The sequence below is a fragment of the Crinia signifera genome, chromosome 9, assembly GCF_055691185.1.
Source record: "Crinia signifera chromosome 9, ASM5569118v1, whole genome shotgun sequence".
NCBI lineage: Eukaryota > Metazoa > Chordata > Amphibia > Anura > Myobatrachidae > Crinia > Crinia signifera.
In genome coordinates, this window is record NC_139225.1 from 25,857,206 (window position 1) to 25,976,810 (window position 119,605).

The 119,605-nt window shown below is 47.8% G+C and overlaps 1 protein-coding gene across 3 annotated transcripts; it reads left to right on the plus strand.

Annotated features, from left to right (window-relative positions):
• The first annotated feature begins 8,504 nt into the window (after positions 1-8,504).
• NOTCH1 (notch receptor 1) lies at positions 8,505-109,606 on the plus strand. Of its 3 annotated transcripts, none has more exons than XM_083158607.1 (35): positions 8,505-8,573; positions 9,694-9,787; positions 69,546-69,612; positions 82,057-82,322; positions 83,514-83,846; positions 89,479-89,601; positions 89,998-90,231; positions 90,852-91,007; positions 91,168-91,353; positions 91,471-91,584; positions 92,120-92,233; positions 93,344-93,577; positions 93,748-93,858; positions 94,455-94,647; positions 94,760-94,905; positions 95,012-95,125; positions 97,252-97,371; positions 97,809-97,961; positions 98,125-98,353; positions 99,001-99,202; positions 99,548-99,701; positions 99,809-99,993; positions 100,095-100,227; positions 101,565-101,822; positions 101,905-102,017; positions 102,112-102,680; positions 102,867-103,286; positions 103,506-103,654; positions 104,425-104,641; positions 104,878-104,968; positions 105,278-105,443; positions 105,670-105,968; positions 106,202-106,349; positions 106,432-106,529; positions 106,690-109,606. In XM_083158607.1, the coding sequence occupies exons 2-35, from the start codon at positions 9,694-9,696 to the stop codon at positions 108,100-108,102; spliced, it is 7,602 nt and encodes a 2,533-aa protein (XP_083014733.1). In that variant the 5' UTR covers positions 8,505-8,573; the 3' UTR covers positions 108,103-109,606. The 3 variants fall into 3 exon arrangements, with proteins under 3 accessions (XP_083014733.1, XP_083014732.1, XP_083014734.1); XM_083158606.1 differs by lacking the exon at positions 8,505-8,573 and adding an exon at positions 8,742-8,864; XM_083158608.1 differs by lacking the exons at positions 8,505-8,573; positions 9,694-9,787 and adding an exon at positions 63,765-64,298.
• The last annotated feature ends 9,999 nt before the right edge of the window (positions 109,607-119,605 follow it).

The following is a 119,605-nucleotide window of genomic DNA, read 5'->3' on the forward strand; positions in this document are numbered from 1 at the left end:
GAGACTGGTGCACCGCAGAAAGGTGCTGTAAATACATGTTATATTTGTTTGCACCTGGGCCTGGCATAGAGTTACAGAGCACACAGGGAGATGTATCAAGCAGTGGAAATAGTGGAGAGGTTGCCCATGGAAACCAATCTGTGGCTGCCTATATTATAGAATGCTCTTGATGGATGTTTCTTTGAGTTTTAAAGCTGTGCATTGGATGAAGGGCGTCTGGTCTCCAAACAATTCTTCTCCATAGACAGCAATACTAAGGTGTAAAAGATGGGAGTTCAACTGAAGACAGAATGTTGTCAATAGCAGATGCTAAATATTTTAGAAGGTGATAAGAAGTAGAAATTGATTGGTTGCTATGGGCAACATCCCATCTTCAATAGATCTCCCATCTTAGCAAATTTACCCCATCATGTCACTGCCCCTGTCACATGCAGCCCTATCCTCACAAACACATCACTCATCTCCTGAAATACTCTGTGCTGCTAAGGACTTTGCTTCTCCCATTATATAACTCTCAGTCTGTGGCTTCCTGCTGCCCCCATTCCCCTCCTCACATCATGTTACAGCCCCTGTCACATGCAGCCCTGTCCTCACTGACACAGCAATCATCTCCTGATATACTCTGTGCTGCTGGGGATCCTGCTCCTCCCACTATATAACTCTCAGTCTGTGGCTTCCTGCTGCCCCATTCCCCTCCTCACATCATGTTACAGCCCCTGTCACATGCAGCCCTGTCCTCACTGACACAACAATCATCTCCTGATATACTCTGTGCTGCTGGGGACCCAGCTCCTCCTACTATATAACTCTCAGTCTGTGGCTTCCTGCTGCCCCCATTCCCCTCCTCATATGTCACTGCCCCTGTCACATGCAGCCCTATCCTCACAAACACATCACTCATCTCCTGAAATACTCTGTGCTGCTGGGGAACCTGCTCCTCCCACTATATAACTTTCAGGCGATGTCACAAGTCACTTCCTTGCACAAGATCAGCACACTCCTGTGAGCATTCTGTGGATGTGATTGGACCCGAGAAAGAGTCAGGGATGGAGACTGGATACAATAATATCACATTCCTGACACAAATGCACCTATAACAAATGTTCTTTTAAATTATGTAAATCGCAAAAGACAATGATGTTTCATTTTATACACACACAGGCACAATATGAGAGAGTGGTGTTCCTGTGTGTAGGCAGGAGGACAGGGGAATGAGAACGCACAGCAGGGGAGGCTGGGAAAGTAACCACACTGTGTACATACAACGCTGACACATACACACAAAGGACTATTTTACTTTCCCATCCCATTTAGGTGTCACCTGTTACCCCTTGTGTGGAGACTGTGCTAATCTAAATAGAGACCTATCTGTACTAGTTTAAATAAAGATGTGTTCACAATGCCAGTGAGCAAAATATCAGCGTTGGGATCCCAACTGGCAGCAGCAGCCTCAGTGCCTAACCTGTCTGCTGTGCCCGTACCCATTCTTGCCACACCTCCATTGTCTGTGGTCTAACATTAAGCTGTCTTTATTGCTTGGCATAACTCATTGCCTGGCATTACTGGCGAACATCTCGAAACCGCCGCATTAATTAACTGCAGTGTTCCCTTATGTCTCCAATTAGTTGTGAGCAGGAACAGGGGGCCTGGAGTGCCGTAATGTAACGCAGTGGTACATTGTATGGGTTTCATTACCGCAGTGTTTGCAGTGTCAGCACTTCTGCTAGGGGTGTCAGATGCAAAAGGGGTCAGGGGGACCCTACGAATGCCCCTTGACCCCTTTCCTAGCAAATATTGCTGTAATTAGCATGCATATAATTTTTTGTTTCAAATAAAAATAGTAATATATTGTATGTTATAATTAATATTCCTTGTTCTCGTAATGTTCCGTCTCACGCTGATTGTAAGCTCTTCAGTTCATTTATGTGACCACTTACACTTTGTTGATGTTATACCAATGCCCTGCTACTGTATTTGTTATTTTGGAAGATATTATATAGGGCGCGCCTCAGGTCTTGCGTATACTGCCGGCTTCTCCCTGGGTATAAGTTTCTGTTTCCAGGATACCGGGATTGTCCCCTTCAAACACAATCAAGTTTGTCCCTTGTAAAAAAAAAGTCCAGGCGGCCAGTCACATGACCTCCCCGTGACCATCTGCTGTCCTGGGAGATATTTGTCCCTTTCATGGGGTAACACAATGACAACCAGGACCAGCTGTTAGACATTCTGCAGAGGCTTTGGGGGGGAATCCGCTAATTTATGGGTTCAATTGACTGACAAAGGAGAAAACGTGTATTGATTCTGGATTAGCGTGGAGCTAATACTAACATATATGACATCCTGGGAATACCAGCGAGTTATTACACATGCTGGGGCCTACAGTGTTGCAGAGATTCTGTATGTACCTTCCAGTGCAACAGGTCTTAGCTTGGTTAGTGTATATCTCTGACAGACTTAAGGTGTTGTGAGGCCACACTGTACGATGTACATTACGGCTGCGTATTCCATGGAGGCGATGTAATGGGAATTATAGTATCTCACAAAACAGCTCTAATAAAGTAGGACATAATTAGAGATGTTTATTTGGGCTAAGCTATATTTGGCAAAACGTATTTTTCAGAAATGTATGCAATTGGACACAGAAGCAGCTTTTGCTGATTAAAATACTATACAGCGTGCTTATATTCTGTGAGTATCCGCATAGGAAATGTTATGCTATAGTGTTTTCCTACCAAACGCTAACTTAATTTGATATGAACATACAGTAGCAATTACACACAGAATATAGGCATGCTGCATAGCATTTTAATCAGCAGACGATGCTTCTGCTGGATTGCATCCTCTGTGAATAAGACTCATTTTGAGGGGGAAAAGTATTTTTTGACAGATTTTAAGGTTAGAAATAATTTTAACATGAATTATTTGTTGTAATTGAGCTGTAATTATGTACTTGTAATATATTCTCAGCATTGCCGAATACAGCTTGGCCAAAAAACAAGCTCTAATTATGTTCAACTTTGTAGAGCTGGTTTGTGTGAGACTTTATAACTTGGAAATTACAGCAGCCGATTGTATGTTTAAGATAGACAGCACATCTGGATCCAACTTTTTACCGGTCGCTCTTATCCAGAGGCAAAAACATCCGACAGCTCATGAACATTGGCTTGACTTTTCAAAATGTCCGACTTTTACCAAAATATCGATCATTTCACAAAAGTTAGTCCAAATCAGCTCTCATGACATCTCGCCGCATATGTTAGCTGATGTTTGTACTGAGACGGCAATAACAGAACAAAGTTTGCGGGGATACTTTTATCTGTTGTGATCCTCGCTCTATAGACTTCCTCAGAGACTCAGCGTAGGGATCTATCGGCCGCAACATCTGTGATGGATGGCTAAGTCTTTTTTTTATGCCTTATGGTAGATAGGCCACATAGTATTTTATTATACTAACACAATGTTGCAATTAAACCACAGACATGGGTGAAACCAGGATGGGCCAGGGTGGCATTGCTCAAGGTGATGATGCTATATTCATCATATGGGCAAACAGACCATACCAGAAGATAAGGGCACTGGGGGCATAAATAGTGCTAGTAGAAGAACAGGAGGGAAGAGGTCTATACCAGTAAGCTTACAATCTAGAGAAAGGGTGAACTGGAAAGAAGATAAGTCAGAGACTGGCAAGGAGTGTGGGGAGTTTGTATATTCTCCCCGTGCTTGCGTGGGTTTCCTGCGGGTACTCCAGTTTCTTCCCACAATTCAAATATACACAGGTAGGTTAATTGGCTCTCAACAAAATTAACCCCAAGCTCCACTGGGACAGGGATTGATGTGAATGGTCAAATATGGGGTGGGATTCTCTAAACGAAAAATGCTGTAAAAACCCGTTATCAGGGTTTTTACCACATTTTGGGATGCAATAAAGACTCACTGCCGGGTTACCGCGACGGGAGGCACCACCAGCAAAAGCTGGCAATACCCCATAGAAGCCTATGGGCTTCTACCGTGACCCACCGCCGCCCCGAACAGACCCCCACCGATCCGCACGGACCCCCACCGATTCCCCCCCCCCCTCCTCACCTGTATCCGGGCAGCACAGCACTGTGCTGCCCGGACCAGTGACCTCTTCCAGCCTGCACTGTAAATCCTCTTCCGGGTGCAGGGAGGAGGAGGAGAGCCCGCCCCGCAGCATCATATGGGCCGGGTAAGGGAGGGAGGAGCCACCGGGACCCGCTGCACATCGCCGGCCACAATGCAAATTACAGCTCTTAACGCAAAAGCTGTTCTTTGCCATAATTATCGCATATGTTAGTGCATATCCGATAATTATGTCTGTGGTAGCCAGCGATGTGCGGTCGCGGATGTTAGAGCATCCCGTACATACTCTGGAAGTGGAAGATGTGAGCGCTACATAAGTGATTGGTAATAGATAATAATTAAATAAGAGGGGGGAATATGAGTTCCGTCTTGGTGGTGTTGAGTTGGAGGAAGAGATGGGATATCCAGGAGGAGATACGGTTAGGCCGAGACACAACGGAGATTGGGAAAGGGGTGGTAGATATAACTGCCATCAGCAGATCGTGGTAATACAGGGTGGCACCGAGCATCGATTATCTCTCTGTGGTGTTATAAATAGTAGATGAGACCACGTGGTAATCGCCCACAGGCAACACGTGCTGCATGTACAGGGCTGTGTGTCGCCACTGACAAGCCCATATTTTTCAGTCGCAGCTTTCTCTCTACTTCTCAAATTCAGCACTATTAGCAGAGACAAAGAGGCCTATTTATTAATTAGATTAGAGAAAAACCTTATATCCGAATGCGTATCTATCACACCCTCCCTGCCGGCAATAGTTTTACCAAGTCGCTCTGAAAGTCAGTTTTACAAGGAAAGTGGGCAGGACATGGATTATAATTACTATATTGTATAAATAAGGCACTTATGAGTGGTCCTCAGCGCCGCCCATCTGGAAACAGTTAGACAGTACAGGATACACAGAACATTACATTACAGTCAGGGCTTAAGCCTTAAAGTGGTCCAAGAGAGTCGGTCGAACTCATTTCTCCTGCCACTGCCCCCCCACCCCCCATTAGGTGGATCCAGGGACAGTGCCAGAATTTTCGGCACCCTATCAGGTTGGTCACTACCTCCCATACTGTGGTCTCACAATAGTACCCCCAATTCAAATGACACCACACAGCGACACAATCAATTTCACCATATGTAGTGTCTCTGTATTACCACATAGCAGTGCCCCTTATTCACATTATGACACACAGTATTGCCCCTTATTCCCATTATGTCACTCAGCAGTAGTGCCCCTTAAACATAATGCCCACACCATTAGTGCCCCTTACACAAAATGTCCACAGTAATAGTGCTCCTTACACATAATGCCCACAGTAGTGGTACTGTTTATGCACATAATGCCAGCAAACAGAAGTACCCCTTATGCAAAATGCCCACAGTAATCGTGCTCTTACATATAATGCCCACAGTAGTGGTACTGTTTATGCACATAATGCCCACAACAGTAGTACCCCTTATGCAAAATGCCCACAGTGGTATAAACACATAGGGCAGTATTCAATGAGGCTGATTCGCCATGTTTTTATGGCGATTTTGTGCTGTAAGGCGAATTTTTGACTAAAATGGTGAATCACCCTATTCAATAACCAGATGGTAAATACATTTCAAGGTTTTTTTCGCCATGATTCACCGAGTAGTAATCGCTATCTTTTTATGGTGAAGTGGAATGTGAACTTTTAAAATAAAGTGTTTTGTTTTTTTACATTTGGTGTCAAAAAATCAGGAATTTTATTCTGAGCAGGGGCATGCTATTTTTATTCATATGCTGTAAGCACATGAATATATGTTAAATTTAAAAAAAAATATATATATATTTTTTTTACACGAGCAGCCAGCAGGGGGCCGATAGCCGAGCCGCTTATTAGATATTCATATATTCACTGCACCCGATCATAACATATGCATGATCGGGTGTAGTGAATATACCCGGTCCCCTGCTGGCACCCCCGGGGGGCAGCCTGTGCTGCCTGGCTCCCGGGGATCCCACCTCCCCCCCACAAACGTTCTGGGGCAGGCAGGGAAACTTCCATCTCCCTGCCTGCCGCCGTCCTCAGGCTCCCTGCGGCATCGCTGCAGGAGTTAAAATTCGCCGGTCAGGGGCAGTGAGCCCCTGACTCGTTGAATACTGGAGCCGGCGAGGCTCCGGAACGCGACGGGCAGTGGCGAATGTGCAGCGAATCCTAAACAGGATTCGCTGCACGTCGTCAGTATTCTCATTGAATACTGCCCATAGTGCACAAATAACAAATTATCAATGCAATTTTCATTACACAACACAGCTGGAAATCAAGGTGAGCAAATGAGTTATCGGCAAAAGGTGGAACCTGTCTTCAAAAGTGACTGCACTCTTTCAGGAGAAGAACCGCTGGAGAAAAACAAACAGACACGAGTGAGTTCTAGGCTAAATGGCCACTGGGTTTTGTGAATTCTATCACTGTACGAGAGCAGGAGGGAGGAGGACCTTGCTCCTAGGAGCTTACAATCTAGGAAAGGGGAAGACTGACAGATGACATAAGGGTAGTGAGCATGTGGACCTGGGGACCGAAGGTAGGTGAGGTAGAGATCACTGAGGTAGGAGGATGGGGTGAGTGACCCGGTGACAAGGTTAGGTCTTGGAAGGGTACGCTTTGATGAACAGGAGAGTTTTCAGTGCAAGTTTGAAGCTCTGCAGGCTCTGGGAGGGTCTGGTAAAGCATGGGAGCCTGTTGCAGTGGAGGGGGCCACACAAACAAAAAGTTGGATTCGAGCATGAGAGTACCAAGGCTTGCACCCAAAATTTGAACGTGCCATAATGCCCATTACACATTGTACCAAACACTGGAATGCCAATTACATATAATACCACATGCAGTAATTGTTATTACATCATTTCCCACATAAGTGGAGCTTACAAATGGAGCGCCGGGAATCGCCATAATGCTCCAGCTGGCAATCGCCGGCAGAGAGGCTCTCCATCTGACGGGCACGCGAGCATCTCACGCACGCGCGTCCCAGTCACTCAGCGGTAGGGAGCAAAACCCTGCAACGTCTCCGTTTCAGGTAGACGAGCAGGGTTAGGGGGGTGCAGGGAGGTGGCAGGGACCGGTGGACAGCGACAGGGAGGCGGCAGAGAGCTCCGTCTCCTGTGCGCGTGCCCCCTTCCTGGCGGATGGTGGGGACGGCTGGCGATTCTATGTGCCCATCTGTACCTACATGCTCATTGCTATGGGTTTTGATGCTTGATGCCAGGGGGGTGCATGCTGGAAGCCATGCAGCCCCACTCATCCAGCAGCAAGAAGCGGTGGCACTGGTGGGGCTCAATGCCCCTGACAAGTGAAGGTGTGGCTGCCACTCCAGGGGAAAGACCTGCATCCTGATGAGGGGCTTTTACAGGTGGTGCATGAGAAGTAGGTAGCCACTGGTCTGACAGGAGGAAGAGACGGGGGTCAGGCAGTGCGGGCCACTGGTGTGACAGGAGGGGGAAACTGTGACCGGCCACGCTGCTGCTGGTATGATAGGAGGGGGAGGCGGGGGTCGGGCATCGCGCTGCCCTGATAGGAGGGGGAGACGGGGGTCAGGTACTGCGGGCCACTGGTGTGACAGGAGGGGGAGACTGTGCCCGGCCACGCTGCTGCTGGTGTGATAGGAGGGGGAGGCGGGGGTCGGGCATCACGCTGCCCTGACAGGAAGGGGAGACGGGGGTCATGAACTGTGGGCGGCTGGTGCGACAGCAGGGGGGAGACGGGGTCAGGCACCGCTGCCACTTATCTGACCAGATTCTGCTTCCACCCTCCCTGCAAAAAAATCTGGTCGCTAGGAAGCAGAATCTGGTCGCCGCTGCGACCTGGAGCCCGGGTTTTGTCAAGCCCTGGTCTAAAGGAACATTGCATGCCGCTTATACTCAGAATAATGGCCGTGGTGTCACTTATATACATAATAAATGCCCACGGTACCAGAAACACTTATGTACATAATAAATGCCCAAGGCAGCAGTGCCACTTATATCCATAATAAGCATAGAGAGGGGATTCAAGCGGCGGGACACACACACATACAACATAGCATATACACACAGCACACACTACTCAGGGACACAGTACACACACACACCGACCACATATACACACTACACACATCACCACATATACACACACACACACACAGTCCCTATTTTAGCGAGACAGTCCCGATTATTAGGGTCTGTCCCGCTGTCCCACCCGCGGGTGGCAGTGTCCCGCGGTGTGGGGGGGCTGTTGGGAGTCCCCCCTGTCGGCTGCTAAGCAGCGGGGAATAGACGCTGTGCGCATGCGCGCAGCGTCTATTCCTGCAGCCAGGGGGCTGGGGGCATGGCTAGAGGCTCACAGAGCCTCTGGGTCATGGCATGCCCCCATAGCGGGGGCGGGAGAGCTGCGAGTATAGGCCCGAAATTAGGCCACGCCCCCCGAAAATTTCGGCGCGCGCATCGGCAGTGTCCCGGGTCCGGCGACCAGAAAGTTGGAAGGTATGCACACAGTACATATACAGTACACACCACTCATACATTGATTACAGTATACACAGTGATGTATGCTAATCATCAAGTAGCCATCACATAAATAACACATACCACCGGCCAGGCTTCATGTAGCAATAGCAGGCTGCAGCTACAGCAGCTCCTCGGCCTCGTGTAGTCTCGGGGCGGAGCTTGTAACTGTGCTTGGCAGGCTCAGGACCCCGGAGAGGAATAGAGCTGAAGGGAGGGGTGGCCAGGACACTGCCTGCACGTTCTGCTGCTGATCTAAGCATTTCTAAGGTGAGTGAGAGCCGAGGGCTGCAGCCAGAGGAGTGGGGCATGGGAGAGAGCACAGCCGCTGGCAGTCTGTGACAGGAAAGAGTTGTCGGTGTCCTGTGGGCCTATTTACAATTGGAGGCCTGGAGCTGCTGCTCCGTCCTTCCCATTGTTAATCTGGCCCTGCCGTAAAGGAGCGATTGTCGAGGTAGGAGGCCAAAGGTCTGAAGGGTGCAGAAGAGGAGGGGATGATCCATGGTAAGGCTGTTCAGAGGATGAGCAGGGAAAAGTGGCCCCTGGATTTAGTCGGTTATATAGAAGCCGCGCAAGCAGTATGGAAGCGAAAGATAGCAAGTGGGGATGGGTCAATGATGTTTCTTTTGAGAATAGTGGAGACAAGAGTTAAGGTGCCCATACACTGCTGCGAGACGTCTCACAGCAGTGTCTGGACACCCCATACCCTGCAAGCTGCCGGGACCTACACGGCAGCAGGGACGCATGCGATTCGTTGTGATAGATCGCATGCGTCCCTGCTTCCCGCCCACCTCGCTGCCTGGAGGGAGGTCCCAGAACGGGTGGTCGGACGGCCAGCCCGTCCGACCACTTGGTCGGGTCCGATGCGCACAGGACCGCGCATGGGACCCGACTGCATGTCAGGGAGAGGCGATTTGGTCCGATTGAATGGCCCGATTGGTCGCAATTGGCTAAAATCAGACCAAATCGCCTCAGTGTATGGGCACCTTAAGTTTGAATGGCCGTGGTACAGCTCACAGTTTATAGATTGATAGTAAATAGATCGACAGCAAATGTTGACACGCACACACAACTTGCCCCTAACAAATTCTCATTCCAGATGGTGAAACACGTTGTACCTGCTGGTCGCAATGACGTCGCTGCTCTCGCACAAGCGCTGGGAAGTACGCTGAATCACCGCAGGGCAGAGACAGGTAAATGGACACTTCTAGAATTACCCCTGGGAAATGCACATTCTTGTTCTGTGTCATTTCTTCCTCCCTCCACCCTTCACTGTCTGTGACAAGTATCTCATGTAGATGTAGTCAGTGTCACAGTGATTGTCCTGTCCTCTGGCTGTTTTACCCTGTCATGGCTGTGGCATTTCTGTTCCTTATTCACAAGCATTCCAACGCGTTTCGTAGAGCTGTCTCTAGAAATAGCACACAACCCATTTGGAGAAAAAACCCTTCCTTGGCAGCTCTAATATACAGATAATGCAGACAAGAAGATTCAGAAGCCACCCCTGACAGTTGCATACCCTCCCAGAATGGCCAGGAGGGTCCCGGAAATCAGGCCTCCCTCCCTAGCCCTGAGAATGGAGGCAAGCCTCTCGGTAAGCTGGCAGGCTTCCCCCACCCCCCAAATCTGGGTTTCGAGGGACCAAATGAGGCGAATTACCTGCAAACCGATGGGGTGGGGGTGGCCATGATAACACGATCACGCTGACCACTCCCCCAAACTTGATGTTCCTTTGTGGCTCCACCCCTCTTTACACCCAGCAGCGGCCCCATCCCCCATCATAACTGAGCTAGCAGTCAGAAAGTAGGCAAGCCTGATACTGCACATGTTCCTCAGCAGGTGATGGCATCTTCCACAGGCGCCGCACCGCGTCGTCATTTGCCTACAACTCAGGATCAGGGATAGTTTGTCCAGCTTGTGTGTTGCAGATTCTTTAACTCTATCAAACATCAGTTCCCATTAGATTGCTCTGCTTCCTGCCTGGCCTTCCCACCTAGGCTCGCGGAGGGGTGTGGTTCAAAGGATAGATAGTGTTTATGTCGACAGTCAATAGGTCGGCATTGACAGAAGAGGTTGACATAAATCAGGTCACCATTGACAAAAGGTCAACACAAGCAAAAAGATCAACACAGAAATGGTCAACATACTAAAATGGCGAAGTACAATTTTCACGTTTTCTTTGTCAATGTTGATACCTGAGCAGTTGGACTCCCCAGTCAGTGTAACTTTACTACATCCGGAGTCCACGTTGAATAGTAAAGTCTGAAAAACCACCCCCGGAAAAAAATTGTGAAAAACACGTCAACCTTTTCATTTGTTGACAATTGTTACATCAACCTTTTGCTTGTCGACCTAGTGCATGTCAACCTTTTGTAAATGCTGGCCTAGTGCACTCTGAACTTTTGTCAAGGTTGACCTGTTGTGAATGTCGACCTATTATAAATTTCAATCTAGTGCATGTTGACATTTTGTCAACGCCAACTTATCTAGCTATCAACCGTCGCCATAACAATGTCGACCTTTCATCCGGTTCCCCTGAGGTAGGATTGTCCTTATACTTGCACTAGTCCATCCAGCATTTCCCAGTGACCGAGGACCTCAGAGGAACCAGAGAAGGGCGCTGGGACTACAGAAGAACTGTAGGATATCCTTTTATTTTCTCCATTTATGAATTGAAACAAACACACAACTTGTTTATTTCCTGCCCAATTGTGGCCGCAGACACCAGGAGGGGCCCGCACCATCTTTTGAAGGTTAACCCCGTCCTCACTTTAACCAAGTGATGTTTTTTCCTGCACAAATGCATTGGGGGAAGGGGGGGGGTCTATTTGTCTCTGTCTATGATTCTACTTGTAAGGTCCACTTCATCCAACCCCCCCCCCCCCCCCCCCCCCCCCCCCACCCGGTCACTTTATGTCTGCTCATAAATAAGATCCAGTGTCATGAAAAGACAGGAGCCTGCAAGTCCTGGGAATGAGGAAAAGACCCCTCCCCAAATCCAACCAAATCCCATAGGGAAAGGAGTGATACAAAATCAGATCCTCCTGTGTCTGGTAGGACAGGATGCTTGGAGCTGTTCCGGGATCCTGTAAAACTTGGCTGGAAAAATATATATATATATACTGTACATACCTCCCAACTATCCCGCTTATCGAGGGAACGTCCTGGCTTATTGGGATGTTCACACATCTCTCCCAGGGTCACCAGTGGGGGGGGGGGGGGGGCAGTTGGGAGCCCCCCTGTCATCCGTGAATAGACGCTATGTGCATGCATCTATTCCTGCAGCCAGAGGGGCTGGGGGCATAGCCAGCAGCTCACGGAGCTGTTGAGCATGCCCATACAGCGGCAAAATCAGGGTGTGGCTTTGCACGTACAGACCACGCCCCTTTCACAGCCTAGTGAACAGGTCAGCACTGCCCTCTGCCCCACTGAACGCCCGGCCTCCGCCCACGACATCCGCATCTCCTTGCTAGAATGCGTGTGGATGCGTACGAAAACACATCCCATCGCATGCGGCCGAAGGGGAGAGAAATAATTCGATGGTCAGTGTGAACTGACTTTTATTGCCGCCGAAGATGGCCCAAAAGGGGGTGAGCGCTGATGTCATGCCCGCCGCGAGCAGGCATCGGCCTGCCTACCTTCCCAGAGGAATGGCCAGCGTTTTTATGTGGCCGCCTAGAAAACGCTGCACATTCCCCTGCTGTCGGTCTCTGCCCGCCCCCGTCCCTTTACTACCCGTGTGAACGCCCATAAAATGCTGCTCCGCCCCTCCTACCTCTACCACCCGTGTGAAAGCCACGCCCATAAAATGCTGCCCCGCCTCCTCCCTTTACTACCCGTGTGAATGCCACGCCCATGAAACACTGTTCCGCCCCTCCTCCCTCTACTACCTGTGTGAACGCCACGCCCATGAAACGCTGCTCCGCCCCTCCTCCCTCTACTACCTGTGTGAACGCCACGCCCATGAACGCTGCTCCGCCCCTCCTCCCTCCCCTACCCATACGAAGGCCTTGGTGAGTGTGATACTCGCCGAAGGCATTTGTACCGGAGGTCTACAAATACACGCAGGTGCCCCGCCACCGTCTGATCAAACATAAATCCCCCCCTCTCCCCGATAATGGTTTTACTGCCTCCTAAATTACATCTTACAATTTAATTTTCATCCACAGTGACATCCACTGTATAAAAGTGTGTGAGAACTGAATGAGAAATGACCCAATTACTTAATACAGTAATCTGCGAAAGCATGTGATAGGGAACAGCATGGAGCGTGTAAACCACATTTCATTACAAGGAGGGGCTCTAATAACACCAATTGGACGAGCTAAGTGGCAGATTACACAACCACATCAAATAAGAACCACTAGTCCCATCTAGTCCGCCCTAAACACACGTACATGACACATTAGGGTTCATATTTTTTAATTGGGGGCCAATTAACCTACCACTATAATTTATGGGGCGTGTAAGAAAAGCGGAGTACCTGGAGACAACCCACTCAAGCCGAGCAGGACCTTCCTACCGCTATATCGGTCTGTTACTACCCAGTTTGTTTTATCACTGTTGTCTCCAATTGTAAAGCGCAACGGAATATGCTGCGCTATATAAGAGACTGTAAATAAATAAGTATACAAACCCCACATCTTGTACCATGGAACACCCGCCTTTTTGAAATATGCCTGCTGGACCAATTTTGGCTTTTAAGTTCTGACCCCTCCCACCAGTGTCTGTGATGTCACTCCAGAGACTTCCAGCATAACACACATCTACCGTGTCCAACTACTGTTATTTCCCATGATGCTTTCTTAAAGCGCAGAACAAATAAACAGGGGAGTCGCATCAGGACTAATTATTATTTATTTATTACCAATTTCTTATATAGCGCACACATATTCCGCAGCGCTGTACAGAGAATATTTGAACATTCACATCAGTCCCTGCCCCAGTGGAGCTTACAATCTATATTCCCTACCACATGTACACGCACACACAGACATTCTAGGGTTCATTTTATTAGGAGCCAAATAACCTACCAGTATATTTTTGGATTGTGGGAGGAAACCGGAGTACCCGGAGGAAACCCACTCAAGCACGGGGAGAATACACAAACTCCGCACAATTAGGGCCATGGTGGGACTCGAGCGCTGTGAGGCAGTAATGCTAACCATTAGACTATCCATACTGCCCCATCTAACTATCCCATAAAACTTTTACTAATACCCCTTTCACACAGAAAATGAAATACCCGGGTGAAGCAGTTCCACCAGGGAATTTCATTAAATACACGGTTCCTTTTTCTGTGTGAAAGGGCACACCCGTGTCGTAAATCCCGTGTCTCCGACCCTGGAATTGACCAGGGTCGAGGACACGGGATTTATGACCCGGGTTGACCCTTTCACACAGAAGAAATACCCGTGTTATTCAGCAAATTACTGGGTAGCAATTTTCAACCCGGTAATTTGTTCTTCTGTGTGAAGGGGGGGTCAGGCTGCTCCCGGCAAAATGGTGTATTTGCCGGGATTTTCAGACTTTTCTGTCTGAAAGGGGTATTACATTGCCTGGGGTCTAAGGGGCCTGTTTATCAAGCATCACATCGACATTGCGATCTGGGCTGAATATTATCGCCCATTATCGTATTGTAAAATGCGATACCAGCAGATGTATGATACCTGACCACGCATGGACAGGGCCCTGTGATGCGATGAGCCGGAGGGTCTGCGTACGTACGGTTAGCACTGACACCCCTCGGGGCAGTGCAGTCAGTGGGGTCCACTGACTGCACTGCCCCGGCAGCAGTGCGATCAGCAGCCAGTAGGCAGAATGGCAGTAGCCTGGGGATGTGAAGCGCTGCTGCCCGATGTTCATACTTAAGGCAACTTTGCATCCCCCCATAGAAACCTTGGGGGTAGGTCGGCAATGCAGGGGGGATCGCAGCAGTGATACTAATATTTGCGGCTATCCCCCGAAAACGTGTTTTCGGAATTTAGCCGCAAATATTGTTTGATAAATGCATCCCTATGTAATCAGACGTGTCCTGGGGATGAGCGCCATGTATCACAACCACATCTGCCGGGACAGAGCTGTTTGTGCCTCCCACTGTATCTGCCTGCCCCAAGACTACCGTTGGGTAGAGGCAGTGTGTAAGGGGAGGGGGAGGGGCAGGTATACTTGCCCTGTACTGGCCGGCCCCCAGCATGTGGGAGACAGCAGTTACAGTTTTCCCCCTTTTAAACAAAACTGTGACTGCTATCGAATCAGGCCCAATGATAATAATATATAATAATTAGAGACAAGGAGGACCACAACCCAGCCAGTGGCCCCTCTGCAGTGACAAGGGCCCTGGTAGTACCCCAGGTCCTGTTGGAGCCTGGCACAGACTGGGCATGCTATCGGTTACTGTTTGTCATTTTCTTTTATTGTGACATAAGAAATACAACTGCTCCAATAATCTCAGCCTGTTCCTTGGATTCAAAGCTCCTCCTTCTTCCACCACTTCCGGGGCACGACCTCTGCTCCTGACATTACTCTGTATCCGAAGGGTGCGTTCTCCGGCCGGGGGTCGTGGGAAAGTGGGGGGATGGTACTGTGGGTTATCTGCAATCCCACTCATTAAATACGTATACAACAAAGTAATTAGACAGAGTACAATTATTGTCAATTAAATGACGACATTTGAATGCAATACTCATGTCATCATACAAATGTATCTTAATTAGCACGTTAAATGCAGACACTATTGTACTGTAGTATTTCACAGACTGTAATTTTGTATTTTCACTGACAAAAGTATTGACCATTCCAAACATGGGGCTATTCAGGGCCGATTTTACAGGCTGGGCGATAATCAATAGATTACACATGTGTGAAGCATGGTATGCATGCCGAGGCCGTCCTGCGATAATATTCTGCTAATTTTTTAATCGCTGGCCGCAAGCAAGTTGATTGACAGGAAGCCGGCGGTTGTGGTTGAGAACTGGCTGTTTTGGGGAATGTCAGGGAAAACGCAGGCATGTCCAGGTGTTTGAGAGGAAGTCATGTGACATCAGCTCTGGCCCCAATCAGCCTGATTCTATCGCAGCCGCTGAGTAGGTCCTGGGCTATGGGGGTAATTCTGGTTGATTCGTACGGCCGCATATTCGCATGCAGCCGACTGAACGGAACCAACACGCACACAGGCAGCAAAGGCACGCCTATGACACATGCTAACGCATTCGTTCGCAACAACTGGCTACGGGGAGAGGCCTCAAACTACACGCACACTTAACTGTTCATTTGTGCATCGGTGTGTACGCAAGGTCAACCACTGTGCGTGCGAATGAACAGGCTGTGTGAGTGATGTCATTCTCAACTCCCAAGAATACGCTCGCAACCCATTCTCAACCCATGAAGTAATTGGCCTCATTTCATTATGTTTATTGGATCCAATTTCCAAATTGACACCCGAATTAAAAATAGAAAGTATCCTTTATTAAATGGCTGATTAATGTGTTTACAAAGTTTCACTTGCACAAGTTAATGTCAATATATGTGCCCCACAAAGGTTATTTATCTTAATGTGCCAAACTCCTAAGTGCCTGTATAGTATGAAGTGAGTGATAAATTAAAATTGCTGCATCCAAGTATGACAGTTGACACATGTCGACTAGTTGTAATTGTGTGTTCTATTGGGCCAACATGAGAGGCACACTTGTGTGTTAAGGTAGCAGATGTAGCAATGGTACATAAGAGCAGTTAAGAATAATGGTGCAATTGTGATTTAAAACAATGAAAGATGTAAAAGATATGAAGGCAGAACAGTGGAAATGTTTAAAATGCAAACGTGTGCTTCCCGTGTACACGCATTTGAGTAGATGTGGGTACTTATTTGGTTAATGAGAGAAATGTGTATGGTGCATCGGTGGGTAATGTGTGCAGCTGGTTGTGATGTAGCAATTGTGCGTTTTGATTGGGGGTGCGAATGTTGGGCCGGCAAGTGGTTGTCCTGTGAAGCGTGAGACTTGGCGCGAGTGATTTGGAGCTCGAACACTCCGAGAGCTCGCACAGTGCTGCGAAGCCACCACCCAGCACTTGTAGTCACCGCCCATGTCCATGCCCAATTTCCACCCAGTTTTGCCTACTTTTGTGGCCGCGCCCATACAAACGCCCGCATGACGCCTACTTTGCTCGAGTTCGTCCGCAAGCGTATTTCTGCTGTATGGTTGAACAAACCTGCACATGCGCATTGCGGATGGTACGTATACGTACTAACCAAAAACTCACGCTTGGTGCGAATTCACGCCGGACCGAGTCAACCCGAATAAGGGCCTATGCACAGACTGCGCACACTGGGGATTCATTCGAAACTACCAATCAACTCCTAACGGCCACATTACAGGCTGATTGAAAAATGACAGAATCTAATTGGATGGTACTTAGGCCTGTTTACTAAGCCCTGGAGAGAGAGATAAAGTGGAGAGAACTAAAGTACCAACCAATCAGCTCCTAAATGTTAACAGATGTGTTTGAAAAATGACAGTTAGAGGCTGATTGGTTGGTGCTTTATCTCTCTCCAAGGGCCAGATGTATCAAGCTTAAAAAGAGTGCTAAAAGGGAGTGATAAAAAACCAGCCATTCAGCTCCCAATTGCCATTTGCCATTTTTAAAACCCAGCCTGTAACATGACAGTTAGAAGCTAATTGGCTGGTTGTTTACCACTCTTCGTGTTCCCACTTTTTGAAGCTTGATATATCTGGCCAAAAGACTGATACCTTGAGATTACTTAAACACTTGAGTGCTGTAGCAGCAGCTGTCCCGGAAAATTTCCGGGTGTACCACTATGCAGTAGGTGCCCGCCAGTGGTGCCTCCAGCTGTGCACCACTGGCGCACCGCCTCTACCACCCCCCAACCCCCTCCTCCCCGTTGCCCTCCCTGCCTCCTTTCATCCCCTCTGCTCTGGCGATCATACGCCGGAGCTCCCCTGCCGCTTCCCCAGCCGCCTTTCACAGCAGCGACGGAGGCAGCAGGCACGGGGATGTTCGGGGCGGCTCATGATCACTGCTGTGACTGGCGGCTGGGGCAGCGGCAGGGGCACGGGAGCTCCGGGATACAAACGCCGGAACGGAGGTGAGGGGGGATGTGGCCTACGTTCTGTGGTGGGTTTTGCTGGGGCAGGACAAACCTGCCCTGGTAGGTTTGTCCTGCCCCAGCACATCCCACCACTTAAGGGGTTAAAGGACAGACATGTACATGTATGTAACAGGCCTTAGGGCGGTCAAAGCACCCAGGCAGTTTTGTCGCGTTAGTTCAGAACTCTTCTCGTGTTGTAACTTCCTCAGCCAAGACCTTTTGTATCACAGGATATTTCACAATTGTGTATTTATGTACCATATGTCCCCAGGGGAAGCCAGCCACTTATACATCCTTGTTACTACTACTACAGGGTGTGGATAATTATATTGTTCAACTTTATATTTTGACTTTATTTATTTTTTTACATAAAATCTAGACGGCCTGAAATGAATCCTCAAAAATCAACAATCAGGCCAGTCCCATGGGCCTCCCTAGACCCTAGCCCCCCTCACCTACCCAATATGATGTGGAGCAACTTTAGTTAGCTGCCCTATGGGTGCCAAGACAAGGAGTGGGTGGGTCCTGGGCCAGAAAAGGACTCAAAGCCACGCCCCCCAGTATAATGGTCTCACACCTCTAGTGTTCCACTGGTCTTGAAGCCAGTAAAAAGGAGTACTATAAAAAAAAACAAGTAGAAAAATGGGGGGAAAAATTATAATAAAGCATTTCTCGTGCCCCGGTCATGCTATCACAATCCTAAAATGGGGCAGAGGTCGAACTCGTCCTTTTTAAATTGCTTTTCCCTGGAGAGCAAAATTGATGGCGACCACTCACATTACTCTGCAATCATTGGAGTCGATTGTTTTGTTCAGCGATATCCAGAGCATCAATCACGCGTTTCACGGTGAAATGCGTCACTGAGCCACCATACCCCAATCTTCTCTGGGGAATTCGATGACGCCAGGAGGCTGTTCTGCTATTTCTAAAATCCAAGGGAACTCCCCACCAAGATTTGGGAGTCTGAGAGAGAGGACAAGGATACATGAGACCTGGGATGTACCCCATTGGGGAGTATACCCAGGTACAGAACATGTTTATTGAGCACTAATGGCCCAGAAAAGTTCATTAGCTACAAGGAGGAGGACAATTGCCTGTAGGTATAGAATTTGTGTTAGCTTGTTGAATACGCTGCAGTATTTCAGTTTGCTTATATGTGGAGAGTTATGTTACCCCTTTCTAGCACAACGCACCATGGCCCTTATTCAGATCTGATCGCAGTACAAATTTGTTCTCAAAATGGGAAAAACCATGTACACTGCAGGTGGGGCAGATGTATGAGAGAGTTAGATTTGTGTGAGTTATTTTGTTTCTGTGCAGTGTAAATACTGGATGCATTATGTTTACACTGCAATTTAGGTTTCAACACACCCCACACAACACACAACTCTCTCTGCACATGTTACATCCGCCCCACCTGCAGTGCACATGGTTTTGCCCATTTTGAGAACAAATTTGTACTGCGATCAGATCTGAATAAGGGCCCATGTGTCTGATCAAGTGCTTATTGGACAGATGGCCGGATGATCCTTCAGGTTATAGGTGATGTCATGGTGAAGTCACTTAGCCCTGACAGTTGGTGTAACATGTCCCTGCTTTCAGGAGCAGCGTGCCTAATGTTATTAATACCCACTTTTTAGTCTGGCTACCCCCGGGGAGATGGGCGCTGGCTCCTGTTGGTGAAGTGGTAAGTATATACATTTAAGCACTCACTTTGCGGTCTCCCGACACCCTTGACCCTAAGCAGGATCTGCGGCATCTGTCTTTAGCAGTCACAGTTCTGCAGCAAGGAACAGACAAGTCAATTAGGTCCCAATCCGGCCTGTCTGTTTATAGGAGTCATTTGGAGCGGAATGAGGAATAAATCAATACAAGTAACACTTTTACTTAATATTATCATGCATTAATCTCGGCAGGTGCTAGGGGGACCAGGATATAAAATGATCAAGAACTGCTTTAAATATTCCATTTCATATTATATATATTATAAACCTGTAATGTCATATCTAATTCACCTGTGTTCCGTGGTTAAGAGAACGCAGAATACAGGACCTGGTCTCCCATAGAGAAGTATGGTATATAGGGCCTTATTTTGGTTCATTCTTTCTGACAAAATCCTTCTTAGATGGGCAAAACCATGTGCACTGCAGGTGGGGCAGATGTAACATGTGCAGCATCATCCGGCCAGGTAAGGGCTGTTTCACACGCTCCGGCTGATATCGGGCGGCGAAACCCCGCATGGCCAAAAACCGTGCCATGCACATTAGTTGACAATGGACAGCAATGTGTCCATCCCGACCATTATAAACTTCTGTGCACGGCTTCTTGGTTTCGACGCCCGGCGTTAGCCGGAGTGTGTGAAACCACTCTATGGGAGGGGGGAGCCGCCGGGACCCACTGCCCATCGCCGGCCACAACACAAAGGACGGCTCTTAACGCAAGAGCCGTCCTTTGCCATAATTATCGCATGTTAGTGCATATGCGATCATTTTCTCTGCGGTAATCGGCGATTTGCGGGCACGGATGTTTTTGTGTTTTCCAAATGAAGTTGGCAACTAGCCACGGAAACAGAATACAAAGATCCCGCACCGTCTCGCTGGGTAAATATTTACAGAACACATCCCGCGCGGCGAAGGTTTACGGCAGCAGAATGGGACAGCGCGGGATTCTGCCAGGAATTCAGAGATGCATTCCATGTGTCAGCAGCTTGTCTTCCCTGCATTCACCTTGGGTAATGGGCTGTGAGAGGATGAGGAGATCAATAGTGCATTGTGTAACCAGGAGGGATGCAGCGTGCAAACAGCAACGTGGAAGACCGGTAATAAGTGTGCGTGCATCTCTAATATAGGGGCCAGGTTCTGAGTCCGGCTCTGTCATTTGCTGCTGTAGCTGCAGCGTTTGCAAATACTGCCCCTCCCTGGTGTACAACTGTGCGTGTGCCAGGTCTATGACACCCACTGTGTGCCCCTCCAGATGCTTATTTTTGTCTGTATTGTCCAATGTGTACGCACTGTATCATTAAATCAAAAAATGTGCGTTCCTGCAGGTCATTAGCAACATCCCCCGTCGTAATGACAATTTGGGGCATATCGTCTAGTGTGTACACACTATGGGCCTAATTCGGACATGATCGCTGGGCTGTGACCTCACAGCCAGATCAATGCCCCCATGTGCCTGTCATCTGTACAAAGGCAGCCAGCGATGGTTAGCAGCCCCACTAGTACAGACCACGTGGCGGCTGCTACGGCTGTACAACAGGGGCACTTTGGGCCTTATTCTAGTTCACTCTTTCTGACAAAATCCTTCTTAGATGGACAAAACCATGTGCACTGCAGGGGGGCAGATGTAACATGTGCAGAGAGAATTAGATTTGGGTGGGGTTTTACTTCAAAGTGTTGTCTATATTGCAGTGTAAAAATAAAGCAGCCAGTATTTACCCTGCACAGAAACAAAATAACTCCCCCAAATGTAATTCTCTCTGCACATTTTACATCTGCCCCTCTGCAGTGCACATGGTTTTGTCCATCTAAGAAGGATTTTGTCAGAAAGAGTGAACTAGAATAAGGCCCTTTATATCTTGCACAGCTTCCCCTAGAGGTAGACAGAGAGTATTTGAAGTTGGCTGTGTGGTATGATATGCCTGAGTGCAGGAGCATGCAGGCATCAATCCTGAGGGTCACTTACAGGCTGTAGTGCTGGAATGCAGCTCTAGGGGTTGGCTTTGGGGTATATGACTCAGGGTGTCCGCTCTGTCCATGCACAGGTAACACTGGGAAGCGCACAAGTCTCATCAGTCAGTGCTGTATATGCACCACAAAGCTTATGGCTTTCCCAGACCACTGAACTGGCCAAGACATCATTGTAATATATGGAGCCTAATTCTGATTTGCAGGCTGTGTTGATATGCGCTCAAACAAGTGACGTATTTTAACCGTGCATGCATGCGCAAACGGGAGGCGATTCTGACCTGATCGCGCGTCCATGAATGTACAGCGTTCAGGTAGATGCCGCCCCACTTGAGTGCCGTCTAGGCTGACTTTTATTACCAAAGGGGAGAAAAATCATTTGATAGTGCGACCGTGGAATGATTTCTTTCCTGTTTGGCCGAACACATCCTCTCGTATGTTAGAGAGGGGATTGGCCCGGTGGGGGGGCGGGCAATCGGCCTGCCGGCAGGCTGCGATTACTTGTTCACTAGGCTGCATATGTTCAGTACGGATGGTGTAATGGTTCGCATTACTGCCTCACAGCACTGAGGTCATGGGTTCAATACCCACCATGGCCTTAACTGTGCGGTCTGTATATTCTCCCCGTGCTTGCGTGGGTTTCCTCTGGGTACTCCGGTTTCCTCCCACAATCCAAAAATATACTGGCAGGTTATTTGGCTCCCAACAAAAATTAACCCTAGAATGTCTGTGCGCGTGTACATGTGGTAGGGAATATAGATTGTAAGCTCCACTGGGGAATGTTCAAATATTCTCGGAATATGTGTGCGCTATATAAGAAACTTAATTAATTAATAAATAAGGTCTGAATCGGCCCCAAAATTCACGGACAGAAAGAACCGACATTGTCTGTGGCAGCCGCAGCCTCTGGAGCTTCTTCAGCTTTAGAAAGTCAATTAAAAACTGTTTTAAACCAACTCCAGACTGGGCATTTGCCGATTGCCCATTGTTGCTGGAGAGAAAACATTGATGGTGACAATCTGGGCAGGGGTACAGCCGTGAGTGTGTAGTAACAACACTGGGCCGGCCGCCATTGTCCCGCATTGTCCAGCAGAGGGGCTTTCCTCTCTTCCCACACTCACACCAAACTATTGTGCTGCAAACTTTGGCATATGTGTTTGCCATCAATCACAGGCTCCTTCTGCCGTGTGTGTGTGTGTGTGTGTGTGGGGGGGGGGGAGACTGTGGGAACGTATGGAGGGGCTCGCTCAGACATGCTCCGATAAGCAGGTTAACCCCATATGCTGGAGGGGATCTGTGCAGAATAAGCCACGTGCTGGGGGAACGGACATTTGTGGTTTAATGTTTTACTTCTGACACTCACCAAACTTTGTGCAAGTGGGGGGGTGAGGACTTGCAAGGCTGCGAATTTCGAGTCCACCATATGCCACTCACACGGCCACCCACCCCGCCCCCCCTTGCACGCCATGTTCCCCGCACCGCTACAATTGGATGATTTTCATAAACATCCATTCGCAGGCTTGGGTGCGGGGGAGAAATTATTTGTTTGTCGGCGCCCTGTCCAGAAAGCAGACGGGCAGCTGACATCCGCTGCCCACCCCCCTACACCCGAGGAATTACCATGTGAACACCCAGCGTTTATATGGGAACGCCCTATGGGCGAATCCCCCAGCCTGATGCCCCCATCCGCACTGTGGTGTGCGAGTGCCCGGCGAATAATCTATTTGCCGTGGCCGCTGGTATGCGAGCGGCAGCATGTGTGCATAAATGACTGCGCAGTTGCAAAAAATCAGAATAGGGGCCTTTACCACGTTGTTTCTTTTTTCCACTGCGCACCCATGATGCCTGGGATGCTGTCATTACGTCAACGCTAATAAGGTCGAGAGATGGAAAAGGTCAATATACCTTAGGTCAACATGGTCAAAAGGTCGAAACAGGCAATAAGTCGACATGGACAAAGTCTAAATGAGTTTTTTTTTATACTTTACCATCCAAGTGGACATAGAGTTTGATTACTGTGCCCAAAGCATGGCGAGCGATGCGGTACACTTACACAGTGTCCGTGTCACCATATGTCGACATAGACACCCAAAAAAGGAGCCAGCAAAGCCAGGAGCGAGAGATACGTCTGCCGGAAGTACAAGCACTGGAGCCAGCAAAGCCAGGAGCGAGAGATACGTCTGCCGGAAGTACAAGCACTGGAGCCAGCAAAGCCAGGAGCGAGAGATACGTCTGCCGGAAGTACAAGCACTGGAGCCAGCAAAGCCAGGAGCGAGAGATACGTCTGCCGGAAGTACAAGCACTGAAGCCGGAAGCCGCCGCACGGGACTCCGAACGTGGAGAGAAAGCCGCATCCCGTCACGGTATCGTAGCTAGGGCTAGTCAGTTATTCCCTGTACTGAAAGACCTCATAAACGCTCGCTAAAAGACTTTGCCACATTCTCTTAAAAGAGCTTAAACATAAAAAGCCGCTGTTTATTCTATTGGTATTGCATACTTACCTGATTTCTCTCCTTTCACTTTAAACTTTCTTTACTTGTTGCTAAGTGTTTTTTCTGTCTGTTTTTTTATTTTTGCTTATTTTTATTTTGATTTTCTCTTATTTTATTTATTTTCATTTTTTAATTTTTTTTTATATATTTTTTTTTTTTTTTTTTTTTATCCATTCTACCCCAGTTACTCCCAGCGCTTTGATTCTATTTTATCCTATTATCATTGTTATCCTATCAGAGCTGCTCCCCCCTCCCCCTCAAAAAAGTATTGGCGCAAAAATAGCAATTTTTCTTTTTAACCCAAAAAAGTGTTACACGTCAACATTTTCCATGCCTGTTAACCAAAAGCGATTGGCCTATTGACTGTCATCCTTATGACCCATACCCTGATCCCCTGAGGAAGTAAGTCCATATGGAGAAAATGGCACATCAATTCCAGTATCTGGTTGATATGGTCGACATGCACAATGTCAAGAAAGACAAAAGGATGACACCAGCAAAAAGTCTGACCTATTGGTGGATAATGATCATGTGACCCAGAGAGCCAGTATATAAAACATGATCTAATAGGTGTATGAGGTGTCTAAACGTATAGATATAATAAAGCTCTAGATTATATATTTCACCAAATTATCAGTCACTAAGTGTTATATATGTAATTCTGCCTCCTTTTTCATATTTTATTTTAACTTTAATTGGACTGATTAATGTTTGTCATGTGACCAACCTATACTTCCTGTACTCAGTACAAAAACCCCATCCAGGGGCACCAAATAGCTATCCTTTGATGAAGCTGTTCTGATACAGCGAAACGCGTCAGTTTGCCCCCACAGCTATCCTGGACAACACATCTCAGCCCACCATCACCATTGGAACTGTGCTCTTTTTACAAGAGTGGAACCCTCCACCATTAAATATAACCTCACCACCAGCTCATCCTCCATGGTGGACTGGATTCCAGAGTTGGACCAGGCTGATATACCTTTGTTAGGAGGCAAACAGCGGGACTGTTACATTTGTTGATCTTTTTTGGGATTGACTGTCCCATCTCCAGCAGCTCCTAGTGGAACAGCTCCACTATTACCTTCATTAAGGTTCCAGGATTTCACCTTAGGCCGACAGTGTTGACTTCCGAGTGAGAGTTATGTCGGCCGTGTCAGCAGGCCACTTGAGTGTGATCATACCCCGATTTGAATGATTCCAAAGACAAGCTCCGACACGGAGAGGTGAAGGCCGGCGATAGCCCCAAAGGCCGGCGATGGCCCTGAAGTCTGCCAGAGGTGGCTGGAGAGCTACAGATCACCACTCTGAATAGTGGAATCTACTAGAGTAGGTTTGTTACTGTTGTCCAACACTATAACCCTGCGAACAATTAGTGACTTATTGGACATTTACTGATCCTTGGACTTTGCTAATCTGCTTCTCACACTTCCCTAGACAACAGAGCTAGCTTTCCCTGGGTGCCCTGGAGCTGACCGCGGAGCACAGAAGGTTGTTATGGAGTGGATTCCTACGGCAAGACAGAGGAGACAAATATAACAAAAGACAAATGTTAATTAACAAATGTAGATTTCTCCTAGGGCAGCTTGTTGTATATTTGCTATGAGAGGCGCACTGTAGGGGGGATGATTAGGATTCCTTGTTCCCTGGATTGGAAGCAGGACAGTGGCCCTTATTCTGGTTGACTCGCAAGGCTGCAAATTCGCAGCCTTGCGAGTGCCCCAGACAATGCCCGCCAAATACCGGTCCGCCCAGCCTCGCATGCCGCGTTCGTACGCACAGGCTACAAATTAATGTTTACCATAAAGATCCATTCGCAGGCTGTGTGGAAACACCCACATCGTTCAACCATCGTATGATGTGGTGAGTGCACGCATAGCTAAAGTGACTCTCAGGTCACTTAGATATACATGCACACTCCAGAGGAACTGGTCGGGCAGCTGACATCCAAGTCACTGGCCGATTACCATGGGAACTCCCATGGGCACAACTCATCCACCGCCGCCTCCCACCCACAGCCTTGGGTGCATGCGCCCGGTGAACAGTCTGTTCACCACAAGCATTAGGTTGACATTGGGAAGGTCGATACACAAAAGGTCGGCATGAGTTTTTCACAATTTTCGGTACTTGTTTCCTAGCACGGCACCCGTCGGGTCCCATTGCATACCTTAACTTAAGGTATGCAATGGGACCCGATCAGACCTGACCGACCCGGTTTTAGCCCTTCAAAGACTCTTCCCGTACAATTAAAAAATTATAATGGCATGCGATGCGACACGACCAACCCGATTTTGCCATTGGACCCAATGTTAAATTGTACCTGAGACCCGATTTTATATTGGATCCAATGTTAAATGCCCCCCAGACCAGATTTTTTATTTAATACCCACCCTGATGGTTAATTATGAGGTGAAATGTCCCCCCATTGTTAACGCCACCCCACGATCAACGCCAACCCAAAGCGTGGCGAGCGCAGCTAGCCCGCGAGTGGCGGCGGTACGCGTCCTCCGACCTTTTCATACCCCTACTATCCACGTCGGCGTGGAGTTGATTTTCTATAGTGTGGCGAGCGCAGCGAGGCGAGCGGACGCGTAATACCTGTGAAGTAATGTGGATAGTGGGGGTATGAAAAGGTCGGAGGACGCGTACCGCCGCCCCACGCAGGCTCGCTGCGCTTGCCACGCTTCGGGTTGGCGTTGATCGTGGGGTGGCGTTAACAATGGGGGGCCATTTGACCTATCAGGGTGGGTGTACAATGAAAATTGAGGTCTGGGGGGCCCAATGTAAAATCGGGTCTCAGACACCATTTAACATTGGGTACAAAATCGGGTCGGCCGCATCGCATGCGATTTGGTCGCATGTGATGCGACCGATTTTTCAGACCCGATGGCATAAAATTGAAATCGTGGGCGCCGTGCTGGGAAACAAGTACCCAATTTTCTTTCCAACAGGCGGTATTTCATACCCCACCATCCACCACAGCGTGGAGGGAGAACATAATAGTGTGCCGAGCGCAGCAAGGCGCCGTGCCCGAAACCTGGGACGCGGTCCATGCCGACTTACGGCAAAATTCGGGACAAAAAACTTGAAAAAGCCCTGTCGACCTTTAGTGGATTACCTAATGTATGTCTACCTTCATAGTGTCGACCGTTTCCCTTATGTTGTGAGCAGAGCAAACACTGGCTGCTTTCTGACTCTGCAGCTGATTTCTGAGCTAAAACACATCCCATTCCAAATCTAGTCTCTCTGCACATGTTACATCTGCCCCCCCCCCCCCCCCCCCCCACAGCGCAGCATGGGGTTACCAAGGCGCTCTATTACTGGCTGCTTCTGCATGTAGCCCACTTTTGGGCCTTATTCTAGTTCACTCTTTCTGACAAAATCCTTCTTAAATGGACAAAATCATGTGCACTGCAGGGGGGTAGATGTAAAATGTGCAGAGAGAAATAGATTTGGGTGAGTTATTTTGTTTCTGTGCAGGGTAAATACTGGCTGCTTTATTTTTACACTGCAATATAGATAACACTTTGAAGTAAAACCCCACCCAAATCTAATTCTCTCTGCACATTTTACATCTACCCCCCCCTGCAGTGCACATGGTTTTGTCCATCTAAGAAGGATTTTGTCAGAAAGAGTGAACTAGAATAAGGCCCTTTCTGAGCAGCTTTATTCTTACCTTGCCGTTTAGATCTGTGATAGCACACATTCTATCCCAAATCTTACTCTCTGCACATGTTACATCTGTCCCCCTGCAGCGCAGCATGGTGTCACAGAGGTGCTCCGTTACTGGCTGCTTCTTTATGTAGCCCACAAATGCTGAGCAGCTTAAAGCCCTGTACACATGCATCGATTTTTCCCGATCTTTGATTCGATTTTGCTTATAGAAGCAAAATCGAATCCTACTCGAAATAGTTGGTGGTTTTTGTGTCACTTTCGATCTACATTCAATTCGATGCGCGCTCCCGTTTTCACAAAATCGAACAGAAAAATCTACTGCGCAGCCAAGGAAATATCGACTTCGATCTAGTAATTCGAATGTGTACAATGTACCATGAATGTATATCGAATTCGATATCTAATGCAAGAGTACAGATCTAATGCCAAATCGAATGGAAAGATCTAATGCCAGATCTAATACAAAATCGAACCTAACATCGAGTCAAAAGCAAATCGATGTGTGTGTACAGGGCTTTACTCTCCCTGCACATGTTACATCTGCCGCCCTGCAATGCAGTATGGTTTTACCAAGGTGCATATACCAGCCTGGTTCCCCCAGGCAGTCTGGGTCAGTTCAGACTACACAGATCCTATTTGCATAGACAGACTCCCCCGGGAGGGTCACATAGTGGTACCTGCGCCAGTACAAATCACTTATCCCCCAGTCAGAGAGATGCCAGCGTGCCCCTCGTTTCAGGTATAATTATTTGGATAGGCCATTGTCTGCTCCTCAATGTGCTACTGTGTGCTTATGGCGTGATGCCACCAGTCTGTCACGGACGGCTCGGATACATACTCACTTTTTGTGTCATATTCCAGGACTGAAAGATCAAAGTCTGGGGATGGCAGCAAATGCGCCTCTCTCCTGGCAGTCACATTTCATCAGCCGGCTGAGATTTCACCGCTCGCTTCCACTCCTGCGGCCTCTTTGTCACTGAGGGAATTTGCTAAGCACCGTATAAGCAGCCTGGAGATTATCGTGTTCCAGTTTCATTAGAGGGATTTTTTAAGGGGTGTAATATTGGCTCGGAAATGGGGTAATTTAAAGGTCCAGTTGAACAGATCGGCGGTATGGTAGGGATGGACATCGCATTGGGATGTTTCTTATAATCGATGATTTTGTTTTGATGGTATCACTTTTACCATTCGATGGTGGCAATACGATGTTTGTCGGCATCGACATTTGATGGTGATTCGATGGTTCCGTCCCCCGGCCAGTCATGCTGCACTGCTCCTGCCCATGCGTGGGCATGCTGAAGATATTTGCGCATGCACAAAAAGGGATTTTTTTCTGCACATGCTCAAATCATCGACATTTTTTTTCTATCGAATTCTTTTGATGCGATGGTCAATGACCATTGTATCGAATGGTTCGATGGCTGAAGCCCAACCATCATTTGATCGTGGGCTTCCGTTGTCCATCCCTACAGTAGGGTGGGTCGAAAAGACCAAAATTGTGAGATCTATATTCCGAATGTGTGGAAAAGTTGTGGGAATAGTTTACAGTAAGTCGTGTTTTTGCTCTTCACTGTTATTTGTTCCTACAGAATGGGGCCACAGCACACCTACAGAATGAGGCCCTAACAGCCAAAGCCGCCCCAATCAGGCAGCGGCCTCCAGGGCGCCAGGGGTCCCATGTTTGTTGCCAGGGGTTGCATGCTCATTGTCAGGGGATTTATGCTCATTTCCAGAGTTTTCATGCCCGTTGCCAGGGGATACATTCTCAGGTACTTGTGTAATTTAACGGCGCCACGTTACGCTACTTTGTCAGCTTAGGGCAATGACAGCCCAGCTTAGTCAGCGTAGTGTCCCCGCGGCAGGCCTGCATAGTCAGCTTAGTGTCCACGTGAGGCAGCGTATTCACTGTACTGTCCCTGGGAGCTGCAGCTCTGTCCCCAGTGTCCCTGGCAAGCCTAGTGAGCGCCTCTCACACAGCACCGGTAACCGCCAGATCCCCTGCGCTGCCAGATGCCGGCAGAGAGGCGCTCCATCTGCCTGGGACGCAAGAGCATTTCATACGCTTGTGCGTCTCAGTAATTCGGGCGGCAGGGTACGGCAACCCTGCCCGTGTCCACTTCAGAGAGACTGTCAGGGTTAGGGGTTCTGTAGTGCGTGTGTCTCATGCACAAAGGGGGGGTGCGGGCGCAAGTGAGTTTCATGCACAATAAAGGACGCATTTGCCAGTGCTCCATGTTACATACTGGCAAATGCCTCCATTTCAAACACAAACTATCCACATCAGCCCGAGCGTGGCCAGCGCAGTGAGCCCGGCAAGGGGCTGCCTAAAACAAGGCCAAAGCGGGGCGAGCGCAGTGAGCCCCACGAGGGGACACCGAATACACCTCAAGTAATCCATGTCCCCTCGCGGGGCTCGCCATGCTTTGGGCTCGTTTTCCACGTCCCCTCACTTGTTTCCAGGGTTTTCATGTTCGTTGCCAGGGGTTACATTCTCGTTGCCAGGGGTTTTGTGTTTGTTGCCATGGCTTTAATGTTCGTTGCCAGGGGTTGCATGCTTATTGTCAGGGGATTTATGCTCGTTTACAGGGTTTCATGCTTGCTTCCAGGGGTTTCTTGCTCATTAAAAAAAAGGATTTACAAGCTTGTTGCCAGCAGTTGTATGCTCGTTACCAGCTTTGTTGTTGTTGTTGTTCCTTGCCAGGGGTTCTATGCCTGCAGTCCCTAGAATCTGGCACTGTACACACTGCTCTCTCCTGAGAGACACTAGAGGTCCAGTAAGACTTCTACCATCTGTTTTGAACAATGCAGCGTCCATTTTTGGAGGGCCATTTTCAGTAGATTCCCTATGGACAGCCAGACTGCATGGAATCTGCAGAGACCGTGCGCCCCTGGACTGCGGTGGCATTGCTACACCTCTGGTGGACCAGTGCCAAACACTTCGATGAGGGCATTGCACAGTAAGGGGCAAGGTCAGACTCATGCTACACAAAACAATGGGTTAACCTAATCCAGGCCACTCAGTGCCCACTTGGCCCTAGGCTGGTTAATGGGAGATCCGTTATAGAAGAGAAACGGGCGGATGGTGTTCTGCTGTGACCCGCACAGCTCCTCGTGCTTTACGGAGAGGAAGAACTACATTACAAGGCATGGAAGAAATACAGTAGGACTGTCCCTTTAAGCCAGTGGTACAAACCCTTCTGAGACCAGTGGAAACTACTGTAACCTCAAACATGTATATAAACCCTGTGCCAGAACCAGCGGCAATCTAAATCTTGTGACCAAGGACTCACCACTAGAAGGGTTATTATAGAGAGCACGCTGATTCTGCGCTGGGTGGTGGTGACACAAGGATAGAGCTGGCAGACGTCAGTGATCACTCACAGCATGCCCAGCGGGTACCACTGACCCTGTGACCTAGAACTGCAGATCCCACCACATCCTGAGCAGAATATGAAGCTAGAACGCCAAACAATCACTGCGATTGGTGAGCCTGGTATTATAGCCGAATATTCTACAGTATCTACTTACTAACAACTCATATAAGGTCATAAATTCACTTTAAATCGATATATTTATAATATATTTGTCACTCCGCCTGCTAAAATTCAGAAAGATATGAAATAGATACATAAGGGCTTATTTAACTAATTATATTTGCGGGATAAGCCATAATAAATCATGGACGACCGAAGCAGATATCTCCGATATCCAGGGGGCGCCAACAGCTTTGCTGGGCTCCGGTACTTGGAGGGGGTGTGGTCAACTTGGGGAGGTGTGGCCAGACCCCCTTCTTAGAAAACATTAACAACACCATATATGGTAATCTATGAAAAAGTCCAAAAAAGGAAAAGAAAATGCATGTCGACCTTTTGCTTGTGTCAGCCTTTTGTCTAAGTTGACTTTGTCTAGATATGGACCTATTGATTGTTGACCTAGAGACTGTTGTATTGTGAATAGGATACCTGGAGAGTAAGTGGTAGCAGCCATCCCTGGGTAAGTGTGCTAGGTGTCCTCCTGTACATGCGGCCCTATATATACAGTCTGTGTCCCATCCCACTTCCGGCCATATACTATTTATATAACAGGATATGCGTCACCCAGTGCTGCAAGCTGACTCACAGATATATTACACACAGATCTCTCCCTGCATTATTCTGACTTACTATAACATGTCCCACTGGGGGGTCACGTGCCTGGGTATTGCCTGCGTTCCACCTGCACCAGTGCCAGCAAGCTAATGCCAGTCTTTACAATATACATAGTAGCCAATGAAATCACCATGATGCTGCAATCATTCAATACAGGGCCTCATTCACATAATCACTATGCTGCAATCATTCGGGCCTCATTCACATAAGCACGATGGCAGCCATTTATTAAAGGGCCTCATTCACATACTCACAATGCTGCAGTCATTTAGTACAGGGCCACAAAATAACCCAAGAGGGACCCAGATAGAGGCAGACCCTCCATTGGTTATGCTGGTGATTGTAAAGGTAAGAATAGGGATTTGGGGGGGGGGGGGGGGTATGCAACATGACTTGTTCCTCCAAGGTGGGAAAACTAAGTTATAACAAAGCTGCCTCCCCTCCTGCATTCTGCAGGAGACTCCCTGAAATTTGCAGCAATCTCCCTCTCTCCCTGATTAATCTAGCAATCTCCCTCATTTCACCTAGCCCACATTACACTGTTACATCATAGTTACCTCCCCTCCTGCATTCTGCAGGAGACTCCCTGAAATAACAGCAATCTCCCTCTCTCCCTCATTAGTCTAGCAATCTCCCTCATGTCACCTAGCCCACATTACACTGTTACATCATAGTTACCTTCCCTCCTGCATTCTGCAGGAGACTCCCTGAAATAACAGCAATCTCCCTCTCTCCCTCATTAGTCTAGCAATCTCCCTCATGTCACCTAGCCCACATAACACTGTTACATCATAGTTACCTCCCCTCCTGCATTCTGCAGGAGACTCCCTGAAATAGCAGCAATCTCCCTCTCTCCCTCATTAGTCTAGCAATCTCCCTCATGTCACCTAGCCCACATTACACTGTTACATCATAGTTACCTACCCTCCTGCATTCTGCAGGAGACTCCCTGAAATACAAGCAAACTCCCTCTCTCCCTCATTAGTCTAGCAATCTCCCTCATGTCACCTAGCCCACATTACACTGTTACAGTTTTGGGGGGAAAAGGAATGAGAGATAGATACATTTACATTGAATCATCTGCACCATTTTCCAGCACTTTAGCAAGTATAGTAGCTCTTACTAACTGCTTTGGGATCATCTATATTTGTATCTAAGTCATTTTACAAGATACCTCTCAGATGTAGCAGTTCACACCCACGCTTCTAGGGGCCACGTTCACAATCTCTCCATATATGGATCTAGACACGCCCTTTGGGAAGAGCAAGACAAGCCCCATCAATGGGGCGCTGTGAAAAATTCTGTTACCAACTATAATCTCCCTGAAACTAGTTTTCAAAAGTAAGCAAGTATGAGTTATAAGTGGCTCCCTCACACCTGATATATATTAGCCCCAGTCCATGGGAAACAAGTAAGGCAAAGATGGCTGACAGGGTATAATAGACACATGGCTGGGAGCTGAAAAATAAGTTAAAAAAAGCAACCCATGAAAATTCAGTTTTTGAACATAAATCACTGTTGCAGGCTACAAGAAAAATGTTGGAATTTACCTTTTCCCCTCGTCTTTTGCCTATAGTCTGCTATAAATGAGTTATGATTGTATACTACAGTGACGACCACAGTCACATGTCACATAAATTAGTGAGCAGAGGAGCTTTGGAATGCTCCTCTGAGCTCCAACTGCATTGCAACTAATTTGTTCTCCCTCCTACTGTTATGTGCCATGATGAGAGCCTGTCAGTCTGGCACCCATTTTTGTTTGCCCTCCGGATAGGTTTTGAAAGGAGTAAAATAATTTGTTTCTGAACTAAAATGTTCCTTCATAAATATGACCCTACTATTTTACAAGACCAACATAACAATAATGTCAGGGGGGTTGTGCGCACCCAAATGGAGCACCATTTATCTTATGCAACAAGTTTTATCTCTTTGCCCTTTAAAAATACTGCATAATGCCAACCTCATCACAATTTATATATGTTCTCCTGGCTTTATAAAATGTAGGGAAATGAGTTATGTGAGTTCAGTCACCCTATGTACCGTGTTTCGTCTTTTCATTTATATTTTGGGTACAAGTATATATGGGAAAGATAGAGTAATTCATCCCGTTATACATGGCATGTGGTATAGAGTAGAAAGTTCAATTCTTTTCCTATTTGGAGACACGTGCCTACCTATAAGGGGTATTAGATTGTTTTCCCAGGACCCAGGAGTCACCAGATTAAGCCCTTCATCTGCTCTGGAATGAAGGAAAAATTCCTCATCTTCTGGTGGGGAGTCACAATGAAAAGTGCCAAACACAACTGTAAATGACCACTTATAATCTGTATTTTATGCATTTACATACATGCTATGAAGCTCAATATATCCACACCAGTCACGTTATTTTATTTCAACTATACCTCCCTACCCTCCCGGAATGGCCGGGAGGGTCCCGCAAATTGGGCCCCCCTCCCAGCCTCCCCGGGAAGGTGGGCAAGTCTCCCGCATTATCACCACAGCCCCTGCTCCCTCCTTCCCAGCGGTATAAAATTCTGAATTTTGCGGGTCTGCGGGGAGGGGGCGGGCTAAATTGCCGCAAATCACATCATTTTGCATAAATTTTAGCCCCTCCCCACATCCACAGACCTGCGAATTAATGCGGCTGCCTGTCGTGTGGGTGGGGCTTGGTGAAATCAGCCCCGCCTCCAAAACGTAGCCTCATCCCGCCCTCCTTTCACTCCTCTCAGGGAGAGAACTTTTAAAAAGTCGTCAGGTATGAGCAAAACTCTGTGGTCATTGTTGTTATGGTAATGGAGTACTGATGGCAGCCATTTTACTTACCCTTATTTCAACAACACTGTTTTCTGTGTTATTCCCCCATTTCAAGTCTCAACATTTATATTTCTGAGAGGATTTACCATGCGATTGTATCACTAAAATCAGCCCCCCCCCCCCCCCCCCCCCTCCATAGCAACCATTTCTCGGATGCAACTGAGAAATGATAGACAGAGTCTGGTTGGTTACTATGGGATACATCACCGCTTTTAATTTTTAGAAGATTTAGTAAATAAATTACTCCTTAAAGTCTGTATCCATAGGGTCTTGTCTATACTCCTATCCACACCGTGGATGGAGACATTTGCATTCTGTCAACCATGTCATGAGCATGCAGCCCCCTCAGTTCTTTACGAACCAGTGGCATCACAGCATTTACAAAATGGCCGCCTACATTGTCTTTAGATGACAGGTGCACTTTTAAATACCTCATCATCCACATTAATCAAGCAAGGGGAACTCCCAGATATAAACAATGGGGTTCATCATTTGAAAACAAGTGCAATAATATGTATTTTGTTCAACACCCATCTCTGCAGATAAAGAGCGCACCTGCATTGGGAGGTGTGCGCACTGTACGGCGCAGCCAGGGACTTCTAGCCCTGATAAGTGATACCGCCTAACCTTTGTCTAGCAGTCTGACAAACGACAGACAGAGAGGAATTTCTGTGGGATGTTGTGTGTTTGTGCACCAGTGGGGCTGGACGCAGTAGTGCAAAAGGTCTGAGAACACACATCCTGTGCACCACTAGGAAATCCTGTTTTCTACACTTATTTTAGAGCTGAAATTCATAATGCAAAGAGTTAATGGGTGAGGTGCTTAGACAATGCACACCTGCCAATGTATTATCCTTTCTGTCAGTAATTGTCACATTGCATACCTCCCGATCATGGGACCGTCCTGTTTTTTTGGGAAGGTCCCGCCCCCTGGCAGTGGTTTGCGGCGGGGGGGGGCCAGTTGGAGTCCCCCCAGGCTTACGGAATAGATGCTAATAGAGTCTATTCAGCGTCAATGAGGGTGGGAAATGGGGGGCGTGGCCCGATGGTGCCCTCATTTGCATATGTAGCACCTTCATTTACATCAGCCACACCCCCTTTCCAAGCTGTCCCTCTTCTGAAGATTTTAAAATTAGGAGGTATGCATTGATATACAGCTCATTCCTCCCAACCTTCCCGGTATCCGCGGGAACGTCCCGGTTTTTGGGGACATTCCTGCATCCCACCCAGGGCCGGCAGTGTCCCATGGCGGGGTGAGCAGTTGGGAGTCCTGCCCTGTCACCCGGTGAATATATTCAAGCAAGCAGAGGGGCTGGCCATGCCCCCACAGAGGCGAAAAAAATAGGGGGGGTGGCCTCGCAAAATGTTGCGATTTGTAAGCCATTCCCCTCATCATTAGACCACGTCCCCTAATTTTAGGCGCGTGCAACAGGCACGCACTGTTGTCCCTCCTTGTCTAGATGCAAAGTTGGGAGGTATGCATAGCTCATCGTTCCCTTAGTTGTCACACAGAAGAGCCTTGTCTGCTGTGTGTCTAGCCCCACACATGCTTGTTGTCCGAGATATTTCCTATATAACATTAGTAACAATATATTTTGAGAAGTATTGATACTAACATTGCTGTCTGCAGTATGGGGTTTCTTGTTAGCAACTATATATGTGCTGTGATATTACTTTTCTTCCCACTCAGCACAGTATGCGTGATAAATGTGATGCCTATGCAATAAAATCCAAATGCAATTTGACCTTGTGTGCATTCATCCCTCAGCATACAGCAGTTAAAATAATTATTGTACACATCAGGGTTTTTCTCAGGAAATATATTTGTAATGGGGCTGTTGTAATGACATTTTTACTAAATGTCAGCAACAACTCATGCAATCTACACATGCAAAAAGGCATGGAAACCCAAGACACCAGCTGAAATCTATCAGTCATTAGAAAGTAATCCTGCCCCTTGTCAGTGCACATTAATATAAGCTGGTTCAGTCACCAAGGTGTCACACAAGAAACATCTGATGATGGGTAAAGGCAACGATTTTTCCCATACCTGTGATCCCTTATTGTGGCAAAACATACTGATGGCATACTCAGGGTTGCCTACCCTGGAGGGTCCAGGAAAGGGGGGCAAGCCTCCCGGAATGTGGCCAGTTTCCTGGGACCTCCTCCTTTGGCAGATTGGTCTGTGGAAGCAAGGTCCCCTGCTGTGTAATGCCTGAAATACCGGCATTGCACGGCTGGGGCCTGGCCACGAGGATACAATCGGTGCTGGACATGCCCCCACTCCGGATGATCCGCCGGCTGCCCCGCCTCTTTCCCACCCCATCAGTGGCCCCGCCCCTCTGCCTCACTGTAGGGGGCAGCCAGAAAGTAGGCAACCCTGGGCATACTGGATGTTCCAGTGAGCATTGTTGGGAACAATATTCAGAAGTAGAAGGAACATCATTTATAAACCAACCACAGTTAGGTGCTCCTCACAAGATTTCTGAGGAAGCGATATCCAAGAGCCAAGGACCACTTGTGACATTTGGAGGCAGGGCCTAATAAGAGGGGTGCCTCGGGGAGTGCTGTATGTGCATTGGTGGTAACCCTCACATACGGGCCCTATAGTAGCTGCACCTATGGGTGTTCCGCTGCTGCTGTAACGTAAGAGTGGTGCCTTCGTGGTAACTCTCACCTCCGGGCCCTGTAGTAGCTGCACCCTTGGGTGTTCCGCTGCTGCTGTAACCTAAGAGTGGTGCCTTTGTGGTAACTCTCACCTCCGGGCCCTGTAGTAGCTGCACCCTTGGGTGTTCTGGTGCTGCTGTAACCTAGGAGTGGTGTCTTGGTGGGAACCCTCACCTCCGGGCCCTGTAGTAGCTGCACCCTTGGGTGTTCTGGTGCTGCTGTAACCTAAGAGTGGTGTCTTGGTGGGAACCCTCACCTCCGGGCCCTGTAGTAGCTGCACACATGGGTGTTCTGCTGCTGATGATGTATTCTAAAAGTGGTGCCTTGGTGGTAATCTTCACCTCCGGGCCCTGTAGTAGCTGCACCCTTGGGTGTTGTGGTTCTGCTGTAACCTAAGAGTGGTGCCTTGTTGGGAACCCTCACCTCCGGGCCCTGTAGTAGCTGCACCCTTGGGTGTTCTGGTGCTGCTATAACCTAAGAGTGGTGTCTTGGTGGGAACCCTCACCTCCGGGCCCTATAGCAGCTGTACCCTTGGGTGTTGTGGTTCTGCTGTAACCTAAGAGTGGTGCCTTGTTGGGAACCCTCACCTCCGGGCCCTGTAGTAGCTGCACTCTTGGGTGTTGTGGTTCTGCTGTAACCTAAGAGTGGTGCCTTGGTGGGAACCCTCACCTCCAGGCCCTGTAGTTGCTGCCCAGTGTGCCACCTTGACAAAGATATCTACATGGTCACTTCATCATTCCAGTTCATGAGGCAAGAAGGAAAACTAAAGGGGTGTACACACAGAGAACTTTTAACAGGAGATTTTGACTAGATAGTCAAAATCTCCTAGAAGGTTAGCCGAAATCCCCCTATTTTTCTCCTGCTTAAGGTCCATACACACTGGTTGACTATGCCCAGCATGTATGGACAGCGATGATGACAATCATCGCTGTGGGGAAAGCCACTAAGTGCATACACACTGAGCGGCTTTCCCCCTGCCCGGCGCCGACAGAGGGGGGAGGACGGCGTTGCATAGCGGAGCGCTATGCAAATCCGTCCTGAAAGCCGCTCATCTGCTGGTATTACCAGCAGATGAACGGCTTTCCCGGCGATGTTGCGGGAATGCGCAGCAACACTCATCGCCGGTCTATACACACTGGGCGGCTTTGAGCTGAAAGCCGCTCAAACCTGCTGTTTTGAGCGACTTTCAGCTCAAAGTCGCCCAGTGTGTATGGGCCTTTTGTCAATTTTGTCTAGCAAAGATTGCTTAGCATAGACTGACTGTGCAGGCAATTTTGACTAGATCATAGACTATAGGGCCATACACACTGGGCGACTTTGAGCTGCAAGTCGCTCAAAACAGCAGGTTTGAGCGGCTTTCAGCTCAAAGCCACCCAGTGTGTATGGCCCGGCGATGAGCGCTGCTGCGCGCTCCCACAAAATCGCCGGGAAAGCCGTTTATCTGCTGGTATTACCAGCAGATGAATAGCTTTCAGGACGGCTTTGCATAGTGCTCCACTATGCAACGCCGTCCTCCCCCCTCCGTCGGCACCGGGCAGGGGGAAAGCCGCTCAGTGTGTATGCACTGAACGGCTTCCCCAACAGCAATGAACTCGATCATCGCTGTCCATACACGCTGGACATAGTCGCCCAGTGTGTATGGACCTTTACATTGCTTAGACAAAATCGCTTAGTCAAAATCTCCAGTGCATCTAGTCAAAATCTCTCCAAAAAGTGCTTAGTCAAAATTGTCCATAAGCCAAAATCTCTCTGGGTGTACACCCCTTAACTCCCGCCAGCCCCCAGCTGTAAATGAATCTAAAATATGAATGTTCCTGCATCCTGGGTGGTTGCCCCTCTGGCACAACCCTACTGTAGTTATAGCCCTGGCATCAGGTTAACGTTGCTTCCAGGGGAAACCATTACTGAAATAATCGCTAATGTCCTGTATGATGAGATGGGGTCCCCCTACAATTATCCCATAATGTAAAACATCTCAGCTCGTAGAAATGATTTCCCACATGCATTGTCCCCACTGACGGCAGAATTACAACAGCCAGAATCCCTGTTCTCAGCTCCGCTCGTTACCCGAACCACTTACAACTCAAATATTTTAATTGCTTGTTCCTGTTCTGTGTTGAAGAGGGGTCAGGGAACTGTTTTTTTTTTTAGAGCATCTGCAAAGTATTTGTAACATTTTAGTCTGGGTTTCCTGTGATGTCCGATCTCACTGCCAATAACTAGTGGGATAGGGTCATTAGGTTGACCCTATTAAGGTCGACATGCATTGGGTCACCCACTGAATGTCGATATGCCATAGGTCGACACGTGAAACAGCTCGACATGGCTAAGTTCGGGGTTGGAAGGTTGACACAAGCATTAGGTCGACAATGCAAGGTCGACAGTCAAAAGGTCAACATGAGTTTTTTGAGCCGACATGTGCCGACAGATGGTATTTCATGCCCTACCAGACACTACAGCATGGGAGGAGAATAAAACGCGAGGCACCGGGGCCGAAGCATGGCGAGCATAGCATGGTACACTTACACAGTGTCCATGTTGACCTGTGAAAACATCATGTCGACCTTTTGCCTGTCGACCTTTTGACCCTGACGACATTTTGACTGTCGACCTTTGGACCCTGTTGACCATTTCACTATCAACCTTTGGATCCTATCTACCTTTACCATGTCGACCTTTTGAATGTTGACCATTGGTGGTTAACCATATGACTGTAGACCAGGGCTGGGCAATTCCGGCCCTCCAGATGTTAAGGAACTACACATCCCAGGATGCTTTGCATTAGTTTTGCTATGTGGCCATGCTGAAACTGAAGCAAGGCATGCTGGGTTGTGTAGTTCCTTAACATCTGGAGGGCTGCAATTGCCCAGGCCTGCTGTAGACCTAGACATTGTAGATCTAATATTCCATAACCCCGCAAGCTAGGAGTAGCCAAGGACTTACTCAGTGGCAGATATTTAAAAAACTGCATATCCGGATGGGAGCTGACGTCGCACACCCTCCCCTTTAAACACTTGGGCCCGCCTGCGTTTTCCTAGGTACGCCAAGCATATTTCTGTCACGCCTCTGTTTTTCTTGTCACCCACTAAACGGCTGGTTACCGCCCCCAGGCGTCAGCTTCCTGTCCATCACCGCGCAAATGCCTAGCGAAGGAAAATAGTAGCAGGATTTCTTCTCCAGCAGGCACAGTCTATCGATCAAGTCTAAATGGAGCACATTGTCATAGTTTTAATTTCAATGATTTACAAATGACAACACAAACCCCGTAAAGTATTTGTCAGTTCATTTGTCAAAATTGGCGTGAAAATTGCCAAGCAAACATCGTTATTCATCAAAATGACCTGAAATGTTACCTTATATAGGAAATATCATCTTTTTTTTTTTTTTTTTTACAGAACATTTTTTATTTGAATTTATATCACAAATGTGAGCGACGCTGGAATTTGCAGCGGATATCTTGAACATCTCTTCGAGGGATGTTGGCACCCACAGGGTTAAATAATTCCACAAACGGGATGTGGTAGAACGGTAGCCAATGCAGTTCGTGCTATACTTACGGACCCCCAGAGGTGAGCGGGCCCCATGCGTCCACGCTGATTCCGGACGTACCTGCACCCACACTCATCTCACACAGGGGCCCTTATTCAGATCTGAATAGAGGCCAGGGTGTCACTGTGCAGTTATTGGCCAATACAAGTTTATTTTCCTACCTTAACCCCACGTCACCCCCAGAACCCTTATTTGGCCGATTGTCAGGGCACTAGGATGGGTCAGAGAGAGACAGGTTACTACACTCTTTGTTCTGGAATTCCCATTGTTGTTGTGGCGGACAGAGCTTCAGAATTCCCGTGATGGTTTCTCAGAACTCAAGGATGTCATTAATCTCCTGTAAAACGCCTGAAGACGTATAATGGATGAAAGATTCCAATCTGAGTATTGGTAGCGTCCTTGTAACCCACCGTTTCCTCCTTCGCCCGCCCCAATCTCTGCCCATCTCCCTGTTTCCTATCACCAGGAATGGGTTGAAAGACTCTGTTAGATCCTATTTATCCTACTAATGAGAATGGGTTCTAAAAGGAACAATGGCGTTCAGGAGCTGTCAGGCCGTCTAGACAACTTCCATACAGATATTCGAGTAAACATTTTAATAGGATGTTTCTGCCTTTGCTCTTGCCTTGTGATGTCCTATGTCATCTGCTAAAATAATGTTGGCGTCACTAATCCCAATCTTAGCCTGCAGCCTTTAGAGCAGCAGAGAATGTAGCGCTTAACTGTCATTTTCAAACCCAGTGTGTACTGTGACAGTTAGGAGCTGATTTGCTGAAGCTTTATAACTTTCTCTGTGTATCTGGGTCAAGACGATATAACCGGGGTAGGTGGCGCACATATCTGTGTCTATCCCAGAAGCACAAACATTCCGGAAATGAGGTGGAGAATCATCCAGGTGTGTGGGAGCGGTCCCTGAACCAGACTGCCAGCAGTGAGATGAATTGGTTCTCAATGTACCAGCAACCAACCGAGCAAAGCTTGGACAGAAATCATCTTTTAGCCAATCAGCTACTAAACCATAGTTACCTCCCCTCCTGCATTCTGCAGGAGACTCCCTGAAATAGCAGCAATCTCCCTCATTAGTCTAGCAATCTGGCTAGGGCCTCTTTTTATTTCTTTCTTTGATTTGCACTTTTGAGCACTTCACGTTTTTCGTTAGTTTGTCACGTTTTTTTGATTTGGGTAGTGCGGCTGTCCCTAACGGGCCTTCCGTTCCCCAAACGTGGCTGGGACTCTTCACCTTTTGGGGAGAGTCCCGGTCCCCTCGAGGGCAACCCCGAGCCACAAGGCGGAGGGAAGCCTAAGCGGGTCTCTCCAAACCTTCGGGTGCGGAGGACCCACCGTCCAAAACCCTTCCGGGGGTGGAGGAAACGCGGGTCTCTCTGAGCTTCGGCGAAGAGGACCCACCGATCCTTTTTTTCCCTTCCTCGGCCTTATGGTTGAGGGGGGTTAGGGGAACCATGGGGCCTTTCTCCTTTGGGAGAGGGTCCAAACGTTCGTACGGCTGCCCCCTTTGCACGTGTTTAGGCACAGCACTGGTGGTGGTGGGAGCACACCTCGGGCTCCCTGAGTTTCTTCAAACTCATCAGCACCATTTCCCAGCACTTTACCAAGTATAGTAGCTCTTACTAACTGCTTTGGGGATCATCTACATTTGAATATAAGTCATTTTTAAAAGATTCCTCTCAGATGTAGGACGTGCCACAATCTATTTTCACAATCTTTCCATATATGGAACTAGGCACACCCTTTGGGTGGAGCATGACATGCCCCCTCAATGGGGCACTGTGCAAAATTCTGCAACCTACTATAATCTCCCTGAAACTAGTTTTCAAAAGTAGGCAAGTATGTACTAAACCAGGGGTCTTCAACCCATGGCCCGCGGGCCACGAGTGGCCCGCGGAGCTGATCTCAGTGGCCCCCAGCCCGCCATGCACAGGATTTTTTTTTAAAGTAAAAGAAAACACTGCCGAGGGAGGCAGCGTAATGGAGTCCCCCCGGGTGCCGCCTACCCAATTTCCATTGGCTGCAGGCAGGGCAGAGGAGTGGATCCAGCGCGGCTGAGGGAGGAGGAGGAGGCACGTCTGGTCACGAGCTGGGGAGTTGGGACCCGGCGAAGCTGCGGGAGGAGGAGACGCAGGGGACCCGGTGCTGGAACTGCAGGAGGAGGAGGCACAGCTGGCGGAGGGGACCCGGCGAAACTGCAGGAGGAGGCATGGATGGTGGAAGCAGGTGACCCGACAAAGCTGCAGGATGAGGAGGTACAGCTGGCGGGAGCAGGGGACCTGGCAATGCTGCAGGCATTACTGGGGGCATTGTGTGTGGGGCATTACTGGGGGCATTGTGTGTGGGGGGCACTGCTGGGGCATTGTGTGTGAGGGGCACTGCTGGGGCATTGTGTGTGAGGGGCACTGCTGGGGCATTGTGTGTGAGGGGGACTGCTGGGGCATTGTGTGTGAGGGGGACTGCTGGGGCATTGTGTGTGAGGGGCACTGCTGGGGCATTGTGTGTGAGGGGCAATGCTGGGGCATTGTGTGTAAGGGGCACTGCTGGGGCATTAGGTGAGGGGCACTGCTGGGGCATCATATGTATAAGCAGGAGTACTGCTGGCATTATGGTCTGTGGCATAATGGGCATCAGTGTGGGGCATAATGTGCAATGGGCATAATTTTGTGTGGATTAATGTGTAATGGGCATCACGGTGTGCGGCATAATGTGTAATGTGTATTATGGATAAACAGTGTAACAGTGTATATTGATTTAAGTAGCCTTTCATTGTTTGGGTTCGATCTGTGAGGCGTACTACAGATGGAGCGGGCCTTATGCTTGCTGGCGAATCGCCAGCAGCATGCTGCTGGCGATCCGCCAGCAACACGGCGCTCCATCTGACTGAACCGCGCATGCGTCCCCCACGCACGCGCGTCTCAGTATCCGGGCGGCCGGGCGGCGAGGCGGACGCAATACTGTCCGCCTCCCACTCGAGGGGGGCTGGGGGGACCCGAGGAGGCTGTGGGGGGGTGCGGTCGCCCGGGCGACACACAGATGGCGCGGGAGCAGGAGTGGCGATGGCGACGCCATCGCCATCCCCTGCAAAGATGAATCCCGCTCCATCTGTAGGTCACTGTGTGGGCCTTCATGTTTATATGTCACTGTGCAGCCTTCAGTCAACTTAAGCGTGTGAGGACAACGACCATTCCTGCGGTAACCAATGTCTGGTCATGCAGGTTGCAAAAGAGGTGTCAGGTAATTGTTTTCCTGCTAGTTCACACTCGTTATAATTAGGCCACACCCCTTTTTTGGGAGCGTGCAATTTATTCAATATCAAAATATATATGGGGGGGGGCACAAATTTTACTGTTTGCACTGGAACCCAAATTGGCTGCTGATAACTATTTGGGTATGTGTGTGTGTGTGTGGGGGGGGTTATGTGCTAAGTATGGGCGGCTGTCCCAACTATCTATGAAGGAATGTGCTGACGTTATAGGGGAGCTGTGATTCTATGAGGCTGTCCGAAATACCGCAGTATAGTGGCCCTCGGGCTTCACTGGATTTTTTTAGGTGGCCCACGCTGTCTTAAAGGTTGAAGACCCCTGTACTAAACTGTCATATTTCAAACACAGCCTGTAACTTCAAAGTGCCGCAGGGGGATCTTGTGTAAAAAGATGCCCGCTGCTGGGTCTGAAGGGGCTCGGTATAACATCCCAGTGGTCAGATGTGACCCCCCTCTTTGAATTTTGGACTGTGCTGGAGTCCAACCACTGTAACTGCCACTGGCAGGGAAGTCCAGGAACAGAGCATTTTGGGCCTTATTCTAGTTCACTCTTTCTGACAAAATCCTTCTAAAGGTGCGTACACACAGGGGCGATTTTGTGCAAAATCGCAGGAAATATGGTCGCTGAGCGACCATATTGCCTGCAATGGGAGTGTGCACCGGCGATATATCGCCGGGTGCGCGCTCCCGTTTTTGCCCCTGTGGTGATCGCTGGTCGCAGGAACATGCTCCTGCGACCAGCTGATTACCACTGCCGGGCTCCCCAAGGCAGTTTCTTTTTCATCAGCGACCATCTCTGGTCGCTGATGTAAAGTAGAAACTGAGCAATATATTGCTCAGCCATATATTGCTCAGCTGCATATGGCTGAGCAATATATCTCCCCCGTGTGTACGGGGCTTTAGATGGACAAAACCATGTGCACTGCAGGTGGGGCAGATGTAACTTGTGCAGAGAGAATTAGATTTGGGTGGGGTTTTACTTCAAAGTGAGATCTATATTGCAGTGTAAAAATAAAGCAGCCAGTATTTTCCCTGCACACAAACAAAATAACTCACCCAAATCTAATTCTCTCTGCACATTTTACATCTGCCCCCCTGCAGTGCACATGGTTTTGTCCATCTAAGAAGGATTTTGTCAGAAAGAGTGAACTAGAATAAGGCCCTTTGTACCTAATGGAATGGGTCATGTTGGAGGGTGTGCCGTTCACCTGTGTCGCCAAATCACCCCCACCCCGTCGCTCTTTCCCCTCACAACCATGCCAGAGGATGTGTAACGAAGACACATCCCCTTACTTACCGCCACTGCAGGAGAAATCAATGATTTCTCCGGTCTTCGTAAATATAAGTCAGTCTCAGATGACATCACATGACTGTCCGGGTACCCATGGGGACACCCATAAAACGCTGGACATTCCCATGGCCCAGCAATGCCACCGCCCCCATCCCTCCCTCCGCGCTGCGATCCAGAATCGGTACAAAGATGCGCCATGCATATTGCGTGCTACTGTCACTCGCCATCAGCCTTGTTATTTTGTTGACTGCGCTCATGTAATAGTGTTGATTGCTGTGGAAGGAAGGGAGCTGAGTGCATGTATTATTACTGTTGGCCCCGCGCCCGCGTGTGCACAAGTGGTTTAAGTTAAAGGTACAGAGGTCAGAAGCGAGTGCGGTGTCATTTCCTAACATTCTACCGGCTGCTCTCCCACGGTGGAGGCGATGGGGGAAATGTTTATGTTACAGCAATCACATCATAAAGGGGGATACATACAGTATATGTTCCCTGTGTGAGGTTGGCATTAATGATGTGTTTGGGTTTCCGAGCGAAACTGCCGCCTGGTTTTTATATTGCTGTAAATATAGCGGAATGGCTTGGAGCCGTACACATGGAGGTGGTTCCTGCTGGGGTAACAGCTGTCACCGCAGCATTTACTTATTCGCAAGTTTACACGATGGTGAAATATACAACACTCTGTGACGTATTTAGGGGGTGATTCAGTAACATTCAGAAGGTTCTGAGTTCAGCCCTGTTTCAATGTTTTGGGGACTGCGCATGTGCAGCCCCCTTGTGCGAATGACTTCGGCAAGTATCACACTCGCTGAGGCCTTTGCACGGGTGGGGGGGGGAGGGGGTGGACATCGGCCCGGAGCAGGGGAATGGCCAGCATTTTATGGGGGGGTCCCCATGAAAACGCTGGGCATTCCCCTGGGAATGCGGACAGGCTGATGCCTGCACTGGGCGGGCGGCTGACGTCACATGACGTCAGCGCCCGCTACCTCTTCGGCGGACGCAGACAGAAATAAAGGTCAGTTTAGGCTGACCATCGAATGATTGCTCTCCCCTTCGGCCGCATACCAGTGGATGTGTTCTCGTACACATACCCTCTCATGATTCCGAGGGGATTCGACAGCGGGGAGGGGGCGGGCGTTCGTCCGGGGATGGCATTTCAGCGCTCGCAATTTTGGGTGTCAGACAATTACCATTAGACTGCGCATGCGTACAGCCGTCCTCAAAGAAGTCCTGCCATTAGGATGGTAAATAACAGAAAGTAGGTGTCTGGCGGTGGTGACCGGCGACCATCCAATCATTTCTCTCCTCTTCGGCCACATCCGAGGGGATGAGTTCACATATATCCCCTCACATGGTACCAAGGTGATTCAGTGCCGGGAGGGGGGGGGGGGGGGGGTGTTCGGACTGGCTTAGCGAGCCTTGCTGAATCAGCGCTAAGGTCTCATAGTGAGCTACTCCAAACACCTGTGAACCGCTGGGAAACCTGGGAAATTCCACCAAATCTGCCACTTAGTACATTTTTCCCCGTACTTTTCAAAGACCATTATCCTACAAGAAGACAGGAACGAGAGAGGGACTATGGGACGGTCAGCTGGAAGGTACGAGGTCGGCATGTCATTAGGGACATGATTCTTCCTGTTGCGTCTGAATGTAGGGGATAGTGATACTCTATACCATGGCCTTATCCAGAACAATAGCCTATTATAGGCGTTTGGGATAGCTCAGGTTTTTTTTCTGCAGGGGGGCTTAACTGCAGTCCTTAAGTACCGCCAGCAGGCCATGTTTTATGGATTTCTTTAGTCATGCACAGGTGATTTAATGTACAGTATGATATATAGTCCCTCACAGCAACTGGGAACATAAGCATTAAGAATTTTGCATTCATTTTGCCGTTCACAGTTTGTGGGTGGGACTTATAGTGAGAAGGGGGGTACTTGTGTATTATAGCGGCGCCCATCGGGTGCATGGCATGCGATGCGATAAAAACATTGCGCGATGTACATCGGAGGCGCCGCTATAATACACAAGTACCAGAAGGGGTGTGGTTTAATCTGACTGACAGTTCTTCAACTGTCATTTTTTTTTTTAAATTACATTTTATTGTGGCTTTCCATAAACCAAGCTGACTGTTTGCTGAGTACAATAGTAAATCACATGTAAATGTAAGACAATGTCTTTCGGAATAAGCCCTAAGATTCGTGTTCTGGAGAGATTCCTGTCACTTATGTTTATTTCATCACAGAAACAGATCTGAAGCCTTCTGTCTCCCAAACCCCATTCTTATCTGAAAGCTCCTTGTTTTCCCAAATCTTGTTTTTATCCCTTACCCCATGATCACACCCACTTCCCCTTCCAGCGCTCAGTCACTGTTTCCTACTGGCCAGGAAATCAGTCCTCCTTACTTTCCATGTACCACTGCTGTGTTTCTTCTGGGAATGCAGCCATCAGAATAACTGGCCCGTTAGTGCTGTGTGGTATTCATTACATTAGGCTTTTATAATGATCTGTGCGGTTGTGTTCCTGTTGTAAACTCTGGTCACTGGGAGTACCCGCATCCTCCAAAACACTGCCTGGCTGTGATGCTTATGAGCGAAAAAGAGGGCATGCACAAACTAGATTTAAATGAGTAATACACCGTTGGCATGGTGATCCGCATCACTGCCTCACAGCTCAGAGGCTGTGAGGAGTGTGGAGTTTGTATATTCTCCCTGTACTTGCGTGGGTTTCCCCAAGCCACTCCAGTTTTCTCCCATGATTCAAAAATATACTGGTAGCAAGGGGCGCAATTATAGTGTGTGCAGGGGGTGCCATTGCTATAGGGCCCAGAGGCTTACAGGAGCCTGAACCCAGTTTATAAAGGCTTACAGGAGGCTTATACCCCTTTTCCACTTGCAAAAATATCCCGGGTTTTTGCACATGAACGCGCATCAACCCGGGATTTAGTGCTGTGTGAAAGGGTCTTTGAGGAATATCCCGTGTTCAGCATTCCGGGATCTCTACCCAGGTCCTGACCTGGGTAGGACCCGGAATCGACACGGGATGCCGTCAGTGTGAAAGGTCCTGATCGGGTATACGGGACTTTACGCTACCGCTAGCCGGGAAGCCGCTTCCAGCAGCCACTATGGGGAGAGCACGGGAGGCTTCCCAGTCCCGGAGAGCAGGTTCAGGTGCCGAGAGGGGGGGGGGGGAGCAGGTACATTTTACCCGGGCCCAGGCCTGTCATGGGGGCCCGGGTCTGGACACACAGGTTTTTTTAATTTGGTGGAGAGTGTGCTGGGTCTGAGTGCACCGTAGTCAACATTTCAGCGACGGCATTGGGGCCAGCCAGTGGGCTGCCATGGGGGCAGCAGTATCACAGAGGTCCTTCCGCTCTCCGACTCCAGGGCCTGCTGAGAGCCCGCCAGAGCATGTAAACCCCTGGCAGAGCATGTAACTCTGGGCAGAGCATGTAACCCCTGGCAGAGCATGTAACCCCTGGCAGAGCATGTAACATCTGGCAGAGCAGGTTAATCCCATGGCAAAGGGCATGTTAACCCCTGGCAGAAGCATGTAACTCTGGGCAGAGCATATAACCCCTGGCAGAGCAGGTTAATCCCCTGGCAGAAAATGTTAACCCCTGGCAGAGCATGTAACTCTGGGCAGAGCATATAACCCCTGGCAGAGCAGGTTAATCCCCTGGCAAAGAATGTTAACCCCTGGCAGAGCATGTTAACCCCTGGCAGAGCATGTAACTTCAGGCAGAGCATGTAACATCTGGCAGAGCAGGTTAATCCCCTGGCAGAGCATGTTAACCCATGGCAGAGCATGTAACTCCAGGCAGAGCATGTAAACACATGGCAACAAGCATGTTAACCCCTGGTAGAGCATGTTAACCCCTGGCATGAAGGCCATAGCAATGAGCATTTAGGTAAGTGGAACTTACAAGGGACAACAGAGTGTGCGGGGAGCTCTGTCCGTGGGGGCCCCAGGAAGTTGTTGTACCGGGGCCCAGGACTTCTCTTGGCAGCCCTGGCTGTCCCCTCTCCTCCCCAGAGTCCCAGAGCCACGGGGAAAAAGAGCGAGCAGCAGGTCCCCTCCGACCTGGCCACCTCCGGCAGCAGCCACTTCAGGAGGAGACCAGCCCGTCCTCAGACCCTGAGGAAGCCACCCCGAGGGGAAGCGCGTCCAGGGCACAGGCAGATTGCAGCCACCCCGGAGCTGCCGCAGACGGACAGACCCCCCAGATATTCCCCTGGATGAGGAAGCTGCACATCAGTCACGGTACCAATGCTTTCAGCTGGCGTCTAATTTTTAATGACATGTATGGATCAGTGTGAATGGGGCTGTCCCGGGTCGATCCCAGGTCTGAATGCAATGTGAAAGGGTACATTCCCGGGTAGTTTCCCGGGAAGCATCCGGGAACACATTCCTGGGTATGACCCGGGACTGCAAGTGGAAAATGGGTATAACAGGAGCCTGAACCCAGTTTATAAAGTTGAATACCAATTTCCCAGATTAGCCTGCTAAACAGTGGGACTGATCCATTGCCCATCCTGTTACTTTAAATTTGCAGTGAAAAGTGTGTGCGGTGGATGTTATAATGATAAGGATGTACTTTAGTGTGGCATAATATGAACAGAGCCAAATATGAACTGGAGGGCACTTTAATGTGGCACAGTCACGGAAATGTGGCATAATTTGAACTGGAGGCTTACATTGAACCAAAGGACACTCTTATGTGGCACAGTATGAACAGGGGGCACTGTAATGTGGCATAATTTGAACTGAAGGACACTATAATGTGGCTTACATTGAACTAAAGGACACTCTTATGTCGCACAGTATGAACAGGGGGCACTGTAATGTGGCATAATTTGAACCGAAGGACACTCTTATGTGGCGTTTACCTGCTCGCTAGGCAGCGAATGTACACAGCCTAGTGAACAGGCATGAATTACCCCCTATGTGTGCAACTATATACACAGTATATCATGTAGTAAATAATTCCCCTTTTTCAGCGGCGGTGTAAATGGGTCACCCCTTGTCCCTTTACACGGGACTTCTACCCAGGTGATCGCAGTCCCGGTGCTTGGAGATGATGTCATCTCCAAGCGCCGCCTCCGTCTACAATGCGGGTAGGCACTGCAGTGTAAATGGTGACAATCCCGGATCCGACCTGGCTTGATCCGTGTTCCAAATGCCGGGTCGGGTCCGGGATTTTGGGTGTAAAAGAGGTATAAGCCTGCACAAACAGCATACAAGCTTCTGGCAGAGCATACAGTATGATGGCAATACATTCTGCGTGACTTCACATTCCAGCGGTATCTCTCAGGCCCTATAGCGTACAGTTGACCAGAGAACGCTCTGCAGAAATCAGACAATGATGTTCGCAGGAAGACTTTTCCCTTGGGAAAGCCGGAGCCATTCCGGACTGTTTCCCCTCTTCAGAAGGAGGCAGATCATTAGTATCTCTGCTCCCTGTTTATCTGCTGACTGATACTGGGGTTTCCTGGCATTTTCCTTCTATGTATAGCCACAGTTGATGACCTGCATGGTGATGTCTGCAGTGCTCCCAGGTCCCTGAGTCAGCCACTTTGTCATCTTACGCTGCTCAGATTAATGTCAGCTAGCATTCCGACAGGTCGGCTGCTCTGTGTATACAAATTCTAAGTGCTTCCCCCCTCCACTGTATACAGAGGACGGTAGTATCTCCAAATACAGGGCTTTTATGGTCTTGCTCCCACTTGCAGGTGTTTACGTACAGTACACGCGGAATGGGGCCTCGCTGACTTAAATGGGACAAAAGTGACAAAAGAAACATTCTTGGGACACAAAAGCAGCTGAGATGCCTCTAGGCAGCCGGATGCAGAGGGAAATCGGGAATAACCACTCCCAGCGTGCAAGCACCATATTCAAGGAGCACGTGTTCCAATGCTATACGGGGTGCACATGTGGCCTAAGTAGGCATAAGCTCATCTCTGCGCAGCCGTCAGTGACATCGATGTGCCCTATTCGTTACAGCTCAGCGATGCCTCCTCGGTGCTGACGTATAATTGCGTTTGAAATGTGTATGACTCTGCATCGTTATGCGTTCGTTAGATCGGCAGTGCTTGTGAATTGCGAATTGATTCATCACTGTCTTTTTTTGCTGTTTGTTGTTGCGCTTGCGCACTACAATCTGTATGTATGCGCAGACGTTCGATTATCAATAGCAGAAATCGGGTCTGACGAAGGTGCATACACACTGTACAATTTTTTTGACCAATTTGGTTCAAAGACATTTCAATTGAACCCAGTGTCCTGGATGGAAGATGTTGACAAAAGATATTGTCAACAAACAAACGATGAATGATGATGCGCATACCCGCCAGATTGTTCATCAAGATTGTTCATCAACTGTGCATGCAGCTCAATTTGAATATCTTTCAAAAAGAGCCTATAAACTGTAGCTAGATCTTTCTTCTTTCGTCTGTCGTCAATATCTTTCATCAACATCTTTAGTCCAGGACACTGGGTTCAATGGAAATGTCTTTCAACCAAATTGGTCAATAAAATTGTACAGTGTGTATGCACCCTAACCCACCAGATTCCATGCTGTACCCTGATGATAAAGATCCAAAAGTCAGTCTCTCTGTCTCTCCCACTCTCTCTTCCTCTCACTGGCCCTTATTCAGATCTGTGCGGTACGGCCCGCGTGCGGCCGTACCGCCGATGTTTTCGCTCTGCACATGCGCAGAGGTCACTCTGCGCATGTGCAGGGGAAATCGCCGCACAAAAATTCTTTACGCCGCAAAGGGGGCGTATAGGGGCGTGAGGGGCTTAATAGCCTCATTTACCTATGAATACGCCCAGCGTTTCATGGGCGTTCCCATGCAAACGCGGGGCGTATGCATGGTAATGAGGCTATGACGCCAGTGATGGGGGCGGAAAGCTGACATCGCCGGATGTCAGCTCTCAGCCCCCATACAAGCTTTCACACGGACGATTGTCCGTGTGGTCTAAGCTTGCGGGAGCTGGTGGAGCGTGCGGCCCTGCCTTCGATGGTCGCCGACCATCGAATGCAGGGGGCAGCTCCCACCATGGTGGAGGCGTACGCCCCACCATTTTCATGCGGATCGCCAGCCGTCCGCGTACGGACGGCCGTGGCGATCCGTATTGTAGGCGGGGATTGGTTTGTGCGGCCGGAGCAACGTATGCGGCTCCGGCCGCACAGACCAGAATAAGGGCCTCTATTCCTCTTACCTCTCTCTACCTCTCTCTCTTCCATCCTATCTCTCTCTCTAGCCCTCTCCCTCCCTCCTTTCTCCCCCTCTCTCTCCCTCCTTCTAACCCTCTCCCTCTCTGTCTGTCTGTCTCTCTCTCTCACTATTCCTCTTTCCTCTCTCTTCCTCTCTCTCTATCTCCTCCCTCCTATCTGTCTCTATCCCCCTCTCCCTCTCTATCCCTTTCCCTCCTCTCTCCCCCTCTCTCTACTCCTCTCCCTCCCTCCTTCTATCCCTCTCTCTACCCCTCTCTCTTTCTCCTCCTCTCTCCCCCTTTTTCTCTCCCTCTCTATACCAGGGTAGCCGACCCTCCCGGAACTTGCGGGAGTCTCCCGAAAATCGGGTCCCCCCTCCCGGCCCCCGGAAGGGTGGGCAACCCTCCCGGAATCAGGGGGACCCCCACTGAGCCCCCCCGATCGCGGCATTTAAATGCCACAATCCGCGGGTCTCAGAGGAGGGGGCGGAGCTAAAATGGCACAATCGTGTCATTTTAGCCCTGCCCCCTCCATTGAGATCAGTTATTTCGGCTATTTGTCGTAATAGGGACGGGGCTTAATGACGTCACCGGCAAGCCCCCCCCACCTCTACCACCCTCTACTATCTCTCCCTCTCCTTACCCCTCTCCCTTTCTTTCTCCTCCTCTCTCCCCCATCCCCTCTCCTCATCTCCCATTCTTTCTCTCACTTTTTCTCTTTCTCTACCCATCTCTCCCTCGCTCTCCCCCTCTCTCTTCCCCTCTTCCCCCCCCCCTTCCTACCATCTCTCTCCCCCCCCCCATCTCTCCCCCTCTCTCACTCACTCTCTCGTGGTCGTCCCCCCCTCTCTCACTCCCTCTCCCCCCCTCTCTCTCTACCCCCCCTCTCTCTCTCTCTCTCTTTCAGTACACCCATGCATCCTAGAAAATTCTAGCAGTTAAAGAAACATAAAGTCAAAATAAACATATTATTTTCATTGTTATTATTCTCATTACTATTAACAATATCTATTCTCAGTCCAGGGATGCTCTTAATTACACAAAATAACCACAACCCGATTGCTATAATCTTCTCCAGAGCTCACTTACAGAAAACCAGAGGGAAGGCCGATATGTGACCAGAAGCACCAATAATTACTAAATAAACTCTTCTACGCCGTCTGATTCCCTTCATTATTATTGTAAAAGGCTGCATGGTTTATTTCAGGGGTAGAGAAATATTCTCCACTAATACAAACTTCAGCTCAAACTGCGCCCAAGGCAAAAGTTCCACTGAGTCAACATTCCCACGCCAGCACTGCAGGCAGGCTCTGCAGCCTGCGCTACCTGTAATGTGTGATGGGGGACCACGCAGGGCCCGACGCTGCTCCTTTCTCCCCACTCTCATCTCTGGAGGCACTAGAACAACACTTGGCAGATGTGCGGACTCTGTTCATATGTGTGTAATGTTTACACAACTTTACAGAACCGTCCTGTCTGCATTCATGACAACAATGCCGGGGCTTATCTCCTGTTTTTCTTATTGCACAAAAATGTAGTGAACAATCTGGGAGGGGTGGGGGGTATTTCAAAGGCCCCCACACCGCACCTCTGCCAAGCATCTGCTGAGACACCGGGCATCGCCATACGGTGCCCATGCACTAGAGCGATTTCACCAGAGCGATTTCATGCGATACCTCGCACTAGTCTCTGGGAGGTGATGGGCAGAGTGCCACCGGGGTGATGATCAACCTCAGACTCAGCCACTTCCTCCTCCTTCCACCACAGGGTAGCTGCACACAGAGTGCAGGCTGCAGGAAGGGCTCTGACAGCCAGGCTGGCCAATGTTCCCCTTGCCTCCTTCTGTAAGGAGAAGTCAGGGGATTAATCTCTGACCCGCACTAAGTGCCGGGTCACTGGACGTCCTGACTGTGCTCTTTTCTTGGCAACTTATCTGAAAGTGCTTAAGTAGGTGCTGATGATGTGAGTGACGTGGTGGCGGGGTCCAGATGGGCGGTTGAGGATTGCAGATAACAGTAACTGCAGAATCAAAGTGAGAGAGTGCAAACAGGAGCCAGAGCCCCAAATAGTGTCCTATCAATAATGGGGGGGGGGGGTTGATGCATTGTATAAGAGGTACACTATTAGTTCTGACCATTTTATAAGTAGTAGCTGCCACCGCCTCATACAGCTCTATAGACAAAAGCAGCCGCCGGCCTGTACATCTCTATAGGCAGAAGCAGCCGCCGGCCTGTACATCTCTATAGGTGGAAGCAGCCGCCGGCCTGTACATCTCTATAGGCAGAAGCAGCCGTCGGCCTGCACATCTCTATAGGCAGAAGCAGCCGCCGGCCTGTACATCTCTATAGGCGGAATCAGCGGCTGCCCTGTATATCTCTATAGGCGGAAGCAGCCGCTGGCCTGTACATCTCTATAGGTAGAAGCAGCCGCTGGCCTGTACATCTCTATAGGCGGAAGCAGCCGCCGACCTGTACATCTCTATAGGCAGAAGCAGCTGCTGGCCTGTACATCTCTATAGGCGGAAAGCAGCCGCTGGCCTGTACATCTCTGTAGGCGGAAGCAGCCGCTGGCCTGTACATCTCTATAGGCAGAAGCAGCCTCTGGCCTGTACATCTCTATAGGCAGAAGCAGCCGCTGTCCTGCACATCTCTATAGGCAGAAGCAGCCGCCGGCCTGCACATCTCTATAGGCAGAAGCAGCCGTCGGCCTGTACATCTCTATAGGTAGAAGCAGCCGCCGGCCTGTACATCTCTATAGGCGGAAGCAGCCGTCGGCCTGTACATCTCTATAGGCAGAAGCAGCCGCCGGCCTGCACATCTCTATAGGCGGAAGCAGCCGCCGGCCTGTACATCTCTATAGGCGGAAGCAGCCTCCGACCTGCACATCCCTATAGGCGTAAGCAGCCGTCGGCCTGTACATCTCTATAGGCAGAAGCAGCCGCCGGCCTGCACATCTCTATAGGCGGAAGCAGGCACCGGCCGGGACATCTGTATAGGCGGAAGCAGCCGCCGGCTGTACATCTCTATAGGCGGAAGCAGTCGCCGGCCTGCACATCTCTATAGGCGGAAGCAGGCGCCGGCCGGGACATCTCTATAGGCGGAAGCAGCCGCCGACCTGTACATCTCTATAGGCAGAAGCAGCTGCTGGCCTGTACATCTCTATAGGCGGAAAGCAGCCGCTGGCCTGTACATCTCTGTAGGCGGAAGCAGCCGCTGGCCTGTACATCTCTATAGGCAGAAGCAGCCTCTGGCCTGTACATCTCTATAGGCAGAAGCAGCCGCTGTCCTGCACATCTCTATAGGCAGAAGCAGCCGCCGGCCTGCACATCTCTATAGGCAGAAGCAGCCGTCGGCCTGTACATCTCTATAGGTAGAAGCAGCCGCCGGCCTGTACATCTCTATAGGCGGAAGCAGCCGTCGGCCTGTACATCTCTATAGGCAGAAGCAGCCGCCGGCCTGCACATCTCTATAGGCGGAAGCAGCCGCCGGCCTGTACATCTCTATAGGCGGAAGCAGCCTCCGACCTGCACATCCCTATAGGCGTAAGCAGCCGTCGGCCTGTACATCTCTATAGGCAGAAGCAGCCGCCGGCCTGCACATCTCTATAGGCGGAAGCAGGCACCGGCCGGGACATCTGTATAGGCGGAAGCAGCCGCCGGCTGTACATCTCTATAGGCGGAAGCAGTCGCCGGCCTGCACATCTCTATAGGCGGAAGCAGCCGCCGACCTGTACATCTCTATAGGCAGAAGCAGCTGCTGGCCTGTACATCTCTATAGGCGGAAAGCAGCCGCTGGCCTGTACATCTCTATAGGCGGAAGCAGCCGCTGGCCTGTACATCTCTGTAGGCGGAAGCAGCCGCCGGCTTGTATATCTCTATAGGCAGAAGCAGCCGCTGGCCTGTACATCTCTATAGGCAGAAGCAGCCGCCGGCCTGTACATCTCTATAGGCAGAAGCAGCCGCTGGCCTGTACATCTCTATAGACATAAGCAGCCGCTGGCCTCGGCCTGTACATCTCTATAGGTAGAAGCAGCCGCTGGCCTCGGCCTGTACATCTCTATAGGTAGATGCAGCCGCCCGCTTGTACATCTCTATAGGCAGAAGCAATGTGTTCGGTTGATAGAGGACATGTCTGGGCAAAGTATTTGGAAGTGTAGGGCTGGGGCTGGCTCGTGTCTTCAGGTTGTTATGAATTGAGCGGAATATCATCATTCAAAAAATGCAGCAGGTAGAGCAGCCGGGATTAGTGCAGACTTCAGACGTCTCACATTCCGCTGTGTTCATATATAAACTGGTGTAAGCTCTTCATCTCATTGGCAGAAAGCTCGTATATACACAAACCACCCACGTGACCATCAGAAATCCTGATTTGTAAGCCGACAGGAATATGAATGAGCGCTGTGTGTTCCTGTAAGAACAGCGATTGTTACAGTAACGTTTCTAGGTGCGTTAACCCTTCGTACACCGTACAGCAGAGTGTCTGGAAGTTCTCATGTAACCCTAACAGTGCGCGTTTTCCTGGGGCAAGTTTTGATGGTGGTCATTAGGTCGACAGTCAAAATATCGACGCATGAAAAAGGGCGACATTCATTAGGTAAACACGGTCAAACGGTTGACACAGCAAAAGATCAAATGGAAAAAGGTCGACATGAGTTTTTCCTGATTTTTTTTTTTTGGACCGATTTGGCCATACTTTACCATACCAGTGGTCATAGAGGAAGATTAAAATAGTGTGCTGAGTGCAGCGCAAGGGGGGCGCGGTACACTTGTTGACATATGTCGACATAGACCTATTTTTTTTACCGCATGTTGATCTTTTCCCATATCAACCTTTTTCATGTCGACATTTTGCTTGTGTCAACCTTTAAACCTTATCGCCCTAATGCATGTCGACCGTTTATATGTGTCGACCTTTTGACTGACAACCAGCAGTGGTCGACCTAGACAACGTACCCCACTGCTGGTGGCATCTTAAGATGGACCAAGTGGTATTTTAGCTTCAATGGACATATTAGAACCAAAATATTTTGAATCATTTTGTATCTGCATCGACACCCGAGCACACGGTCACCCAATTAATGCAGCGCGTACTTTCACTACCGATGCGCTCTGCGTGCTTTATTGTTCCCAAACAAGAGTCCACATAGATTTAAAAGTATACAGAAGTAAAAAAAAAAAAAAAATCATGAAAAACTAATGTCGTCCATTTTAATGTGTTGACTATTGCCAAGTCGGCCTTTGCTTGTGTTGACCTGTTCTCAGTGTTGACCTAGCGCACGTCAACATTTTATCAATGTCGACCTTTAGTCAATGTCGACTTACGTTTTCATAGCAACCAATTGACTGTGCAGATGAAACAGGCGTCAGCATTGCAATTACAATTATTTTTAATTCTCTTTCTCCTGTCCAATTTCCACCCCTGCGTGGATGGGGATTTCCACTTTTATTAAATAACTGAGCTTCATTTTTACATGAAATACTTAAAAAATAAAATGCCCCCAGTGACGTCATTTCGCTATAGGCACAACCCCCACTCTTTGTCATCCTACAATCTTTCTACATCTGGGTGCCAGTCTCCTGCAGTAGTAGGTTGGCACCACCAGCGTTGGCATAACAGAGACCATCAAACAATTGCATCCAAACTGGGCAGAGACATCACAGGGTACACAAGAGCTGCCTGACTCACCCGTCTGCCATGTTTCCACCAACTATCAGCATAGGAAGAGATAGTGTCGCATTACATCACCTTCCTTATAGGGACAGAGCGTAATTCTGCCACTGTAGACTTATCTGTGAGACCCTTTGTGTTATGGAGATCAATTATATACTGTAGGTAGCATCAATATGTAGCATAAGTGCCAGCCCCATCCACTTGACGAAAAGCCGTATAGGTTAGTAGATTAACATGCAGGGAATTAGTCAGTGATGTCACATTAGCTTGAAAGGGAACCAACTGACATATTTTGCTTTGTTGTTTCAGCTTGTTGTCTGATACCTGGAAGAAAAGGAGAACATTCCTCAGTACACTGTATATAGTTGATGTTGAAAGAAACGGTATAATGTACTTTATTATTTTTTTATGAATACAAAGAAAATGCTGATTTCATGGAGGCCCTGTTCACATAGGTAATAAAAAAAAAAAAAAAATAAACCTCGAGATAAAACACATTCTTATAACCAGCTAGGGTTAGGATGGGGTGTGGATCATGTGGTTGACATTAATTAGGTCGACGGGGTCTAGGATGACCTCATTCGCTCTACATGCACAAGATCGACACTAATGAAAGGTCGCCATATAAAAAAGTGTGAAGTGGTCGACATAAGTTTTTCACTCTCCACTCACCACGCTTTGAGCCACTTTAACCCTTTGAGTGCCGACATCTCTGTGAGGGATGTGCAAAATATCACATTTGTTATACAAATTCAAATTTAAAAAAATGTTGTGTAAAAAAAATATTATATTTCCAATATAAGGTGGACAGTGCGATGAATAAAAATGTTTGCTTGGAAATTTTAACACCTGTTTTGACAAATTCACTTGGCACTCAAAGGGATAAAATTCCTAATTGGAATATACATGAGTACGATCATGACTCCTCCCCATCCACTGTCACATAGAAAAAATGTATTCAAGCTGGGCGTTGCCATGGTAATGGGCCGATAAGGCGGGTGCAGGTGGTGGGCAGCTGACATCACCGGATGCTCTGAGCAAACTTAGATCTGCGTGCATGTTCCACATCATTCGCTGGTCGCCAACCATCGAATGAAGTGGGTGCTCCCCCGCAGGCTGTGAATGGATGTTTATGTAAAACTGGTGTACCAACATTCGCATGGCGAGGTTTGGTTAACTCAACAATGCAAATCCGCATCCGAGCGAATCAACCAGAATTACCCCCTAATACCATTTGGCCACCACCATTATTTCCCAGAATGAATTGCTGCTGACTGGGGAAGACTGCGGCCATCTTGTGTCATCTTGCTGCCTGCTCAGGGTCTAGTCAGCCTGGAGTCTGCCATCTTGCAGCTTCTGGATTCCCGCTCATGGTCCAGACAGCCTGAAGATGGCCATCTTGTGGCATCTGGCTGGTTGCTCAGGGTCCTGACAGCCTGGAGTCGGCCATCTTGTGTCATCTGGCTGGTTGTTCATGGTCCTGACTGTCTGGAGTTACCCATCTTGCAGCTTCTGGACTCCTGCTCAGGGTCCTGACAGCCTGGAGTCGGCCATCTTGGGCATCTGGCTGGTTGCTCAGGGTCCTGACAGCCTGGAGTCGGCCATCTTTTGGCATCTGGCTGGTTGTTCATGGTCCTGACAGTCTGGAGTCACCCATCTTGCAGCTTCTGAACTCCTGCTCAGGGTCCTGACAGCCTGGAGTCGGCCATCTTGGGGCATCTGGCTGGTTGCTCAGGGTCCTGACAGCCTGGAGTCGGCCATCTTTTGGCATCTGGCTGGTTGTTCATGGTCCTGACAACCTGGAGCCGGCCATCTTGCAGCTTCTGACCTCCTGCTCAGGGTCCTGACAGCCTGGAGTCCGTCATCTTGTGGCATCTGGCTGGTTGCTCAGGGTCCCGACAGCCAGGAGTCGGCCATCTTGTGGCATCTGGCTGGTTGCTCAGGGTTCTAACAGCCTAGAGATGGGCATCTTGCAGTTTATGGTTGGCTTCTTGGGGTCCTGGAAGGAGGCTGAACCCATCAGGACCAGGCCTGAGCGGCCCTCAAAAAGTTGCAAGATGGCTGCCACCTGTCAGGAACCCAAGCAGCCAGCCAGAAGATTGGCAGCCATTCGGGAGATTGGACCCTGCAGCTGACCCATTGTAGACTATGGGCTACAGTTAGCGGAAGAATTCTGGCTAGCGATGTTGGTCAGCACACCGTCAGAGAAGTTCCACTGCCATCCAGAGCACATTGCAGGGACTGGCTCCATGTAGAAAGTAATACAGTAAAATGCTAAACTACCAACCACATAATGTGCCCCAGCCTGGCAAAAACAAAGCAAGCTTTGGACACCATGTTATCTGTTTATGGTGGTACAAGATGGGCCAGTGCTAGGGGGTCTGCAACATCTTGTCCTGACAGCCTTTCATTACTTACCATAATGACCTCCAGTGATGCTGTGCTTTGTGGAGTGGGGACGACAGGGTGGGGGAGGTATATTGCCTGACAGATGGCATACCCAAACCCTAATTCACAGTCTGGCAGTGTGAAAGCCACACTCCCTCCTGTGCAGATGTAATGGACCGAAGCATAGCATATCCTTATACATCCCCTGTAGGTACAAAGAGTCCGCTTAACTCCTTCACTGCCGGATCGCTTACCGTCTCCGTTCCATGAGTCAGTAAAACATGTTGGACCAGATGGGACATTACTGGCGTTACACTTTGTAATTGTGTCTTATATAATTAGCGGTTACTGGTGTCACTTTCACATCGTTTCTCACTGACTAATGACTGTGGCTTTATATCCGTCTGTCTGATATAACTGTACAGCAGCAACGGGACTGTTCTTTCCCTGTATCATTTATTGTATGATTGCATTTATTACAGTTCAGAGTTGCAGCCTTTCGCACTGTGCTTGTTCCGTATCCGAGCAACTGCATGGGATCCCGAGTCGGCCGCATCTCAGCTGTATCCCCACTTGCGTCTGCGCGGCTGTAAGCAAGCGGCACCAGTGCGTTTGACAGTGGGTGTAATTGCGTGCCACTCAGAGAGGAGTGTCATTTGTGACACACGAAAGGTCTGGTGCATAGGGATCATGCCTACGAGATACGACCACTAGGTTAACCCTATGTAGGTCGGTATGCATCGGGTCTACACCTGAAATAGATCGGCATGGCTAAGATCGACAGGGTTGGAAGGTCCACACAAGCATTAGGTAGACAATGGCAAGGTCGACTGTGAAAAGGTCTAATACAGGCATGTCCAAACTGTGGCCCTCCAGCTGTTGTGAAACTACACATCCCAGCATGCCTTGCCACACTTTTACAATTCCCTTGTGGCAAAACTGTGGCAAGGCATGCTGGGACTTGTAGTTTCACAAGAGCTGGAGGGCCGTAGTTTGGACATGCCTGGTCTAATAATGATGATAATAATTGTATTTATACAGCGCGTTTCTCCAATATGGCTCAAGGCGCTTCATCGTATGAACAGAATACGTGTTTAGAGGTACAAAAATAAGATAAAAATAAAGATACATCATAAAACATGAGAAACAGTTGGCGCCAGTTTCTGCAGACAAAGCTTTCTTTGTTTTTCTCTGTTTTCTAATTAATATACTGAATCATTGTGGTAATTGATGCCGATTAATTAGTTTTTTTCAAAAACAGCAGCCTTTGTACTCTGCCCTCACTTGTCATTTTTTTTAAAAAAAAATGTTCTTTCAGTTGCAAAGCGCAACGGACTACGCTGGCGCTATAGAAATAACTGTCAGTAAATAAACAGTGGCCTATTATTTCCTGCTCGTTAATGCCTGTGACGATCAGACAGCGCGCTTGTCCTGGGGACCGCGGTGACGGATATTTTGCAGGCTGTGAGATCTCTCGCTCAAACCTCTAACTTTGCAACATGAAGAGCGTTGGTTTTCCTCCAGTGAGATGTGGGAACGCGCGGAAGCCGTTCTCCCCCGCATCTGATTACACAGGATGTAGGAGAGCTTGGATCTGACCAGTTAGTGAAAGTTACGGAATTTAGTAAATAATTACCCTATGCCTGAAACATATTTATAATGGGTACAGTGTGTGCAGTGCACATGAGATGCCAGGGGAGCCCACAGTACGTACCATGAGGTCATAGGCTGACGCTATTTAGATTGGTCGACAGGGCTTAGGTCGACACCTGAAATGGGTTGACATGGCTAAGGTCGACAGGGTTGGAAGGTGGACACAAGCATTACGTCGACAATGGGAAGGTCGACAGTCAAAAAGCTTGGCAGGAGTTTTCTTAAGTTTTTTTTTACCCAAATGTCGACATAGTCGACATGGACACCATCAAAGTGTACTGCGCTCGGCACACTATTTTATTCTCCCACCACGCCATAATGGAGAGTAGGGCATGACTGTCGACCTTCCCATTGTCGATAAAATCTTGTGTCGACCTTCCAACCATAGCCATATCGACCTATTTCAGGTATTGACCTAAGCCCTGTCGACATTCAGTGGTTAACCCAATGCATGTTGACTTAAATAGGGTCAACCTAGTGACCGTATCCCCACCATGCACCCATTTTTTCAATACTTACTCTCCAGGGTCACGCGTCGGAAGCAGCAGCGCTGCAGAAATCACAGGAAAATGGCTTGGCGGCCATTTTTCTGGTGTTTCGCTCATGCACATTTGGAAAATCAGCGAGGAAATGGAGCTTTATCGCTAGGTAAGTACGGACGGTGTAATGGTTGGCATTACCGCCTCACAGCGCTGAGGTAATGGGTTCAATCCCCACCATGGCTCTAACTGTGCGGATTTTGTATATTCTCCCCGTACTTGCGTGGGTTTCCTCCGGGTACTCCGGTTTCCTCCCACATTCCAAAAATATACTGGTTAATAATTGGCTCACAACAAAATTAACCCTAGAATGTCTGTGTGCGTGTACATGTGGTAGGGAATATAGATTGTAAGCTGCACTGGGGCAGGGACTGATGTGAATGTTCAAATATTCTCTGTAAAGCGCTGCGGAATCTGTGCGCGCTATATAAGAAACTGTTAATAAATAGGTAGAGCAGGGCAGTGTTGTGCCCTAGAATCATAGAGTTTAAAAGCTCCTTGGCCTTGCACCCAGCGCTGGGCGGCCACTCTGGTCATACGCACTCAGTACAGCTCTGCCTACGACTAGATACCCAGACGGTTACCATGCTGGGACTTGTAGTCCGCAAGAGTTGGAAAATTTGCAAAATCTTGGACCCTGGGGCCACCTCTGTGTAAACAGGGACAGTTATTTCAGCAGCCACCAGGTCACCTGTCCCCAGCCCACCCCCTTCCCCTCACACACTTTACAGGGAGCCTGCAGACTTTATCCCAGGCCCCTTCCCCCCCCCCTTTTTTTTTCTGAAGACAAAAGCCACCAAGATGCCCAGAAGGAACAGCAGCAGCAGCAGTCAGCCAGCCACCCCACTGCCTTCCACACTCCCATTCACATGCTAATGAGGCATCAGATCCCTCCGCCCGCAACAGCAAAAAAAAAAAACTTTTCACTACAGCCTTGAAGTTTGAGGAGAAGTAGTCCCCTCCCCCAGCGGGCGGAAGTAGACGTTTGCAGCACACAGACACCAAGCCAGCTGCCTCTCAGTCTCAGCATTTCCCTGCAGTGTCACGGAGGAGAGTGCTGGGGACCGTGGCGTGGGGCTGCTTGTAGAGAGACACCTGCGGCGGAGGGATCTCCCTGGCTGGATACATTGTAGCAGAGACTCCCGGGCTGCTTGATACTTTGTCTTACTGGCTGGGGGATCCAATATAGCTGAGTTCTACTGGCTGGAAGATCCACTGTAGCAGAGATTCCCTTGGCTGATCCACTGTAGCAGAGACCCCCTGGCTGATCCACTGTAGCAGAGAGACCCCCTTGGCTGGAGGAAACATTGTAGCAGAGTCCCCCTTGGCTGGAGGATACATTGTATCAGGGACCACCCCTGGCTGGTTTGCTTCTCCCTGAGCTTGGGACGGATTTACCCCTGGATCTGGTACCTCCTGCCCGCTGCTGGGACCGGGCACCCAGAGGATATATGGGACTATAGAGCAGCTGTCCCCATATCCCGGAGGAATGTATCGGATAGGAGTCCTCCTGCTGCTCTGGTCACTGACTGTCCAGACACAAGGTAGGAAGCTGCTCCCATCCGTGTAACGGCCACTTGCCAGAAGAGCTTGCACTCTATGCTTTGCGTTCTCATGCCAGGCTGCACGTGTGTGTGACCTGAGGCAGGTGATGGTGTACTATAATTTATAATGTTACCCGATGGGTGCTCAGGGGCTCTGGAGTGAGAAGAATTTGAAACCTGAAGTTTGTGTCCCACAGAGCTTGCACTCTAAAGTGGCAGAGTGGGCTTTCCGGGCGTTTGGGGCAGTGGGGGGTGCTCGGTATTACTTTATTGGAGGGTGATGCTGGGACTCTGTGCAGTTCCACCACCCTATGAGGTGGGTGCTCTATAATGCCCACCTTTGGTTTCTTAGCCCAGTACGGTGCCCAGGGTTAGAGCTGCATTGGGTGCTGGGCACCAGTGGGGCAGCCCTGGCATTTGCTGACACTCGCCCCCCGTCTGTGCTCTCCATGGTCTGTAACGTAGTGCAATGCCAACAGATGTCTTGGGTGGCTGGGCATGCTGAGACTTGTAGTTTTAACATTTCTGCATCCTGTGATTGCCTTGTGCTCCAGAGTGTGCAGGTGCCCTGGGATTGGCATGGGACCAGCTTTCTGGTGTAATCTGGGCTTTCGATGGCCAGCGTGATCTTAGCTCGCTGCTGTCACTGTCTCTGCACCATCACTGAGGTTTCCTGTGCTGTCTCCTTTTGCTTTCTGTCCCTGTCAGTGTCTGGTGGTCATCTGTGCTGCAGACTGCCGACCGATCCCGCTCAGCCAGTCTCCAGTAGTTGCAAAAAAAGTCGTGGGCGATCAAATCGGGTGCTTATCGTCCGATTACAATCTGATGTATGGAATGACAAAAAAACATTCGTAAAGAAGTCTGCAGCTAAGATCGCTCATTTTTCCCTGTACATGAATAACGTATGTAGACACATTAATCATAAACTACAATAAAACAGCGCCCCCAGTGGTGGGGCCGGGGTAATACTAGGACACAGCGTGTGCCTCGCTTTGTTATTTGGTTCCAAGATTGTAACAGGACATTAAGTAAAGGAAGAATAGATGTAACGGACGTCATTAGTATTATTACAATTAATAATAATGATATATATTTGTATTATTTTGTTGCGCCGCTAGCTGGGAGAAATTCCAGCATTTGCTCACACCCTAATAGGGTGTTATGGCAGGTGACTCAGCTACTGTATGATTTATTGTGTGCATTGAGGAGATTTTTTTTTTTTTTACCTTGTTGCATTACTTTGGCAGAAAGCATGTTTTCTAGCATGCACCTGCCAGTGTGCCCCCCCACACACACACACAATCTCATCTCACACCATATTATCAGTATATTGATCAGCACAGACAGGAGTTGCTCTAAGCTTCTATCCCCGGCCTACCACCTCTGCTGGGAGCTGGCTGTATGTCTCCACTGCTGGCTCCCTTCCCTAAATTGCAGGCTCTTTCAAATGAAATGACAAACTTCCTTTCCTATTTATTCTTATTAGTAGTTTGCAAATGGCTCCATAATTTTTTTTATTTTTTTTTAAGAAACTTGTCCGGAATCAAGGGGTTAACACCCCCCCCCCCCCACCCCAATACAGCGTTCCAACTTTGCACAATTATGCTGATATACTAGATTTAAATAAATCTGTAATGATGATAAATTAGTAACTTCTGTAAAAGTGTATTGCACCCCATCCCCCCCCCTTTTTTTGGAGTACAAAAATATATTCTTAGCATGGGAGTGTTTATCCTAATACTACGGGTAGTGTCATTTATATTTGATATACTGGCATAGTAGGCTGAGACTTGTAGTTCCACAATAGCCATCAGTCTGCAGGTAGACTTCTCCCAAGTTTTTTGGAGGGACCTGGGCAGCCTTTAGAGGGTTAAATCGCCGCTCAATCTTTGATGCCCCCCTCCCCAGGCAGCAGACACTGGCCGCAGTGTGTTCTCATAGCAAGGGTTTATTACAGACCCAGCTTCAGGCTGCATGTATTAAGTGACAAGGGAGGGAGACAGGGATTCCTGCCCTGTGCGGAACAATAGTATAAGAGGTGTGTTTAACGCTTTACAATGGTGAGCTCTGATTTCTCCCTTTGTTGCCAGTTGATAATAGGCCCTGCTCTGCAGCTGTTGTGTTTTCCCATGGGCAGCCGTGAGGGGGGGGGGGGGTTGTTTGTGCACTGCTGCCCCCCTCACCTCACCCTTATGAATACTAATGTAGTGAGATGACTCCTAAGAGGGACCTTGTCTTCTGTCTTTGCTTTGCTTACAGTTTCCTCTTACCGGCGGTGGGGAAGGGGGTAGAGGCAAACTCTTTATCTTTAAACTTCCTATATGTGGCATTATCAGCTGAAGAAAGAGCCCAGGGTCACCAGATGTGACAGTTCTGTGGTACCGCAACGGGCACGGCTCTAGGCCCCAAAGTTAACTTTTCAAATATAGGGGCTGATGTATTAAGCCTGATGAAGAGATAAAGTGGATGGTGATAACACACCAGACAATCAACTCCTAGCTCATTTTTAAAACCGCTGGTTGGCTGGTGAGTTAGCACCTTCCACTTTTTCTCTTCACCGGGCTTAATACATCTGTCCCATTGCTAGAGATTTGTTTTTCTGATGGTTACACTGTTGCATTGCTTTGGCTGTCAGATGTTGTAGTTGGCCAGGCAGGCTGGAACTTATAGTGCCACCGATTGGATATGCCTGGTGATGCTGGGTGGTGTGTGTGTGTGTGAGACCACGCTGCTTTGCCCAACATGCACGGCTTCTAGTGTCATAGCAAAAAAAGCTGCAGGTGCTGTTTCTGAAGTCTGCCGTCTTCTAAACTCGCCCCCTTGGTCAGGAAGTGACACACACATGAGAAGTGTTTTGAGGAGTTTATTACTGTCATCCTATTTACATGGGTCAACATTAGGAAAAAAAAAACTCTATTATCTCTCACTTTACACATATGGGAGGATGGAGCCCCTGTTATCTGGTGGCGTTCTATGCAACTGCCTGGGAGTCATGCAGCCATGCCTACACAGTCATTTACCTGCCCTGTACGGGTTGGATACACCGTGTATTTCTGCCTGCAGGTGAATGTTATCTCTGCATTCCAGTACTACCTCATCAGCCCATAAATGTCAGATATTCTGACATTTAACTATGTGCGCGCCAGAAGGAAAGATAATATTACAGGCTTTTAGGCCTTTTTGCCCTGCGGTCATCAGTCCATCATGTGTTAGGCCCCTGGTGATTCTGCGTTCAGTCCTCTCTGTCCGCCAAACCTCTTACTTGGCAGCTTCTCGTTAATTAAAATATTAGGTAAAAGGAAATTGTAAATTGTATTTTGGTCTATAAACAGATCAGAAATATTAGATTGCAAAGACTACATTTATATTCCCACATAACCCCCACTCAGCTGTGAAGGCTGATTGCTCCTTTAAGAACATCTGAATATCTGCACTGCTGATGGGCAGGTTGTGCTTTTGGAGAAATGGGAAAAAGGCTTCGAGGCTTAGCATGTGGGCAGCTGTCTAGAACCCCACAATTCTAGGGCCTCCGAGCAGGGGCAAATGTGGACATACAATCAGAGCAGCATTCTCTACCTGCCTTCCAGCTGATTGGTGGGTGGTTGGAGCTATCTACCAATCGGAGTGCAGCATTTGCCAGCTGCCTTCCAGACAGCAGCCAGACAGTGACGGTCTGCAAGCATGCTGATTGGTGGATGGCTGAAGTTATCCACTAGAGTGCCAACTGCTGTTTAGCTATATGGAAGCATATGAAGAGAGGGTGGAGTACCCCAGGGAGGGGCATGTTATGAGTTTTTATGTCCAGGGGCCCCAGTGCATTGCTTTGCCTGTTGCCTACAATGCTGTTAAGATGAGTGTCTGGTCAGCAGGTCAATAATGTTTAGGTCGACAGTGAGTAGGTCCAGCTACACTAGGCACTGTGCCCGATGCATGGCAAGTGGACGAGGCACAGTTTTACGGTGTCCATGTACATCTAAAGGTCCCCACACACTAGAAAGATCTGCGATCATAAGACGTGAGCATAAATTAGCCTTCAAATCTTTTGCCTGTCCTGGACAAAAGATTTCAGGCAAGCGCACATCTTTACCAAAGAGTTTTCTTAAGATCCCGTATGCGTTCCTATGGATCTTTTGTTAAATCTTCTGATCTTTCATGCAGCACGTAAGATCAGAAGATTTAGCAAAAGATCCACGGGAGCGCGCATCGGACCAAAATCGGCAGATTTTCGACCAATAATCGGTACACATCGGACGATATATTGTCCTGTTTATCGGAAATCGGCCAAAAAACCATTCTAGTGTGTGGGCACCTTTACCATAGACCTGAAGAAATTCATGTTGACCTAGAGTATGTCCAACATTGTTGGCTGTCGACTATTAGTGATTGACCTATTGTAAAGCGCAACGGAATCTGCTGCGCTATATAAGAAACTGTAAATAAATAAATAATTGACCTAATATTTGTCAACCTAGACACCATTGTCAACCTATCCCATAAGAATTAAGATGGCCCTGCTTCCATGCTAGGCTCCTGCTAGCCACCGTATTGGTCTGATTACTATTGATAGATGGGTAGAGATGTATCGTTCATATAGTGTCCATTATAGCACCCGCCATCTTTGAAAACCCATGCAGTTCCTCTTCCCTGCCTGGGGTGTCGCAGGTCTGGTTTGCATATCAGTGCTGATATACAGACCACACTGTGCTAGAAACACTACAGCAGACGGCAACACCCCAGGCAGGGAAGAGGAACTGCATGGGTTTTCAAAGATGGTTGGTTCTAGAATGAACACTTTTCATACATGTGGCCTCCATTGTCCACAGAGCTAAGCATCTTGCCCATTAGGGCAGTACGGATTGGTTTAATGGTTACTGCCTTACAGCCCTGAGGTCATGGGTTCAATTCCCACCATGGCCCGAACACTGCAGAGTTTGTATATTCTCCCTGTGCTTGCGTGGGTTTCCTCCGGGTACTCCGGTTTTCTCCCACAATCCAAAAATATACTGGTAGGTCAATTGGCTCCTAACAAAATTAATCCTAGAATGTCTGTGTGTGTATATGTGGTAGGAAATATAGATGGTCAGCTCCACTGGGAGCTTACGCTAATAAATAAAATAAATCTTGTGCCTTGTTTAATTCTGCAGGTCAGGTTCCGATGCATAGACTGTCTGTAATCCTAGTATAATGTTCTTGTAACTGTGTTCCCAATGCAAGTCGGTAACTCTTCTCCTCGCTCTTTCTCTCCAGGTTTACGGTGTACGCAGCAAACATGCTTAAACAACGGCAAATGTGACCCCAGCGGGACAGAATGCAGGTAAGTGTCACCGAGGGTATCGCGCTTTCCAGAACGGTAAAGTGAAGACATTGCTAGTAGCAACCAACCTGCTTCAAACTGTCATTCCATAGACGGTCACTAAAACAGATCCTGGGTCCACAGCAGTCTTGGAAATGCTGGAGAAATACCTCTAGTGGGGTCGTACCTACCTGAGGAACACCAACCGGTGCTTATTAAAAGTCCCCGGCGAGACTCAGGAGCAGCCTCTGTGACTTTCTATTACACAATAGGGTGTCATTGAGGGCTCATCCACACTCAGCCATATAAAGGGTTTGCAATCTTTTGTGAGCCCATAATGAATACAGCCCCCAACCCCCTCTAAACCATTTTTTTCTCCCCCCTCCTCAAGCCACACGGACGCTTGACGACGCTGTAAATCTTGTTTTCATTCATTGACAGAACGACAGCTGGGGTTCAATCGAAATTTAGCCTCCATTGTTCCTGGAGGCAGGTTACCCCTGTGTTCCTGATCATGGGGGTTTCCCAGAATGCAGCATTTAATTTATTCATGGTGGGAGTTTTTATTTTTTTTTCTATTAGTTTTTGTCTCCTTTGACAGCAAGGGTTAATAGTAAAACCTGAGTGCTTTTAAGACCTTCTTTTATTTTTGCAAATCTTGGTTGTAAAGATCACTTTGTGCAAGTCTGAATACCCTGAATGTGTTTGTAGCCTGGCATTTTGGCGGGTCTGAACAGTGACAGAGTTGAAAGAAGGGGGGGGGGGGGGGAGCAGGGGAAGGGGGATCGAGCAGCTGTACCCAAATGAGCTGGGTCTGGCCTGCCCCATTCTGATTACTTTGTTGTGCCTTTGACTGTAACTTGGCACTAGCAGCTAGATAAGCCAGGCAGGGGGGTGCCAAGCTGCCAAACACCAGTGCTAAATGAGCATGGGGCCTGTAATCTGCGGCCAGGTGGCTGCGCTGTCCCGGGGGGCTTCTAAGGGACGCTGCTGTTGCAGCTTTAATGCTCCCCCTGTGTCCTGCTAACCAGCCTAGTAATTTTAAGCCCGATCAACCCCACTTAAATGATTTTCCCAGAGGTATACCTGGAAAATGTCCAAACTGATCACTCTGTCGCTTAATTGGAACCTGGTGGCTTTAACTGCACCAATTAAATAAGCTTATCACCTAGTGATGTGAGGTGTATTATGAATGGGATAATAAGGGACCAGTCCTCCGTGAATCATTAAGGACTACTTCTGACTGAGGTTATGCCCTGTATCTGAGGCTGCGGATCTCTCCCCACTCGCACTTTTTTGGCGTCTCCGTCGGCGCAGATAAGTGGCACAACTGATAGTGTGGCATATCCTGACCCAGGCTGGGATGAAATGTGCCAGGCTGGCCCGGAGCCGCGTCTCGATTTCACCCGTCACTTAGCGGCCTACCTACAAAGGGTTCTTTATGTTGCCCCAAGATCCATTTGGAAAGTCAAGTGTAATAAACCCGGTACGCGAGAAAGGTGATCCCTGCTTTTCTGTGCCCAGAGGGAGCGCTGAGGGACAGCTTGCAGAAATCAGCAACTGCCGGCTTTACTATGGACAAGGATGTAACTACCATAGGTGCAAGGGCTGCAGCTGCTAAGGGGCCCAGAGCTGAAGGGGGCCCATCATTACTGTCTAATTAATATCTTTTACATATTTTTATCACCATCAGTGGCTAAATAGGAGGCCCTTACAAACTTTTGCTATGGGGCCAGTATGAATATTTAGTTACGCCCCTGACTGTGGAGATTGGGTTTGTGTAACTAGTAACAAATGGTCCCAGTTGTACGTCGCTACGGAATATGTTGGCACTATGTAAATAAATGTTAATAAACCATGTGGGACAGTTGCTTTTTTTTACATCACAAATTCACCTGAGCCTCTGGGGCTGCAACTCGTAAGTTTTATACGGACTGTGCAGACCAGGGGGTAGGCAATTATCTGGTAGTCCAGCTGCTGTGGAACTACATATCCCAGCATGCCCAGCCACAATTTGCTGAAACAAAACTGTGGCAGGAAATGCTGGGATGTGTAGTTCCAAAGCAGCTGGACTGCCAGACGGTGCCTACCCCTGGATCAAAAGGCCTGAAAGAGGAGAGGCTACCTCAGCCTTTGTCTGTCCATCTGCCATTCCTTCAGGCAACACTTATCTACAGAGACGGACCCTCCCCTCTACGCACTGCGGCTTCACACCGCTGCTATACAGCAGTGGTTCTCAAACTCGGTCCTCAGGACCCCACACAGTTCATGTTTTCCGGGTCACCTGGCAGGTGTGCTCATTACTCCCTGACACATTTTAAAACCTCCACAGGTGGAGCTAATTATTTCACTTGATTCTGTGAGGAAACCTGCAAAACATGCGCTGTGTGGGGTCCTGACCGACTTTAAGAACCTGTGCCCCAATAGAATGTGTATCTTTCTCCTGGCCCCCATTCAGTCCAGACCTCTAGCACGGCATGTTTTCCAGATCTCCTAATTGGTGCACATTTTATCCTCAAATGGAGAGTTTTATTGCCTCTGTGACACTGAGGAGATCTGGAAAACATGCACTGCTATAGTTCATTGAGTATTGGAGTCTACCCTTATATATAACCATATGGACTAGAGCACTTGTGTAGGGTGGTGTCCCTCTTAATGCTATCTCTGGGTTTCCCGGCTGTGTACCTGTAAATAATTATCTCTATATTGCCACTGCTATGAATGGCTGTGACTCTCTCCAGTCTGAGCGCTCAGGGAAGCGTTGCACTGCCTGACTGCCATTCCTCAGGTTAAATGGTGTGTTACATAGTCAAGGCCCCCCCCCCCCCTTATTTCCCATCTCCAGAGGTAACGTTCATAAAAAGGTGGGACATTCACAGCCGTCAGGTTGTTAATGGCTTGTTCAGTGACTTTAACATGCAAATAAGCCCCAAGGCTGTCCGCAGCGTGTAAAGGAAACGCTGGTCGTCTCCGTGTGAGGCACGTAATTTAAAAGGTCTTGCACATTAAAAAACGGTAGCGTGGAAGTTAATGGCGCAAGTTATTGGCAGATTTTGTCCAACAGGTGTTAAGAGGGATGTGAATGTAAAACAAGGCATCCATTTTGTTTTGGAGTATGGGTTCTAGATCGGGGGGAGTGGTAACAAATGCTTATTTGATACATTTTCTGGTAACAGGACACAGGTTTAGATCTTTATCATGTAAGGCTGATAAAGTTTGGGCTCTGCTGATGAGGATTCTGGGTAATGGTGTACAAATGAGATGCTCTCCAAGGCTTAGCTTATAGACCCCCTTGGTGCCTTTTATAAGGCAGAGGTTGGGGTGTGTGGGACTGTGATCATCATATGGACAGTTGATGAGGTAAAATAAATATATAATTAGTGGTTCAGCACTGGTGCTTTGGTGGAATGAGCATTTTGAATCATCACCTAGGTAAATCTAGAATGCCGCCTCCATGGCAACGGCTTCTCTTACCATGGCAAATATGGGTGTCTTACAGCCGGCCCTCATACCACATACAGCTCAATTAGAGGGGGGAGAGGACATGGTTCTCCCTTCACTACACACTGATCAGCGATGGGTGACTTCGCTCCAGCAGTCAGGAGAGTTTGTAATACCGGTTTCCCACAGTATCTCACAAGCCATATAATACAATGTAAGCACAGGAAAGCTGGACAAAGAGCCGTATATAGGACTATGGTGCCTCCAATGCATCTTGGTTTTGTACATTACACATAATCACTGCAGCCAGACAGAATTCTCTATCTGCCTCTCAGCCTGCAGCCAGACAGCGCGTGCCTGTCGGCATGCTGATTGGTGGATAGCTGGATCTATCCACCAATCAGTGTGCAGCAATCTCTACCTGCTCCCAGCCCACAGTCATACAGGCTGTCAGCATGCTGATTGGTGGGTGGATGAAGGTTTCCACCAATCAGAGTGCTGACAGACAGTCGCTGTATGCAAGCATGTGGAGAAATGGCTGGTGATGGTGCAGTGGCATAGATGGGACTGGCTTAGGAAATAGGCTGCTGTCGGCATGGATCTGTGATGGTCAGAGGAGGCTGGGATCATCCCAGATCAGGCTACAGATAGAAGTTAGACGAGACCCCTGGTTCTAAAGATTATTTCTTGTCCAGTGATTCCTGAACATGCTGTAACCAGAACTTCCCCTACCAAAGGGGTTAATGGCCGAGGCTTGTAAAGCCCAGCCATAACTCTTTCTTCATGGCTGCTGGGTCTCCCAGGATCCTAGCGAGGAATGTGATCTAATAATTTAGGTAATTCCCATCTATTGTCTGTGACCATCCCATCCAGACTCCTAATGTTGACGTAGCCCCGGGACCCACATTCTGAATACCTAGTGCTTCATCAGTCATACCAACCATTGGGGGCATGGACTATGAGGAAAGTTCCACAGAGGAGAGTAGAGTCGGGACTGTGGTCTTCCAAGTCTCGCTTTTATGTTCATACATCTATTAGAGGGTGCAGATGCTACAGTTCCCCTAACCTTCTTTTGGAGGAGGAGGTTGAGTCCTAGTTTGGCTATAGTGGAGAACATGCTACCATGGATCAGATGACCCCGGATGTGTCGCATAATATACAAGGGCACCTCTGCTACTTGTTCATTGTATAGTGTCAATTAATCTGTTGGGTCATCAGGTTGCATTCCTTGATAAGCCTTATGTCAAACTTGGTGGGATCTGCCCATCTGCTGCTGACCCAACACCATTGATGAGAATCACCCAGGTTCCACTCTTTTATAGGGAAATTCCTTTTGTCGGAATACTCATTAGATGTAATGTTCAGTCTCGGGGGGGTTGTGTCACTTCTGCTGCTCAAAGGTTAATTAACCCGATCGTCTTACCCAGGTTTCCTGTGTAATGACTACTTAATAACGGGCTGCAAATTCCTGGAACAGATGCTAAATACCACATTAGACTCCCATCCAGGTGAAGGTTCTGTGTAACCTTATCTGCCGCCTCCTGTTCATCGCCCCTCGCAGCCAGGGGGCAGGACGGCAGAAGGCTCAGCGGGTTAAACAGATTATTTGTGGCTTTTTGGAAGCAGGTGTGTTATTTTGTAGTCTCCAGTCACATCTGCAAAGAGCATCCCCAGCCCTCTCAGTTGGCAGAGAGGTGTGTGGTCGGACCTAAATTCTATTTATTATGACCATGTTATTGTATGGGCTGCGCAGCTCGTTGGATCTGATTGGGGCCCCTGATGGCTTTATAGGCCCCAAACTGCCAATGCCCTTCTCTTGGGGAAATGGTCGCTAGGTCGACCCCTAAAGTTAGACAGGGCTTAGGTCAACATGGTCGGAAGGTCAACACAAGCAAAGGTCAACGATTGGAAGGTCAACAGTCAAAAGGTCAACATGGGTTATTGAAGTTTATTTGAGCCAACTTGTGCCGATAACATCCACTAGGCCCGAAGCATGGTGAGCGCAGCGGTACACTGATACGGTGTCCACAGGACAAAAAAACAGTGAAAAACTCATGTTGACCTTTTGATTGTTGACCTTAGCCATGTCGACCTATTTCATGGGCCATCCTTCATAAAGTTAACCCTATGACCCATACCACTTCTCTCACCCTGCCGCCAGTCATAACGTCCCTTGCTTGTGAGTTCCATCGTGCTAAATGCTTGAAACCTCACTAAACTCCTGCGAAAGAGGTCTCGCAGCCTGGGTGCCGACGCCTGGTCCTGCTGGGCACTTGGCACCTGGAGATGCTTAGAGCTGTTCTAAGCATTCCTGTCCTCCATGATTTATCTTGGAGGCAGGAGGGGCTAATTAAGGCACTGACCCCTTTACGTTTAATGCTACTTTCCCACAGTTACTCTTGTTTCTAATGTAACTAGAAAAAGGAAATGGGTAAAATAGAAAGTTAAAGGCTCTTTAGAGGATTAAGGTTTTACCTATTAAATTTCAGCATAGCGGCCACGGTGCGGAGCGCCCCAGGGCACATGTATGTAATGTACATTCTGCAAACATGTGCCATAGTCCGGATGCAAAAGCTTCCCATCGTATGTTCTGTGCAAGTCTGTCTGTGTGATATAAGATGCAGGATTTGGGCACTTACAGATGTAGCCACTCATCATAGCCACGCCAATTGCCACGTGCAATCCTATCGCCATGAACGTGCATCTAATTCGCTCCTGCAGCTCATACAATAGCATTGATCGGCAATTTTGCAGCATGGCGATTTCACGCCGTGGGTGCAAAGTTGGCGTCCCAAACAGGAACGAGCTGTGGTGATGAGCGCGGCTGCATCTGTATGTGACAGAGGTAACTGATTTTGTTGTCAAGGAAGTAGATGCATCACTGAGGCACAAGGGAATTCGCTAAAATGGGAGTTCTATTTCACATGGTATGTTGCTATGGGCAACCAATCAGATACTATCTATTATGTTCTAGAACAGGGATGAAGAACCTTCGGTCCTCCAGCTGTTGTTGAACTACACATCCCAACATGATCTGCTACAGTTTTGCTATTTGACCATGCTAAAACTGTTGCAGGGCATTCTGGGATGTGTAGTTCAACAACAGCTGGAGGGCCAAAGGTTCCCCATCCCTTTTCTAAAAGGTGCTAAATAAATAAGTAGATGGCTGCTTCCATGATGCAAAGACTGAGAAGGTTTTAGTTGCACGACTCTTAAAATTGGAAATGATAAGTTTCTGGAACAAACAGTGGCCTCTTTGTTGCAATACCTATGTGGAGAGTACAAAGGTAAATTGCACAAATGTAGCCCAGACGGCATTTGTGTTTCACAGGGGTTTTGTATGTTTTAAAGTTTTCTGCTTTCACTCCGGGTGTCATTGTCCGCTGTCTAGAATAAGGCAGATGGCTGTAGACAATGGGCGAGAATGCAGTGAGCTCCGAAATGGGGCCGGGATCAGAGGTCTTCGGGGAAACATCTGCCATTTTGAGATCCTCGATCTGGGCCACGTTTCTGAAGGGGCTGATCCTCCTGTTCAGAAGGGGAAATACTATTGGCTTGTGTGTTTTTTTTTTTTTTCAATTAAACTTCAAGTGCCATAACTTGAAGTTTTAATTAATCGGTCATTTATATTGTATCCTAGAAAATGATTGACAGACAGAATCTGATTGGTTGCTATGGGCAACCTCACCTCTTTCAGTAAATATAACCCATAAATGATTAGGAGATGGCATTTATATAACACAGGCCTGCTGTAATCCATAGCAGTCATTTGGGTATTACATTCCATACAAGCACGTGGCACCCAAGAGCTGACATTCTTCTCTGTGCCTGTGACCTCGGTACTTCTTAGTCGGAGTGAAAGAATTTTGCGATCGCCAGCGATGGGTTCTCTGCAGGGCTAGCAGGCACATGCCAGCGTCCCTGCCTGTGTATTTAGCACCTCTGTGACACATTAGGTGAGGCGTCTCCAGATTTCACAGCAGCCTGTGTCGGGCTGGAGCGCAGCTGAGGTAATCCATATTTGCAGCCAGGTTTAATTTTCAAAGCAGTCGACAGGCCGGAGAACTGTAATGTTGGGGCCGACTAAGAACCCGTTTGCTTCTCCTCAGCTGTCCTTCAGTGTAAAGAGCTAGAGGCGGCAGTCGTTGGTACCAGTGGATGGCATCCGGAACCTGCCCCGCCTCATTACACAGTCAATATCTGTTGACCCCTTTGATCAGCTGATAGGCCCAGGGCGGGAGGGGCGGGTGCAGTCGTATAAAACGTGACCTACTCTATAGTATCCGAATGCTCTGTTGTAGTAACTGGATTACTTCTTCCATAACCAGACTGCCAGGGACAGGCGGCACATTTTTTACAGGTGCGTTGTGCCAGCTAGCAGAATAGTTCCAGCGATCTCCTTGCTGTGGGGTTTTTCTCTGCTTCGTGCGATGGTCTCAATGTGATGCTTTGCCCTATTATCCCTATCAGGGCCCAGGAAGTCAGCTTTAAGGGCACGGCGTCCTCTATATTTAGGCGGTTCCTGTTTATTTCTTCTATCCGGCCCCAATTCTGATGCACTCTAAACAACATCAACGGGCTGGAACCGCCACCAACAAAACCTGACTTTGTTCTTTGTTTGATTTTAAGATTGAAACAATTTATTTGTTACTGCAGAGAATTATAGCGCCACAAAGATTTCTACGCTACGAGGCTTCTTTCCTTCATGAGACTTGTCATGTGCTTCTGTATAAATAGCTTAAGGGGGAATGCATTATCTGCTGCACCCAGAATCCTCCATGTTTGCAGAGCTTTGTACACTTGATTTTCAAACCAGCCCTTTGTGTCATTGTTGCAGCCTGTACTGTGCTAGCCTGACATTCCACTTGATGTGTCAGGGCACCTGTCAGTTACCCTTAATCACCTTTTACAGGCGTTCTTTAGACATAATGGTGACTTTTTTTTTTTTTTTTTTTCTTCCTTTTTCCCAAGGCCCTTTATTTATGTAATGTTGGAATTTCTATACTTACCTGAGGCGCGGCCGGCTGTGCTTCTAAAAATAGTGCGACCCTTGCTTCGCCTTTTATCATAAGCCGGTCCCTCCAGTTAAGGCCTACTCAAAAGTAAACCTCTTTTTAACAATGGTCCTCAAAATCCCTATCCGTTACTGTTCTGCTGAGTATTTACCATCACCTCCCAACAGATGCAGCCATTTTGTTGACTGGCACCTCATACATGTGGATGTGACTTATACCCTTCCTTCAGAGGTCCACGATCGTACAGCTCAACATGTGTGCCTCAGCAGAGCATAAGCAACTGGATAGGTTTTAATCTAGAACGTCCTTTGGTATTGCTTGTCATTGTTTCCCTTTTTTTAGGCCGTTTATGCGGTTTGCAGAACTGACCTCGGAAGAGGTCACACCAAGTGGAAGGCACACCATGAACCACGCTCTCTTGCAGATGCGTGCAAGTAATTAAACTCTGCCCGTCACCTCCTGTCTTTTGCCCCAACCCATACCTCCCAACATGACCCCTGCCAGGTGGGACACAATGCTCTGCTCCTGGACTTCCCTCTTAATGTGATGGTAATCATACATTAACAGGAAAGACCAGGAGCAGAGTATTCTGTCCCTCCTGGCAGGGGTCATGTTGGGAGGTATGGGTTGGGGCAAAAGACAGGAGGTGACGGGCAGAGTTTAATTACTTGCACGCATCTGCAAGAGAGCGTGGTTCATGGTGTGCCTTCCACTTGAACTCTCACTTCAGATGCCAACCGAGGTACCTCAACTGGCACTCTTGTGACCTGAGGAGGGCATAAAGGCTCCCTCTCATGACACTGGCAGGACTGTGCAACCCGGCCTAGTGCGTTTTCTGACTGACTGAGAGCAGTGAATTCAGCCACCCAGGAGGCTAGGCCTATTCTAACCTCCGGTCCCCCCCACCTCCATGGCCCAACTTATTCTTCATGTTGATTGGACACTAGTGGCAGGAGGCAGCTGCTGCCCCTCATTAATATGCACACCTGCTCTCTGCCGGCTTTTGTGCGGCCGGCAGATGCCCTGATTAATTTTGTGCTTATTCTTTACACTCCTTTTGGCCCAGATAATGGATTCTCATTAACTCGAAATGTCTCCGATTCCTAACAAATTCTCTCACAATCCTCCAACAAAGAAAATCTGAGAGGGAGAACAGGAGGGGTTTCTATTTATTTTTTGGAAAAAAAAAAATTCATGTGCAAATTTTTTTTTTTTTCTGAGAGTTTTTAAATACAGACACACTTTCACTAACTTTTTTTTTTTGGCTACTCTCTTTTTTTAATTAGAAATTTAGCAGAGATGAGCTCCATTCATTATGGGGACGGCTACCTCATATATCACAGCATTGTCAGCGCAATAAACACAGCGCGGAGGGCATGTATGCAAGCAAGACATGTATGACTGTATGTGCCTTACACCTTTTCAGTCATTTATTGCCCCATTTTTGCCAGCCCTCCATTCCAGGGCATGCACGTTACTAAAACAGGCAAGATACGTGGCGCAAACTGGAGTACGGTCAACTTGGCATCACACCCGCAGGGCATAAATTAATAAAAAAAAAAATATTTCTATTATAAGTTAAAGTTTGATTGCTACGCAATACTGGACTTCTGGGCCATTGTGTGTGTGTGTGGCGTTGCCATTCTGCAAGTATGGCCGCGCTTGTGCAGATCGTATTTATAGTTGGATGGATTCGAATTACCTCATAGATCTGTGATGTCATATGTTCCCAGTGTTGTAATTCTGAAGGAAAGCCCAGCCCACAAAATGGCGGCCTCCACTGCCTGTCAGAGGAGTGGTCACATTTGCAAAACATGGCTGACAAAACACCAGCTCTCCACATTATTTAGTATTTGTACTGTGTAACGTCACACAAGGACATATATTCAGGGATCCGGTTTTTGTGTATACCATAGTGTTTTTTACTTTTTATCATTTATTACATTTTATTTCTTCACCTACTCATTTGTAATCTGTTTGGTTAAAAGTAAATGTGACTGATCTTTATGTGGGGCAGTTAAGCTAATTGTGCTTTTACAGGAGATGTTTGTAAGTGTGCTCCCAGCCTCCCACTTTCACAGATGGCAGCTCTTAACTATTTCTTTGAAGAGTACTTTCCAGCCTTCCAGGAACAAAGAGCCACCTTTTCAACACCCAAGCCCCACCACTTGCTTCTTCCACGAGTCGTATCGAGTAGACGCGAGGTCAAACAAGTCAGGTTTTTCAGAAATTCATAACTTCCAATCCATTAGTACCTACATGTCGGCAGATGGGGCAGATAGTTGACCTGTCAACTTAGGCCTAGTCACAAAGACATGTCCCCAGCTGTCTGCCACCTCTCTCCTTGTAGTGTGGTCTCCTCCTTGTGAGGCCCACTCCTCTAGGCCGTTGGACCCAGAACTCCGTTCTCAGGGTATCCAATCTCCTGTCCGGTCACCGAGAGCCAAATGGTTTTAAGGCCTTTTGGTTGCCTCCAGCAGATGGTGACTACAGAGCTAGGCTTCAGACATCTTCCCACCCCCGTTATTGAGTAAGGTTAGGGTTTTCTCTCCAATGTCTTGCTCATTATGGAAATAAGTCTACAGGCGTTTTGCATATTTTGTCACCTCGTTTTTATGCAAGGTGTAGCTGTTGCTCTTGGTGTCTTCAGAAATACTCCGCTGCAGACGAGTCCTGTGGCTAAATTGAATAGTCTGGACATCTTGCATTTGTGATTTTTCTTATTTATTTATTTTGTATAATACAGGAACCCTTGTCTTGGGGCGGTAAAATTAGTAACTGAGAGAGGAAAGTAGACCAGGGGAAATAGAACTGTTTCAAATGAAACCACTTTGGCTTCCAAACCAAGCCTACTTGTCTTACAATTAAGTTTTCCCCACATGTTGGAAGTGTGTGCACCCAGCACTGTGCAGCTAATAAACAAGATGGCACATGTCAGAGGCAGCCATTTTGTGTGCTGAGCCAACATTCAGTTTTTTTTTTCCCTTGTGGATTGATATTCTCATGAATATTGTTTCCACTTGGAAAGAGGTACTGCCTCTGCTGTATTCAGGTTACTAATGAAAAAAGCAAGCTGCTCTATCTGACGGACTACATGTATATGGGGTGTCAAATGGGCACTTTATACGCTATACAGGTGCAGTGATCCAGTGGTCGCCACGGTGACGAGATAACAACATTTAAGATTCCATTATTTTTGCTTGACCTGTTCTTGCTTTAGGGTCCTTAGGGTGCATTTTATATCCCCACCATATTATTTTCTTGTTACCCTTCATGTAATGACCTGGTTGTGGCCTGTAATTGCCTGAAAGGGAGTTTGAGGTTCTCTGTTTGCCTAGTCCTCGCTTTGTTGACTTTTGGGAAGACTGGGAAGCACTGATCCCAAACCTGGGTTATTTGGCTGCACTGATTGAGCCGCACGCTCCCAGAAATCTCCTTTCCCAGACTGGCTATGCTGGGAGCAGGTGTTAAGTTGTGTTACACATCTGCCAACACTGACTGAGCCAAAATCCTCTGGGCCGGCGTGTGTCCATTTCATGCTTTTTTACATGGATCCTGACGTGACCTTAAAGGCTTATCGTGTGGAGGTGTGAGATTCCAACATGCAATCCCTCATTTCCCCACATGGGTCCCACCTTCCCTGACTACTGGGTCTCATGAGTGTGCATGCTACCGGAAACCAGGCACCCTTGCGTTGGTACATGACTCCACGCTCGTCTGTCTTGGTTGAGCCCAAAAAAGTCTGCTTATATTCTGCACATATGTGGTGAGTGCACCATAAGGGATGGTTATAAAACTAGCCATACCCAGTGCAACCCGTCCTGGGAATGGGGGTACATTAGTGGGCACCAAAAAGTAACCACAATCCACGAGACGGGAGCTTCTAGCTGACCCCCTTGTTCAGGACAAACTCTAGGCCCACAAGCAATATGTTATAATGCTATTTAGCAATGCCATAATAATTGAGGAATCTTCTGTTAACTGATTCCAATTTGTTTTATGTTCACAGATGCCCCATTACCCATGTTGGCGAGCGGTGCCAGTTTAATAACCCCTGCACAAGTAGTCCGTGCCTGCATGGAGGGACGTGTAACCCCGAGATCAAAGGAAATAATGTGCAATTCACCTGCCTCTGCCCACTGGGGTACCAGGATTCGCGCTGTCTTACCCCAAAGGACAACGTGTGTCTCAACAACCCCTGTCGCAACGGTGGAACCTGTGAGCTGATCACAGTCGAGTCTAAGTACAAGTGCAAGTGCCCCCCAGGATGGACAGGTACGGAGGAGAATGGCTATACCATCTTATATGTTGTTGCTGCCTTCAGTAAATGTGTAAGGGGGGGGGGGGGGGGGGGAGGAGGAGGAGGGTGTCATCAGTTTGCGCAGTCACTAATAAAGTATGGTGAACGAGGTATATAAACAAATGAGCACCAAAAAGAAAAGTAACAGACAGTGCATCACAATGCAGGACAAGTACGTGGTTAATAAGTATTGCTGCATCATCGACCATAGAACTCAAATCGGCAGCAAGAACCAAGGGTTAGAGGCAGTGGCGGATCCAGAGGTGGGGGCTGCAGCACAGTTCAAAATTCAAATAAGGGAGGCCACACCCACTGCCAGGGAGTCAGTTTGGTATGGCAGTTGGTGGGTGGGGCTCCCCCATTTGATTTGAAACTGTACTTCAGCCCCCATTCCTAGATCCACCACTGGTTAGGTACCATTGTAGGGTGTATGGAGTAAATGGGGTTTTGGGATTAAAGGGTCAAGAATATTAGGTTGACGTTGTCCCCACATGGTTGACATGCACAAGGTTGGCACATGGAAATGGTCGACACATGAGAACATCAACGTGAATTTTAATGGCGATTTTGGGGTGTCCATTTGTAGATTTGTACATGCGGACCCCCAATTAGTGTTCGTCTTCCATTGTCTCCGTGGATGGTAAAGTATAAAAAAAAAAAAAAAAAAAAAATTGGTCAAAACCTTTTTGTGTCAACCTAATGCATGTTGACGAACAGTGGTTGACCTATTGGCTGTCGACCCTAAAGCATGTCAGCCCAAAGTCTGGATCCCGGAGTAGATGAGTATAAGTAAGGCAGGCATGTCCAAACTACCCTCAAGCTGTTATGAAACTACACATCCCAGCATGCCTTGCCATAGTTTTAGCATTCCCTAATAGCAAAACTGCGGCAAGGCATGATGGGACTTGTAGTTTCACAACAGCTGGAGGGCCATAGTTTGGACATGCCTGAAGTAAGGGAAGGAAAAAAAACATTAGGGAAGAGGGCCTTGCTCGTGTGTGCTTCCATTTTAAAGGGGAGGGGCATACATACAGGGATGACACAGATGGGCTACTATGAATGCTAATGTGAACTATATTCTGTATGGTGAGAATAGCATCCTACAGCATTTACTTGTCTCTTGCTGCCGATTCTGGTCCTCATGTCTCTACATAATATTCCAACAGGTGAAACGTGTCAGCAAGCAGATCCGTGCGCTTCCAACCCCTGTGGCAACGGTGGATCATGTGTCCCGTTTGACTCCCAGTACGTGTGCAAATGCGTGGAAGGCTTCCATGGTGAAACCTGCAAGCAAGACGTCAACGAATGCAAACAGAATCCCTGCAAGAACGGCGGAACCTGTGTCAACGAGGTCGGAACCTTTTACTGCAAGTGCAAGAGCAAGTTCACAGGAAATTACTGCGAGAACCTGTATGTGCCGTGTAACCCGTCGCCGTGCCAAAACGGCGGGACCTGCCGGCAGACCGACGACACGTCCTACGATTGCACTTGTTTACCAGGTACATGTCTCATTCATCCTGTGCTTTAGAATATTGGGTGGGGGAAGGGGCGCTAGAGGGGCAAGCTTTCAGCCTGGGCACTGTAGCCATTCACGTCTGTTGTGAAAGCGGTTCTGCCGTGACATCAGCTGACCCTGGGTTGGTAACGCACATGATCTGTGTGACTGATGTTGTGCTCACGACTCAGTACAATTGGGGGCCAGTGATATGTAGACCAATATCCCGGCTTTTGTGGCTGCGGTATTCCTTGTGTAGTCTGTGTGTAAACATTGAGATTGTGCTCTCCTGTGCGGCAACAGGAAGCGTTTTGTTTGTTGAAGTGACAATTGCTTGCTACCTCTGGCCACAATAGAAGGATATGCACATTCTCTTTGAACTTTTGCCCTTTAAATAAGGAACTGGCCAGTTGTAAAACTCTCCTGGTGTTAGAACTATGCCGTCCGGAGGGCGGGGGGTTAAGGAAGCCCATTATAGAATTAATTCACATGAGCACTTCTGGGCAGCCCGATATTAAGCGTCTCTGCATTTTGCTGACTAGTTAACGACAGAGAATCGGGTTCTTTAGAAAGAAACCTCTTGTACAGCAGCCTGGCCGAGGCAGGCATCGTTGCTACTAGGGACTGTGGCTGGGCTCGTTCTGAGCCACAAATGTTGTACCTCTTCTAGAACAGGAAGCTGGGACGTCGCACGAAGCGGAAGTTCATCTTCCTCCTCCAAGTCGCAGGATACAAAAGAAGTCCCCTTTTTAGCAAGCCAAGCTGAATATAAAATGCTTCTTATATGACTATGATGTGACTTTACCCCCTCGAAGTACGTGGTTTCGCCACACAGGTTGGACCATATTTAGCCATCCGCAACGTCCTAGGGAAAACCAAATCCGTCTGATACCTTCTAGGAGATAACAGATCGAACCTGATTGGTTGGTTGTTATGCTCTATCCGTTCTGATGCGCGGTGCCATGAGTGACAGACAGACGCACCTAGATCGCTCGTACTGCACCCATGATTTATCGGAACCGGATTGTGCATGCGATATATCACAGGAAGTTTGACCGATGTTTCCAGTCCCTCTAGCCCCCTAACCCAGCCCATCAGATATAGCTTATATTACAATTGTGTACCAGAAGACATATCCCATGCGATTGATCTTGGCTTGATGGGATAGAATTATTCCCGGGGAGTTCAAGGGAAATTCCATCCGACTTCAGACATATCATTGTAATGTATGGGGCCCTTAAGAAGTAGAGATGTAAACTATGGCAGTCTACAAAAAGATGAGCCCGGCAGGTTATGCGACAGCCTTGTGGAAATGAGTAACATCCTGTAAAAGGGGTGTTATACTGTTATCTCTGCTTATTACCACTCTCCTTATACAATGGGTGGTAATATTTCCTGGTATTAGTCTTCATGTAAGTGAACATGACCAGATTAGAACTTGTCTCACTGGCTGCTGCAAATCCGCCTCTCTAATAGGGTGAATCACACAGAAAATGTATATCTCAGATATAATCCATTATAACAACCTTTGAAATGTCTCAGCGTTTCAATTTTTATGCTGCAACCTGTACAGATGTCGCTCAGTCACAGGCTGCAAAATTCAAACTGCTGCATCAAAAACCTTTTAAACCAGAGGTGGGTTGTACATCGATGCCCACCATCGATGGTACTATTGATGGATCACCTCAATGGTGTACAAACATTCACAAGGGAACCATCAGTTGTTTCACCGATGGTCACCCCTACCTTAATGTTCGGTAAAGAGTGAGCCAATCAGGGTTAAGAGGCGTGGCTTTGTGGGTGTCAAGGGCTCTGTGTCCTAACACTCGGTAAAAAAAATAAAACACTACATCGCTATCAATTTTTTTTATGTTGGGAAACAATCTGATTCTCACCATCGATGGTAAAAATAGTTACCTTCGGTCATAGACCATGGATGAATTGAAATCATCAATGGTCAGTGACCATCCCTTTTAAACCGAAAATCTACCTTTTTAGTTGTAGGTTAGGAGGATACATGTCTCAAAAGTTGTTACATTCTTCTGCATCCACCACCACTGAGCACCCCCCCCATATAACTGGGGCACCTCACGCGTCACGGCATCCTATCTAGTAGGCCGGCCTCCGATCACAAGGGTTCACTGGCAGCTTGTACTGTTCCAAGACGTCCTCACCGCTGCACGGGTTAAGTCTGAATCATCAGATTTTCTTTCTTCCTCTTTAAGTCTTGCACTCAGGCATGTGAAATCTGGGCAAACATTAACCTTGATGGTACTTTGAAGCCTGACAACAATAGCTGCCTCCACTCTGATATGTGTATCTTGCGTGGGCTGGTCTAGCAGGTGTCTCATGCAGGACCGGCACCTGGGAACATTTTAAATAAGGGGGGGGGGGGGTGTCAACATAAATTTTTCACAGGTTTTTGTAGTCCACTTGGATTGTAATGCATGAAAAAATCCCAACGAAATACATTTTTTTTTTTTTTTTAAATGTACATTTTGAGGGACCAGATGTATCAAGCTTCATAACGTGGAGAGTGATAAACAGCCAGCCAATCTGCTCTTAACCGGGGTTGAAAATGACGGTTAGGAGCTGGTTGTTTATCACTCTCCACTTTTTCACTTTTTGAAACTTGCTACATGTGGCCCCGAGTGAGGAATCTCTTCTCAGTCTCCTGGGTCCTGGAGCTATTTGCAACGCTGTATGAGAACACTTCTGTAATTGCCTTTATTTGCCTGCATGCTTGTTTGCTGCCTATTGATACATTTTCCAACACGGCTGTGTCTCTGGCCTCCGGAGTCGGCTGTAACCAGTTCTGTATGGGCTATAAAGCCTTGGCTTGTGCCAGAAGGTTTAGAAACACTTTTGGAAAGACTTGTTTCTTGTTGTTGGATAAACATGTACAGGTCAGATTACACCTGGCGGGGCAGGAGGGGGACAAATCTACACGCCCGCGTGACCTGGCAGAGAGAAATCCACTTCTGTGCTTTGTGTTTACTGTAAACATAGTATAATCAAACCCATAACACAAGGGACGGGCTCTGTGCGTTGTCCGTATTCCTGGCTGCTGTTGGGCCCCTCCCCGCATGCCAGGTGGAGGGAACACGAAAAAAAAAAGTTGCAGAATAGTTACCAGTTGTTTGCAGTATAAATAGTGCTTTTATCAGATAAGCTGTTTAAATAATGCACTCGGTGAATGTCGGCAATTTAGTCCCTTGCCGACGTGTCGGGTGCCCTCTTTCAAGATGTAGTGATCAGAGAAGTTGACTCATGTTCAGTGTGCCATGAAGGGCCATGATTATGTGTTTAACCGCAGATTTCATTACTTTATCCCAGCGCACAAAGGTTTTGTTCCCCCAAACCCCCCCGGTGCCATGTGTTGCGTCGGTGAAACCCAACAGCAACCACATTTAATAAGGGAAAGTGTATTTTTCACATGCTAGATCAGTGATGGCTAACCTTGACACTCCAGCTGTTGTTAACTACACATCCCAGCATGCTGTGCTACAGTTTTGCTATTTGGCTATGCTAAAAATGATGTAGGGCATGCTGGGATGTGTAGTTCGACAACAGCTGGAGTGTCAAGGTTAGCCATCACTGTGCTAGATCTTCCCTGCCTTCCTCAATCCTCCACGATCTGCAACCTTGTGTGTCCCAGGCATTTGTGGAAGCCTTAGGCCCTGACCCATGTTGGAGGGGTCTCTGGGTATGGATGCAAATGGCGAGTTCTTTGTGTGCAGCGCAGATAGGAATGTCCGTGTCCGTTTCCATAGATTTGTCTTTCTGTGAGATTGGTGGAGGGAACTTGGCCATGACTGTGATTGGACGTAGCGCCCATGACTTGTGGGGGTGTGTCTAATGCTCTGTGTGTGGCTGGAAGGGAAGCCTGTCACTGACATATACCTGGCACCTATGGGTGGGAAGGGGGGGTAATGCAAGTACGGATACAAATAATGATGGTACTGGGCCGGGTATTGGGTTGACATGCATTTGCCATGGGTAAGATTGGCAGGGTTGGAAGGTCGACACAACCATTAGGCCAGCAATGGGAAGATTGACAGTCAAAAGGTTGACATGAGTTTATCACGGTTTGCTGTTTTAGTTTTTTTTTTTTTTGCCCCGACTGTCTACATAGTCTACATGGACACCATCTAAGCATACTGCATCTCCTCGCATGGCTTGCTTCGGGCACATTATTTTATTCTCCCACCACGCCGTAGTGGATGGTAGGGTATGAAATACCATCTGCACATGTCGGCTCAAAAATAAAAAAATATGAAAACCGCATGTCGACTTTTTCACTGTCGATCTTCCCTTTTAGCATTAGGTAGTAAATCCAGCTTCTGCATCCACTTAGTGCCCGATTCAGAATCGGCCCCTTACTGTTCGGAGTACAACATGTGTACAGAATTTCCGTGCACCTGCGGTTTAATGTGCACTGGGCAGCTGCAGCTCGGCCGCGCTCCTTCCCTCCGCAGCGGGACAAGTAGGATAGGGTTTAATTAGTAACTTGCCACATGTAGGTCTTGTGGACAGGATTGCAGTAATCTGACTGGCGGCCCTGTCAGAAGGCTGCTATCTTAAATTTTATGGCTGGTTTCAGTGATGGATTAATACCGGGCCCCTCCCTGGCACATTGATGGCTGCCGATCGCTCTGTGTAATCTCAGGGCTTTCTCATCTATTCAGGTTCCTGTTTGTTAGTTCAGTGCATGTAATGTAACTACATCAGGCCAAACTGTTTGCACTGATTTGTTTGCAGTAAACACAAGAGAACAAACTCCTTTTTATTGTGTATACTTAGGCTGGCTCTCTGCTAGCGGTTACTGGGACCAAACGGGGGCCAAAGTCATTCATTATGTAGCGTTTGAATCCAAGTTCACCTTTCACCTGAGGTAATCCGTTGTCGGAGGGTTACTGGTGACCGGTCGCTGTGGTCCTGAGTCTAGATCCATGATCATGTGGGTTAATAAGTCCCCGTATGCATCAATGGCGTCACCAGAATCCAGGGTCTTTGTACAGGTGATACCAGCTGCCCGGTGCAACGCACGGAGGCTCTTCCGTGGGTGACGATGATTTTACTGGCTCTTCCTCATCGTATTTGTATTGGGGTGGGTGCACTAAGATTCAAAAGTGACAACCTGGAAGTGATAAACAAACAACCAATCAGCTCCTGCCTGACATTTTTTAAACCCAGTCTGTGACATAACAGGTAGGAGCTGATTGGCTGGTTGTTTATCTCTCTCCATTTTATCACTTTTCGAAGCTTAGTGTATCTGGTGTTAAGTCACGGATTAAGCATAATGGCCCGTTGTATTAGTCCTCAGTCTTTTTATTTTGTCACGGAGGTCAGTGCAAAATCGCAGACAGCAGCTCGGCACTTTGCCATCGTCCCTATCCAGGATACTCGTGCATTGCACTTTTGCCGCATTAGCGGTTGATTAACGCAGGTTTGTGTGGTAGTGTGCGTCTCAGCCCCGTTTGACATGTCACAACTATGTGGCGCAGTTTGGGGGTAGCTGTATGGAGTCGCATCTGAAGGATGGAGGTTCATGATTTTTGTTTCACTGTGCAGTGTGTCTGCCTCTGTTCCTCAAATACAGCATTGTCTAATGTTCATATGTATGTTTCTAACAGGATTCTCCGGTCAGAACTGCGAGGAAAATATTGATGACTGTCCAGGAAACAATTGCAGGAATGGAGGGACCTGCGTGGATGGGGTCAACACCTATAACTGTCAGTGCCCCCCAGATTGGACAGGTAAATTGATCACCATGGGGTAACTGACTGTACATTTAAAAGTTTTTGACTAACTTTTTAAAAATGTTTTTGTGCCAGTAAATCATTTATGGGTATCTTGCTTCCATGGGGTTGGGGGGGGGGGGGGGGAAGTACCTGCGACTATCCCAATAGTAGTGTAGGACAGATGAGGCTTTGATAACCAATATGATCAAGATATTCCTTTGGTTTGTGCCAGGTGTATGGGAACCACTGGCAGCCAAGAGCCTCCGTTGGGTAGACGAGTGTCTCGGTCCTTGTGATGTGACCTTTTTTAAAAACCTCTCAGGAGAACCATAAAAGACTGAGAAAGGGAAATCCCCATTTGGGGGGATTTGTGATGTGAATGTCCGTCTTCATTCCACCTTGTCTTTGCAGGCCAGTACTGCACCGAAGATGTCGACGAGTGCCAATTGATGCCAAACGCATGCCAAAACGGTGGCACCTGTCACAACACCCACGGCGGGTACAACTGCGTGTGTGTGAACGGCTGGACGGGCGAGGACTGCAGTGAGAACATCGACGACTGTGCCAACGCTGCCTGCAACAGCGGCGCCACCTGCCACGACCGGGTGGCCTCTTTCTACTGCGAGTGTCCGCACGGCCGCACAGGTGAAGAGAAGCTGTCCAATACCGCACTGCTTCACGGGACATAGAGGGAGATTTATCAGAGTCTGGAGAGAGATAAAGTACAAACCAATCTGCTCCTGACTGCCACGTTACAGTCCGTGTTTTAAAAAGAATGGCAGGAGCTGATTGGTACTGCTTTCAATCAAGCTCCTGTCATTTTTTTAAAGCACAGCGTGTAATGAGACAAGAGCTGATTGGTTAGTACTAGATCTCTCTCCAATCAGCTCCTGACTGTCTCGTTACAGTCTGTGTTTTAAAAAAAAAAAATGACAGGAGCTGATTGGAGAGAGAACGTACCAATCAGTTCCTGTCATTTTTGTAAACTGTAACGTGGCAGTCAGGAGCTGTTTAGTTAGTACTTTCTCCACTTTATCTCTCTACATACTTTGATACATCCCGTCATAGATGCATGTTGTGTTGGGGAGGGCGGAGATTGGAGCTGGTGTTTATATTAACACACACAGTGCAGACAGAATTGATGGGGCAGGAACGTGTTTGGTCATCCGGCCAGTTATTGGGGATGTTCTGTGGGCACAGTAGAGCGAGCAGGGTTTGACGTCTTGCCAATACATTAATGGCATTACCCCTCTATCCTGTTACAGGTCTGCTCTGCCATCTCGATGACGCTTGTATCAGCAACCCCTGCAACGAAGGCTCCAACTGCGATACCAACCCGGTGAATGGCAGAGCCATCTGCACGTGCCCGTCTGGCTACACCGGGCCGGCCTGCAACCACGACGTGGACGAATGCTCTCTGGGTAAGTCGCAGCCTGCAGAGCTCTGCAACCAGAATTAATGAAGAACTTAAAGACAGTTGCCCGTGTAACAGTGCTTCCTGCGGGTTGATGCTGCTCGCTAGTTGCTGCTGCTGGCACGGTCTTTGGCATAGATTTGTTCACACGTACTATCGTATTACAGGTGCCAATCCCTGTGAGCACGCTGGAAAGTGCATCAACACACAGGGGTCCTTCCAGTGCAACTGCCTCCCCGGTTACGCCGGACCCCGCTGCGAGAATGACGTCAACGAGTGTCTATCCAACCCTTGCCAGAACGACGCCACCTGTCTGGACCAGATTGGCGAGTTCCAGTGCATATGTATGCCAGGTCAGTGCCATTCTTCCGTACGCCATCACAGAGAACATATTTTTAGGAATTTAGGATGTCATTGTTGCTGGCGCAATTTAAAACTTGATCTTCTTTATTTTTTTCTCTTCTTCTAAGGTTATGAAGGGAAGTACTGCGAGATCAATACAGATGAGTGTGCCAGCAGCCCCTGCTTACACAACGGCAGATGCATCGATAAAATCAACGAGTTTCAATGCGAGTGCCCCACAGGTGAGATAACCGATCGATAGATCTGTGCTGAGCGAGGCAGCGGCTAATCTCGTCCTGGGGGCAACTGCTGCTCTGACTGCAAGAGGAAAATCCCACTTAGCGATTCCATTCCTCAGAGCGGGGCTTCTTTAGCCCTCTGATTGGCAAGCTCTGTGCAGCCAAGGGTGACCATGAAGGGCTCCTTGTAGTCCCATCTGTGGAATGATATATCAAGGATTAAAGCACTGAATAGTCTCCCCAATATTCTCTGGCCAATTCCGGTTAATGGATGGTGTGTCGGCTGCTGCATGAGTTGGTAGTGTGGTTTAGCACGTGTTATAACACAAGGGAGAGCAGAGACAGAGAAGCTATGAATGAAGTGTCCAGGCTGCGGGTATCAGTCAGAAGTAGATATAGCCGTCACTTCTCAGCCCTCCCTCATGTCGACAGCATAGCGAATCTCCCGGCTGGAGGGGTGCACTCGCTCTGCTCTCACTGGTTGACCGCCGTGACCCGGGGTATAGCGTTTAATCACTTTCTTCTTTACCCTCTGCAGGCTTCAATGGGCACCTGTGCCAATACGACATTGATGAGTGCGCCAGCACGCCCTGCAAAAATGGTGCCAAGTGCATGGACGGGCCCAACACCTACACTTGCCAGTGCACAGAAGGTGAGGCACTGATTTACGTAGTGACGCACAGAACTAGAGTTTCCGGGCGCCAGGTCTCCGGTCTGCTCTTGGTGCAAAATAATGGAGTCTGTATTTCTTCTTAAGTCGCAGAATGACAGTCTTTTAGATTTTGATAATTTTCTACCCCTTTAGTGTCTAAATTAGACTTACGCATTGGTGCCAATAAGTTTGCCCACCGCGCACTGCTGTGAGGCTACTAGAGCTGCTGGCAACTTTGAAGTCTTTGGCCAGTGCCGGATCTGTCTGTAGAGGCGCATACTGTCATGGCGCGGCGTTGCAGCACCAGGAAGCTGAGTACTTCTACAGCTCCATCTAGCCTGCTTGAAGCTGTGCATATCCGTTGTTAGTTTTTGTATATACTGTGAGTATGTCCGTCCCAAGCGTTCCTGAATAAAGGCAGATGGCTTCGCATCTAGAGTGCGGGGCAAAGACGTCGGTCAGCCTGGCGGAATTATTTTAGCCCTTTTGTTTCCTTTCTATCCTTTATCGTGCCACAATTTTTTTTTTTTATGCAGACACAAAAAAAAAAGGCACGAGAAAAGTTTGAAGCCGCTTCAGGAGCGGCTTTGATGGAGCGACAACTTGAGCCCCAAGGGGGGTTGGGAGGGGGGCACAATACCCCTATTGTTACACCAGGGGAGCTCACAGCTGAATAACTTCTAATCAGGCTCCTGCGAAAGCCAGTGAGCGATGAAAAGCCGCTATATCCTCCGAGCGTGGTCAATGTTTTACTTTGTCCTCGGAATAGTTCTCTCTCGGAGAGAGCAGACCGGCAGAAAGCCACCTAAAGCTTTGTGTTCTGTATTTGTACTCGCTTTAACCCTTAACCCCCTTACAGGGTTCTAGGTTGGTGTAGATATCTATAATATCTGTAGCTCCTCCAATTTCCATCTCCGCTGGTATGTGGAACTCAAACGCGCTGGCTGCCTAGTCTTGTCAGTCAGTCTCCGTGTTCCAAATAAAATAAAATTGAACTTAGAGTGACAAAACATGGGGGCTGGCTACATACGTGATCCTGTGAACATGTAGCACGGAGAAGAGCGCACCTTTGATAGGCCAGACATCATGCGTCCCTTTTCTATCTTCCAGGTTTTACAGGTCCGCATTGCGAGGAGGACATAGATGACTGCAACCCTGACCCCTGCCATTATGGGCACTGCCTTGATGGTATCGCCACGTTTACCTGCCAATGCATCCCCGGTTACACCGGGAGGCGGTGTGACACCAACATTAATGAGTGCCAAAGCATGCCGTGTCAGAACGGCGGCGACTGTGTGGACAAGGTTAACGGCTACGAGTGCCAGTGTCTGAAAGGGACAACAGGTAATCTTGGGGTGCAGCGATGGTGGGGGGGGGGGGCGGGAGAGAAACGGGCATGATGGAAAATAAAGACCTGTATTTAGATTTAAAAAATGAATTTATTTTGCCTTTCAATTGTATCTGAAATGGCAGGAGCACTTTAACAAATAATTATTTTTTTTTCCTATTTAAAGGGATAAATTGTGAGACCAATCAAGATGACTGCGCCAGTAACCCATGTGACTCGGGAAAATGCATCGATAAGATTGACGGCTACGAGTGCACCTGCGAGCCGGGCTACACAGGTAAGAAGTCCGTCTTGGAGATATTTTCTTTGAGTAAACTCCTTTAAAAAAAAAAAAAAATCCCAGCCGCAGATCAGTTTCCCAGGTTGGGGGTATAATTGAGCCGGCCACGGTCGGCAGCGGAGCGGTGAGTGGGCTGCGCGCTGCTCTCCTATTCATGCGGGCTGAGGTTTGTAATTAGGGATTCCTTTCAGGGTCGGGTTCCTAAGCTTGTCTGACTGGTATGTATGATTAGGGGAGGTTAATAGGATCCTTTGATTAAGAGTAAAGCAGTCTATAGGGCCCGCCGCTCACCTGCGCAAAGTCTAATGGAGCCCCCACCTCCTGTGCTCAATAGACCCTTTATTTAGATAGCCAGTGTGCGTATCCCATTAAAGGCCTCGGTTACAGGCGAAACGGGAGAAGGAAACTAGAGAAGGGGGACCAGGCCTGATACAAATCCTTTGCATCCAAAATAACACTGCATTTGATGACCTAGAACGGCTTTATATTCTTGCACTTAAAATAAAATTAACATTTTAAAAATTTCTGGCATCAAGCAGCCGCCTTTATGCGATTTGAGGTTTGGTCACTGATTGTGGTTCTGTTGTGTTCAGGGAAGATGTGCAGCATCAACATGGACGAGTGTGCCAGCAATCCATGCCGCAACGGAGGAACGTGCGAAGATCTCGTCAACGGCTTCAAGTGCACATGCCCCGAAGGTTACCAAGGACACATGTGCCTGTCCGAAGTGGACGAGTGCCGGAGCAATCCTTGTATCCACGGGTTGTGCCGTGATGGCATCAATGGGTAAATAGGCAAAAACATGAATTCTCTTTGCCCATTATGGCTCGGAAGAATGGCGGAATGTTTTACATGTTAGGTGACTGCGGTGGTGGCTAATTTTACATGCGTCTTCCAGGTACAAGTGCGACTGCGACTCGGGCTGGAGCGGCGTCAACTGTGACATCAACAACAACGAGTGTGATTCTAACCCGTGCATGAACGGTGGCACCTGTAAGGACATGACCAGCGGATACATCTGCGCCTGCAGGGAGGGCTTCAGCGGTAAGAACCCCGGTACCCCCTTCTGGCTTTATAAGCCTGAGAGAAGGATACTTAATTTATTAATGAGGCTGGATTGACTTATGGCATTTTGTGGTGTTTTTCACAGGACTAAACTGCCAGAGTAACATCAATGAGTGCGCTTCAAACCCTTGTCTGAACCAGGGAACGTGTATTGATGGCGTGGCCGGTTACAAGTGTAATTGCATGCTACCCTATACCGGTAAGCCGCCTCCGGAAAATAGCATTAGTCTGGCGCAACAGGTTTCATATTGTCTGGCGCAAGCAGGCAGCGCGCCCCCTTCAAAGCTGTATATACTGTATGCAGTGGCGTTACCCCGGTAGCTAAAATCAAGGCGGCTTCCCCACCTTCAGATCCATTGCCCTGTACCCTCTGGCATCTTTATCTTCCCGCTCTACTTCTTCTTTAGCCATGTGTTTATATCATCTGTTTCCTAGTGATGCGGTCATTAGGTCGACGTTCAAAAGATCGACCACTATTAGTCGACATTCAAAAGGACAACACATCAAAAAGGTCAACATGCATTATTTTGACATGGTCAAAAAAAGTAGACCTGAAAATTATTATTATTATTTTTTTTTTTTTAAATCCAACTTTTTCATTCTTTAACACCCCAGTGGGCATAGAGGGATAATATAATTGTCTGCCAAGTGCAGCGAGGCACCATGCCCGAAGCATGGCGAGCAAAGGGAGGGGACATGGTACACTTATACAGTGTCCGTGTCGGCATAGACACCAAATAAAGGATCAAAAGTCATGTTGACCGTTTTCCATGTTTTTTTTTTCCTTTTGACCTACTGCAGGTCTACTTTTTTGTGTCAACCCCTTTCCATGGGGCTTTTGTGTGTTGACCAAACATCCCATACTTGTTTCCTATGTCTTCTTCTGGGTCACCACAAGAAGCTGTCTTAATCGCACATTATTCCACGCAGCAGAGATGTACGTATCACTGGTGTAGAGGAATAAACAACTCCCCCCCCCCCCCCCCCCCCAATGCTCTATATGCATGCCTGAAAATTCTGCGCACTAGATTAACCACAGAGCGCTCATTAATTAACATTAGTTCTTGTGGTTTTATTGCATGTATAAGTAACACTTATAATGAGCCTTTGGTGCTTGGTAATCATTCAGGGGCATGATCAAAGGGTAGAAACTCTCTTCCGTGTGCTTACAGGCAGTGAGCATGGTGTGCATGGAGAGAAAAGCTTCCCCCGTTCTTTACAAGCTCCTTTAGTGCGGGCAAACTCGTTAAAACATTAACCTATCCTTTCATATCTCGTCTGCTTCCACTGTCCACCTCACCATAAAGAGGAGAAAATATTATGCTTGGAAAAAAGCGTCTCCCTCCAACAATAACAGCCACGCATTTCGCATTCTTGTTTTTAAGAAAACAAGCTGAGATCCACAGTGGAAACTGCCTAGATAAGGGGCTGGATGGGAAAAAACACCCCACAGTGTCCCGCGCCTCTGACAGCTGAAGAGGCCGGCGGGCGCGATCTCACTCTGTTGGGTGGATAAATGCTTATTTTGACAGATTTGTAGTAGTTGGGAACTGCTGTCCAAGTCAAGTCCTAAATCCCAACGTCCTGCTTCCTCTTCCATGAAAACGGCAGAGCGCGCACAATTGCAGGAAGCCCTGCTGAATTTCCTGCCTGGCCCCGTTCGCCGTAGTAACAGGTCAGGATAATGTAGGGTTTTAGAAAGTGCTGCTAGCACAACCGCAATCTAAAACTCCCCCCCCCCTCCCAAAAGTTTTTTGTTTTTTTACATTTATATGCAGATGTGTCCTCTCATCTCGCACGCGATGGACAGGCACGTAGATACACATTGCGTGTAAGAAAAGCCGCGCTAGACGAAACCACGACTTCACCTGCTTTACGCTAATGACCCGCGTTCGAGGACACTTTTCCTGTCTTGTCATTCAAGGCTTTAGGCAGCTGTCTAGGGAGCTGGAATATATCGGGGTGCCACCGAGGGTTATGGTCATTTAGATCTACAGTGTCTAGGCGATGGTCAAAAGTCAACATGAAAAACTCATGTCAACCTTAAAAAACAAACAAAAAAAATGACCTTTTGATTGTCTACCTAGGCACTGTAGATCTGATGCCTGGATACTGCCACCGAGTCGGCCTATTACAAAGTTAAGGAGATCTGTGAGGAAGACATCCTTGTTGTAGTTAATGCAGGTGGTGACACCTCCACACTTTCACTTGAGGGGCTTCCAAGTGGGTATTGGTGGCAGTGTGGGGTTGGAGGCAGCAGGTTAACATTTTGCCCGAGAAGCCTTACACCAGCCCTGATGGTGAGATTTTGTTCTTTCTAACTAGGGGCCACATGTGAGGATGTTTTAGCACCCTGTGGGAACGGCCCGTGTAAAAATGGAGGCAGATGCCAGGAGGCTGATGACTACGAAAGCTTTTCCTGCAGCTGCCCGGTGGGCTGGCAAGGTAAGCTGGCAAATGGACCCGAGAAATATCAGAGGAATCCTATTTTGTAGCACAGTCTTCAATGACTGAACATCTTACTTGCTTGATCTTTAAAAACTACTATTCCTTGTAATGTGATCGCTGTCCAGTGTTGGACTAGGTACTGATGGGGTAGCAGTGATAAGGGAGAAGTGATAAAGTGCCTGGTACTTTGTTATCGGCCAATCAGCTCCTGAATGTTCCTTTTGAAACCCAGCCTGTAACTTATCAGTCAGGAGCTGATTGGCCAGTGATAAAGTACCAGGCACTTTATCACTTCTCCTCCCTTATCACTGCTTCATACATCTATCCCTAAATGCTTTAGAGACATGTCTCTAAAACCTTCTCAACCGGTGAAGCGGAACGTGGTCCGGTGCCGCCAGCATAAGCTTACTTCATGTTCTCTTCCTTTCACCAAGGGCAAACATGCGAGATCGATATCAACGAATGCGTCAAAAGTCCGTGCCGGAATGGTGCGGTGTGCCAGAATCTGAACGGGAGCTACCGATGCAACTGTAAGCCCGGTTACACCGGCAGGAACTGCGAGACGGATATCAACGACTGCCAGCCAAGTGAGTGCCATGCACAAGTCCAAGATCAAGAACTTTTTTTTCAGGAGTTCTTTTGTGATCTGTTTGCCAACAAGCGTATTCAGAATAAGATTACTCCTTAATCAGGACCTTTTAATGCATCCGCTTACAACTGAGGTATAAAGTGCGTATTCTGTTTCTGTAGATCCGTGTCACAACGGAGGATCCTGCTCAGATGGCATTAACGCGTTCTTCTGCAACTGTTTACCTGGTTTCCGCGGGCCAAAATGTGAAGAGGATATTAACGAGTGTGCCAGCAACCCATGCAAGAATAATGCCAACTGCACAGATTGTGTAAACAGCTACACCTGTACCTGTCCTTCCGGATTTAGTGGCATTCACTGTGAGATTAATACTCCTGACTGCACAGAAAGGTACGACCGGCCAGGACCCACAATGTGTTCTAGTGCAGTTTTATAGTTACTCCCCATGTTCTTGGCCATGGGGGTAATTATAGAGGGTGCAATTTGTATGGGGCTCAGATGCATAGGGGGCCTGACCCCAGGTTATAAAGTCGTATACCAATTTCCAATACAGATTTTCCTGTTGGTAAGCAATTTGGGTCTGATCCATTGTGCAGCCTGAATTGTGTGACAGTATGTTTTCAGTAATGTAATGTGGCACAATATTAACTGGAGGGCACTGTAACGTGTCATCTCATCTCATTGTAATGTGCAGGGGAATATAATGTGGTTGAATGGGGGGGGGGGGGGGCACTGTGGTTTAATGTGATTCGGAGGGGGGCACTGTGGCCTAATGTGAATTGGCCGGCGCTGCGGCCTACTGTGAATTGGCCGGCGCTGTGTAGCATAAAGTGTACTGACTGCCCTGTGACATCATGTAAACTAGGGCATTACTATGGTTTTAAATATCATTAGGACAGGAGCCCCTTCAATATGTTGCTATGTGGCCCACACAAATCTGTTTACACCCCTGATGGTGAAATGGTGGCCATGCCAAGAACTGTTTTATTTTATACACCTGCATATTATCTTATTCATATCTTTCTGTCCTTTTCCAGCTCTTGCTTCAATGGCGGCACCTGCGTCGATGGCATCAACACGTTTACCTGTATGTGCCTGCCGGGCTTCACTGGCAGCTACTGCCAACATGACATCAACGAGTGTGACTCAAAACCTTGCCTGAATGGTGGAACGTGCCAGGACAGCTATGGAACTTACAAGTGCACCTGCCCACAGGGGTACACTGGACTGAACTGCCAGGTAAGTGCCAATGTAGGTGGCTGGCCGCTTTTGTTGCTAAAAGAGGTTTGGAAACTTATCTCGTAACGCAGTGCTGGTCCTCGAGATCTACCAACAGTCCATGTTTTCCAGACCACCTAGCTGCAGCACAGGTGCAGTCATTACTAGCGGTCACATTTTGAAACATGCTGCATTCATTAATAAATAACACACATTCTACAGACCCACAGGTGATCTGGAAAACATGAATTGTTGGTAGATCTCGAGGACTGGTTTGTCCACACTTGCTGGAGGGTTTAAATGTAAGGATGTCTGATTGGTCTTTAAATCTCAGTAACTGTATTTTAATGATCTTGTGTTCTTCAGAACTTGGTGCGTTGGTGCGACTCTTCTCCCTGTAAGAATGGTGGAAAATGCTGGCAGACTAACAACCTATATCGTTGTGAGTGTAACAGCGGCTGGACCGGCCTGTACTGCGACGTACCTAACGTTTCCTGCGAGGTGGCAGCCATACAACAAGGTGAGTGTGTTGCACTAGCCCATGCAGTAAATAAGCCCCACGTCTGCTGAAATTGCAAAGGAAGCGTCTGGCGGTACTGTAGGTCCTAAACTCTTACCCATTACCAGGTGTCGACGTGAACAGTTTGTGCAGAAACTCTGGCTCGTGCAGGGACACCGGAAATACTCACTACTGTCACTGTCAACCGGGGTACACCGGCAGCTACTGCGAAGAGCAAGTGGACGAGTGCTCCCCAAATCCATGCCAGAATGGGGCCACCTGTACCGACTACCTGGGAGGCTACTCCTGCGAGGTAAGTACACTGTGGGCTGGGCAAAACCCGTTGGGTTAGTGGTAAATGGGGGCCAATCCTGTGATTGGGGCCACAGATTGATAACATCTGTCTGTCTTCAGTGCGTTGCTGGCTATCATGGAGTGAACTGCTCTGAAAAAATTAACGAGTGCCACTCTCACCCCTGCCAAAATGGAGGAAATTGTATCGACATGCTCAACACTTACAAATGTTCCTGTCCCAGAGGAACCCAGGGTAAGTTTTGGTAGAGTGGGGAATGCGGTGGGGGTGGGTTAAGGATCAGAGCATTTCTCTTATCTGGCAGGAAAAATATGATCTCGGTTCCGAGTTTATCAGCAGTGCGGGATGCTGGGCGATATATTTAAAGCGGCAATAATGTAGATTGGCTGGTGTCCCGCACCCCTGGGAAGAGTTGTGTATCATATATAATCTGCCCGTAATAAGCCTGTATGAAGGACCTTGAAATAGAAGATTTCTGGGTACTTATGTAGTAGCCGGGCACCCACTAAGCAATTTGCTTAGTGGGCTATTCTGCATAGGAAAATCGCATCGCATGGGCCATTTTAAGGGCCATGCTATGCGATGCGATTTTCCTATGTAATTTATTCACTACTCTCTTAGCCCTGGGGGATCGGATAGCATCGCACCTCCCGAAAAAATCGCATGCGATTTTATAGGGTGTACGATGCCATTATATTAGCTATACAATAATATCATTGTATGACCTACAATGAGGTTTTAGGCACCTCCCCACTCTCCACACCACCCCGAGGCGAGTGGCGGTGGAACGCGTCCTCCGAACATTTTCATACACATACTATCCACACGGTGTGGAGTTGATTTTATATAGTGTGGGGAGCCACCGAGCCCGAAGCGTGGTGAGCGCAGCGAGGACGCGGAATACATGTAAAGTAATCCGCGGGGCTCGCTGCGCTCACCACAATATATAAAATCAACTCCACGCCGACGTGGATAGTGTGGGTATAAAAAGGTCGGAGGACTTCGCCACGCTTCGGGGTGGCGTGGGTAGTGGGGGGATGCCTAAAACCTCATTGTATGTCATACAATGATATTATTGTATATCTAATGCAATGGCATTGTACACCCTATAAAATCGCATGCGATTTTGGGATCCCCCGGGGCTAAGAGAGCAGTGAATACATTACATAGGAAAATCTCATCGCCCTTAAAATGGCCCATGAGAGGCGATTTCCTAAGTTAACGTACCTATGCAAATTGGGCGCCCGGCTACTACATAAGTACCTATTTCTGTGAAGTACATGTTTGCTTCGGTGGTACTAAATACTGAGTGGATATTTTGATATGGAAACATAGGAGATCTTCCCTTATGACACCGCCTAGACCAAATCCATTTTATTCCTTTTAAAAATGAATATAAACTAGCAGGTTTTCATGCTGAATTTGCTTTACAAAAACTGCTTGTGCGGCACCACCCTAAACAAGATTGTTCCGCTTATGGCCTTATATGGAATTGTGATTGATATGTTGGGCTGGTGGTGAAGGAGAAACACGCCCAGGTGTGATTTAAAATGTGTTTGCCTTCTACCCAGGTGTTCACTGTGAAATTAATATCGATGACTGCAACCCACCGTACGAGGGCCCCAACCAGAAGCCTAAATGTTTTAATGGCGGCAAATGTGTAGACCGAGTGGGAGGCTACCACTGCAACTGCTTGCCGGGCTTTGTAGGGGAGCGATGCGAGGGCGATGTGAACGAGTGCCTCTCAAACCCTTGCGATGCCCGCGGAACACAGAACTGCATCCAGCTTATCAACGATTATCGGTGTGAATGCCGCCAAGGGTTCACAGGTAAGAACAATTTCAGGGCTTGGGTTCCCTTATTGCTTCAAGTGGGCTCCTGGAGACCTAACTGCATTTAAATTCTCCACAGGGAGACGCTGTGAGGCGCTGCTTGACGGATGTAAGGTAAAGCCGTGCAGAAATGGTGGAACTTGCGCCATTGCCACAAACACGGAGCGCGGCTTCATCTGCAAGTGTCCCCCGGTAAGTGGAGAAGATGCTGCAATATTACTGTTTACTAGTTGACTTAACACAATCCAAGTTCCAGTTAATTTATCATTTGTCCTTTTTGTTGCAGGGTTTCGATGGTGCTACTTGTGAATACGATACTCGGATGTGCGGAAACCTTCGCTGCCAGAATGGTGGAACCTGTATACCCTCGTTAAAGACCAGTAAATGTGTGTGCGCTGAGGGATACACCGGTCCAGTCTGTCAATATCCGCTCAGCAGCCCGTGTAATTCAAACCCATGTTATAATGGTGGGACATGCAAGTACGTTCCCGAAGAGCCTTTCTTCCAATGCATCTGTCCCCGAAACTTCAACGGTCTCTTTTGCCACATGTTGGACTTCAGTTTTCAAGGTGGCCCAGGGCAGAGCATCGACCCACCCAAAGTCAAGGAGGACTGTGGGATTGACTCGTGCGCCGCTCAGGCTGGGAACCAGATCTGCAACGCCAAGTGCAACACCCATGCCTGCAGTTGGGACGGCGGGGACTGCTCACTAAACTTCAATGACCCATGGAAGAACTGCCCTCCGGCTCTGCAGTGCTGGAAGTACTTTAACGATACAAAGTGTGACCCCCAGTGCAACATCGCGGGATGTCTCTACGATGGCTTTGATTGCCAGAAAGTGGAAGTTCAGTGCAAGTAAGTTATACCAGGAGAATGGGCTATAAATCTGATTCCATAGAACCAACTTCTACCACTGGTGGTATTGGGGCACAAAGTAAAAACTGTAAATGATTAAGCGGTAGCCTAGGCTACTTACTAGTTGTCACGTCTTGCTGTTGAGTGTACCTAACCTGTCTCCCCAAATTATCCATCTTTCCTTAGTCCTCTTTATGACCAGTATTGCAAGGACCACTTCCAGGATGGCCACTGTGACCAGGGCTGTAACAACGCTGAGTGTGAGTGGGACGGCCTGGACTGCGCCAACAACATGCCGGAAAAACTGGCTGAGGGCACCTTGGTAGTGGTGGTTTTGATGCCTCCGGAAAGGCTGAAGAACAATTCCTTCAATTTCCTCCGAGAGTTAAGTCGGATCCTCCACACCAATGTGGTGTTCAAGAAGAACGAGAACAATGAATACATGATCTTCCCATACTACGGCAACAAAGAAGAGCTGAAGAAACATCACATTAAAAGGTCAACGCAGGAGTGGTCCGAGGCCCCCGGAGCCATCTTCAGCAGAGTGAAGGATTCGCTGATCCCTGCGCGGTACCGGAGGGAGCTGGACCAGCTGCAGATTAAAGGGTAGGTGGAATATTTTCTTCAGTCACATCTTGTGGTGTTCATGGCCCTACTTCCGAATAGATCTAAAGGACCTAACTGTTGGTTATTAGAAGTTTGCAGATTCCTTGGTCTTCCCAAACCTGCATATCTACTGCATTATTTTATACATGATCAGATTTAATTTAGAGATGATCAACTTGTCTTGTACTACAGGAACCTTCTTTCATTTGCATCCTACAGGTCCATTGTCTACTTGGAGATCGATAATCGGCAATGCTTCCAGGCCTCCTCGCAATGCTTCAACAGTGCTACAGACGTGGCGGCCTTCCTTGGCGCACTTGCCTCTCTTGGGAATCTGGACATCCCGTACAAGATCGAAGCTGTGAAAAGTAAGTGCCCATACTCTGCTTGGCCTACTGTTGACTACTATTCCCCGACCCTTCCCATCTGTCCATGTGGACGTGAGTACCAGGATTGTGCTCTGTCTGCATCTGCCCCTTGCACTTTATCAGGGTTGAACTCCTAATTTGATTGGGTAAAGTAAAGTCTTACTGAAGTACATCCATGTTATTTCCCCTTGTACATCTCCTGTTGCTTTCCGCTTGAATCTCCATCAGGCCTGTGACCTTGCCCTCTCCAGAAAAATAAAAAGAAACCCCTATCAAATACTTTGTTTAATTCCACCCAACTCAGTCAATGAAGTCTTTGCAATGGTTTTTCGTCTCTCCTCTCCTTTTCACTGGATTTATATTGTGATCATTAATTCTTTAAGAAGGGAAAGAGGAGAGCGAGAGAAACTGATCAATAGCATAAATGGTATCTCCAAAATCCCAAGTAAATCCTCAGTCTTAACAGCTCAATGAGAGCGGAGTGATGTGAGGTTGATTAATCCGTTTTCTTAAAGGAGTAAAGTAAACCGGTCTCTTGATACCGCCGTTCGGGGCAGGAGAGAATTTTAAGGGTAATTTGCAATTCTGATGAGCAACGGAAAATAACCTTCTGTTTAGAATGTGTTATTTTTCCACCTTCTCTCCTCTCCTGAAGATTACATTCAGCCGCCTGGTTTTATTAACAAATTTCACATCATTTTCGTGGTGTTGCTGGTTTGAGATGCAGCTTTAAATGTCTGTCTTACTGAGCTTTTCCCGCTCGTCCTCAGGTGAAACGGTCTCTCCGCCGATCAAATCTCCGCTCTATCCTGGTTTGGGCGTGGGGGCGTTTGCTCTCTTGGTGATCTTCATCGTGGTGGGGGTGATCGTGAATAAGAAGAGACGCAGGGAACACGGGCATCTCTGGTTCCCGGAGGGTTATATCGCCAAAGAATCCAACAAGAAGAAGCGCAGGGAGCCCCTTGGGGAAGATTCTGTGGGTCTAAAGTAAGTACTCTCCTCTGAAGGGTCGCAAGCTATGTGTGTGTGTGTTTTCTCCCTTTAAATCGGGGGAAAGGGATCATATTTATCATTGACCTTTTTAGCCCATGCAATTTTAATTTGGGCTTTTTATTTATTTTTACGCCTTTTGCTTGTAACAACGTATTAACTGTTTTTTGATGGTAAATATTTTCTTCTCTGCACATTTTAATGCTGGTTATCCTTCTGTTACCTTTTTAAAGGCCGCTAAAAAATGGTGCCGATGGTTCTTTGATGGATGATAATCAGAATGAGTGGGGAGACGAGGAAGCTCTGGACAACAAGAGATTCAGGGTAAGAAGTTTTGTGATTACCTGTGCGTTACTACTATAGTTCACTCTAGAACCCTGCATCATTCAATACCCATGCAGTTCCTCTTCCCTGCCTGGGGTGTCGCTCTCTGCTTTGGTGCTCCTATCACAAGTGTGGTCTGCATATCAATGCTGAAATACAGACCACACTGTGATAGAAGCACCACAGCAGAGAGCGACAATATCTGTATTTGGCATTGGTTCTGTCAGCATTGCAGTCTTGGTGTCTAATGGTGCTCAACCCTCAGACTGTCCTTCCTTTTGGTGCTGAATATTCTGATTTTGCTTCTAGTTTGAAGATCAAGTGATGCTCCCTGATACTGGCGATCAGACTGACCATAGACAATGGACCCAACAGCATTTGGATGCGGCCGATCTCCGAGCTCCGTCTATGGCGCCAACACCCCCGCAGGGAGAGATAGATGCGGACTGCATGGACGTTAACGTACGAGGCCCAGGTATGGATTTACTTATATACATTTTTATCACCTGTAATTTTAGATGCAACTTTTAAAACGATAAAGGTGCAACAGTCCATTGTTACTGATGTCACATGATCCAAGATAATAATATATGGTTGCCAGGCGTCCTTTTAATTGCAACCGATTGCTGAATCTCCGGCAGTTTAGCACATGAGATGTCCTGTGTACTAGTTCTGACCTTCAGTCTGTGTCTGTGCTGCAGATGGTTTCACCCCACTCATGATCGCGGCCTGTAGTGGCGGAGGATTGGAGACTGGAAACAGTGAGGAAGAAGAGGATGCCTCTGCCAACATGATCTCTGACTTCATCGGTCAAGGTGCCAATCTCCACAACCAAACGGACCGAACCGGAGAGACGGCGCTTCACTTGGCTGCACGCTACGCTCGCGCCGACGCAGCCAAGCGGCTGCTGGAGTCCAGCGCAGATGCCAATGTTCAGGATAACATGGGCCGGACTCCCCTGCACGCTGCTGTAGCGGCTGACGCTCAAGGGGTCTTCCAGGTATGTTTGCCGCAGTCTTAATAACCAATTAGCAACTTTGCATTTCTAAAAGCAAATTATTAATTTTTATTTCAGTAATTTAATTTAAATTTAATGCATCATTACCAGAGCTGCATCAATAGAAGTGTTCAAGTGATAACATTTGGGCAATTTATAAATCTTAGCCTTCCCGTTAAGGGGAGAGCTATTATGCTACATTGGGCTCTTATGAATTTTTCTGTCTTCTGGAACAGATTCTCATCCGCAACAGAGCCACAGACCTGGATGCCCGCATGTACGATGGCACAACCCCGCTGATCCTTGCAGCCCGCTTGGCCGTAGAGGGCATGGTGGAAGAACTCATCAGCTCCCATGCTGACGTGAATGCAGTGGATGAACTAGGTAACTACAGACACCCGCTAATACTTTCCCCGTGTGCTGCGCCGCTGCTTTCTTCTTCTAAAGTGTTTCCTCTTTGCCGTAGGAAAATCCGCACTGCACTGGGCAGCAGCCGTAAATAATCTGGACGCTGCCTCTGTCCTCTTGAAAAATGGAGCCAATAAGGACATGCAAAACAACAAGGTAAGAACATCTATAATCTAAGAGTTTGTCCCCCTCAATAAGCCCCAATTTGATTTCGTTGGAACCAGTTTAATGCTGGGAATTAGGAGAGTTCAGCAATTTATTTTATTTGTAAAAAATTTTAAATTTTTTAACCTGGCTGATCTGTCTCTATGTGCAGGAAGAGACACCGCTGTTTCTGGCAGCAAGAGAAGGGAGCTATGAAACGGCCAAAGTGCTTCTGGATCACTATGCGAACCGCGACATTACGGATCACATGGACAGACTCCCCCGCGATATTGCCCAAGAACGCATGCATCACGATATTGTCCGGCTACTGGATGACTACAATCTTGTGAGGAGTCCACAGCTACACAATGGTCAACTGGGAGCTCCAACCTTATCGCCTCCCATCTGCTCCCCCAACGGGTACATTGGTAGCATGAAGCCAACAGTACAAGGGAAGAAGGCTCGAAAACCAAGCGCCAAGGCTCCCGGTTGCAAAGATTCAAAAGACATTAAAGCGAGAAGAAAAAAGTCACAAGATGGCAAAAATGGAATTCTAGATTCCAACAGCTCTGGCGTGTTGTCTCCTGTTGACTCCCTGGAGTCTCCTCATGGGTACTTGTCAGATGTTTCATCACCTCCCTTGATGACCTCTCCGTTTCAGCAGTCTCCATCGATGCCGCTCAACCACCTCACCAATATGCAGGATTCGCACATTAGCATGAATCACCTCAATATGACGGCTAAACAGGAAATGGTCGGAGGCTCTAACCGAATGGTTTTTGAGTCCATGGGGCCCCGTCTCACACACCATTCTGTGTCTAGCCCCAGCGCTGTAATGAATGGCGGCTCCATGCAATTCACCGTGGGTGGAGCGGCAGCGATGAATGGCCAATGTGACTGGTTGACAAGACTGCAGAACAGGATGGTCCCTAACCAGTACAACCCTTTGAGAAATAACATCCAGCAAGGTGGGCATCCACAAACCCAGGCCCTCCAGCATGGCCTGATGACGTCCCTGCATACCGGCCTGCCAGCGTCGGCTCTGTCGCAGATGATGACTTATCAGGCTATGCCTAATGCACGGATGGCCACCCAACCTCACCGTTTGCAAGCTCAGCAGATACAGCAAATGCAGCAACAAAACCTCCAGCTGCAACAACAAAGTATCCAACAGCAACAGCACAACGCCACCTCTTCCGGCGGCCATATTGGTGGTGCCTTCTGTGGTGCTGATCTTACTCAATCAGACATGCAGCAGATGACAAGCAATGGCCTTCACGCCATTATGCCACAGGACACCCAGATCTTAACAAGTTCTCTGCCAGCCACTCTCACCCAATCTATGACGACTACCCAGTTCCTGACACCACCTTCCCAGCATAGTTATTCTTCCCCTATGGACAATACTCCCAACCACCAGTTGCAGGTGCCGGATCATCCTTTCCTGACACCATCTCCTGAATCACCTGACCAGTGGTCGAGCTCCTCCCCTCATTCCAACATATCCGATTGGTCAGAAGGTATATCCAGTCCACCTACAAATATACAGTCTCAGCATAACCACATTCCTGAAGTATTCAAATAAATGCTACAAACTTGTGTTATAAAGTGTGGCTCATGCTGGGGCAAATGTGAGACACTGGGACGGACAGAAGGACATGACTTGGGTTTTTTATTTTTTTTATTTTTGGGGGGGGTTTTAATACAATTTTATATAAGAGAGAGATTTGAACAATTTTTGACTTTTGAATATTTATTTACTTCTTGCCTATGATCCGAACCCTAAAACACTGCCCTTTTTTTTTTAAAAAAAAAATTGTTTTATTTATACGTTTTTTTTATTATCTTCGCTCTTTATTTTTTGAACAAAATTTTATTAGGAGCTTATATTATTGACATTTTTAAATGAAGAAGACGTATAGATTTTGTTTTATTGTGCAAAATGTAATAACAAATTCTTAAAATTAAATTGGGTATTTATTCCGTATTTTTTTTTTTATTATTATTTAATCCGGATTGATTTGCAAAGAACAAACCAATTCCATATCCCCAACAACAAAAAAATAACACAACAACAAAAAACCCACATTGTACATGTTTTGTAAAGTGTAAAAACAGAAGAAAAAAAATATTTTATAAGCATGTATTTTTGGGGGGAGGGGGGCGCAATGTGCCATGTATGTTGTCAGATTTTCCAGTATTGTAGTGAGTTGTAAATTAAGCTAGAATGTCTTTTATTTTTAAACCTGAAAACACTCATTGCTTATTAAAACCATTTGCTAGATTATCATGCTTTTGGAAATGCTACCAACAAAAACGGAAAAATATAATAGTTGAAATCACACTGGACAGTAAACTTTGCCTAAAGAACAGATTTTTTATTTGATGCGCACAGGCATTTCATTTTTATTTTTTTATTAAAAAAACTTGAAAGGACTGGAATATGTTGTGATATTCGTGCAATGTCACCTTTTTTTCATTTGAATTTTTTTTTTTAACATGTAAAAAAGATGGGCCTCCTAAAATGTTTGACCTCGGAGGCCTTTGGTCCATTAATTTTTGGAATTGGTGACCCTGCAAGACAACCACACACAAGGAAGTGATCTTTGGTACAAGCCTGTGGCATAATGTTTTCTAAGCTTTGTACATAAATATATATATATATATATTGTAGGTTTTGTTTAAAAAATCTACGTGAATATCCTGATTTTATATGATGTATCAGGTTAGATACTATTCTGAGCTGGATGGCCGCGTAACCACCACCATCTTTCTGAAGACCTTTCACCAACACGTCCTCTGTTGGATTTGTGGGAAGGACTTTCAGAATAAAATGTAAAACTGTACTATAACTTGTCAAAAGAGTTAATGGCTTGTGTCCCTTCATTTCCCACCTCTAATGTGTTATTTTATAAGGATCATCAGGAAGAGGATTATATATCGATGTTAAGTTCATAGTCTACTCTAGTGACCTATTGTATCGAACTGCAAAGTTGTAGTTTGCAAAACATTTTTTTTTTATTTTATTATTTTTTAACTGCTTTTGTAAACTGATGTCTTTTGTTATAATAAAAGAATTTAAAACAAGAGGTAGCGTTGGAGTGTGAAACCTTTTTTGTTATTTTGCCTAGTTCATCTTTTATATTGTAGATATACTGTGGGGGGAAATAGGGATAGCGGGAAAACACTCCTCAGAACTCCGATTGTTGCATGTCTCAGTCAAAACTGCTCCTCACATGACCACTTGAACCCAGAAAGAGCCGCTACCGAAGGAGCCATGTAAGACACAGGCAGACCACCATCATGTCTACTGTTCAGCACCATGAATGTTACATGGCACAGAGACTAATAAGCGGATATCTGGCTTTCTCAGTTTTAGCTATAGTATGGGCCATATGGGGAATATAGATGCTGAATGAGTCATTTGGCTATGTAGTCCATCGCTATAGGCACCCATAAACCGGACTAGTTGAAGCATCCAAATGTAAGCTCTTACGAGCAGGACCCTCTCTCCTTTTTCCTCTCTTACTATATATTCCTCTAAAGCAACTGTCTTTATTTACCTTGTACTTGTCCCAAATTGCCTCAGGTGTATACAATGTGGCCGGCGTGGGGGCTTGTACGGCGAAGATGGCTTTTCCTCGCCAAAAACAAGCCATTCCCGCTGTCTAACCCCTCCTCCCCAAAAACAAGCCATCCTCGCTGTCAAACCCCTCGCCGTATTCAACGTACGGCCAAAATTCTCGAGGTTCGCCGCAAATGCAGCAAGTCCCGCCATTTTAATGGCCACACATCGTTTCCACCTTGCCTCAGAGAACAGGCAAGTTGAATACTGACGGCAAGCTTTCTGCACTTTTCTCTGGCAATAGCTCGCCGTCGGGGGCAATGAATACCCCTCAGAGGGTACACACAGTGAGATTTCTACTTTCACATCGAAATTGAATGGGCATCAAATGTGTTTTTCCACATTCGATGCAGATTTGATCCTGATGCGCGTTCATGTTTAGTGGAAATCGAAAAGAAGAATAGTCTTGCCAGGCAAAGCCACAGAAGGAGCCCTTCGGATTTAGCTCCAGCGCTTGCCAGAATGTCCCCGCTGGCTGAGAGGGACTCCCATCAGACTGGGACGTGTGAGCATCTCGCACGCATGTGCTTATCTGTCACTCGGCAGCGGGTATTGGAAACCCTGCCCGTCTCCGCTTCAGGGAGAGGGTTAGGGGAGGCGGCGGGGACAGACCGGGAGCTCCGTCGGAAAGGGGCGCGTAAGTGCCCCCTTTCCGGCAGCTGAATGAGAGGGGGCTCCATCTGTATATAGTACAAATCGAAATCCTTATCTAACCGTGTGTACCCACTATTATACTGTAAGTCATAGTTTTGACTCACTTATGGGCTCTGAGGAACCCTTGTGACACCATTCTAAATCAATAATAACCCAGAGCTCTGAGACTTGTAGGTGTGACACATAGGCCCTTATTTTAGTTCACTCTTTCTGACGAAATCGTTCTTAGCTGGACAAAACCATGTGCACTGCAGGTGGGGCAGATGTAAAATGTGCAGAGAGTTAGATTTGGGTGAGTTAATTTGTTTCTGTGCAGGGAAAATACTGACTGCTTTATTTTTACACTGCAATATAGATCTCACGTTGAAGTAAAACCCCACCCAAATCTAATTCTCTCTGCACAAGTAACATCTGCCCCACCTGCAATGCACATGGTTTTGTCCATCTAAGAAGGATTTTGTCAGAGTGAACTAGAATAAGGCCCATAGGGAGCAGTAAGGAGCTGAAGTCACTGAAAATGCTAGTCACTAATAAGGCATCAGGATGAAATAACTACAATCCTAAAGCAACGAATCAGAAACTTTCTTTCATTGTCTAACTTGCCTAAACTTATAAACTGATTGCTGGTTGGTTGATCTCTCTTGGTACGTACAAAGGTCCAATGAGAAACCGCATTATCCCAGTGCATCATTTAGTGGGCGAGGTCATGTGTTGGTTCCTGGCTGCTTTGGATAATTATCTGGGTGACCTGCAAGTTCCTGTTTTTACAAGTGTCACCACTTTGGAAGTAGAATTATTTCTGTAGAAAATTCTCTATTTAAAGATGTTTTGGTGGCGAGGGGGAAATCCCAGACCTTCCGTTGTCCTTTTCTATGTTCCCCGTCAGTTTTGCTTCCAGAATGTGGCACCTGCTGTTTCTCCATGGTCATTATAGCCTGGAAATAGGTCTGTGCAGATAACTTATTAAGGCATTTATTCCATGTTTCCCGTCGGAATGTCAGACTTCCTATTGGGGGAAGTGAGTCAGACCAATGTATCCATGTGATAATCACCATCGCGTGACGCCACTGGGGGCACTTTCCATGGACTGGGTGTAACTCAGTGACGTGACTCTGCTCGGCATCATCTCTCCCACGCCTGCTCAGGCTTTCTGTCATTGTCTGCAGTTTGTACGTGTAAAACTTATTCATTCGTCCCTACGTTTCTGCAATGTGGACAGTATTGACCCCATATACTCATTCACGCTCTGGGAGACCACCTAGTAAAGAGACCTTTTGGAAGGGGTGTGGATCAGTTGGTCACCAGCAAGTCATTAGGTCGACATGTGTCTAAGTCGTTATGAGTCCAGGTCGACAGGGTCATTAGGTCGACATGGGTTACGTCGACAGTCAAAAGGTCGACATGGCTTTTTTCACTGTTTTTTACCCGAAAGTTCGACATGGACACAGGTTATAGTGCACTGCGTCCCCTTGCATGGCTCACTGCGCTCGCCATGTTTCGGGCTCGGCGCCTCGCTGCGCTCGGCACACTATTTTATTCTCCCACCACTCCCTAGTGGATGGTAGGGCATGAAATACCGCCTGTCGGCTCAAAAAAACAGTGAAAAACCCCATGTTGACCTTTTGACTGTCGACCTAACCATTGTCGACCTAATGACCCTGTCGACCTAACCCATGTTGATCTAGACTCATGTCAACCTTCCTGCATGTCGACCTAATGACTGTCTAACAACTTGCTGGTGACCCATTGACCGTATCCCTTTGGAAGTCCGTGCTGCAAAAGGAACCAGGTAGACAAGTTACATAGTAGGTAAGGCTGAAAAAAGACTTGCGTCCATCTAGTTCAACCTGGTATAGATATCCATTGCTGATTTGGTAGGTTCTGATATTTTACAGACAGAATATATTTCTTATTTGTACCCATGGATTTTTTATCCAGTAAATGTTTGTCCAACTTTGCCTTGAACACATTTAATGAGCCAGCCGTTACCACCTCTCTGGGAAGAGAGTTCCAGAGTTTGACTGTTCTGACCGTAAAGAAATTCTTTCTTCTAGCTGAATGAAATCTTTTTTCTTCTAATCTATACTCATGCCTTCGCGTCCTAGATTCCTTTCTAGTAGAAAATATTGTGTGTGACAGTTCCGTATATTGGCCCTTGATATATCTGTACATGTTGAGCATGTCCCCCCTTAAACGTCACTTCTCTAGTGTAAATAGTCCCAGCTTGCTTAATCTCTCCTCGTAGTTTAAAGTCTCCATTCCCCTAATAAGCTTTGTTGCTCGCCTTTGGATTTTTTCTAATTCTATGATGTCCTTTTTATAGTGTGGGGCCCAGAACTGCACTCCGTACTTGAGGTGATGGCCTTATACAGTGGCATAATTACCCTTGAGTCCCTAGTTTCCATTCCCCTCTTAATACATGCCAGAATTTTGTTGGCCTTTTTTGTAGCTACATTACAATGGACACTACATCCCAGTTCGCTGTCTATTTGGACTCCTAGAACCTTTTCAAGTATGGAATTACCCAGTTCCTCTCCGCTAAGGTTGTAACTTGCACACTGGATGTGTCTCCCAAGGTGCAAAACCTTACATTTATCTACATTGAACCTCATCTTCCATTTTTTTGCCCACTCATCTAGAATTGCAAGATCATTTTGAAGCATGGTGACATCTTCTGATGATTTGATGACTTTGCTAAGTTTTGTATCGTCCGCAAAGATGGATACATTGCTGAGTAACCCTATCCCAATATCGTTAATAAAAATGTTAAACAGAATGGGCCCCAAAACCGAACCCTGGGGCCCACCACTTAGTACCGGTATAGTAACCCAATCCTAGGTTCTCCATTTTATTAATCAATCTCTTGTGTGGGACAGTATCAAATGCTTTAGCGAAATCTAGGAAAATCACATCTACAACATTTCCATTATCGAGGTTTTTGCTAACCTCTTCATAGAACCCAAGTAGATTAGTTTGGCATGAACGATTTTTCACGAACCCATGTTGGTAAGTACTGAGTAGACAGTGATGGTCTAAATATTCCTGGATACCATCCCTTAAAAATCCTTCAAATAGTTTACCCACAATTGATGTTAAACTAACGGGTCTGTAATTAGCGGGATCTTCCTTTTTACCTTTTTTTGAATATTGGCACTACCTCTGCTATTCTCCAATCTTTTGGTACTATACTTGATGATAGTGACTTGCTAAAGATATCCAGATGTCCAAGTGATTGGACAGTGATAGCAAATAGATCAACAGGATTAATTTGACATCCGTAATTTTGTAGATCCAGTGCGATCAATGGTTACTGCAGATGCCCTTCTTGGCAAACTGTCCACAAGTTCCTGGTACATTCTGTCATTCCGCCTTAAGTACAGTGACCAGCTGACCCTGAAGAAGGCAGAGTTGGCATACATTGTACCTGTTGTTCCAATTCGTCCCAGAGGTTCTCCGTTAGGGTAAAATCTATAATGTGAGGTTGCCAGTCCACCCGGGTCATCAAATCACTGTATACCAGTTCAGCGTATGCATTGTAGTCCTCAAAACAGTTTGGACATTTCCGTAGACCTGCCACAATGTAGGCAGCACAGAGTTATTGAGAACATCTCTATACTTCTAAGAGTTAATGTGACCAAGCAATACAAAAGGACCTAGGAGTCTAAATTGACATCAAACTGGGGTCCAGTGCTCAGTGTCATGAAGCATCTAATAAGGCAAACGGATATTAGCTTGTATAAAAAGGGGCATGGAAACTAGGAACGTCAATGTAATTTTTCCTATGACACAGGGCACTGGTTAGACCTCATCTAGCATTTGGAGTGCAATTCTGGGCTCTGCACTACAAAAGTGCATTATAGAACTGGAAAAAGTCCAGAAAAGGGCAACCAAGCTAATAAAACTGTTGGCTTATTTAAGCTAAGGACAGGCTAGCCAAATTAGAATGCTTAACGCACAAATATATCAGGGGACATTACAACGATCTATCAGGCAGCCTATTTACTCCGAAATCAGATAATAGGACATGAGGTCATTCACTCAGATTGGAGCAGAGAAGATTTCACACCCTTAGAAGGGAAGGCTTTTTTACGGTAAGGGCAGTAAAATGATGGAACTCTTTTCTAGAAGAAGTGGTGTCTGCAGATCCAATAATTACATTTAAAAACGATAAGACAAGCATCTATCTGACAAAAACATCCAGGGATATAACCGATAGTCAAAATTTAGCCCTAAGGGAACCAAAGTTAGTAATACGAATAAGAGATATAGGGGTATATTCAATTGATGTTGAAACTGCCGCCTTGCCCGGAGAAAGACGTCAGTTTTCGACATTAATTAGTCGGAAGGGGTTCCAACCTTTTCAGTGCTAGCTTTATTTTTCTGGCGGAATGTTCTGGCCTGCAGAAAACCAGATGGATTTGGTTGGGAAAAGGGAGCTGCTCTAATGGATTCAGTTGGGAAAAGGGAGCTGCTCTAATGGATTCAGTTGGGAAAAGGGAGCTGCTCTACACAGCGCAAGTGAATCTTTTCTTTAACCTTGGAAAACCAGGTGGATTGGCAGAATAGCCGCATATCCACCTTTGACGGAAACACAGCGCTTTTGGCCATGTTTCCGGCAACCTCAATCCGACATGAAAAGATGTCGGATTGAGGCAGGGAGGATGGCGCCGGGTGAGCAGCAGCTTACATGGTGCCGATTTCCTGTCCGCTACCTCCAGTACCCTTTTGCTGCCTAAGATAGCCACCAGCTGCCAGGCTGGGTGAGAGCAGCTCACCCAGCTCCCACCGCTGCGCTCACCCAGTCCCTGTGCCAGGCGGATGAGAATCAATCAGCAGCCAAATCCGACATTCAAATTTGGCCGTTGCATTGAAGAAGGGATGCCGGATCCATTCCGCCAATGAATTTTGGAATGGATCCGACATCCAATGAATGTACCCCATAAGATCAGAGAATACTCTAACCGGTCCTGTATTAAAGGTCGAACATGATGGACGCAAGTCTTTTTTCATCCTAAACTACTACGTCACTATGTATGTCCTCATGACTTCACAAGTCGCACCCGATTTCCCTGGTCTTACCATGTGATTTTGCACTTGCTGTGCTATTTTTACAAGTGATTTATTGTATGCACTAAAAACCAACCACGATGTGCACCTGACACCTGTGATTCCAATTAATCCGATGTGGAGCAGGTCCTTTCTCAGACCCGATGCGCAGGAGACCTTGGATCCGAATCAGAGCTGAAACACATTAGATTTGCCACTTTTCATCCAATTTCTTGGTCTGATCCGTCGGAATCGGTTGAAAAGTGGACAAATCGCACATGTGTATGGCCAGCTCCAGAGCTACAGAACTAAGGGCGTGAAGGCGTGCTTTCCGTGCTGTACTAGCACGGATCACATTGCATTGCATTGTGTGTGCACGCGTTGTGCATGCAATGCGATGCAATGTGATGAAACCTAACTACAAAAAGTATGTGCAAGCACATACTTTTTGTATTGTGCAATGAGGTGCTGCGGGAGCGCGCACCTCAAAGCACACATCGGGACAGCCCGCATCGCAGCGTGTATGGGCAGCTTTACTTCTGGGAAAGGCGACTAGACAAGAATAGATTAGAGAAGTAGGGTTCTTTGGCTATTAAGCAATGCTAAACTTCAGCACATTGGCCCTTATTCTGGTTGGCGCGGCCGGAGCCGCACACGGTGCTCCGGCCGCACAAACCAAACCCCGCCCACGAGACGGATCGCCGCGGCCGTCCGTACACGGACGGCTGGCGATCCGCATAAAAATGGTGGAGGCGTACGCCTCCACCATGGTGGGAGCTGCCCCCTGCATTCGATGGTCGTCGACCATCGAAGGCAGGTCCGCACGCCCCAGCAGCTCCCGCAAGCTGAGACCACACGGACAATCGTCCGTGTGCTAGCTTGTATGGGGGCTGAAAGCTGACATCCGGCGACGTCAGCTTTCCGCCCCCATGAGTTGCGTCATACCCTCATTACCATGCATACGCCCCGCGTTTGCATGGGAACGCCCATGAAACGCGGGGCGTACACATAGGGAAATGAGGGTCTGAAGCCCCTCACGCCCCTATACGCCCCCTTTGCGGCGGACGAAATCCGTCTGCGGCGAAGGGGGCTGCACATGCGCAGATTGACCTCTGCGCATGTGCAGAATAAAAACATCGGCGGTACGGCCGCACGCGGGCCGTACCGTCCGAACTAGAATAAGGGCCATTGTTACATTCCCGGTTCTAAATTACCGCTATTAAACTCATAGGGGGAAATTTACTAATATGGGAGTTCCATATCAGATGGGATGTTGCTAAGGGAAACCAATCAGATACTATCTTATTGTCTTCTAGAAGGTGTTAAATAAATAAGTAGATTCTGATTGGTTGCAGATAGCAATATTCGGTACTTGTGTTAAATCAGGGCACCCGGCTACGCTACATTGTCAGCGTAGCCTGCGCCGTGATAATACAGGAGGCAGCACTGGGAGCAGGGTGGTGTGGTTTATACTTAACCTCCTCCGGGCGGCAATCCCCGATGACTCCCCGGCGGCAGTGACGGATACTTCCCGGAGGCAGCGACTGTCACTCCTCGGCGGCAGCGTTCAGTCCCCCTCCTCCGGCACTCGCAGCGAACGCTGTACGTAATTCAGCGTAGTGCCGCTGAGGGTGCATCACATGGTTTCCATGCTCCCCCAGCGGCACTACACTAATTGCGTACAGCGTCCATGGCGAGTGCCGGAGCAGGGGGACTGAATGCGACTGCTGTGGAGTCCCCGTGGATCCCAGCGTGAGTCAGCGGGGATCGACGCGGTGCCCGGGCCAGAGGAAGTTAAGTATAGACCAGCCATTTTACCCCCACTATCCACATCATACCCCCAGTATCCACGTCGGCGTGGAGTTTATTTTATAAAGTGTGTCGAACGCAGCGAGCCACCGAGCCCGAAGCGTGGCCAGCGCACGTGGATCCGCATCCACGCGCTGCGCTCGCCACACTTTATAAAATCAACTCCACGCCGACGTGGATACTGGAGGTATGATGTAGATAGTGGGGATATTAAGCATTGTGTATTTTTAGGGCTCCAAAGCCACTTACGTAGTTTACGTAGCCAGCATAGTGCTGTATTGGTATTCTGAATACACCACTATGTAAACTATGTGAAATATAACTCCTATTTTAGTGAATTACCCCCATTGTTTTTTTCCTCCATCTATGGAAAGTTTTATCTTATGACTTTGTCTCCCCCTAGTGGTCACATCTCAGCATTGCCCTGTTCATTGCTTACATTTTACATAGATTAACCCCTCAATGGAGGGTATCAATGATAGATCAACAGTGTGGCAGACAATCAATAAGTTGACATCAAAAGGTGGATATGCACAAGGTGGACGTTGACAATAGTTCGACACAAGCAAAAAAAAAGGTCAGGTGCGAAAATGGACACAAAACAACCACTAAAAAAACTCATGTTGACTTTTTTTTTTTTCAAGTGGGTGGTTTCATTGGGTCGGCAGGTCGACAGTAATATGGTCGACAGTCAATAGGGTGACCACTATTGGTCGACACCTGGTAAAACTTGACATGGGTTGAGTCGACATGGTCAAAAGGTCGTCACACGCAATAGATCCACATGGAAAAAGTCAACATGAAACAAGGTGTCAAATTATGGCCTGTCGACAAAGAGAGGTCAATCTTATGACTTTATGACCCATGCGCATTATTTTTATCGAAAAAAATCTATGGTACTTGTGTATTATCAGGGCGCCCAATTAGCATACATAAGGCACCGTAGGAACATCGCATGCATGAACATCGCATTTTTTTGCATGCAAAGCAATGCGATTTTCCTATGTCATTTATTCACTGCTCTCTACCCGCAATTGCATGTGATTTCATAGGGTGCGATGCCATTGACTTTGCTATACATTTGTATGAGATGCAATGAGATTTAGGCACCCCCCCCCCCCCCCCCCACTATCCAAGCCACCCCGTAGCGTGGCGGCGGAACGCGTCCTCTGTCCTTTTCATACCCCCACTATGTTGATTTTATATTGTGTGGCGAGCGCAGCGAGCCCAAAGCGTGGTGAGCGGCCGCGGATTACCTTACATGTATTCCGCTTCCGCTCGCCACGCTTCGGGCTTGGTGGCTCGCTGTGCTCGCACCACTATATAAGATCAACTCCACGCCAACGTGGATAGTGGGGGTATAATAAGGTCGGGCGGACGTGTTCCGCCGCCGCTCGACACGCTTTCGGGCGGGGTGGATAGTGGGGGGGTGCCTAAATCTCATTGCATCTCATACAAATGTATAGCAAAGTCAATGGCATCGCACCCTATGAAATCGCATGCGACTTTGCGGTACGATCGCATTGCATCCGTGGCCAGAGATGCGATGCAATTTTCTTACGCAGAATCACCCACTATGCAATTTGCTTAGTGGGCACCCTGATAATACACAAGTACCAAATCTATTATTAATAATAAAAAAATAAATAATAATAATAGCAATAATATTATTTACAAAGCACTTTTCTCCCTAAAGGGGCCTACACAAGGGGAGATGTTGGTGAACGATCTGAGCAATGTAGATCACTCAGATCGCTCAGCATACAGCGATGCACAGCGATCTGTCAGGGCCAGTGTTCTCCCCTGAGCAGTGTTGAAACTATACATTTTGCTTCCCCCATGCCAAAATAGTTTCAGGCCCCCTCCCCCATAATGCTCCTTGCACATTATATTAAGGAAAAAATAGAAGTGCTCGTTGCGCCTGGATAGGTGTGTAGCTGCTCTGTAAGGTTAT

Bases quoted from the DNA above. Each gene is read 5' to 3' on its own strand.
- NOTCH1 (XM_083158607.1), top strand. From the start codon at position 9,694: ATGGTGAAACACGTTGTACCTGCTGGTCGCAATGACGTCGCTGCTCTC. The intron at 9,788-69,545 runs GTAAATGGACAC...CTTTCTCTCCAG, and splicing joins TCACCGCAGGGCAGAGACAG to GTTTACGGTGTACGCAGCAA. The intron at 105,969-106,201 runs GTATGTTTGCCG...CTTCTGGAACAG, and splicing joins ACGCTCAAGGGGTCTTCCAG to ATTCTCATCCGCAACAGAGC.